Source organism: Sceloporus occidentalis, unplaced genomic scaffold (assembly GCF_023333645.1).
Source record: "Sceloporus occidentalis isolate IW3139 unplaced genomic scaffold, rSceOcc1.0.p SCAF_1, whole genome shotgun sequence".
NCBI lineage: Eukaryota > Metazoa > Chordata > Lepidosauria > Squamata > Phrynosomatidae > Sceloporus > Sceloporus occidentalis.
The window spans coordinates 68,267,857-68,385,769 of NW_028316981.1; the positions used below are offsets into that span (position 1 = coordinate 68,267,857).

At 41.6% G+C, this 117,913-nt stretch overlaps 3 protein-coding genes and 1 pseudogene across 6 annotated transcripts; 2 read left to right on the plus strand and 2 right to left on the minus strand.

Moving 5' to 3' along the window:
• Window positions 1–499: 499 nt before the first annotated feature.
• On the minus strand, window positions 500–5,682 carry LOC149321532 (protein BTG2-like). 2 transcript variants are annotated; one of them, XR_016281221.1, is made up of 3 exons: window positions 5,211–5,682; window positions 3,441–4,290; window positions 1,005–1,128 (listed from the first exon to the last, which is right to left on the minus strand). XR_016281221.1 is itself a non-coding variant. In XM_089523752.1 (2 exons), exons 1-2 carry the CDS (start codon window positions 5,644–5,646, stop codon window positions 3,923–3,925), a joined length of 804 nt encoding a protein of 267 aa, XP_089379878.1. In that variant the 5' UTR covers window positions 5,647–5,682; the 3' UTR covers window positions 500–3,922. The 2 variants fall into 2 exon arrangements, 1 of the variants encoding a protein (XP_089379878.1); XM_089523752.1 differs by having other exon boundaries at window positions 500–4,290.
• Window positions 5,683–9,463: 3,781 nt separating this feature from the next.
• ATRIP (ATR interacting protein) lies at window positions 9,464–52,931 on the plus strand. Of its 3 annotated transcripts, none has more exons than XM_089523772.1 (14): window positions 9,560–9,764; window positions 12,589–13,021; window positions 13,733–13,812; window positions 14,831–15,001; window positions 16,824–16,939; window positions 17,317–17,474; window positions 20,330–20,401; window positions 23,798–23,927; window positions 29,018–29,731; window positions 31,078–31,226; window positions 32,297–32,388; window positions 32,899–32,982; window positions 34,319–34,571; window positions 52,732–52,931. In XM_089523772.1, the coding sequence occupies exons 2-14, from the start codon at window positions 12,607–12,609 to the stop codon at window positions 52,836–52,838; spliced, it is 2,541 nt and encodes an 846-aa protein (XP_089379898.1). In that variant the 5' UTR covers window positions 9,560–9,764; window positions 12,589–12,606; the 3' UTR covers window positions 52,839–52,931. The 3 variants fall into 3 exon arrangements, with proteins under 3 accessions (XP_089379916.1, XP_089379898.1, XP_089379907.1); XM_089523781.1 differs by lacking the exon at window positions 52,732–52,931 and adding an exon at window positions 35,580–36,064 and having other exon boundaries at window positions 9,563–9,764; XM_089523790.1 differs by lacking the exons at window positions 32,297–32,388; window positions 52,732–52,931 and having other exon boundaries at window positions 9,464–9,764; window positions 34,319–34,407.
• On the plus strand, window positions 51,280–52,282 carry LOC149321534 (three prime repair exonuclease 2-like; annotated as a pseudogene).
• Window positions 52,932–64,492: 11,561 nt separating the features above from the next.
• On the minus strand, window positions 64,493–96,740 carry SHISA5 (shisa family member 5). Its single transcript, XM_089523803.1, has 6 exons — window positions 96,603–96,740; window positions 90,684–90,855; window positions 88,721–88,804; window positions 73,357–73,472; window positions 70,977–71,195; window positions 64,493–68,202 (listed from the first exon to the last, which is right to left on the minus strand). Exons 1-6 carry the CDS (start codon window positions 96,685–96,687, stop codon window positions 68,132–68,134), a joined length of 747 nt encoding a protein of 248 aa, XP_089379929.1. The 5' UTR covers window positions 96,688–96,740; the 3' UTR covers window positions 64,493–68,131.
• Window positions 96,741–117,913: the final 21,173 nt, after the last annotated feature.

Here is a 117,913-nt window from a genome sequence, read left to right on the forward strand (position 1 = left end):
GACTTATAATATAGTTTACATAATATTTTTATCACAATTTACATTTTGTATATCGAGTGACTGTTGGTAAGCAGGTAGTTTAAAAAGTATAGATAAAAATATGCAAAATCTTTCAAAATGAATAATCTCTGTAAAGCAAAATGTGAGTTGGCCTATTGAATTATTTTTTACTTATGTCTCTGCTCCTTGAAAATTTATACTTTTTTATTAAGTGAAAAGGAAGTGTGAAATTTCTCCATGACAAAAAATCCCAAAACAAAGTGGCAACAAATTCTATATGTTTACTCAGAATATGTAACTGTTCAGCATGGCCTATTCAAAGGTACCTATACAGAGTTTTGAGGTATGATGGAAAGTCTAATAATGTAATATTCTGATGAAAGCTAATCCAGAAAACGATTTTTCTTCTACATATAGAAAAACAACATTATCATACCTTGGCTTCTTAAGCACAGACCTTGTATTAGCTAGTCAATTATTTAAAATACATGGAGTTCAATGGCAATGTGAATCATGATTTGCTGTTTGTTACCTACATTATATTTTAGAAATCAGTTAAATCTGTGTTTTGGATTTTATGTCATAAAATAACAAGGGCTTCCTTTTTGATACCAGCATGAAGGTGTAAATCCTGTTATGCATACTGTTTCTGAATTAGTCTTGTACATTCATACAATTTCTACATGAGTTTTAACAGCTCTCCTGGTAGCTATTGGCAACTAGGACTTCCAAGGTGAGTGGGCTGGAACTCCTCTCCCAGCCAGACCAGAAAATAGGCTGGCAGAATGATCCAGCAATTGCCCTACCTGAACCAGTCCATTAGACAGGCCATTTTGAACCCCCGTGTGCTGAGAAGCTAAGGACTTGCTAGGGGGTTTGACTTCCACCACAACCTGTATAATGCAGGTTACTAGCCTCTTAAAAAGGTAGTACCTTTTGCAGGCTAACTCCTGCTCTTCATGCATATTATTGGCATACAACCAAACACATTTTAAAACTTCAAAGAATTTTTTATTAGTGCAACCGTTTCTATAAACATCTTAAAATGTTTGTGAACAACTTAAATGATTCAGCTGCTACTGCATGTTTCTTAAAGATTCAAATAGTTTTAATGAAATACAATGTTTTCTGCAAAAAAGAAAGAAAGATTCTCTTTACCAAGGAAAACAGTAATTCAGATTAATCTCCACCCACCTGATTTATCTACAAAAGAACAGTGCTTCAGTTCCCCTTGTGAAAATCCTCTTCATCTGGGTATCCAAGCAGACAGAGAATTATGGGGATTTGTTATATGAGTATTAATTAAATTTAGACTTCTTTAATGCAAATGTGAAAGCTATGCCTGACTTCTAGGTGCTAGAATCTAGATCTCACTTGTCTTTCATATTCTCATCTCATGTTGTTAAGTATTGCATAAATGGAAAAGAAAAAGAAGTAAAATCAAATATGAGAAATCTCTCCTTAACAGATCTCATTATATTTTTAGCATAGGCCTGGGCTTTGCAAGCCACATCAGAAATTATTTCCAAAGAAATTATTTTGACAGTAGTTTATCAAATTTGTTTTTTTTAAATCAAAACTCTTAGTTTTTTGTGGGTTTTTTGGGCTATGTGGCCATGTTCTAGCAGAGTTTCTTTCTGACGTTTCACAAGCATCTGTGGCTGGCATCTTCAGAGAATGCTTTGCCTGGAAAAACTGGGTGCATATATACTGTGTGAGCCTGGGAATGCAGGAGTGATTTGCATGTGTATTGGTCTGTGCTGATGGCTGGCCTCAGCCTGGAAGGCTAATGTAAAGGAGGATTAATGTCTGCTAATTGGTGATCATTATCTGCTGGGAAAGTCCCAGACTCTGAACTCTGACTGCCTTTTCTCTTATTCACCTCCCCCAAATTTCTGACATTTATGAATCAATTTTTTTTTTTTTAGCTGACTTGAATGCTTACCATGTTGCTTCCAGGTTAAGATAGCTGCTTACACCAATAAAAGGTAGTATAATAATGCTTCATACTAGAAATATATCCTGAAATGTCAGTGGAAGATGTCCAGCTTTACCATCTATTCACAAGTCTCAATTTAGTATCAGTAAGGTTTGTAATTAAGGCAGCTATGCACAAAAGTGTTGTCAAGTCTAGATGCTCTTACACTTACTGCAGAATAGGGGCCAAAACAGACAGCCAGATAAAGCTGGCTTTAGACATGCCACACTCTTGAGTCGCCCAGGAGCTGCGCCCGCCAGCTTCCGGGAGACTTGGGGGCATGGCGTTCAGATGACACTCACTCCAGGCGGCGAAAAGCTGGTTCTAGAGGTGAAGCAGCAAGTTTTTTTCACCCCAAATAGAAGCGGACTTTTTCTGCTCCTATTTGAGGCAGAAGCTGGCTGGATTGGGGCCGTGCCATGTGGTTGCCGTGGCCCCAATCCGTCTCTCTCAGGGGCAGCATCTGTTTCACCCCTAAGTTCAACTGAATTCACCAGGGATGAAACATCCACAGTAGTGATCTGTGTCAACTAACAGAATATGCATCTCACATAAAGAAGTTATCAACAGCACCACTCAAAAGCAGACCTTATCAATAGCCTATTTTTCAATTGTGTTAGGTACTAAAGATGCTAAACTTACTCCCACCATCATTTCAGCCACTTTGAATTTGCCCAGGCTTGCCCCTTAACTGTGCCTTTTACAGGAAGGCTTGCCCAGTGTGTGAAGAATCCATAATGCCCTCTTTCACTAAATGCAGAATTCCAGTTGGTATTGTCATACCTTGGATATACATACCTCAGGCCCTAAAGCACTTAGAATATTTGGTCTGAGTTGAGTTGTTTTTTTTAAAGACACTCGTTACTGTTCAATACCAAGCTTTTTAAATAGAAAAAAGGAAACAGAATGAGTTTGTTGAATCTCTTGACTCAAATATTTTTTAAAATTCAACTAGCTCGTACCCTAATCCAAACCATGTTACATGAAAACCATTCCACTGAAATTAACAGAATATAATTACACCAAATGAGGTTGTTTGACATCAGGACGGTCCAAACCAACTGATTCTAGAAAAGCTTGAATAAAATGTTCTGAAGGCTGTGACAAATTGTTTAAGCAAGCATGTCTTTGTTTTAACCAGCATGTTTTTATCCAGTATTGATCAATGTAAAACCCTATTTTTTAATATATATATATATATATATTTACTGAATAAGCGGAATGAACTGTGACCAATTTTTTAAAGTCTTACTTTCCAGACATTTGTTTCCACGCCTGACAGCTGTTTGTGAATAGAGAAACCTGGCCTGGATATTTAGATTGGACAAATCATATTTGTTCTGTGCAGCTGTGTTTATGACCCCGAAGCAGTCTGTGCTGCCAAGTCTCTGGAGAGGTTTAGAAATTCCAGTTGGTCAGCGTGTGTAATTCCCACCCACCAGCCATGCCTCTCCATACTCACCCACAAGTTATTGCTCAATAAGTGAAGCAGCGGTGGTGTTGGTGTTGGGAATCGGTGTGAACTAAAAGCCATTATTCAAATAAAAATAGTTAAGTTAATTATACATACGTGTGTGTGCATATAGATATATACATATACTTTTATTACAAATCGCCAAGGATTCTTTTTCCAAAATATAAATCTGTAAAACAATCATCTCGACTGTACAATTTCATTTACAGTATACAATCCAGGAAAAGAAAAAGTACGCGGTTAAAGAACTTTTGTTTGTTTGTTTGTCTTCTTTTATACAATATAGCCCTTGGCCACAAAACAAAATGGATTTGGCAGTACTACTACAACTTTAATGACTATGAGGGAGGTTGGGGGTGAAAATCGACATATCAATTACATCATCTAACTTCATTATCAAAGCGGGATACATACATACATCATTGTACAGGGGCTGTTCCGCGGTGTTCTTCTTCTGGTTCTTCTTCTTCTTAGCTGGAGACGGTCATCATGTTGTAGTTCTTGGAAGGGCTGGCTCGCCCCATCCGCCATTCCTCTTTGCAGCTGGTGCTGGTGGTGCTGTTGCTCTCCAGGGCCTTGGCGCTCTTCCCTGCGGACTGGGGCCCTCCTTCGTAGAGGACGCAGATGGAGCCGTCCTCCCCGATGCGGTAGGACACCTCGAAGGGGTCCACCCAGAGCGTCAGTTCGCTGGGCAGGAGCTGGAAGAGCCTCTCGTGGCTGAGTCCGATCATGCCCGCCGCCTTCCCTATCAAGGGGTCCATCTTGTGGTTGATCCGGATGCAGCGGTAGCCGGAGCCTTTGGAGGGCATCAGCGGGAACCAGTGGTGCTTGTAGTGGTCTGCCAGGGGAAAACGGAGACCAGTTAGAGACTGCCCAATCAGGCACAAAGATGGCCTGCCTTCCACCTGCCCTCCTCTTGGGGGTCGAACGACCCTTTCGCAGGGGTCGCCCAAGACCATTGGGAAATTACAGTTACGAAGTGGCAAGGAAAATAATTTTATGGTTGGGGAATGCGACACGAGGAACTGTATTAAAGAGTCGTGGCATTAGGAGGGTTGAGAACCACTGGGGTAGAGAGACCTTGCGGCACCTTCAAGACTCGCTGCAGGAAAGAAGTTGGCAGCGTGCGCTTTCACAGACCTCAGTCCACTTCCTCAGATGCATTTGGAGGAAGTATTTGGAGAAGTGCCTCTGAGGAAGTAGGCTGAGGTCTAGGAAAGCTCACGCTGCCAACCTCTTTCCTGCAGCGAGTCTCAAAGGAGCCACAGGATCCCTATAGATATTATTATCATCACCTCTGCACCTGAGGAAGTAGGCTGAAGCCTAGGAAAGCTCCATGCTGCCAACTTTCTTTCTTTCAGCCAGTCTCAAAGGGGCCACAAGACCTCTGTACATATGATTATTATGCCCAAATGCATCTGAGGAAGTAGGCTGTGGTCTAGGAAAGCTTGTGCTGCCAACTTCTTTCTTCCAGTGAGGCTGCAGCCACACTGGAGGAATAACACGGTTTGGTACCGCTTTAACTTGTTGTCTGGCTCTTTGCTATGGAATTCTGGGAGTTGGAGTTTGTTATGGGGCCCAGAGCAGAGCTATGCTATGCTCCTCTCTGGGCCCACAACAAACTCCAACTCCCAGAATTCCATAGCAAAGAGGCAGGAAAGGCGTTAAAGCGGTGCCAAACCGTGTTATTCCTCCAGTGTGGCTGCAGCCTCGTAGCCTCCAGAGTCGCCATCCATTCCTGGTTGCGCCTTTCCTCACCTCGGAGCGCCTCCTGGAGGGACTCGCCGAAGCAGCGGAGCTCCTCGTCTCCGATGCCGCCGGGGCTGCGGAGGAGGCGGGTGATGAAGCCCGCCGCCGTGGAGATCTCCGTCTTCATGGCTCCCTCGCTCTCTGTGCCGCGTCTCGGTCGCTTTACTTCGAAACAAAACAGACTTCCTTGCTTCCTTGTTCGCCTCAGTCCTTCGGGAGGGGAGGGAGGGAGGGAGGGCGGGCGATGGGCGGCGAGGGAGAGGCGCTGAAGGGTCCCTCGGTCTTGGTCTTCCTCCTCCTCCTCCTCCTTCCTCCGGGGCGCGAGGAGCCAGTCAACCGCGCGAGGCCTCTCTCCCTGCCTGCCTGCCTGCCTCCCTCGGCCGCCCCAGCCACAGGGGGCGTGGCCAGCGGCAGCCAATGACACCGCCCCCTCCGCCCCCTGCATCACAGAAACCGGGCGTTCCGTCTCGAAGACGCCCAGCCGCCCCTCCCCATTGGCCATTGGCCCAGGAGACGGGAAACGGCCGTTGAGGGGGAACTCGCCCCGCCCCGCCCCGCGGTTGTAAGGAAGAGTTCAGGGAAAGGGGCGGGGACTGGGTTACTAACCAATGGAAAGCACGGAGGGGGCGGGGTTTACTTGCTTTGTTTACCTGCGGCGGTTGGTGGTGGGTGGGCGCTGTTGGGGGAGGGTGGAGCTTGGAAGAAGGAAAGGAACCAATGGAAGATCGGGGCGGGGTTTAGTCTGGCCAATCGGAGCGCGCGGGGTAATGCTGGGCGGGAGTGTTTACTCTGGTGGTGAAATCATTGCGGCGCAGGCCGCTGTGGCGATAGGACGTGTGCTCAGGAGCCCGGTTTGGCCTGTTTTAACTCGTTGTCTCGAGGCTATGGGATTCTGGGAATTGGAGTTTGTTATGGGCTGGGCCCTTCAACAGACTCCAACTCCTAGAATGCCATAGCCTTGAGCCGGAAAAAGCTAAAGCGGGGCCAAGCACTTCTTACTTATTATGTATGTAATTAATTGTCTACTCTGCCTTTCACATAGAAAGGGACTCAAGGCGGCGGCTCACAAGAGACTCTTATGTATCTTGTGAACATTTGGCAATAGGGATTTCCCCAATAAATATAATTGGTTTGTGTTGCTTGAAACCTCTTTTATCATCTTATGCATAAACACAGGCCGCGTATCAAACGCAATCCTCACAGCCTCTGCTGTGTTCGCCAATAGTCTGGGATTCTGGGAGCTGAAGTCCAAAACCCCTTTAAAAGGACAGTCTGGGGGCCACTGCAGTCTAACTCATCTGAGGAAGTAGACTGAAGTCTAGGAAAGCCCATGCTGCCAACTTCTTTCTTTCTGGGAGTCTCAAAGGTGCGACAAGATCTCTATCTACTGATTCTACAGACTACCACAGCTATATCTTCAAAGTGCAACCTCTAACCCAGTGATTCCCAAACTCTGGTCCTCCAGGTGTTTTGGACTTCACCTTCCAGAAGCCCCAGTTTGCTTGGCCAACAGCATGGAATGCTGGGAGCTGAAGTCCAAAACATCTGGAGGACCAGTGTTTGGGAACCACTGCGTCTAACCAGTAGTCAGGGATGATGGAAATTAAACGGTGGTACATGCTCTGGTAACCTCTTGGTTAGATTTCTGTAATGCGCTCTACATGGGGCAACCCTTCTACCAAACTCGGAAGCTACAACTGGTTCAGAACATGGCAGCAAGATTGGTCACTGGATCCTCCAGGACCAGTCATATAACACCTGTTCTACAAGATCTACATTGGCTGCCCATTCGCATCCGAGTGCAATACAAGGTGTTGGTTATCACCTATAAAGCCCTAAATGGTTTGGGCCCAGGGTACTTGGAGGACCACCTCTCCCCATACAGTCTGCCCCGCACTCTCAGGTCGGCCGGGAAGAATCTGTTAAGAGTTCCTAAGCCGAGATACATCTCATCTTCTCAAAGGGCATTTTCCATCTCAGCCCCACAGATTTGGAACTCTCTTGGTTGCCTCTATAGACTTGTTTAGGAAAAATTTGAAGACCTATCTTTTTCTGACAAGCTTTCCCCCATGTTCCTTAATTATACCATCCTTCCTTCCCTTGATGCACATTTGTTCGATCCAGCTATTGTTTGTATTGGGGGTTTTAATGGTTTTATGTTGTAATGTTTTAGGTTGTATTCTGAAGTTTTAATTGGTGTGGGAAGATTGTTGGATGTTACTGGGGATATATGTTGTTTATTTTATTGTATTATTTTTGTATGTTGTGAACCGCTATGATCTACCTAGGAATAGCAGTATACAAATAAAATTTTATTATATTATTATTATTCTTATAAACATCTGCAAGATGATAATAATAACAATTTCATTTAATTTCAGACTGAAGTAGTTGACGTAGTAGTGGAATGGAACTGGAAGGAACACTTGGCCACCTGGCCTTTGGATTTGTGAAGATCTGGTAAATAGTTTAGCATTTGTCCAACATTTAGCTGTAGTTAAAGAAACACTGGCTTAGATCCAAAGTACTCTGTGTATAAATGAGAGTAACATCTACTCAGACAAAGGGATGGATTATTTGTTCCCTTGCGTCAGGGGGCTCCCTTTTTCTCAGGAGCAGCTTTCTGCACCATGAATGAGCAGCAGCAGGAAGGGGCGAGGAAGCCCTGATAAACATACAGAAGACAACACTGGGGTTTTTTTTGGTCTTAGTGAATTAAAATTCCACATATGGTATCAGATGAGTATGGTGAGGCCTACATAATGGTCTGTCTATTACAGGGCAGGTGAAATGGGGGCTTGGGGGTGGATACAGTTTTTAAGGTGGTGCTTTTAGCCTTTAGCTCCTTCAGTTTTTGGACCACCCTTTAAATGGAATGGCAGTTCAACTTTTAAATATGGTTTCAGGGGGCCTCATGCAGTTGAGCATTTAAACAACAGCAACAAAAACCCATAGGGCAGGGGCTCCCAAACTTTTGACTCACGGAGCCCTTATTTCTCTGCTGGAGCCCCTAAGAGGCCCATCCTATTTTTTACAAGTTAGGAGTGTACATATAAGAATATATCCTTATTCTTTCATTTCATTCAATTTGTCTTTCTTTCATTTTCCTGGCGCAGCCGCACAGCCCTAAGGGCTCCTCCTCAGTGCACAGCTCAGGAACCGCTGCTGTAAACCATATTAAGGAACCCCCAATGGGAGAAAGCAGCGAGGGATAATTCTGCTTCTTCAGCCCACACTCCCCGACTTCATTCACGATGGCCTAAGTGACTGAGTTGTCAGGAGGAGAGTATCTTCTCCATAGCAGATGGTGCTTTCAAGTCGCTTCTAACTTAAGCCAACCCTCAGGTGGCCCTATCTTGGCAAGGTTTCTTCACAGGAGGTTGCCATTGCTTTCCCCTGAGGAGGCTGAGAGAGTGTGACTTGCCCAAGGTCCCCCGTGGGTTTCATGGCTGAGTCCCCAGAGTCCTAGTCCAGCACTCCAACCACTACATCCCCAGAATACTTTTTAAGCCTTTCCCCCCCAAATTATAGTGCTAATGACGGAGTCCAGAACACGTTTCGGAAATAATCCGGTTTGAGACCGCTTTAACTGCCTTGGCTCAGTGGTAGGGAATCCTGGGAGCTGTAGTTTATTGTGGCACCAGAGAAGGCTAAATGGCTCACAAAACTGCAAATCCCAACATTCCCTAGCATTCTGAGCCAGGGCAGTTAAAGTGGTCTCAAACTGGATTATTTCCGCAGTGTGTTCTGGACCTAAGGCTGGCATCCACATTGGAAGAATAATCCGGCTCAGCCCCGCTTTAACTGTTCTTCTGGCTCAAGGCTATGGAATTCTGGGAGTTGGAGTTTGTTGTGGCCGCCGGGGTCCCTCCCTGATCACGTGACGTGTCCCATAGCGGCAGTTATTTTTTTAAAGAAAAAATCCCAACCGTCCAATCGGTGAGCGGCTTACAGTCGGCGCGAGGCTTACAGTCCAATCGGTGAGTGGCTTACAGTCGGCGCGAGGCTTACAGTCCAATCGGTGAGTGGCTTACAGTCGGCGCGAGGCTAACAGTCCAATCAGTGAGCGGCTTACAGTCGGCGCGAGGCTTACAGTCCAATCAGTGAGCGGCTTACAGTCGGCGCGAGGCTTACAGTCCAATCGGTGAGCGGCTTACAGACGGCGGCGCGAGCCTTCGCAGCTTACACTCGACAGGCGCCTCCTCCTCCTCCTCCTCCCCCATTTTGTTTTCCTTTCTTTTTTCCTTTCAGAGCTTTCCGCTCGCCCTCCTCAGACCTAAAGGGGCGTGGCTTTGTAGAGAGCGCCGGCTTCCGATTGGCTGTGGCAGAGGCTAGGGGGCGTGGCGAGCTCTGTCCGGCGCGCGCGCTGCTCCTTGGGAGCTAGAGAGACGAAGAGGAAGAGGAAGAGGAAGAAGCCGGGCGTGAGGCGGCGATGCTGCGCTGGAGGCGTCCTCCGTCTCCTTCCCGGACAGTGCAGCGGCTGCCGCCCTCGCCGATCCCGCTCCCAGGCGGGCCGCGGAGGTAGCCCACGCTGCAGGCGGAGAGGCAGCGGCGGGGATGATGGTGAGGCTGCTGCTGCTGCTGCTGTGGTTGGCGCCTCCGCCCTCCGCCTCGTGCCCTCTGCAGCGGGAGGGAAGGGGTGAAGGAAGCAGAGAGAGCGGGGCCCCGTTTGTGCAGCCTCTCCCTCGTTGTGTTTATTTTGTTTTCATGGGGAAAGCCAAGAGGAAAAACACAATCATCGTCAAGCAATAACTGTACTAATGGGCAGATTTCCTTGTGCATGGCAATCCTATATTAACATCTGCTTACAGACTTGATTCAGAGGAATCAATATAAAATTGTGACTCAGTATAAAATCCATAGTAAATGTTAATAGATTCAGATGATACAGCATTAAAAATATTTGACACTAAGGCCCAGTTAGTAATGTTGTCAGCTACACAAATTATGGTTTATGGAACTAAGAGTTCTGGGCCAATGTGCCCTCATTTAATATCATGAGTGGTAGAATTCAAAGGTATAGCCATGTTACTCTGTAGAATCAGTACAAAGTGAGGCCTTGTAGCACCTTTGAGACTCACTGAAAGAAGGAAGTTGGCAGCATAATAATAATAATAATAGTAATAATAATAAAGTCTTATTTATACGCCGCCTTCCCAGAGGACCAAGGGGGCTGGCAACACGAGATGAAACATAACATACAGTTAAAATACATCCTGTTAATTGCCTCCCCCCAGTCTTACCACACTAAAATATTATTAAACAACCAGCAGTTAAAATTGATACATCCGCATCTGAGGAAGCAAACTGGAGTCTAGGAAACTCACGCTGCCAATTTCTTTCTTTCAGCTGGTCTCAAAGGTGCTGCAAGACTGAGGCTGAGAGAGAGTGACTTGCCCAAGGCCATCCAGTGGGTTTCCATGGCTGAGCTGGGATTCGAACCCTGGTCTCCTAGGGTCATTGATGGGCAATCAACACCCACTACGCCACGCTTCCTTTTCTGTTTGTCGTGTGCCTTTCTTTCTGACTTATGGTGACCCTAAAGCAAGCTTATCCTGGGGTTTTCCTGGCAAGAATTGTTCAGAGGAGGTTTGCCATTGCCTTCCCCTTGAGGCTGAGAGAGTGTGACTTGCCCAAGGTCACCCAGTGGGTTTCATGGCTGAGCTGGGAATCAAACCCTGGTCTCCAGAATTGCAATCCAACACTAAAACTGCTGTGCTACACTGGCTCTTTTGATTGCTGTGTGCCTTCAGGTCCTTTCCAACTTAGGATATCCTGATGATAATCAAACCTGTCACAGAGGTTGAAGAAGCCAGCTTCTTGGCAAGTTTCAGAGGGGGCTTGCCATTGCCATCCTCTGAGGCTGAGAGAGTGTGACTTGCCCAAGGTCACCCAATAGATTTCCATGGCCGAGCTGCGAATCGAACCCTGGTCTCCAAAGTCACACTCCTACGCTCAAACTGCTATGCCATGCTGGTAGTCTATGGTTGATTAAACCTCTACAGGCCAGAGGAAACATGACCAAGAGGCACGAGTGAACCAAAGACTTCGTACAGGTTTGAGTCTCCCTTATACGAAATGCTCGGGACCAGAAGCGTTTGGGGTTTTGGATTGTTGCTTGTGTGTGTGTGTGTAATATTTGTATATACATAATGAGATACATTAGACATTAAATTTATATATGTTTAATATATACCTCATATGCATAGCCTGAAGGTAATTGGGCAAGTCACATGCTCTCATCCTCAGCGTAAGGCAATGGCAAACCTCTGAACAAATCCTGCCAAGAAACCCACATGATAGCCTTACATTAAGGTCGCCCTGTGTCAGAAATGACTTGAAGGAACACAACACACAGAGAGAATTTTATATGTAATATTTTTAGTAATGTTATGTATGAAAGAAACAAAGGCTGCATCTGCATTGCAGAAACAATGCAGTTTGACACTGGTTTAACTGTCATGACTTCCTCCTGTGGAATCCTTGGATTTGTAGTTTGTTGTGGTACCAGAGCTCACTGAGAGAGAAGGCCAATCAGTTGACAAAACTACAGATCCCAGAATTCCATGGCATTGCAAAGTAAGCATAAGATGTATATCTGCCCTGGAATTATGAGATTGGTTTGATAATCAGAAGGCTTAGCCCCATGCACAGGGAACTTTGGCCATTCTGGTCAGGGATGATGAGAGCTGTAGTTGAGCCTATTTGGAAAAGGCCAGATTGCAGTCATGTCCATTCCTTCTCTAACATGACTCCCACTGAACTCGGAGGATGTATTTCTGTGTAAGCAGTTCTTATTTTCTGTCTCCTGCCTTCCCAGGTCTTGTGTGCCATTTTGCACATCATTGTGATAGCATGCTTAATTTTGTCCTCCACTTTACAATGCGGACGGTTAAATGTTCTAATAAGAAACCTAACAATATTGGTCCATTACATGACAAATCTTGTGATTTCAAAATTAAATGCTTGTTCCCTGTAAATTCAAGATATTGCCAAAGAATCAACTCATAGGGTATGTATTCACTAAAGTCAGTAGGTATTTTGATTTACAGGTTATTATTTAGATTTCAGTCTATTTGAAATGTTTGTTGTGGTGATAATTCAGCCCAAATTCTAGAAATTAAATTCCACTTGTCCTTGTGGGCTATCCAAATTATTGGACCTTCTAATAGCTTGTTAAAGTTCTAATCCGGAACATTTGTAACCAAGGCCTGTGGAATACAGTAGATCATTTCCTTGAAAAGATAGTTACAGTTGGACTGTAGGAAGAAAGTGCTGAGGAAATAAAAGAGAAGCCGATGGCCTCAAAACTGATTTTGGATAGAGTTCATTCCATTTCGACAGATCACATCACCTTTAACCTTATTTCATATTTTCTCTTTGCTAGGAAAATTGCTAACACAGAATGTCAGTGAATCATTTATTTGGAAACAAGAAGAGAAACAGCTCTCTATTATATGGTGTGGATCAGACAAGAGTTACTGCTTCATTTTCGTCTCTCCAGAGAGCTACAAGCCAAAGTAACACTGGAAACCATGATGTTGGCTTTCCACCAAATAAGCGTTATAAAACTCTTGCTACAACTGGACCTAAAGAAGCTGAAGATCCATTTGGGGACTGTGATGATTTTACTGCAGAGGACTTGGAGGAGATAGATATTATTGCTACCCAGGCATTGACTCAAAATGTGACTTTAAAACCAAATGCATCAAGAGCAGAGCAAAATACAGAACTGCCTTCACTGCCAAAAAGTACAATCGATACAGCAGATCATATCAAGCAATGGAATATCAGCCTCACAACAGAGACAAAATCTAAAGGTCAATTTAGTATGTGAATTCTAAGTGCAGATTGGAATCTGAAGCAATAAGGATTAGTGGTTTACACCGTTGCTGTAGTTTTTTTAATATTAAAAATATTAAGGCTGCCTCTTAAGGCAGTGCAGAAGATAAACCAAACACTAGGATTAATAAAAATTTGTGACAGTATAGAAACTGACATCACGCTTGACAAATACTAAAACAAAAATTACATTTAAAAAATTTTCTTTAAAAACATCACATTTTACCAAATTTCCACGTTAACTGCATGAAACTATGTGTATGTAAACACATCTATTCTGTGTGTATGATATTGTAATTTAAAGGTATAAATTTAATTTTGCTAGTTGTTTATGTCACTACTATTAGTATTACATTCAGTATTATATGGGAATTACAATTTATAAGTAAATTGGTACAAAAAATATTACTAAGGATTCTGTATGGAGGCGGTGACACCATGAATTACCGCACTGGATTATACCAACCCTAGTTGCTCCAAACACAGATTAGGACCCTTGACAGTAAGCACCTCTGTTTTATCAGGATACAGTTTCAATTTGTGTTTCCTCATAGGTCTCCTGTTCTGGCCTGTGAGCCAATGTGGAGCAAATGCCTGTGTTAGTTGACGTAAATGCTGAACTGAGAAAAGCATTAATTACTTGTGTCAAATACTAAGATAATGATTAAAAAGCCTCTTTTTGTTAACAGGAAATAGTACAGAAGAAACTTCATCTAACAAATTTAAGCTTGAAATACTTCAAGAACAATATGAGGAAGCTAAGAAAAAGGTTAGTTTTTGGTTTTTGGAAATAATGTTTTAACTGCAATCAAGCCTATAATGCATGTGGCATTGTGAAGACTTTAGGGCTCACTGCCATGATTTTTTTTCTTAGTGCTTCCTTTTCCAGTATAAATGGTTTATTACAAACTTTAGACAAAGTGCTATGGTGATGCCAAAATTGCAAACTAGATGTGTATGAGCCATCATAGCTGAGCTTCTCAATGATGTTTAAAAGGAGGTTGCACACATTCATGGAGGATAAAACGATCTATGGCTCCTAGCAATAGCATGTACAGCGCAGTTGCTGGTCTTTGACCGTAATAAAGAATTTATTTCACGTACAGCGCACCCTCTGCTTACAAGAGGGATCCGTTCTGGACCCCCTGCGTAAACCAAATTCTGTGCATGCTCAAGCCCCATTCGCACGAATGGGGCTCATGTATGCAGCGGCACCACAGGCATGTATCCCATTAATGCGGACGGGACAGCAGTTTAAAATGTGTAATCCAATTGCCTGAGACTGGATGGCCCTTGTGGTCTCTTCCAACTCTATCATTCTAGTCTCCCAACAAGCTGGGTACTCATATTACCAACCTACAAAAGGACAGAAGACTGAGTCAGCCTTGGAGCTCTGCCTGGGATCGAACACACAACCTTGTGGCTGAAGTACTGGGCACCACCTGGGCTTCTAAACTTGATGGCTATATATATATATAATGGAAGTATGTCTCTGAGTGCCAGTTGGTGAGGAGCACAAGCAGGAGAAAATTATTGATCTGGTGCCCTGCTTGTTGTATCCCAAAGGTACTCTGAATAGCAAACAAGATCTTGGATTGCATAAGACTTCTTATGCGTGTAATGGTGCAAACCTATAGACATCTATCTAAGGCCCACTGAGTTCAAATAACTACACAGGACTACATTTTAAGAATATTAGTAATAGGATTAATGGTGTTATTTTAAGGAAGTCCAAAATTTTGAAATGTACTCATCATTGTGCTTGAAATATTTCTATAACTTTGCAGCTGAAGACAATGCAAGATGAAATCCTCATAAAAAATGGAGAAATTAAAATTTTACGAGACTCAATGCAGAAGATGGAATCTGTTGTGGAAGAACAGCGGAAATCATATGTGGTACTGGAAAATGAAAAAGCTCAGACATTAAGTGAAAAAGAAAAAGAGTTCTCCAAAAAGGTATTGTTTAATAAATAGAAATAAAATCTGCATCATAACATCTTTTTTTTCTTTTGATCATATCTTTGGAGCACATTAACTATATGTTGAAAAAAGTAAAAATATAGTTGGAAATTACCTTTTTAAAAAAACGAATGGGGAAAAAGGTATTATTCTCGGGTATTAATTAAAACTCCTTAATGGATAGTTTGTGTACAACGTTTTTTTTTCTCTATTTTTTACTGTTTATTTCTACAAAAGCAGCTTAGTTTGGGAGGAGGAAAGAAATCTCCAGTCTGACCTATTACACAAATGGTGACGTAATAAATAATATATAATAGATGATTATGGAATTCCTGCTTGTGATTTATTTAATGACTTTGAAACATTTCTGTATCACCTTTGGAGATAAAGCCTCTCTAGCACAATGCCAACCTTCATTAATGAAGAGGTGCAATGGATGGGCAGAAGAGGTGGCTTGAAGTTGCCCCTTCCAAAGATGGATTGGAGCCGTGGTTAACACATGCTGCAGCCCCAATCCGTTTTTTTCCTGGCCAAAAAAAGAGCGGAAAAGACCCACTCCTTTTTCAACTGGGGAAAGGGAGGCTTTTCCTGCTTTGCCACAGCCCAAAACCGGCTTCCAGATGCTGTGGCAGTGTGCGATGCTTAAAAGCCCAGATGGCAGCTTTTAGAGCCGGTCTGTTCTGGCTCTATGTTTTTAATGCACTATCTGTCAAACACATGTACACTTGTCCCTCCGTATTCGCTAGGGTTAGGGGCACAAGACCCCCGTGAATATGGAAAAAACGCAAATAACAAAAACGCCATGTTTCTACCTGAGAGGACACCTCTCTGGGAATCTCTAGGTCCTCCAGGGCAAGTCTGTGGTCAAAGTTGAACAGACACTGACCATAGAACTGCACTGGAGGAGCTACAAATGCCTAGTAGAGCATTCTCTCTAGGAATTTCTAGGTCTTTCAGTGCAACTTTTAGTTAAAGTTGACCACAGAGTTGAACTGGAGGACCTAGATATTCCTAGAGAGAACATATTAATCAAATTTGTGAATAATCAAATCCGTAAATATGGAGGGATGACTATTATTGCAAAGAAAGTGTTGCAATGGGACTGCTGACCCAGCATCAACATTGCCTGTTTGTAGTTAATAACCGGTACATTTGTTAAACTTGCCATAGTAATAGTTATTTTTCAGTATGTTCTTTTAAAACCTCATTGCTTTACTGGAACACAAAAAGTATTAGTATTCCTGCTACTAAGCACTTGATGTTTTCAATGTATCCTCTGACTGGAAAAAAATATTGTACCTTATACTAAACTTCTCATCTCTCAACTCTGTATAGCATGCAAATATTCTCTAACATGGTACAAAATATGAATAATAATATCATAAATAAAAAATAACCAAAATACAGTGGGATATTAATAATAATAATAATAATAATAATAATTTCCTGCCTCTCCCAGATGGATCAAGGTGGGATTACAAGCCAATAAAAACACATACAAAACACATCAATAAAATACAATAACAATAATAATTCCATTAAAATTTAACTCATTGTCGATTAACAATAGTAATAAAATTATGCAATGGTCAGAGATGTGGAGCGGTATCTCCTACACAAGGTCAGGTTGGTAAGCTCGCTGGAAGAGATCCGTCTTAAGTGCCTTCCTAAATGACTCCAAGGAAGTAAAAAGGCAGATCTCTTCCAGAAGACTATTCCACAATTTCGGAGCAGCTACAGTAAAAGCTCTTTTTTAGTAGAAGTTTTTGTGTTTTAGTTGAGCATTTACTATCTAGCAATTTCTTTTTCTTTTTTTCAGTTACAGTCTCTGCAGTCTGAACTACAGTTCAGAGATGCTGAAATGAATGAGCTGAGACTAAAGCTTTTGAACTGTGAAAGAATTAAACCTATTACTACTTCAGTTTCATATACCAGGTAACCAAGAAAAGCACATTACTTTTTATACAAGTATAGTGCATTTTGGGTACTTAGGTCAGCATGAATGTAACTGCCTGTGCTTTTAATAGCTGCATATAATGAATTGTATAACTGTTTCCTCTTTGCAAATTGTAGTGCAATAAAAAAGTACAGTTATTCAGTGAAGATAATAGAAAATAAAATTTAACGCAGTAATGTGCAATGCAGACTGTTCCTCTTACTGTATTGCATTGAGCTTCTGAGGTTGTGATTTATGGTTACTAATTTTACGGTCTAGGCTATTAAAATAATTTGCCCAATATTTTTGTAGTGTAAACTGATAGTTTGAAGTGAAATATTTTCACATAGTTAATTAAAACATTTTATTTGTTTAGTCCTAAGAAGAGTCCTCCAAAGATTGTAAAAAATGAAGGATGTATTCAGAATGAAAAAAAAGGTTATCCCACAAAGTATTCTTTTGGTTCTCAAATATCACCTAAAGCATCCCATTCTAAATCACAGTTGCAAGGCCAAACTCCTTTGTTTAATAAGGGTAAGTCAATATTTACTTAATTATATGTGACATTTGAATATCTTATGGAAAAAATATTGTTGAAAAGGACATTATTGAGCTCAAGTGCAGGTGTTGCAAGAATGAATAGAAAATAGGAAGCTGTAGCCAGGTCTGGCATGGTCAGACAAATGGAGGGCCCTGTTGGTATGGTGAGACCTGCCTAAGTCCCATTAAAAGCCAATGATTTAACTTCTGAGAAAAATGTTTGCTTGTGGGCTTGCTGGGGTAGGAGGCTTCAGTATATATGCTAAAATCACCTTGTCTGGGAGTTTGAGGATTTAATGATTGCTGCTGCACATGAAGGCATACCTCAGTTAATATCTAGCCTGATGCATGTGGTTGAATATATACTGAACTTTATTTTCTGTACTGGTTTAGAGAGTAATGATCCATGGACAATAGAGCTGGAAATAGTTCCATTGCCTTGGAAAGATCATTATCTGATCCAGTTTTACCTGTTGGCTATGCACAGTCTTTGCAGAGATGGTGGATCATTTTTAACAGTCTGTTCTAGAAGGTTCATAGATAAAGAGAATTTGCTGAAATCTCTTAGGATGAGGCTTTAACAAGTCTTGGAATGTATTTTAGAATGATAATATGAGCCAGGCCATCTATACAGTCACTTCACCTGGAATACTACATTCAGTTCTGGGTACCATGATGCAAAAAGGGTGTTGACAAACTAGGGTGCATCCAGAGGAGGGCGACCAAAATGGTGAAAAGTCTGGAAACCATGCCCTATGAGGAGTGACTTAGGGAGCTGGCTATGTTAAGCTTGGATAAGAGAAGGTTAAGAGATGATATGATAGTCCTGTTTAAACATTTAAAAGGATGTCATGTTGAGGGTGGAGCGAACTTGTTTTCTGCTGCTCCAGAGACTAAGACAAGGAACAGTGGATGTAAGCTGCAAGAAAAGTGATTCCCCCTAAGCGTTAGGAGGAACTTCCTGACAGTAAGAGCTTTTTGACAGTATAATATGCTGCTTCAGAGAATAGTGGAGTCTTCTTCTTTGGAGGTCTTCAAACAGAAGCTGGATGGCCATCTGTCAGGAGTGCTTTGATTGTGAGTTCATGCATGCAGGGGGTTGGACTAGATGGCCCTTGAGGTTTCTTCCTGCTTTGATTCTGCAGTTCTATGATTCAAAAGGATCTTGTCATGCTGTTGCAGTGGCCCCAGTCCTTTCTATAGGGCTGATCCTAGAAGATGGTTTGGAGGACTCCTCTTCCATTCCATCTTCACTGGCCCTTGGGGTAGTCCAGGGCTGAACTTCTCTCTTCACACCTGTAGTGTAGATTCTACATGAAGTTTGTATGGGAGGAGTCAAGCGGTACAGTATATACTGTTATTAACATACCATTATGAAATGTGAGATTCAGGACCTGTGCAGCCAGGCTATTAAGGCTGGCCTGGGGGCGGAGTCGAGGGTGTCCTGATGATGCATGCCCTGACTCCGCCCCAGGGCCCCATGATGCCACATGCCACTCCGCATAGTGCGCAATGTTTTGGCACTCTTTTGACGCTGCGTCCACACAACGGAACATCAAAAGAGCACGTTAAAGCTGTGGCTGTTACGCCCTGAAAAGGCCAGATTGGGGCTGCTGCGGGCAGTAGCCATGGCCCCAATCCGGTGCAGCTGAAGGCAGCTGCAGGCTGCCCCCTTAGGGGTGGTCTGCACAGCCATCAGTTCCCAAGAAGTCTGCAAGAACAACTGTGCTTGGTGGAATTTCTTGATGTGGAGGTAAACAAGGATAGGCTGAATACATGTGAGTTGGAAATACTGTAGATAAGCAAGGCTACTGACTTAGATGAAGGTGTGGGATTAGTATCAGATGAAATGTGTTCCCCAAAGCATCAGGTGTGCAGGTTGGGGTGTTCTTGGGGTTGACTCTATCTACTGAAGTGCATATGGTATTTGTTACCTCAGCTAGCTGTACCCTGTCTGCAGAAGTTGAATCTGTCTATTGTCATTTGTAGCTAGGCTGCTATAATTCTCTGTATATGAGGCTGCTTTTAAAAATGGGTTGGACACTTCAGTTGATACAGATGCTTGGTTGAATGTGGTTGCTTGAAGGACTGCCTACCCCCAGAAGCACTTGCATGAGCCCTGTGATTGGCCACAGAGGTCTGGTTCATGTGTCTAATACTAAGATTTATTAGATTGGTAGGGCGTAATGAGATGGTGCTTTTTCCAGCAGCCCATCCTTATGAAATAGCTAAGCCAATGATATGTGCTCAACTTCCTCCCTGAGTTCTTTAAGGGCTCAGATGGTCTACTCAGCTTTTAAAAGACTGCATATCCATTTCTTTTTCCTTCCTTCCTTCCTTCCTTTTTTTTTTTTTTTTTTTTTGTGCTGGAGGGTTTACTGGCATTTCATATGTTTTATCTTGCTTTTTCAGTCAGTTGCACTTAAGATTTTCTTGTTTTTTTAAACAATTATTTATAAATCACATTGAGGATGTTTTGTCTTGACAGTATTAAAATATTTAAAATAAATATATACAGGAATTGCTTTAAAATAAAAGTGTAGCATTTTAAAATGTGAACCCATGTTCAAAACCAATCCAGGTATAAAATGGTGTTCTCTTAAACTAGTTTAGTTTCCAGAGCCAGCATAAACTAAGCATGTGGTCATAATTGGCTTGTGGAAGATATATAAAAGTACTTTCTGAATTTCTGTTGTAGGAGGACACGTTTTAAACCTGGTAGAATCTCTGTTTGCTAATGAGAAGTGTAAGCACAGAAAATGAATGTCAACAATTGGGATATTCTGTGGTTAAAAGCCAAAAACAGATTTAATGTTGCTTCTTGGGTTGCTGCAATCCTTTCTTTTCAGACAGTAAGATGCCTGAACTTGAAGCTGAGCCTGTGAAGCAAGAAATTAGTTATGTCTGTACTCAAAGACAAGGTAATTCCAACTAAAAAATTCAAGAATTACATTCATTAGCATTAGTGTTGGAATCTCTATTAGAAAACACACAGTATACTTCCATAGAGCAGGGCAGACGAAGTATAGCCTTGGGATCACCTGTGGATTCCCTCCCCCCCCACCCCTGAAGGCATTTTCTGGGGCCCTTGACACTACCAGACTTTTTGGGGCATCCTTTTGCTCCCCTGTAAAAGACATACCGTATTTTCCGGCGTATAAGGCGACTGGGGGTATAAGACGACCCCCAAGTCACCCGCTGGCAGTGTCCCTGGACTCCTATACGGGGGTCTTGCACCGGCTTGAGGGGCCCTCTCTGGAGGCCTGAGGCAGGATCCACGGCTGGGCTTTCTCACCGCCATTGTTGCTGCAAAAGGCGGCAGTGGGGAAGCAGCTCCAGAGCCGGCCCCTTATTCCTTGCCGCTGCCGCCGCCACCACCACCCAGTATACTCCACTCCTCCAGCGGCTTCAGAAGGCCGCTGCTGCCACCACCCAAAATACTCCACTCCTCCAGCAGCTTCTGCGGTGGACTTCTGAAGCCGTTGGAGAAGTGGAGTATCCCCGGCGGTGGCGAGTAATAAGGGCCCGGCTCTTTACCTCGGCCCAGCTGGCTCTGGAGCCACTTCCCCGCTGCCACCTTTTGCAGCAACAATGGCGGCGAGAGAGCCCAGCTGTGCATCCTGTCTCAGGCCTCCAGAGAGGCCCCCTCAAGCAAGGACCCCCAGAGACAGAGAGGTGGCTATGCCATTCACCTGTCTCTGGGGTCAAAATCCGGCGCATAAGGCAGACGTAAAAAGTCACCTTACACACCGGAAAATACGGTGCATTCTGAATGAAAAAGTTCTGAAACCATGGATTTCAGGATCATTTTGTGACAGATCCTGTGTTAGTACATGATTTTCTGGAAACCAGTGGTCAGCATATGTCAATTCTTAATTGAATGTTCATAGTGTCAAGTTAGGTCTCACACAACTAGGAATTGATACTGGACATTGCTGTGATTTACCACAGTATAGGTTCACAATTTTAAAATAGCAGAGATACTTGTCAACAAAAGTATATACAGATATCCCTCCTGATTTGCAGGGGATCTGTTCTGGGCACCTACCCACCCCTGTGAATCCGGAAAATGCAAATATTCAAGTTGCCATTGGTTATAATGGCTGTGCACATCTCGGGCACACGCACCATTTTATCCCTCCCCACTTGCTGCCCATGAAGGACCAAGACCAAAGACTCGTTGTCCACGAATCGGGAGGAACAAGTGTAGTTCCTGTACTTAAAAGCTTTGATATATAAAATCAATTGTCAAAAGAAAGATACAAAGTTTTAAGCAATACAATTAAGCATAGATATTCATACCGGTATATAATTGCTATCCAAGTACTGTATATGTTTTATGTCCCTATAACAAAGTATGTGTAAAGCAAAGTTATATTTTTTATGCAAGCTATAGTAAACTATGAATGAAGCAAAATTATAAGTCTCAGGCAGTATACCATCCATATCTACACCTCAGGCTAGACTTTCTGACTAGAAAAAAACTGTTCCTCTATGTTCTCATTGGGCCTTTATATAAGGCTACCACCAGATGTATGCATAGCTTTGCAGACTTCAAAGCCACATGTCCTTGGCTTTGGCTGTCCCCAAAACCCACTTTTTAATAACTAGTAACAATAGGAAACATGTGATATATTTTCCTGTTCCATATAAGACCAGGTATAAATGTGTATCAGCATGATTAATACATGAGTGCAGCTGATCAGACTAATTGGCCCCGTGTTGTGTATTTGAACCATGTAGCACCTGTTGTCCCTGGCCTGAACTTCTAAAGATGAGTTTGCTTAGGATTTACTGTACCAACTGTGAACTGCTTCCCAGTTCTCTTTCCTCATTATTTTTAAAGAGGACTATATATCTTATCTATTATTATTTTGGCAGCAAGCCTAGATGAGCTTGGCTGATGGTTTCTGAGTTTTTGCTTTCATGCATACAAACTGCTATGAATTTCTCCAAATAACTTTCTACTTCAGGCAGCCCCAATTGAGCAATCTCTGTCATAAGCTCTGTTTACCCCAAAACTGCTTCATTCAGCAGTATTATTTAGGATGCATGGGGGGGGGGGGGATAACTTGTATTGCTATTATGAAACATTTGAGAGTTAGAAATCCTTGTTAATCATCTTCAGATTATTCTGAAGAGAGAATTATAGAGATCTATCAACAGATTCTGAGTTATGGTAGATGTTATGGTTCTACTCTGTCTAAATGAGCAAATTGTTAGTCTTCTAAACAACAAAGGAAATTAGTAGGTTCATGATTATGCCAAAGCAATGTTATGAATAAACCTTAAATTATCAATTGCAGGAAAGAAATGACTACATTTTTAAACAAGTGCTCTCAATTTAACCATATACTTTCTTGACATACCTACTTTCATATAAATAACAGAGACAAACAGAATTTCTAGGTACATTAAGCATTAATATTAACATTCTTATTCTCTTTTGTAAACATTAATTTTTCTATTTTATCTGTTTGAAACAAACCTGGCTAAGTTACTATACATGGTTGTTACAGTTACCACATACAGAGCTTGCTGATGGTACTCTGTGGCTGTCATATTTAAGCATTGATTAAAAAGTGACTACTTGACCAATCCCTAGACATTCTAACAGATAAATTGAAACTAGGAATTAACAAACCAGAATTTCAACTGAGTTAAACTGCTTTCATATCTGGCTCTTTTCTAACTGGCTGAAACTGGCTGACCACCACTAAGGGGCAGCCTGCAGCCGCCTCCAGCTGCACTGGACCTGGGCTGCAGCAACCACACGGCATGGCCCCAATCTGGCCTTTTTGCACCCTGGAAAGGGCATGATAGCTGCAGTGGTGTGGCTTTAAGGCGTCTCTTTGGCGCTGTGTCATGTGTATGCAGCGCCAGAGGAGCACTGTGATGTTGTGTGCCATGTGGATTGGCACGCAGCATCACGTTGCCCTGGGGGTGCAGTCAGGGCATGCATTGCGTGAGCTGGCCCTTAGATTGAGCATCCCTTCAGCTCTTTGTTTTGCAGTTCATGATTGATTACACTTATAGCAGACATGGTAATGAGGGCCTGTAGCAAGTCATCTGTTCTGTGTTATACCTGGTATTTTGTAAGCATATAGCCAGATAAAATGGCAGCGTAGCTTGGATTAAAACAGAGTAACTAGGTTATGTTTCCCAAAATTGCCTTTTAAAGTATAGTCAGAATGACTAGGGTTGGTATCCAGCCATAGAATAGATAGCAAATGCAAGTGCTATTGGTTTTCTTACTCTGCCAGCTTCTGATTCCTGTTGTGATATATCTTCAACATTGGATTAATGCCTTGTTCCAGGTTCCATTTTGATAAATACACTGATGAAGCAACCTATTGTTCCAGAATCATCACTGGGTCTCTGCTACCTTCTTAGCCATAATTTTGAATTTCATCCTGATACCACCATGCAGCCTGATTCTTCCAATACGTACGTATTTTTTAATTGCTGGTCATACCAAAAACATTTATAGTTAACATAATATCCCAAACAATATAACTCATTGAGTGAAGGAGAATATAGGTCCAAAACACACTGCAGAAATAATCCAGTTTGAGACCCCTTTAACTGCCCTGGCTCAGTGCTAGGGAATTCTGTGAACTATAGGTTTGTGAGACATTTAGCCTTCTCTGTCAGAGAGCTCTGGTGCCACAACAAACTACAAGACCCAGAATTCCCTAGTACTGAGCCAGGGCAGTTAAAGCAGTTTCAAACTGGATTATTTCTGCATGTGTTTTGGATCATAGTTCTTTCCTTTTCTGACCAGTCCCTCCTTTCAACAAAACTCCTCGTTGAAAACCTACAGTTCTGTACCATAGAATATGGTACACAGAGCTGCTTTTGGACCATAAGAAGCATATAACTCCCTTGTTGAAACAGCTTCACTGTTTGTTTCTGGACACAATTTGACGTGCTGGTCATAACCTATAAAGTCCTAAAGCTTAGGTCCAGGCTATCTGAAAGACCATATCTCCCCATACAAACCAGCAAGGGTCCTAAGATGTAGAGGGGAAGACTTTATTTATTCCTGCTAGTCACCACCATCACAGGCTTGCATGGTGAGGACACAAGAGAGAGCCTTCTCAGTGGCTGTTCCCACCCTTTGGAATTCCCTTCTGCAATTGTCTAGACTTGCCCCCTCCTTGCTTACCTTTCACCAGCAGGCAAAGACTTTTTTATTCAAGTAGGTTAGTGGTTAAGACACTAGTTCTGATGATCAGAAGTTCAGAAGGTTGGCAGTTTGAGGCCAGAGTGCTGCATGATGGCATGAGCTCCTGTCACTAGTCTCAGCTTTTGCCAACCTAGCAGTTTGAAAGCAAATGCAAGTAATTAGATAGGCACCACTTTGGTCCACATGACCACTAGAGCAGTCCTCAGGCAATGCTGGCTCCAGCTTAGTAATGGAGATGAGCACCGCCCCCTACAGTTGGTTACAACTAGACATTCATGTCAAGGGACTACTTTTACCTTTAAGTTTTTAATACATAATCGTTGCCAGGGAGGTTTTTAATGTGATTTTATATGGTTTTAGCATGATGATTTTGATTATTTTTAATTTTTTGTTATAAAGTTTTCAAACTATTTAATGTGATCCACCTTGGGTCCCTTTCCAGGAGAAAGACAGCATATAAATTAAATAAATAAAATAGAATATAAAATTGGCAATCAAATTAGATCTGCCACACTTTATTCTTGCCCAGAAGGACTGTTACTGTTCCATACTTTAAGCAACCTGGAAGAGGTGTCTTATAAATCTGAGGCAGAGTGGAGAGTTTCAAAACAGAAGAAAGGCAAACATTAGACTGTTTCCCTCATTTCTCACCCCTTCCCTTGTACTACCATAATGAGAAATATGTAGTTCTCCAGATATTGTTGCATTGCAACTCCCAGCAGCTGTAGTCAGCATAGCTAGTGATAAAACAGAAAAGGTGAAGAAGGCTTTATAGGTCATAACAGGTACATTTTGAATTCTAGCAAAGCTGTTGTAATAAAAGTCACATACTCCTCACTCACTGGTTAGACCCCAATTTTTTTCTCTAGCTCAAGTTTTCAAAGTTTGAAAAGCAGGTCCACGTAGAATGTGTTACACTGATCTGCTAAGATATACATCGCCATGACCAGATCGGACATTTCCAACAATGCACACACTTAGCACTTCAAATAGATGCCTCCCTGTCCACCATTGAAATCTGGGCATACTGGTTTGGAAACAGTTTATGACCTGTACTATGATATGCAAACTAGTTGTGTGGCCTACCTAGCCATTCTGCATTGGATTCAATAGAAGTGTTTTAATATGCCCCATTTTTGCTGGTACAGACTTTATATTGGTAGAGTTGCCAGGAGCAGGGCCTGAGTGAATTTAGAATGCAGGATTCAGATTAAGGCTGCTCCTCCCATGACATACCTCTCTTTATTTTTTGGTCTCTCCACTAATGGAGTTGTAGTGGCCATTCTCTGGTTTAACATTACATATCTCTAACTTAGATTGCTGTTGGGTACTGGCATGCCTTGAAGATGTGCTGGTACAAGTCTAGCTAATGCCATTTGAGTGTTGGTTTGTGCAGATTTGTTTTTCAAATTAAAAATATTTTATCCTTCATAGTTTCTCTTAAGATGGTCCCTGCTGGATCAAACCAGAGTTCTTCCTAGTATAGTACTCTGTTTCTCAGAATGCCCAGTGAGGTGCCTATGTTTAACAAAGGAGGAGGCAATGTCTGCACTAAGGGATACACTGAATAAACCAGATTAAATTTGAGCCAGTGTGATGTAATTATTTTAATGTTAGACTAGGGCTGCTGCTACACTGCAGAATTATTGTGGTTTGACACATCTAACTGCCATGGCTGTGGAATCCTGGGATTTGTAGTTTGTTGTGACACCAGAGCTCCCTCTCAGAGAAGGCTAAATATCTCCCAAAACTACAAATTCCAGACTCGTAGCATTGAACCATGGCAGTTAAAGCAGTGTCAAATTGCATTAATTCTGCATTGTAGATGCAGCCTGGGATTCTGAAGGTCAGGTTCAGCCATGGAAACTCACTAGGTGATCTTCGGCAAGTCACACTCTCTAAGCCTTAGAGCAGGGGTAGGCAACCTGCGGCCTGCGGGCCGGATGCGGCCCGACAAGGCCTTGGGACCGGCCCCAGCCCAGTCCTGCCGCCAATTGCCACCGGGGCCTTTGGCCTCTCGCGCGCAGGGGCAATTGTCAATAGAAGCCTCAGAAACATGCATTTATCTTAACATTTTTTTTTAAATCAGCAATTTTTTTCACATGTCCTCCATTTTTTATTTAAAAAGTGCCCCCCATTTGAAAATTTTGTCCTACATTTGTCCCGGTTTATTTATTTATTTAATTTATTAAAAATTATTTAATTATTTATTTTTTGGCTTCGCCCCCCCAGTTGTCTGAGGGACAGCAACCCGGCCCCCGGCTCAAAAGGGTTGCCTACCCCTGCCTTAGAGGAAGGCAGTGACAAATCTCATCTAAGGGCCCATTCATACTACCTTTTAACCTGGTTTTGAAATTGAATCTTTCACGTGAAGTTGATATTGGGCCCAATTCTGTCACAATCCATGTCGAGGCTTGCACAAGGAAATGCCCCTTAGTGCAGGGTATCGAGATTTGGGCTAAAATCCATCTTTTCTGAAAAGACCCAGGTTCCGCGAAATATGAACTTGCCCTCGATGATGATCGGGGCAAATTCAGGGAGGGATTAAGGTCAGAGGGCGGGCAGAGGTCAGAGTATTCCCTCCCCTCATTGGAGGGGAGGGGGAGGGGGTGGAGGAGGAAAGAGCCGAAGGAAAAAGGGGAATCTGGAGGCAAAGGGTGACAGGAGGCAAAAGGGGAAAACAGGGTGACGAGGGCTGCAAAGGGCTGTCAGAGGGAGGGCGGGGGGAGTGGAGAAAGTGATGGAGGAGGAGAATGAAGGAGCCGTGGGAAGAAGGGAGCCATGGAGGGCATTCTATAATGGAGCAGGAGGAGGAGGATGAAGGAGCCGGGAGGGGAGGTCAATTCAGGGCACCTCAGAGGGAGGGGAGGGTCAGAAGGAAAAAGGAGGATTGCCAAGGGAAATTGAGCTGCAGGGCTAAGCCGGGGGATGTAGGGAAATCAGGCTGCAGCAGAAGCAGCCTCTTTTATTTTTGACAATCTATGTGCATGATTTTTTGGGTGACATGTCTTTGTGCTTGCTTGTGCTACTTTCATTTCCTCTTGCTCCTGGATTATTATTATTATTATCATTAGTGTTATATCAGGATGCTACAGTCAGAATGCCTGCACTGCATTTCCCTTTTATTCCCAATTGATTCCATGGGTCAGTTGGAACTGACAGGTCACTCTCTCTCAGCCTCAGTGGAAGGCAATGGCAAAGCTCCTCTGAAGAGAATGTAGCAGGAGGAAAGGGGTCAGGTCAGGTCAGGTCAAAGGCAGGGCACGAACGGAGCTCCCATCAGGCACCTTCCCCCCATTTTATTTTTTAAAATTATTTTTGACAAAATATGCGCATGTTTTTTTTTCTTGAGGCAGATATATAGATGGATAGAACATGGCTAGCTGCTTGGTCACTTTCCCTTTCATTTGCTGGCTTCCAGCAAAGGGGAAATGTTGCAAAGGGCAAGACTTGCGAATGAATGCTACAATTCGAATGTTACATTTGTTGCTCTTGACAATTTGGCAAATTGGCAAAATGATACATGCTTTTGCTACTGTCTCTAAGGATTTCAGGGGTAGCCCTGAACTGCTTTTAAAAGCAAAAAAACAATGCCTGGCAATTGCATCCTTTTCTGGCATTTCCGAGGTGAGGAATTTATTATTATTATTATTATTATTATTATTATTACATGTGCAAGAGGCATTCTGGGGTGGCAAGGAGTGGGGGATACAGGATGCATTAGCTTGCATTTTGGGGTTGAAAATGGGGCCAAGGGCAGATCATAACCTGCACTGACCCAAATGCCCACAACATGCACACACAGACACACAAAAGAGGTTTTTAAATTTGATTTGGCAAAATGTGCACATTTTGTGCCTGGCTCTTTAAAAAAAAGGAGGAGGGAAGCACACTTCCGATGCCCCAATGAGTGCTGCAAACGTCACCTATGATGATCACTTGATTGATAGCAGGCGCCTTCATGTTAAACCCAATTTCTTGTAGAAGGCATTCGGGTTAAAATGCCCCTGAATTGTAGTGGGCACTTGCTAACGGAGAGATTCGGGAGGGGGGCCTCCGAATCTGCCCAGTTCCTTCAGGAGCAAACCCGCTAGTGGGAATGGGGCCTAAATAAGTCTTACCAAGAAGACCCTGTGATAAGGTATTCTTAAATCAGAGTCAATCTGAAGACACAGAATTACAGCAACAACAGATTAAATTTACTTCAGGGACCTTACTGTTCCCAGACCTTGGCAATCATAATAGGTGAAGATACTGAGCAACTTATTGAAACAAGGCTAAAAACATTTATTTGGTGCATAGTCTGTTTTCATCAAATTGTATTGATTTCCTGCTCTTGTTTACATAGAGGCTCTATAAGAAGCTCCAGTGACAGAACTGAAAATTCTCAAGAAGAAGAGTCTTCACTAAGAATTGCTCAAAAACTTGCCTTAACCGGATTAAATTTAATTGCTGTGGATGAAGGTTCAGTGGAAGAAAGCTCAGATGAAAGCAGGAGACAAATATCTCACCCAAAGCGCTATAAAATTGCTGGAGCAGTGCATCTTCTTCCTCTCTTGGACCATCACATTAGCGCATACCACCAAGCCCTCTCGTTAATGACAAAGACTGGAAACACCTCTTCTGGAAACCAATCTGCTTGTTCCTCCAGAAGTTCCTCAAGTAGAACATCAGCTATAGATGATACCTTACTTACTCTGGAAGAGTTAGCACTTGTGTCTCTTGGCATCCTTTATTATTTGGTATTTTATAGCTGGGATGTTATTTACACACTGCTCTCCCATAATATGAAACCAGATTCCAGTTTGGGATGTGCAGAAATGCAAGAAAAGGACAAAAGTGTCACTTGCAGTAAGCAGCTTAGAGCCAATCCCCAGGAACCCAACACAGAACTAGGTGTTTCAAATGCTGACCAGTCCCAACATCCTTTGTTTAAAAAGCTACTGCAGCTCATGGCTTCATGTGCCACATCAGCAGGGCACCAGAGACATGGCATAATGAATCAGTGCTTGAGAATTTTGGTGAAGTTGGCAGAAAGATCGACGGCTGACTTATTATTAAGGTAAAAGGTAGCTTGATTGTAATATCATAACTTATTCTGAAAGACCCATTTGCTTCCTGACTCCATATGATAGTTACATGCATCATCATAAATTAGTGAAGAACCCAGTTGAGGTAGCATTAATGTGATCCTGTGTAGTAAACATTTTGATCCTATCTTGGAATAAAAGGCCTAAGTTTGTTTTCAGGTGTTAAACTTAGATTTATAAGGAAATGAAGGTAAAAGAACAATCCTTGGTGGAAAATATGGGAATTACAGAGGCTAATAAAAATTAAATATCAGTGAATGCTGTACAAAAAGAACTGTTGCATACTAATTGCACTATGAGTTGTGTAGAATATATTCCTAAATTGCCCAGTTCTTGTCTAGAAATCTCTTTTCAAGTAAAATGAAATTATTTCAAGCTTATGTGCAAACCCACTGGATACGTGCTCTACCTGTAAATGTATAGTCAGAACATTTAGGCATCTAAGCACATTTGCCCAAATTCAGCTGTTACTTCCAACTGGAGTAGACATATTGAATTAATGAGTTTTACATAAGTGTTGTCTTGTAGCAATCGGAGACGGAGACCACATAAGATGGAAAGTATAGACTTTGTTTTCCAGCTGGCTGTGTCCCGGGGAATCTTTTCCAAAGCCTGGGCCACAATTGCCCTGGGACAATATCTTTTACATCATCAATACACAGAGGTGGTCTCAACGTTCGGCCTATACATTCTATTCTGTAATTGGTTATTCACTTAGCCCCAGCCCATTACTTTACATAATTTCATGATCCAACTTTACACAGTATGTTACTGTATAAGTACATTCTGACCTTTTACATTTTCTTTTGACTTATTTAACAAAGTTCTTATACACATATTGTTTTCATATTGCTATCTAGTTATGCAAGGACTATTTTTGCGTAAGCAGGAAAGGACAAGCTAATAGCATAATCAACATCTTCTGTTTGTTCTTTTCAGTTTTGACTTTTTACCCACAACCTTCATCCTACTCTGGTCTTCTCACTACACAGACAATCTTGCTTTTCTGCCTCTGTCCTCCTCAGTCTCATTGTTCAACAGTTGAGAGTATTGGTAATATTCCGGCTGTTATAGGCGACAATGAATTTTCCTACACAGACTGCTAATAATACACTTGCCTTTGTTAAGTTACTAAGGTTGCAATCCTAAATGCACTTGCTCTGGAATAAGCCCCATTTAGACACAGTAGGATTTCTGAGTTAACATACATAGCATTGCTCTGCATGATAATTTAGGACACACTGTAACAGTAAACTGGTCGGAAAAATCATTGCTCCACCTCCCAACATTTTTAATTTATTCTCTTTTCTCTCAAAAGCTTCCAGCATTTGTTGCATAGCCAAACACAGACTTTCCTCCGCTGCATATCTCCTGAAACCCCCTTGTTTGCTGTCCATCTAACAGTTAAGCTGTTAACATTACTTGCTGAACGCCAGGAGCTTGCTGGTCAGTTTTGTTCAAGTTCAGGTGAGAAAGATTAAAAACCCTGTTTTACAAAACACCGAATTCATAAGTCCAGTGATGTGTTATTTTTTAAAAAATTAAACCTGGGCAAACAACATTACTTGCTTCAAGATTTCTGTAGCTTACTTTAAAATCTTTTTGAGTCTGTTAAAATTTTAGGCTCTCAATTGACATGTCTGTCAAGTAAATACCCAAAAATAAATAAATTCTTACATACATGCATCATCATACCTAGTGCAGCCTCTGTTTAAAACAGGTATGAGTCACCTATGTATGTCTGTGTTGCATATTGCTTTGGCAAGTGGGTCTGTGAACTTGTCAAGTTGGAAAGAATTTCTGTTTGGCTCAGACATGTGGGTGAATGGTTGGAACTCTTTGTACCCCAAATGTGTATAGCTTGAACTATGAGCCATTGCTCATGTTCCACTTTCTAGTTTTCCTTGAGGCTTTAAAGAAGAACAAATATCTTGAGTGATAAGGCACAATGTTCTCAGGTTCTTCGTGGTGCACAAAGCTTAGTCCCAGCTATCAGTGGGTGAAGCACCCTACTGTGTTGTCAAGCCAAAAAGCACAGAAGACAGCAGCTGAATTCTTTTCCTTCCAATCCTCCTGGCAGAGGCACTTAAAATGGAAGCCAGAAGTACTGAGTTGTTAAGCCTAATAGTATCCACATGAGGAAAGCTATGAGAGCTACCATTTTTTGTGCTTCCCTATTTACTGCCGTTCAGAGTTGCTGACATAGAAAAAAAACCTTGTACAGGGGCAGGTCAGTGAAGAACAGGTTAGTTAAGTGAAGTAACTGGGGTGGAGTCATTATCTCAAATACTACTATTTCAGATTTGTTTTAGTGGATTTATTTTCAGTATGCGAGAGTTGCTGTTATTCCCTTTTCCTTCCTCTGAAGTAGATTTGAAATGTTATCTTAGCATTTTTTAAAATATAAAGTGCCCAGAGAACCAATGAAGGGAACAAGTAAACATTGAATTCAGTAAATGCAAAGTGATCTTTGTTGGGAATAATAGTAATTTTGCTATTTGATTATGTTGCAGTGTTTTGTAAAATTGTTTTTACAGAAACCTGTCTACTTTTGGCACTCTACATGTATATCACGTCAAGACCAGATAAATCGGCATCTGAGATGCTTTGGCTACAGTTAGAACAAGAGGTAAAGAGGGAGAGAATATCGGCCATCTGTTGTTTAACTGAGAATGCCAGAATCAAGCAATTATTTCTTTTGATTTTGAAAGTTCAAATTACTATTACAAAATTTAGATTGAAAACCAAAAATTTACGTCATTTTCATCTAACATAAATCAATACCTAATTGCAGAAATTCTATCTCATGAGAAATTACAGCAGGGAGTAAGGAAGTTTGGTGCCTTTAAAAGGACTGCAGACATGCATTTTAGATTGTTCTGTGTACTGCTTTGTTGGAACAGAATATGCGTAAGAAAGCTTTTGAAGCCTTCTTAAACTGATCAGTAAAACTGACCTTAAAGCCATCCTGAGCACATTTAGTCAGAAATAAGATCCATTGTGTTCATTATGCAAGTGTGTACAAGTTTGCGACATTAATTTCAAATTTTACATTTGGGGTGGAGTGAGGTGGCTGTCCTTGAGTTATCTTTTCACATATTACCTGGTCTGTCGGTGTTTTGTTTTTGTATCAACTTAGACTGTTCGCTTCCTGACCAAGTGTGTGCAGTGTTGTAATCTCTCTGTATTACTTGTTGGAACGGAATGCCAGTGCAACTCTGAGGTAAGCCAGTGAAATTACCGTATATACTTGACTATAAAGCCCTAAATGGCTTGGGCCCAGGATACCTGAAGGACCGCCTCTCCCCATATATTCCGTCCCGCACCCTCAGAACATCTGGGCAGCAACTACTTAGGGTTCCCGGGGCCAGGCTTGTCTCCACGACTAGGAAGACTTTTTCCATCGCCGCCCCGGCCCTTTGGAACACGCTGCCCATAGAGCTCCACTCGGCCACCTCCCTGGCCCAATTCAAAAAGGATTTGAAGACCTTCCTTTTTGGCAACGCATTCCCCGATTAAGTTGTCCTATGGACCTCCTTCCGCCGCACCGGCAAGAGGACCGGCTAACTCGGGGCTTTTTTGTTTTCATTGTAATGTTTTTAATGCTGTATGATGTTTTAAAATGATGTAAACCGCCCTGATCTGAGGAAGGGCGGTATATAAATAAAATTTTTATTATTATTTATTTATAAGTCAACTTCATGTATAAGTCAAGGGCAGGTTTGGGGGCCAAAATTATGGATTTTGATATGACCCATGGATAAGTCGAGGGTAAAACTTACCATCAAATAACAAAGGATGTAATGGGTGAAGCAAAGGAAAATGATGCTAAAGATCTCTAAGTGTTTGACAGGCATAACTGTTTGTGCTCACCCTAAAGGCTGGATGGATGAGAGAGTAGAGGGGATCCATGCTTCTTTTTGATGCTCCCAGGGTGGACTAAGCCAGTGATGGCGAACCTATGGCACGCGTGCCAGAGGTGGCACTCAGAGCCCTCTCTGTGGGCACATGTGCCATCATCCCTGCACAGAGTTTGCCAAAGTTTGTTACTAGAAAGCCAGAGGAACATGGCACTTTGCGATAAATAAGTGGGTTTTGGGTTGCAGTTTGGGCACTCGGCCTAGAAAAGGTTCATCATCACTGGACTAAGCACTCATATTTCACTAGGTCATAGTTCCTTTTTTGATAAAAGTTAAAAGTGCAGTACTTACATTGACCCATGGATAAGTCGATCCAGTTTTTTGGGGTCAATTTTTTACTAAAATTTCTAGACTTATACATGAGTATATACAGTAAAAGACTCGTGAAATTTAGTTAGTTAGATTTCAATTATGCATAGAGAAGGAGAAACCTGCAAAATTAACCTAGTCTCAATGTAATATTGTTGTAATGTTGCTATCAAAAAGCTTTTATTTTATGCTACATAATATCTTTAATATTTCTATTCCTAGAGTGTTATTCTTTGTTGCAACACTGCCACTTACTAAACATAGTAAAAGCTTTTAACTCACCACCCCTGCAAAATCTGTATGAGAATTATATTGTGTTTTCTCCTGCAGGTAGTGAAGGCTCTGATTGTAATGTTACATAGACAGTGGCTGACAGTCAGAAAGGTGGAAGGAAACTTGTTCGATGTGCATGGAAAGCAAGTCATTCAGTTTTTACGGGGCACTGTTTTACTCTTGCACAGCCTGTCTCAAAAGGATAAACTCTTCCATGAACATTGCCTAGAAGTGCTCCATCAGTATGATCATGTCATGCCTGGTGTCAGGGCAATCCTCCGAAAAGCTGGAAGGCTGAAAGCCTGTGAAGGTAAAGTTGCATATGTGAAATTTGTCTTTTAATGAAAATTAAAATAGCTTGCAACCCAACCCTCATGCACATTTACTCAGAGGTAGAAATTAATACTGAATTAAATAAGACTTGATCCCACATAGGTGTGCACAGACTTGCAGCTCGAATCCTGCTTTATATTATTCAGTCTCTTCGGTGCTGATCATAGTAACATTTGTTTAGCCTGTAGGTTACTGTCATGGTACTTCATTGTACACTTAAAGTAAAAGTAAATTTCCCTTCCTTCCTAAAGTGTAGGAATCTTTGGGCTAAGTCCACCTTATCCTTAGCTAGAGTAGATCCATTGAAGTCAAGAAGACCTATTAGCTGTAGCTAACAAATCTCATTTATTTCATTGGGCCTGCTTTAAGTAGAACTAAGTCTGGATTAATTAATACCTTATTTTAATACTGTACTGCAGTAGTACTGCAACTGAACAACACAGTAAGCATATTGTACTTTTACTTACAATTTCTGTAGTAACAGGACAGAAAACCAGAATGGTGAAGAATGTACATAAATAAGACAGTTGCACTCAGATTTTTAATGCATAGCATGTGTTCTGTTACTGAACTACAAATCTTTTAGATCAGCCACCTCCTCCAAGCAGTAGCTTTAGGTACATTCTTTAAGGAAATATCTGAGATATTTCTCACCTCAGTATTACTCATTGAAATTAAAAGCTTGTAATGCAATAATTTATAGGTAAACACATAAAGACAAACAACCATAAGGTCCATTTAGCTTCCAAATTCCAGTTATTGAGTTTAGTAGATGAACAGGGACCTCTAGATCAGGGCAGGAATTCTACAGCCCTCCAGCATAGCCAGTGATGAGGAATCTTGGGAATCGCAGTTCAAGAATAATTGGAGATCGCAGTTTGCCTATCCCTGCTTTGGATCATCCATGCTTAAATAACCTTAACAAAATACTGATTTTCCTCCCAAAATTTCTTGCATTCATAAAATGTATCTTATCTAATTTCAGAACTTGCATTGGATGAACTATATCCTTTGGAGGCAGAAGTTGATGATCAAGAAATGGAATGCAACTAATCTCAACTAAACATTGGACAGATTAACTTTCAGAAAAGGCTGACTTTGCAACCTAACTGAATACAAGGCTCATAAACGTACAATATAAAAAAATGTACAATTGGCCAAAGATCAGTTATCAGAAACTATCACAGTTGAAATAGTATTTTTTTACTGTTTTATTAGATGAATGTCCCAGTGTAATGTAGAATATTAAAGCACTGATATCTGAAGAATGTGATATTAAAAATTACGTATGTAAAATATTATTGGACTTTGTGTAATTTGATCTCTTTAAATATTTGCCATACTTTATTATTTAATAGAGATCATATTTTTTAACTGCATAGGTGTTTTGTTTTTTAGAAAATATTAGTCTGACCGTAATCATATCCTCACTTAACTGGGAATAAATCACTTTGAAGTCAGTAAAATTTATTGCACGTGTAGGATTGTTCTGTTTATGTGTGTACACAAATACTGTATATGACTCAGAGGATTCTACATTTAGAATCCACCTTATCAATAAAATTAGAGATCCTTTGTACCATGGAAGATTCAGTACTGGCAGACTTACATAAAATGAAGCAGTCTTCCTTAAAATGGAATGAAATCCAGAGTTGCCATGTAACCATTATTAGATAGTGAGAAAGTGTAGCAAATACATATCTGGTACTACCATGGTGTAGTGGCTTGAGTGTGCTGGACTGACTATAACTTTGGAGACCAGGGTTTGAATCCCTTCTCGGCCATGGAAATTGAACGAGTGACCTTGAACAAGTCACATAGTCTCAGAGGAAAGCAAAGGCTGAACAATTCTTGCCAAGAAAAGCCCATGATAGGTTCACTTTGGGGTCGCCTTAAGTCAGAAACTACTTGATGGCACACAAGAACAACCAACACTGACATATCTTTATTTTCCACTTCAGAAGCTATTAAACTCTTCATACAGAAACCAATTCCATTTACAAAAGAACTTGATTTTTCATTTTGAATAACTGACTCTGACAAAAAAAAGTAGACCTTCAGGAATTACACTTCCACTTGGACTTAAAGCAGTTTGCTCCCAAGCCAGTGAAATCAGCATAATGAAAATGAACAGATTAAATGTTGCCTTGGTGTTGTTGTTAATCCTTCAGACCTCCTGATGCCTCTAATAGTTAGAATAGAAGCCACTGTATAATGCAGTGATCAATTGCAACTCATTTTGTCATGCAGCAAGATGTTCTGACTTCAGGTGCTTCTACATTATTGACATCAACTCTGCTATGCAACAGGCTGAGGTGCCATCAAATCATTATCCATTAAATTTCTGGCTACCCAAATTCCTACTGCAAAAAGACCCAGATTAACAATGAGGTTTCTGTGGAAATCATTATGGTCTATGGCGAAGCAGTAGGCCTCTTGGATCCAGTTCTGGAGCCACTCGGGAGAGTGTGCTCGAGCTCCTGCTGTTGCTGCTCCCACCTAGCACCATGACCCCTGACACATACCTCAGGGTGGAAGCCACCCGGCATCCAGCGCCAGAAGTGAGCACAAGTTCTGTTTCCACAAGAATTCACAGGGACAGAATTTGCCATTTTAGATATTTCAGGCTGTCACTTTTTCATGCAATCAATCTTAATGACAGTTTTTTGTGGGTTTACATTCTGGAAGAATTTATTCCAGATGTTTCGCTTGTATCTTCAGAGAATGGTAGCATAGAGGTGTGTGGTGTGTGTGTGTGTGTGTGTATATATATGTGTGTGTATATATATATATATATATATATATATATACACACACACACACACACACACTGTGTGACACAGTATACGGAGCGCCATGAGCGGACACGATTTATGCAGCTTCCAGCGTACATGGAAGCTGCTCAGGGAAGGAAACTGGTTGCTCTGCCACATGCATGCTCCGCCACCTGCATGCGCCCCATTATTTCCTATGGGGCTCGAGCATAGGCAGATTTTCCCTTACGCGGGGGGATCTGGAACAGAGAGGGCCCACTGCATATATCCCCCACACCTCCATGCCACCATTCTCTGAAGATGCCAGCCACAGATCCAAGTGAAACATCAGGAATACATTCTTCCAGAACATGACCACATAGCCTGAAAAACCCACAAAAAACTATGGATGCCAGTCATGAAAGCCTTCGACCTCACAGTCTTATGCTTCTACATAGAAGACAGGATTTTGCTAGAGGTATCAGCCCAATATGTCTCTGCCTCCTTTGTATAAACCTTACTATCAGCAATGGAGAATCTTTCTTCAGGTGCCAATTTTCCTGAGGAATTACATCTTATATTTCTGCTTTTTATACATGCACACCCATTAACTTACAGTATATTGTATTTCAAGACTGAACCTATGTAATTTTGGGTCAGTTGCAGATTAGCCAGGCAGTTCAACTAAAATAAGAATTTGTAGAGATTAAGGTGCAGTTAATTCTTCTAGGAATATGTTGAACTGCGATCAGGGTTTTACATGTGTATTTTAATTACATTGTTTTAAGTGCCTGATAGTGAAACCTGGGTGGGATTTTGTATTTTGCTTTTTTTACTTACAATAGCCTATTACAGACAGCCAAAATAAAGCTGCTTCGGGTCTCTTTGGAGATATGCTATTTAAATGATGCATGGGTCCTAAGAATCCGGAAGCTGCACCAAAGCTGCACTCCAGTGCTTAGGAATGGAGTGTGGCTTTGGTGCGACCTCCGGACTCTTAGGACCCATGCATCATTTAAATAGCATATCTCCAAAGAGACCTGAAGCAGCTTTATTTTGGCAGTCTGTAACAGGCCAATGTGAAAACATTACATTTAGACCTGTTGTACAGAGTTATAACTTTGTGCTTTTAGGTGCTTCTTTTGTTTCAGTGATGTCTGTCAGTCGTTTGGTTTTCTTAGGTGGTCCAAAACACACTGCAGAAATATTCCAGTTTTGCTAGGGAATTCTGGGAAATGTTATTTTGTGAGACATTTAGCCTTCTCTGTCAGAGAGCTCTGGGGCCACAATAAACTACAATTCCCAGGATTCCCTAACACTGAGCCAGGGCAATTAAAGCAGTCTCAAACTGGATTATTACTGAAGTGTGTTTTGGACCTTTGTGCTCTAGGAAGGGGACAAGCAGAATTATTTATACTTCAGTCAGTTGGGAACAAACGACTCTCACTGCTTCCGTACTCTCTCTCTCTCTCTCTCTCTCTCTCTCTCTCTCTCTCTCTCTCTACACACACACACACACACACACACACACACCTTACTCCTCTTTTGAAATCAGCATGCTGTTTAACCAGATCACAAAGCTATTTCCAACCTTTCTTTTAAAACCTAAAATGAAGGGGATTCCATCATCTGTAGGGTTGTCATAAGTCAGGACCTCCAAACCGGGACAAATGTGGGACAAATGTAGGACAACATTTTCAAATGTAGGACACATCTTTTTTTTAAAAAAATGGATGACACGCAAACAAATTGGATGATTTTTAAAAAAATGTTAATATAAATGCATGTTTCTTAGGCATGATGAAAATGGAGGACATTTTGCCATTATTCCTAGACAGATGGCAGAAATGGACTTCCCTTTCTGGCCAAACCACCCCCCTCCATTCCCAAACATACACAACAGCACATTTCGGCATTGAACATGGCTTTACTTAACATTGCATCTTGCATATTTCAGAGGCTTATTGCATAACCAACCCCTTTGGGTTTAACTCTGAACATGGGTTAACATGGCTGTGCATATTTAACATGTCAAGGTGGTTTAACAAGAAGTCGATTTAACCTTGGTTTCAGGTGTCTTGCACCAACTATACTTCTCAGAAGTGTGTATTTTGGTTTTTCTTCACTGCGCATGAGTTTGTAAAAATCAGAGCAACTTACATTGGCCATGCCTCAGAGGCTTGCTGATATCAATATCACCACCACCATCATCACTATCATTGTTAAAAGAAAGCAGACCTTTTAGCACGAAAAGCACCAAAAACACACAGAAAAGGCACTTGGGAAAAATACATATTGGAAAAAATACACTTTAAAAATACAATTAATAAAAATAAATACTGGAAAAATACACTTTAAATAATACACTTAATAAAAATAAATATTGTAAATGGGCACCCACCCCATCTCCTCCTCCTCTTCCTCCTCATCTTCCTCCTCTTCCTCCTCCGCGCCAAAAAAGGGCAAAGGAAATGGCCCTTTCCTTTCCCCTCTGGCTGCAGCCTGGCCCAACAGAGGAGGAGCGCCTCCTCTGGAGGCTGGCTGGCCAATGGGAGCAGACTGGGGCTGGAACAGCCCTGCCCCCTGCCAGCACTCACAGGCTCCGGCCTGCAGAAGGGGCGGGCTGTTCAGTCCCAGCCTCAGAGGAGGAAGTCTTTCTCATTAGCTCTGCGCGCGGCCCTGCAAGGGCGCACGCAGGGCTAGCCTAAGCGCTGGCGGGCGGCCAGCAAAGGCCGTGCCACTGGTGGTGGGCGCACTGGCGACTGCGCGAGCAGCCTCACGCAAGTGATTGCATGTGAGCGGCTCCACGTGAGCACCCGCACACGAGGGCTGCAGGAGCGCCTGCACACAATGGCAACCTCCTCGACCCGGGACAAACCTGGGTCAAGGAGGAAACTGTGAAGGGACGCCCCCTACCGGTAGAAAACTGGGAATGTCCCGCCCCCAGGTGGGATATGGCAACCCTAATCATCTGAGATAATATTTCAGTCACAAAGAGTTTTTATCTCTAGGGAGTTGTTCTTTATGTGTAATTAAAAAAAATCTCTTTCCTTGTAATTTTTATTGATTTGGACCCTATCCTCTGGAGGACCAGAAAATAAACTCACTCCATCTTCTTTGGCTAAGCATAATCCCCCCTGCCGACTTTTTAGTATTTTATTTGTGCTCCTATGAATGCATTTTAGCATTTTGATATACTTAAGTTGTGTTCAGAACTGGAGACAATACTCAAGGTCTTTTCTGTCCAAAGTGGAATAATGTACTATTAGGTCACTCAGTCTGGACACTAGGATGTTTGTTTGTTTTTATGAAGTCTAGAATTGTATTACAGTCGGTCCTCCTTATCCATGGATTCAAGCATCCACATCTTGAAAATATTCCAAAAAAGTATAAATTCCAAATAGCAAATCTTGATTTTCCATTTTATATAAAGGGCACGATTTTACTATGCCATTGTATTTAATGGGATTTGAGCATCCACGGATTTTGTTATCCATGGGGAGTCCTGGAAGCAAACCCCAGTGGATCCACAGTATTTCTTCATCCTAACCCAATTTTATTACCCTATTCATGCACCACCTATTCTGTATTTGGCAAGTATTGTAAATCTTTGTAGATACCTCTGCTGAAATGGATTTTGTTGCTTTTGGTCCAGTTGTCCAATCTGTTAAAATAATTTAGAATGCTTATTTTGTCCTCTGATTGTATTAGCTATTCTCCCTAGTTTCATGTCATCTGAAAACTGATGAGCATTTCTTTTATTTCTGTACCCAAGTCATTTATAAAACAATACTGGGAACAGAAGAGAACTTTACAGCACCCTACATGTCACTATTCTCCAGAATGACTAAAAATCTTTGGTTGGTCGTTGACTAAGTCCATTTCTTCTCCTTTCTGAAAATGGAGACAATATTTGCCTATCTCCAGCCTCTGAGCACTTTACTTCTTCACCCTAGTTCTCAAAGATTATATAGTTGGCTCTCCATATCCACAGATTCTACCATCCATGACTTAAAAATATTGTTGTTTTTTTTTTGGGGGGGGGGGGGAATGGAGTCTTTGATTTTGCTATTTTTATATAAGGGATCACATTTTACTGTCTGCGCCTGGCACTTGCCTATCAATTTATGGCGACCTCACTAATTTTGTAGGGTTTTCTTAGGCAAACAATCCTCAGAGGCGATTTTGCTAGTTCCTTTCTCTGAAATATTGTCTACTGCATCTGATATTCATTGGTGATCTCCCATCCAAGTATTAATCAGAGCTGACCCTGCTTAGCTTCTAAGATCAGGTGAGATCTGATGCCTTTAGGGTATTTAGGCATAAGTCTAATTAAAAAGATTGTACGTACAGTGCTGTGTAAATTTACAGCGCTTTATAAATAAAGGTTAATAAAGGTTAATAAGTTCTGTGTAACGTCTATATAGGATTGGGCTATTTGGACTTGTCCCTTCAATATGGCATGCACATATGCATGTTTATAATGACCTTTGCTCCTAGTATTACAAATACATTCTGCCCTTCCTATCCACAGCTTGAAATATTCTAAAAATATATAAATTCCAAATTCTTTCATTTTGCTATTTTATATAAAGGAAACCATTTTAATAATAATAATAATAATATGTTTTATTTATAGACCGCTATTCCGCGATGATCATAGCGGTGTACAGTATATACTCCCCCACTGTATATAATGGGACGAGCATCCACAGGTTTTGGTATCCATGGATGGTCCTGAAAGCAAACCCTAGTGAATACCAAGGGCTCACTGTACTGGTGTTAGGAAGGATCGAATTAGGGGAATTTTAATTAGCTCAAATACGAGAGGCGTGTCCTAGTCCAACCCCAAGAGAAAGAGACTCAACTGCCAATGAGGTGCAATTAAACTATGGCCTGTTACAGACAGCCAAAATAAAGCTGCTTCGAGTCACAGTGGAGGTATGGTGTTTGAATGATGCATGTGCCCTAAGAGTCCAGAAGCCACACCAAAGCCATGCTCCAGTCCTTAGGGCTGGAGCGTGGCTTTTGTGCAACTCTGGACTCTTAGGACGCATGCATCATTGAAACACCATACCTCCACTGTGACTCGAAGCAGCTTTATTTTGGCTGTCTGTAACAGGCCTATGAACATTTATTAAAGCCACACAACAAAAGGGATCGCACACATACACACAGTCAATGCTATAGCAAGGGAGGGGTGAGTTTGAGGAGTAAAGGAAGGAAGAGAGAGGCACTGTTGGGAATATTTAACTTAGACGTCTTCTCCAAGGAACTGAATGAGAGGTAGGATGGATAGTGGATCACGGCCGTGGGAACGGGGAAAGGAAAGAGCGGCCGCTGTGGCTTAAGAGCTGAGTTCTGGCAGGCAAAGCTAACTTAGAGGCCCGGTGACAGTGAGCTTGGCTTCGCTCAAGTGATTTCAGCAGAGCAAGATGCTCTTGGAATCTCAGGCTCGGAATGCTCAACAAGCCCGGTGAAGGGCTGAAAACTTGGACCTTATATAGGGCTAAACAGGCCCTCAGGCAATGGCTGCCTGCGAGACAAAGGCTTTGATTGCTTGGGCTTTGTCTAAGCCAAAGGTACACAATGGTTACACAATGCAAGAGGTCTGACACTTTTCAGGAGAGCAGATACCTTGATGGCTGAGCCGTTAAGTTAATCACTGGCTCGTTAAGAAGGAAGCCACAACTATTGTCTTCCTTGTGCTGGTCCCTGTGAATCTGGTTTTGCAACTCCCAAAGACTTCCTCTGAAAGGTTTAATTCTACCTTTTTCCTGAGACCTGGCCTTGTCAGGGCAGCTGGCTACGTGGTCTCCTCACTCTCAGGTTAATGGCAGCTTGCTGTGGGGTCAGTCAGGGGTCATAGCTTCAGATTGCATGGCACCCAAAATTTAATATAAATCCATACTTGGTAACACTGGCAATTCCTTCATTGCTTGCCATTCCAGGTTTGTTTTTATTATTATTATTCCTGGAAGCCTCCATCTATTTAAAGTACAGTAGCCAGGTATTTCTTATACCGCCTTGGACCGAAATCCCTCCCTGCATAATTTGTTTCATTTCTGCCAGGATAGGTTCCATTGTCTTTTTCTTCAGTATTAGGACCTCTAGGAGCTTTGCAGGTAGAGTGTGCACTTCAAGGTTGCTTTCACAATTGCTGGCTAAATGGATTCTTCACGTTGCCATCATAAAAGAACCTCTTCATAGTGCAGATAAAAATTGCTCCAACAGGTTTGTTGATATGAGTCAATATGTTGTCAAATCCACATTTGTTGGACTTCCATCAGTCGAAGTATAGTGTCTAGATCAGAAGTAAAAGCACCTCTCTGTTCTGCTTTGGTCAGTCTTCACCTGGACCTCATTCACACTACATAATAAACCCATTTTTGTGTTGGATCGTTTTGAATCGATGGAGCGATTCAACACAGACTTTGCTGTGATTGAACCGCATTAACAATTGGATCAATTAAAAATAGATTCTAAAATGTGTGACGTCACAGGGAACCAAATCCCATCAACAACGCGTTCACACGTGTGTGGAACCAAACCATTAAAAAAAAGCAGTAAATGCTTCAGATACAGAAAGCCAGTTTACCTGGCTTTAGCGCTGCCCCCCAAAACTGTGTCAGAGAAATTGGCACCAGTGCGAACAAGGGCCCTTTAAAGTGGTTTAAAATGGTTTGAAAAGGTTTATTATGCAGTGTGAATGAGGATACTGGAATACTGTGTCCAGTTCTGGGCACCACAATTCAAAAAAGATGTTGAAAAGCTGGAGTGTGTCCAAAGAAGGGCAACTAAAATGGTGAAGGGCCTGGAAACCATGCCCTATGAGGAATGCCTTAGGGAGCTGGGGATAGGGTTGCCATAACTCCGGACCTCTGAAATGGGAAAAATGTAGGACAAAATTTTCAAATGTAGGACACAGAAAAATGTGTCCTGCATTTGAAAATTTTGTCCTACATTTTCCCACGGAGGGGAGCGGAGGCCAAGCGGCAAGGGAAAGCCTCCACTTAAGGAGGCTTTCCCTCCCCGCCTGGGCCCCGGGCCTCGCCGCGATCGGAGGCCGCGGAGGAAGGGCCAGGCCGTGGGCGATTGCCGGGGCCTCCCTTCCTTCCCCGGCCTCCGCAGAGGCTGAGGAGGAAGGCGCAAGGCTGCCGGTGATCACTGGGGCCTCGCCTCCTTCCTGGCCTCCGCGGAGGCCAGGAAGGAGGGAGGAGGCTGCAGGGAGGCGGGGAGGTTGGCGTGGCTGCGCGCAGGAGGCGCCACCTCCCTGCAGCCTCCTCCGCCCCAGGCCTCACTGCCCTCCTCTTCCTCTGCGCGGCCATACGCGGTGGAGTAGAAGGAGGGCAGCGAGGCCCCCCGGGTTGCTCCGCAACCCCGCTGCAACCGGGCTTTACCTGGTTTTTGGATGGCACCCGTGCCGGGAGCGGGCAGGTGCCGCCAAAACCGGGAAAAACCCGGTTGCAGCCGGGTTATGGCAACCCTAGCTGGGGATGTTTAGCCTGGAATAGAAATGGTAACAAGGTGCTATGATAGCCCTGTTTAAATATTTGAAGGGATGTCACATTGAGGAGGGAACAAGCTTGTCTTCTGCTGCTCCAGAGACTAGAACCCAGAGCAATGGATGCAGGCTCCAGGAAAAGAGATTCCACCTCAACATTAGGAGGAACTTCCTGACAGTAAGGGCTGTTCGACAGAGGAACACACTCCCTTGGAATGTAGTGGAGTCTCCCTCCTTGGAGGTCTTTAAGCAGGGGCTGGATGGCCATCTGTCAGGGATGCTTTGATTGGGAGTTCCTGCATGGCAGAATGGGGTGGACTGGATGGCCCTAGTGGTCTCTTCCAACTCTACGATTCTATGAATTTGGGTGGATTTAATTTTATTTCAGATTCCCTGATGGTGTCAGTATTAAAGCTAAGTGGTGCATGAAGTTGGTAACACATTTCTTCTTTCCCTGCTGGAGGGCCAATGTGATGGTTTGAGGCATTGGACCCTGGAAGACCAGGGTTCGAATCCTGGCTCTGCCATGGAAGCCCACTGGGTGGCCTTGGACAAGTCCCATTCTCTCAGCCTCCTCAGGGGAAGGCCATGGCAAAACTCCTCTGAAGGAAACTTGCCAAGAAAAACCCAGGAAGGCACATAACAACATCAACAACATGAAAGTGAAGCTGAGGGGAAGAGAGGCAGGAGGAGCTGAGGAGAGTTTCACTTTCGTTTCCTTGAGGAGCAGGATGTTGTTCTTCAAAGCCTCAAGACAGACAACAGAAAAGAAGGAAGGAAGAAAGAAAGAAAGAAAGAACGAAAGAAAGAAAGAAGCAGCAATCTCAGGGAGTCCCAACTTCGCCGTTCATCCAGTAAGTATTTCTGAAAACAGGGAAAGGAAGGCTTGCCAAGAAAAAGCCAGACAGAGACCTTTGCAACAGGCATCCTCCTTTTCCCGGATGCGTCCTCCATTCCACCCTTCTGCCCAGGAGGACTGCCCCCAAGTGTCCTCCATTTCGAGCCTTACTGGAAGCACGAATTTCCCTTTCTGTGGTCCCAAACACACTGTAGAAATAATGCAGTTCGAGACCACTTTAACTGCCCTGGCTCAGTGATGGGGAATCCTGGGAACTGCAGTTCATTGTGGCACCAAAAGCTCTCTGACAGAGAAGGCTCAGTGTCTCACAAAACTGCAGTTCCCAGAATTCCCTAGCCTTGAGTTAAAGCCATCTCAGACTGGGTTATTTCTGCAGTGTGTTGGGGACTATAGAAATGTAAAACCATGCTTCTTTAGTCAGGCTCAGAATGGAGGACATTTTGGCATTCTTCCTGGACAGAAGGTGGAAGTGTGGGACATGTCCTGGAAAAGGAGGACCTTTCAGCACCCAGGATTCATAATAAAGCAAACAACAGAAAGAAGAACATGGTTTTACATTCATGTTGGAGCAGTACAACTAAACTGCATAAAAGACACCAGGCTAGCTTTCAAAGCTTCACAGGCTTCTTCATGAGGCAGATAGATAGACAGATGGATAGATGGATATGGTATGCAGAGAGATCTTGTAGCACCTTTGAGACTGCAAGAAAGAAGTTGACAGCATGAGCATTCCTAGATGTCAGTCTATTTCTTCAGATGCATTTGGATGCAACTTCATTCTTTCATAGTTTTGGGTGGGTTTTGGCTATGTTTTTTGTGGCCATGTTCTGGAAGAATTTATTCCTGATGTTTCGCCTTCATCTGTGGCTGGCATCTTCAGATGATCTTCTAGACACTATACTTCTATTGATGCGGCCTAAAACAGCTTTGGCCTTGTTAGCTGCCACATGGCACTGTTGACTCATGTTCAGCTTATGGTCTGCTTGGACTCCTAGATCCCTTTCAAACGTAGTTTCAGTCAGCCAGGTGTCCCCCATCCTATATCTGTGTGTTTCGTTTTTTCTGCCTAAGACCTTACATTTCTCCCTATTGAAATTCATTTTGTTAGCTTTGGCCCAGCTTTCTAATCTATTAAAATCATCTTGAATTTTAATCCTGTCCTCTGGGGTGTTAACTATTCCTCCTAATTTGCTGTCATCTGCAAATTTGATAAGTAAGCCTTCTATTCCTTCATCCAAGTCACTGATAAAGATGTTGAATAGCACTGGCCCTAGGACAGAGCCCTGTGGGACCCCACTGGCCACTTCTCTCCAGGATGAAAAGGAGCCATTGTCAGTCAACCATTTACAAATCCATGTAACAGTTACCTTGTCTAGCCCACATTTTTCAAGCTTGTCTGCAAGAATATCATGGGGACCTTGTCAAAGGCCTTACTGAAATCAAGATATACTATATCCACAGCATTCCCTTCATCTACCAAGCTGGTAATTTTAGCAAAGAAAGAGATTAGATTTGTCTGGCATGACTTGTTTCTCTGAAACCAGTGTTGACTTTTTGTGATTATGGAGTTGCCTTCTAGAAGTTCACAGACTCTCTGTTTAATGATCTGCTCTAGAATCGTGCCTGGTATTGATGTCAGACTAACTGGACGATAATTGTTGGGATCCTCTTTTTCCCCCTTTTTGAAGATGGGGACAATATTTGCCCTCCTCCAGTCTGCTGGGACTTCTCCTGTTCTCCAGGACTTCTCAAAGATCCTTGCCAATGGCTCCGATATTACATTTGCCAGTTCTTTTAATACCCTTCGATGTGGTCCATGTGGTCCTGGAGACTTAAATTCATTTAGATTAACCAGGTATTCCTGTACTTCCTCTGTACTTATTTTGTCTTTCAGGTACTCTCAAAGGTGCCATAAAATTGCTCTACATGCTGATTTACAGACTAACACAGCTATATCTTTTAACTCTCTCTCCCTCCACACATACATACACAGACACACACATCCCACACACACTGACCTTGAACAAATTACATTCTCTCAGCCTCAGAGGATATTAAGGGCAAACCCCTTCTGAAGAAATTTGCCAAGAAAACCCCAACCATCTTAGGGTTACCATAAGTCAAAAATGACTTGGAGGCATATAACAACAGCAACAACAACAACAACAACACACACATACACAGAGGAGGAGTTGTTGGTGTTTTCAAGTTGTTATTGACTTATGGCGACCCTAAGAACATTGTGGGGGTTTCTTGGCAAGTTTTTTCAGAGGGAATTTGCCATTGCCATCCTCTGATGCTGAGAGAGTGTGACTTGCCCAAGATACTCTGTGGTTTTTCATGGCTGAGCCAGGATTCAAAGCTTGGTCTTCAGAGTCATAGTCCAGTGCTCAAACTGCTACATCACACTGGCTTTCTATAAACACACACACAAAGACACACACACACACACACATATATACACACATATATATATATATAGAAACATACACATACACACACAGGGAATAATGACCTTGTGTGGTGTAGTGGTTTGAGTGTTGCACACTGGGAGACCAGTGTTTGAATCTCTGCTCAGCCATGGAAATCCACTGAATGACATTAGGCAAGTCACACTCTCTCAGCCTCAGAAGAAGGTGATGGCAAACCTCTTTTGAAGAAATCTCCAGAAAATCCCATGATAAGGTTGCCATAAGTCAGGAACAACTTGAAGGCACACAAGAACAACAACAAAAAGAGAGAACCTCACTCCAATCCAATCCACCACTGTGACAAGTTTTTGTAACTTTATCACTTTATCAAAATCACTTGAAGGCACATGACAACAGAGGAAATAAAATGATAGTGTTTTGGTCCTGGTATCTACATTCTGCTTTGCATGGTATATGAAGTGTGTGTAGATGAAAAGTGAGGCACTTCTATGACAGGAAGATGAGTGGGAACAAAAGGGGCATTTTGGGAATGGTGGCCAAAGCACAGTCCCTTTATTTCCTGTGTGTGATGTGAGTAAGAATCTATTAATGAAGCCTATGTAGCTTTGAAATCAATCCAGCAAGATGACTTTTATGGCACTTGGTGGCCCAATAAATGCATCACTCAAAGCCTTGAGATGATCCAGAAATAGCTTGTAGATGATTTCATATAAACTTCATGACACATCAGTCTTGTGAGTAGGATTGTAAGGATGGGATTTGAGGAAGGAGTGAGAGATCGCTTTTGGAAGGCAACCTTTCCCACCCACCAAGGACAGACCAAGTGGTTAATGCCTTGGAGCAATCCCCAAAATAGAAATTTGCATATGTGTGAACTATTTTAACAGTACAGAAACTAGATAACATAATAGAGGACAAAAATCAGCATATTCTTCAGACTGCCATTTAATGCCCCTTATCCCATGCATTTTTAGTCAATTACCCAAGCATGTTGTATGATAAAAGATAATTTGTTCCTTCATTGTTGAAGAAAGAGTCAGCTGCTACCCCAGACAGCAAAAGATCAGGTTCCTGTATTGCAGTCAGGCTGGAGCAAATTCAGTTTTTCACTGGTGTGGAAGTGGCCAGCTGCTCCAGGGCTAGCTTGTTGTTGTGGAGTAGTTTGTTTGGCAGCATATAATTATTTCCACCAAGACCTTCCTGCTGTCTGCAGCATCAGCTGGGCCACCAGCTCATTGTGCGTTCTGACAGGACCAGCCTTATGATGGGATGACAAAGGTGGCTTTAATTCATACCCAGAGCCTTTTGAGAGATACTCTTCTAAGACTTGTTCTTGTGAAGTTGGGGAATAAACCTGTCAATGACACAGCTCTGGTACCAGTGCTAGGCATGGAGGCCTTTGCCACTGGACTGTGTATATCTTCTGGCATCCTCAGGGTGGCATTTCCCCATGTGTAATAATAATAATAATAGTAATAATATAATTTATTTATACCTCCCCAAAGGATCAAGGCAGATAACAACCATAAAATCACAATAACAATGATTAAATATAAATCTCTAACCCCCAATTAAAAGTTACAACACATCATAAAATACAATATTGTTGCATCCATCAGACAGTTCCCAACTGCCAGGGACAACTCTGCAGAAAATCAGCTCTTAATGCATAGCCTTCTTCAAACTGCTATGCTGGACTGCAACTTCCATCTTCTTTCACTTGCCACTATACCTAAAACTGACCTTCTTTAATATTATTATCATTATTATATTAATGTTCCGCTTTTTTCCGCAAAGTTGGAACTCAAAAGCGGCTTTGAGACATGCCCTTTACTCAACTGAATGGAGCTCATCCCAAAGCACTTTGGTTAGCTCCAGTTAAGTAAGTTAATTTGCAGTTGAAGAATATTTTCTGCTGATTTCTGGAAATCTGGGAGGTTGCTGCCACCCACTGTAGAGAAAATGGAGCAAGGTGGCTGAATGGTTTGCTTCAATCTAAAACAGCTTCCTCTGTCTGACAAGGCTTTTGCTGCTGGTGGAAGAGTTCTGTTACTGTAATCCCTGCTGACAGTCCAGCAATGTAGGACAGTGATAACTGGCAGCTGAACAAGAACACAAGCTGTCCCAGCATTTCCTTGGCCATTCACTGGTCATTTGGGTGAGGGGGATGGAGTTGCTCCTGGATGTCATTTGGTTGCACTGTACAGCTTGTGTGAAAAAGCTGCGCAAGGTGGTAATGCATATCTTCTTGAACAACATCCAGAAAAGGACTTTTGCCTGTGCAATCCCCAGTTATTCAGTGACCTGCTTTCAAGTCTTAGGTTGCTTTTACCTTCCAACCTCAGAAGGCCCCCTATCACTAACACTTGCCCTGCCTTTGCCCTTTCAACATTCTCCCTTAAGGGTATAAGAGCCAAGATCTAAGTGTCTCCCTAAGCTTCGATATATTAGATAGCGTATTTGCTTTTCTTTCCAGTTTATAATAATCACTTCAGTCCGAGTAATCTACTGTTAAATAAACAGTAACTTTTATTGGGAAACATACAGAAATAAAGTATCTGATGTGTGTTAACTTCAAGCTTAGTATGGTTACACTGACACCCAACACGTGGCAGGCTTTCAGGCACTCTTTATCTTACTCTGTTCTCTAGACACACATCTCTCTGTAGCTCTTCAGGTACCTCAACTCTTTTCCTCCCTTCTCTCAACTCCAATGTCATCTGAACAAACTTAACTACGGACCTAACCACCCCACCTCTCAACACAACCAGGTTGGGTTCCGCTCCTCCTATGCTGTCAGTTGCCTGGAAAATAGCTATCAAGCTGCCCTTCATCCCAAACTAGCTCATTTTTAAAAGCACTCAATCACACACATGTATAAGACACCAGGAGGATTCTAGTGCTGTTCATATATTCATTATGCTCTGAAAGCAGCAAATAGTAGTTGAAACTATACAGTACATTCATCAATATGGAGATAGACGGATGCTACTAACAGGAGAAAGCATCTTCAAAGCCAGGTCACAGCTATGTGCACCCAAGTTGATCAGTATTTTAATAGTTATTTTTACTCGTATTTGCAGGCCAGTTCACAAGTAAATATAGAGTTAATAGGTTTAACTTAAAATCTGCATTCCATGGATGCCTCTCATGTCCTTACTCACTTTTTAGTGGTTTTTTTCATAGGTCTCAAAATGTGTGCTGCATCTGATTCTCCCTCCAGAGGTCTTTATGGACCTAGAAGCAACAGGTTTACCCCCCTATCGACCTAAAATTGCTGAAATGTGCTTGTTTGCTGTGACCAGACATGCCTTGGAGAACCCGCAGTACAGCAATTCTCATCCTAAGCCTATTCCTCTCATCCCTCGTTTAGCAGATAAACTCTGTATCTGTATTAATCCAGATAAGCCATTCACCCCAATGGCAAATTCCATAACAGGACTGTCCAATAAAATGTTTTCACAGAACAGAAAACAAAGCTTTAATGTACACATTTGGCACATGATGATAGCTTTCTTCAATCGACAACATCCACCAATCTGTTTGGTAGCCCACTATGGCGATGGCTATGATTTTCCCTTGCTGAAAGCTGAACTGTCTGCACTGGGTCTCCCAGGGCTTGATGGAATCTACTGTGCAGACACTTTGGAAGCCCTGAAAGCCCTGGACAGAAAGAACAACCGGCTTCACCAGTTAATGTATGAACCTATGCAATATGACAAGAAGACAAAATATGGACTTAGTGATTTATATTTTGAATTCTACAAAACGTATCCTTTGAATAGTCACAGTGCAGAAGGAGATGTCATTACACTGATCAGTGTCTTTCAACAACGTGCCAGAGATCTTCTGTGCTGGATGGATTCAAATGCAAGGCCTTTTAATAGCACTAGAGCCATGTATGAGGAGAATGAAAGGTATCCTGCCTTTTCTCAAATACCTGAGAAGATTCAACAAATATATCCCAATTGTTTACAGATAAGGTCACAGCAACAGGGAGCACAAAGCTGTTCATTCAGTCAAGATGGTATTGAACCACTGGCTCATAAGTGCAGTTGTCCAGTCAAGGCAATGCTCCGAAAAGCTGGAAAGCTGAAAGCCTGTGAAGGTAAAGTTGCTTGTATGAAATTTGTGTTTTAATGAACATTAACATATCTTGCAACCCAAATCTTGTGCATGTTTACTCAGAGATACAAATAAATGCTGTATTAAATGAGACTTGATCCCACATAGGTGTGCACATACTTGCAGCTCAAATCCTGCTTTTTATTATTCAGTCTCTTCAGTGTTGATCATAGTAACATTTGTTTAGCCTGTAGGTTACAATCATGGTACTTCATTGTACACTTAAAGTAAAAGTAAATTTCCCTTCCTTCCTAAAGTGTAGGAATCTTTGGGCTAAATCCACCTTTAGCCGTAGCTAGAATAGACCCATTGAAGTCAAGAAGACATATTAGCTGTATCTGAGAAATCCCATTCATTTCACTGAGCCTATTTTATCTAGAACTAATTCTGGATTAATTAATGCCTTCTTTCAATACTATTCTACAATGTCTTGAATTCATAAAATGTATCTCCTCTAATTTCAGAACTTGCATTGGATGAACTGTATCCTTTGGAGCCAGAAGCTGATGATCAAGAAATGGAATGCAACGTGAGCGAAAAGCTGAGCAAGAGGGAGGAGGCAAGGCTGTAAAAGCTGCTCCAGCACCAACTCCAGCTCCAGAGCGACCAGTTGAGCAAGAGGGAGGAGGCAAGGCTAGAAAAGCAGCTCCAGCACCAACTCCAGCCCCAGAGCAACCAGCTGAGAAAGAGGGAGGAGGCAAGGCTACAAAAGCAGCTCCAGCACCAACTCCAGCCACAGAGCGACCAGCTGAGAAAGAGGGAGGAGGCAAGGCTACAAAAGCTGCTCCAGCACCAACTCCAGCCCCAGAGCGACCAGTTGAGCAAGAGGGAGGAGGCAAGGCTACAAAAGCAGCTCCAGCACCAACTCCAGCCCCAGAGCGACCAGCTGAGAAAGAGGGAGGAGGCAAGGCTACAAAAGCAGCTCCAGCACCAACTCCAGCCCCAGAGCGACCAGCTGAGAAAGAGGGAGGAGGCAAGGCTACAAAAGCTGCTCCAGCACCAACTCCAGCTCCAGAGCGACCAGCTGAGAAAGAGGGAGGAGGCAAGGCTACAAAAGCTGCTCCAGCACCAACTCCAGCTCCAGAGCGACCAGCTGAGAAAGAGGGAGGAGGCAAGGCTACAAAAGCTGCTCCAGCACCAACTCCAGCTCCAGAGTGACCAGCTGAGAAAGAGGGAGGAGGCAAGGCTAGAAAAGCAGCTCCAGCACCAACTCCAGCCCCAGAGCGACCAGCTGAGAAAGAGGGAGGAGGTGAGACCACAAAAGCAGCCCCAGTAGCAATTCCAGCCCCCGAGTGAACAGCTCTTACTGGAACTGTAAAATAAGATAATTTAAAGAAACTGCATCTCAGATATTGCAGGCATTAAATAAAGGAGTAATAATACTGCAAATTAAGGATCTCCATAATAATACAGAAGAAATATGGCAAATAATAATAAATCATTACCATAAGATGATCCTAAAGGAACTTCTTCAAAAGAAATTATATTAGAACCTCATAAGGAACTGGATATTAATACTACCCTTTTAGAAGAAATAAGGAAAATTGTAGCAGATTTATAAAAAAAGAAATAACAGCAAAATTTAAGGAAGAAATAAAAGAATTTAGAGAAAAAATTAAGGCAGATATATAAAAAGAATTAAGCATATTTTAAAGATAGTATAACAAAAATTACAGGAGAAATAAAAGTAATAAACAAAAAAAAATGACAAACTCAAGAAAAAATAGAATCATTACAGAAGAAAGTATGCACCATAGTGAAGTCGAAGGCTTTCATGGCCGGCACCCGTAGTTTTTTGTGGTTTTTTTGGGCTATGTGGCCATGTTCTAGAAGAGTTACTTCCTGACATTTTGCCAGCATCTGTGGCTGGCATCTTCAGAGAATGCTTGCTTGGAAAGGAGTTGGGTATGTATATACTGTGTGACCCTGGGAAGGCAGGAATGGTTTGCATGTGGGTTGTTCTGTTGCTAATGGCAGGCCTCAGGGTGGTAGGGTATGCAAAAGAAGATTAGTGTCTGCTTGATTAGTGCTCATTGTCTGCTGGGAAACCCCTGACCGTGGCACATTTCTCATTTGCATTTGTTGAGTCTTCTTCTTGCTATTTTTCAGGACTGGTAGCCAAACCTTGTTTATTTAAAAGGGTTTCCTCTTTCCTGTTGAAATTGTCCAGGTGTTTGTGGATTTCAATGGCTTCCCTGTGCATCCTGACATGGTAGTGGTTGGCATGGTCCAGAATTTCAGTGTTTTCAAACAGTATTTTATGGCCAGGATGGTTTGTGGCATGTTCTGCTACTGCTGATTTTTCTGGCTGGCCCAGTCTGCAGTGTCTCTCATGTTCCTTGATTCTTGTTTACACACTGCGTTTGGAAACATTGCAAACAAGAATCAAGAAACTCTTCTTGAACATGGCCACATAGCCCGAAAAACCCACAAAAAACTATGCACCATAGTTTGCAAGCCCTGGCTTCCTATAGAAAAACATCTCCATTTAAATCCACTTGCTTTTTTCTCTGGTCCCTTTTGCCAGACCTGGCTTCCTATAAAAAAACCTGTCCATTTAAAACCATCTCTACAGTCCCTTTTTAAAGACCTTGCTTCCTATGGAAAAAAACTCTCCATTTAAATCCATTTGCTTTCTTTCTCAATCTGATGTTAAAACCTCTCCAGAACCTGGGAATCGGTTGGGAGAGGTCCAGAGAAAGAGAAGGAGGGACAGAAGTGGTATTTCCCCCTTTCCATCCATCCTTATAGCCCCCTAACTTTTACCCTTGACTTATCCACGGGTCATATCAAAATCTAGGATTTTGACCTTGAAACCTTCCCTCGACTTATACATAGGTCGACTTGTACACGAGTATATACGGTACATTTGTTAACGAAATATTTGAGACATTTCTCACCTCAGTATTACTCATTGAAATTATATGCTTGTAGTGCAATAATTTATAGGTAAACACATAAAGACAAACAACCATAAGGCCCATTTAGCTTCCAAATTCCAGTCATTGAGTTTAGTAGATGAACAGGGACCTCTAGATCAGGGCAGGAATTCTACAGCCCTCCAGCATAGCCAGTGATGAGGAATCTTGGGAATCGCAGTTCAAGAATAATTGGAGATTGCAGTTTGCCTATCCCTGCTTTGGATCATCCATGCTTAAATAACCTTAACAAATACTGATTTTCCTCCCAAAATTTCTTGCATTCATAAAATGTATCTCCTCTAACTTCAGAATTTGCATTTGACGAACTGTATCCTTTGGAGGCAGTAGTTGATTATCAAGAAATAGAATGCAACTAATCTCAACTGAATATTGGATTGATTAACTTTCGGAAAAGGCTGACTTTGCAGCCTAACTGAATACAAGGCTCATAAACGTGCAATATAAAAAATGTAAAACTGGCCAAAGATCAGTTATCACAGTGGTGTGATGATCCCCCCCTTGTGGTCTATGCAGCCAAACAGCAGGTCTGCCTTGCCTTGGCTCTTAGTCCCAGCAGATCCTTATCTTCTCCCTGAGTCTCCTGGCCTATGTTCCTACTCCTTGCAGAGTTGAAGATGACCCCTGGAGATCCTCAAATCATGCTGCCACCACCCAGTGAATTCATATTGGATTTCCCTTAACATACACTGGGACTTGTTAAGGACTTCTACTTCTCCTTCTTGCTAATCTTCTCCAGCATCAACCAAGCTGGGACATGTGTAAAGGAGTGTCGAAGTAGCAGATACTTTTAAGGAAGTATTTATTATAATTAAGCAAAACAGAACAAAAAGATATAAATCATGCAAGATCTTAAGGGCTTTGCAAGTACAGGAGCCCTGGTGGCACAGTGGTTAAATGCCTGTATTGCAGCCACTCACTCAAAACCACAAGGTTGCGAGTTCAAGACGAGCCAAAGGGCTCAAATTTGACTCAGGCTTGTATCCTTCCAAGGTTGCTAAAAGATTGTTGGGGACAAATTAGTTTACAGTTGTAAACCACTTATACACTGCTTAGGCGGTATGAAGCGGTATATAAATGAAGCTTGTTTGTTTTTACAATATATATAATTCTAAAAGTATTCATTTCATGCAAGCAACCAGAAAAATAATAAGGCCTAAACATTCTAATCTGACACATTCTCACCTAACTGATATACTGATGTAATATGCCGGCCTTGATGGATTTGAAATATAGGCCTGTTACAGACTGCCAAAATAAAGCTGCTTCGGGTCTCTTTGGAGGTATGCTGTTTAAATGATGCATGCATCCTAAGAATCCGGAAGCTGCACCAAAGCTGCACTCCAGTGCTTAGGAATGGAGTGTGGCTTTGGCGCGACCTCCGGACTCTTAGGACCCATGCGTCATTTAAACAGCATACCTCCAAAGAGACCCGAGGCAGCTTTATTTTGGCAGTCTGTAACAGGCCATAGTTACAGGTCTTAGCTTAGCATAGACTATCTGCCTGAATTATGCCTTCTTGCTACAGGTACAACACTAGTTTTCCTAACCTGTAAGACTAACTCGAGGGAGACATTCCCACCCCCAATTCTCACTGTACAAACCACTAACAGTTCAAGACTCTCTCTCTGCCTCTCTCTAAGTGTCACTCTCCAATTCTCACCTACTCTCAGAGGCTTTTTCCTCTCAGAAGCTTCTGGAAGAAACACTCACTCCTGCTCACTGGTTGGTCAAGTGAGCCTTCCATCAGCTGTGATGTCATTACTTATTTGCATGTGTCTCCCTCCCAGCTTACTCTTATTACCTGGCAGAAGTCTTCCAATGACTGGAGGCCCAGTCATTACAAGTGGAAATAGTATTTCTTTACTGCTTTATTAGATGACTTTCCCAGCATAATGTAGAATATTAAAGCCCTGATATCTGAAGAATGTGATATTAAAAAATACGTATCTAAATTATAGTTGGACTTTGTATAATTTGATCTCTTTAAATATTTGCCATACTTTATTTTTTAATAGAGATCACGCTTTTGTAACTGAAGGTGTTTTGTTATTTTAGAAAATATTACCTAGTCTGACCGCAATCATATCCTCACTTACCTTGGAATAAATCACTTTGAAGTCAGTAAAATGTATTGTACAAGTATAGGATTGTTCTGTTTATGTGTGTACACAAACGTATGACTCAGAGAGCTCTACATTTGGAATCCAATTTATCAATAAGATTAGGGATCCTTTGTACCATGGAAGATTCAGTACTGTCAGTCTTGCATAAAAATAAGCAGTCTTCCTTGAAATGAAATCCAAAGTTGGCATGCAACCATTATTAGAACATGAGAAAATATAGCAAATATGTATTTGGTCCCACTGTGGTGTAGTGGCTTCAATGTGCTGGACTATGACACTGGAGACCAGAGTTTGAATTTTGTCTTGGCCATGGAAACTGAATGAGTGACCTTGGACAAGTCACACTCTCTCAGAGGAAGGCAAAGGCAGACCCCCTCAGAACAATTCCTGCCAAGGAAACCCATGATAGGCTCACTTTAGGGTCATCTTAAATCAGAAACTACTTGAAGGCACATAAGAACAACCAGGAATCCTCACCTTTGTCATATGGAGCAGCCTTCTCTAACTTGTCCTCCAGCAGTCTTGACTGCAAATTCCAAGAGTCACCTTTGCCAGAAGGGTTCTGCAAAAGAGAAGGCCTCTCTGCTTTGGGGCAGAAGGGTGTGTATATTTCAGTGTTGCTTTCATTTTTTTAGGCATCCTCAGAATCCTTCCTCTAAAGCAGGGGTAGGCAACCTGCGGCCCGCGGGCCGGATGTGGCCCGGCAAGGCCTTGGGACCGGCCCCCGCCCGGTCCTGCCGCTGATTGCCGCCGGAGCCTTTGGCCTCTTGTGTGAGGGCGTGGGGCCTTTGACCTATCAGGAGGAGGCGGGCGGGGGGGCAAGCGGCAGACAAGGGGGGCAAGCGGCGGGCAAGGGGGGCAATTGTCTATAGAAGCCTCCGAAACATGCATTTATATTAACATTTTTTAAAAATCAGCAAATTTTTTTGCAAGTCCTCCATTTTTTAAAAAAACATGTCCTCCATTTCAAAATTTTGTCCCACATTTGTCCTGGTTTATTTATTTAATTTTTTAAAAAATTATTTATTTTTTGGCTTCGGCCCTCCAGTTGTCTGAGGGACAGCAACCCGGTCCCCGGCTCAAAAAGGTTGCCTACTCCTGCTCTAAAGTTTGAGGCTTTTGGGTCTTAAAATTAAAGCCTCTCCACTCTGTATGTTCACTGTTACATATGGGCTCTGTATGTTCACCATTACATTACATGTTGTTTTAAAATTAGCACAAAGCTGCTCATTCAGTCATGGTGATATTGAACCAGTGACTCATAAGTGCAATTGAAAAGCCCACTGTAGAACTTCTGTCATTCCTGATGAACTAAAAAAATGATTGGCTTCCTTTGATAGACTAAAAGAAAAAGGAGACACACTTAAACTATGATAGACAAATAGATGGGATATTTGAATTCTTAAAAAGGGAAAGGAGTAATTCACGTTAGTTTTGGTGAATGCTTTGTTTATAAGGAATTTGAAGGAAATCAGAAGACTAAAACTGGAAGCCAAAATGATTTGGATATACATTCTTTCTCTGATTTATATTTTAAGCGGCTCTCCTCACTTTAAACACTTTATTTGAAGACCTCAGTATAATGGATAAGACTAAGGTGGATCAGAATGAACTCCAGGAAGTCAGTCCTAGTGTTGATTTTTGTTTTTTTTCCTGTTATTATTTGTATGTACCATTTCAATGTTATTTTATGTTTATATGTGTAGTCTTTTTAAATCTCTAATAAAATTTATAAAAAAAATTAACTTGTTTTTGGGTTTATAATAGTCACATGGATTGCATTCAGAATTTGTGCAATCTAGGAATATACAGTGTGTCCTTGGTATCCAGTGAGGTTTAGTTCCAGGACCCTCTGTACATACTAAAATCTGTGGATGATCATGTCCCATTAAATACAATGGCCCAGTAAAATGGTGTCCCTTGTATTAAATAGTAAAATCAAGGGGTTTTTTTGTGTGTAGAATTTATCATTTTTTGGCATATTTAATGCTGTGGATGATTGAATCCATGGATATGGAGGGCCAACTGTACAGTGTCTTTTATACACAGGAAGTAAAAAGTTGCAAGATCATGCTTCCAGATTCAATTCTTATACCATCAATCCCCCCGTAAAATTGTTTTCACCTGTGTTGTATATAGTGCGGACAGCTATTTTATATATCAATGTATCAATAAGCAAAATTATCCACAAGAATAGTATCTCATTATTTCGAGACAGAAGTTTGTTCCCAATAAAGTTAACTTTGATCATGCAGTTTGTTCCCTTCCTTTTTTCATTACTTACCTTTTAAAAGTTCACACCTGGATTAATTCCAAAGTGACACTGATAGCAGTGGAAACAGTGTGTGTTGGTTTTAAATATGTAAAAATAACACATGTTGTATAACACTTTTATATGCAGTTATTTTGTGTAACTGTTAATTGCGCTTTTAGTCACCCTTGAAAATTGAAGTCACTATTTCCAATATATTTGCAAATTAGTTACTTTCTCATGTGTGAGATTTGGTTTCCACCAGCCAGCTTACATGCACTTAAATCTGGATCCAGCCCAGTCTTTTTCAGTTACGCTCCCACTGATAATACAGAACTTTTAAAGGAAGTTGTGGTCTGTTACAGACTGCCAAAATAAAGCTGCTTCGAGTCTCTTTGGAAGTATGCTATTTAAATAATGCATGGGTCCTAAGAGTTCGGAAGCCGCACCAAAGCTGCACTCCAGTGCTTAGGAATGGAGAGTGGCTTTGGTGCGACCTCCAGACTTTAGGACCCATGCATCATTTAAACAGCATACCTCCAAAGAGACTCGAAGCAGCTTTATATTGGCAGTCTGTTACAGGCCACTGTGTTTCTCATATTAGTTTCATAGAGGAAGAACACAGAAAATACGTTTTGATAGGATAGTGCCTAGTACTGTTCTTTTCTGTTTTTCTTTTAACTTTAATCACTTCACTCTACCATATGCCCACAATCAACTTTCGCCCCAGAATGTATAATTTAAAGCAGGGGTAGGCAACCTGCGGCCTGCGGGCCGGATGCGGCCCGGCGAGGTCTTGGGACCGGCCCCAGCCCGATCCTGCTGCTGATTGCCGCTGGGGCCTTTGGCCTCTCACGCACAGGGGCAATTGTCTATAGAAGCCTCAGAAACATGCATTTATATTAACATTTTTTAAAAAAATCAGCAATTTTTTTTGCGTGTCCTCCACTTTTTTTTAAAAAAGTGTCCACCATTTGAAAATGTTGTCCTACATTTGTCCCAATTTATTTATTTATTTAAATTTTATAAAAATTATTTAATTATTTATTTTTTGGCTTCGGTCCCCCCAGTTGTCTGAGGGACAGCAACCCGGCCCCCAGCTCAAAAAGGTTGCCTACCCCTGATTTAAAGGGTTATTGTAGAAAACCTACCTTCCGGTCATTTAATCTACAATGTCTGTAATTTAATCTAAAAATACGTGTTTGAGACCTAAATCCAGTTGTCAGTCCCAGCTAGAGTAGATCCACTGAATCAATAGAATTTATGTAAGCATTTTTCATTAACTCCACAGGTCAATTCTGGTTGAAATTAAAGAATTGATTTAGGTGAAAACTTACACATTACACTAACTAGCACAGGTATTTTAGAAACACTTCCTTCTCTTTGTCCCCAAATAACCTTTTTCTTCTTGCTTGACGACAGTGTTGTGATTGTTAACTGCCCTCAAGTAAACCTTGATTCGTGGTGACCCTGTGGATAAGACATCTGCAAGGCCCCCTGTCCTCCACCACTCTGCTCAGGTCCTGCAGGGTCAGGCCCATGGCCTCTCTGATGGAGTCTAACCATCTGGCATGCAGCCTTCCTCTCTTTCTATTGCCTCCCACCTTTCTCAGCATCATTTTTTCTAATGAGTCAGACCTTCTCAAGATGTGGACAAAGTATGGCAGCCTAAAATTAGTCATCCTGGCATCCAAGGAGAGTTCAGGCTTGATTTGTTTCTTGGACCTATTTGTTTATCTTTTTGGCCATGTCCACAGTATCCTTATCAATCTTCCCCAGCACATCTCAGATTAGTTGATTTTCTTTCTATCTGCATTCTTCACTGTCCAAGCTCTCACATCCATACATTGTGAGCAGGAATGCAATGGTTTGGATGATCCTGACTTTAGTATTCAGACTTACATTTTTTTATTTGGGATCTGTCAACCTTATATACTCATGTATAAGTCTAGAAATTTAGGTTAAAATTTGACCCAGAAAACCTGAGTCGACTTATCCACTGGTCAATGTAAGTACTGTATTTGAACTCTCTCTCACACACACACACAGTGAAAGGCAAGAGTTCAATCTGCCCTGGAAGTACTGACCCCCTTCTACTTTCTCATCCATCCAGCTTTTAGTATGAGCACATATATAGCTATGTCTGCTGGAGTTTTTTAAGTTCTTTGGCCTTGTTTTCCTTTGCTTCATCTTTACATGCTTCATTATATGCCCCTAAGTTTTACCCTTGACTTATCAATGGATCATATCAAAATCCATAATTTTGGCCCCCAAACCTGCCTTTGACTTATATATGAGATCAACTTATAGTCAAGTACAGGTAGTTCTTTCATAGCTGCCCTTCCCAATCCTAATCTTCTGATTTTTTGACTGCAGTCTCTGTTCTGATCCAAGGTATAACAACCCTTTGACTATTTCTAGTCTGTTGTCACCTAGAATGAATTCATGTAGTTCTTCCTTGGTCATTTTTTTGACAATAGTATTCATCATTTTTACTGGGATCAAGTAACTACTTGCATAATATTCATGCTAGGATTTCTTTCAAACTGTTGTATGCATGGAACAACATATGCAGATGAAGTAGATAATTAATGTCACTATAAACAGCATGAAATTGTAACTGTAATCGCTGTAACATTCTCACTGAAAGAGAAAAACATGTTTGAAAATGTAGGTTTTTTTTTTTTTTTTAGGGGGATTCTCGAAAACCCAGATGACACAACACTTACAGGAAACACTTTTCACTAGACAGAAAATAGTCAGATCACTTAGTACATTACAGACAAATTATGCTTCCCAGACAGAGGGCTGCTATTGCTAACAGTGAAAGGGTACTGTGTAGATGCTCTTTTTTCCATAATGGATTTTCTCTGAGCAGAAAACAGAAAAAACAAAAACAAAAGGAAAACATGAGGACTGCAAACTGAAAACCAGGGCTGGAATCCTGGATGGCAGTTATGAATGCCTTGTCTAGATGTACACTCATAAATTAACTTACATATTCACAATCACTACATAGCCCCTAGTTTAGGAGCTACATCAGGACCATGAAAGGCAGCCAATTCCCATTTAGCAGGAAACAGACACGGCAATCAGTCTGTTCCTGTCAAGCAGGAAGCAGATACTTCCTATTGAAGAGACCACATGCCTTAATGCCCCAGCAGAGCATGTTGACCTACACATGCAGAGCACAAGACTGTCCTTTTCCAGCTTGTACCTACTGTATACACAGGGGAGTCAGCGGATGGGACCTCAGGAGCACTGTATGGGACAAAACTGTGCTATCTGAAGTGAGAGTTCTCCTAGTCCTAGCCTGGCTGCACAATTCCAGGAGAAAAGATATTTGCCCTAAGGATGCAGCCCTTGAATTTTAGATGCTATAAGCTGCTCTCAGCCTCAGGGGAAAGCAATGGCAAACCTCCTCTGAACCAATCTTGCCTGTGATAGGTTTTCCTTAAGGTCACCATAAGTCAGAAACAACTTGAAGGCATGCAACAACAAAAGCTGCTCTGACTGGCCTGCAGATGATCATTTCTGGGATCTGGTTTATTGAATAAGAAAGACTTAGGAAACAGCCTCTAACCTTCCAGCCCCCAGTGTCTCAGGTTTTGTCTGCACATTTCTGTGCGATTCCTACCAGTGCATCCACCTGGAGGACCCTGCTGTGGTCTACTCTGGTGCTGATGCTGTTGTCATCATCTCCTCTTACTTCTGCATTACTCACCACTGGGACTCAAGGTGGCTTACAAACCAAAACAAATACAGTATAATTAAAAGATATAAAAGGTAGACATTAAAATGAAACTCAAACATAAACAACACTGAAAACAATTTAAAACCTAATAATTAAAAATAATAAAAACTATTTTTTAAAACAACACAGTGCTTTTTGTATTACGGCCAGATGGCTGTAACACTGCTGCATGAGCATGCTAGTTTTTGGTAGCAGTGAGTACTAAGGAGCACTTCAGTGAGTACTGCAGTTGCCATCCCCACTCCTGGATCTATTGATATACTCAGGTTACCAATGAATCTCCATGGGAACTATGCTGCATGTGTTCCTCTCACTGCTTGACCAGATGGAGAATAGCGGTCAGTACAGAAGAGGAACCATCACCACAGCACCAATCCCCATATTAGGTAGGGTATCTTTTAAAAAGTACTATTTTAGTCCTCCTCCCATATGACACTCCACTGATGAGCAATTTAACATGTATAAGTGCTCTTTTGGGCAACATAACTTGTTACAATGTGCCCACAGGTACCATTAGCTTACCAGATGCAAACTATCGATAGGCAAGAATAATTTGCATCACCAAAGTACTTTTCTATAACTCTCTTCAATCTACTTTTCCTGGACAATTCAAGAGTTGTGACTGTGAAATAAACATGTCTGGCTATTAGTATGGAAAAAACAAGCAAAGGTAAGGAAGCTGCAGGGGAAATGTTGATGCTCATGTGGAATAAATCCTATTTTGTCTATACGCTTCAGCACCATAAATATCTTTTAAAACTAAAACTATACTAAAATCAAGATGAAATACACTGACATCAGAGCCAATGCTGAGCATGAGGAGAAACCCTTAGCTGCTTAGATTTGAGAGTATCAGTGACCTATTCAAGGTTATAAAATTGGCATAAATTATGTATGTTTATTGCAATTGTCACAGGCATGTATTACACTTTCCTAGGAATCTCAAAACACAGGGAAAGCATGGACAGCTTTGCCTAGTGTATCTGACTTTATTCTGCATTGTCAACTAACAGCTGTCAAGATAAACATTCCACTGAAATCTGTAAAAATTTGTCAGGCATGAATAATTTTCCTTTGGTTAGGACCACTGTCTGGAATGTCCAATGAACACCATTATAATTTCAGTATCTTTTAACTCAGGATGTAAAATGAGCGTGGATTTTAATATGTTTTATTACAAAGAGCTTCAAACATACCAGTCCTTTTGAATGTAAATTGTTTACTATTAGCAACTACATACAGAGCAATTTAAAAAACAGAACAAGAATGTCAGAATGAAACTTCCAGCACATTGATACACAGTACATTGTCTCCACAAATGCAGTAATAGCCTGGAAAAGGCACTTTCAGAAGTCACAATATAAAAGTAAAAACTGAAAATCTGTAGTTTAAAGCTGAAATTCTATTTTTCTTTTTTCAGTTAAAAAACGAATAATTAAACTGTCACATATACCACATTCACAGAATCTCTCACTGGTCACAATCATCCTTTCCTATGCTTGCATGCAAGCACTACTGATTTTAAAGGGGCTCGTGTAACAGCAGGACTGTCGTTAGAGAAATACATTCTACACAGAAACAAATACTGTTAAATTCTGTTCTTAGTTGTACAATTAACACTGTTTCTGCAGGAATCACATGATTTTGTGAATGATATGGGCCATCTTGTATTGACTCTTACTAGGTGCCAGTCATAAAAAAACCAGGAAATGTTCACCTAGTATTGGTAATGAAGGGCAAAGCCAAAGTAAGAAAGCAGGCCTTCAAGTACAGATGAAAATCACATGGCCCAACAGTAACTGCAGCGCTCAGATGCTCTAGCTAGCTTAGCCAATAATGAGGAGTGCTAGGAGCTGCAATCCAACAGGATCTCCAAGAGTTGCATGAATATGATTCTTACCTCCGCCTTAAAGATTTCACACTAATGTTTAACGGAAAGGGCATAGTGATGAAAGCAGACAAAACTATGAACTATGATCTGTGATGAAGTAACTTTATGCAGTCATGCTAGTGCAGGCTTGGCAAAGATGAAATAAGTTATCTTGGAAGAATTTCACAGAGTAGGTGGAGGACCCATTCTCAACAACTCACTTCTAATTACTGTATACATCAAGAAAGAAAAGTATTGTTTAAACACAAGGAGATACACAAATATGCTTTCCTATTTCTTCATGAAATGTCTTGTTCGTCATGGATGTTTACTCCACAACTGCCACAGCATTGTGAAGGAAATGTTTGCAATTACTAATTTTTCAGAAACTTTTCATTTTACATTAATATAATGTAGGCTACATGTTCAGATATTCTTTCTTTCTTATCTAGAAGAAAGGAGTGGTTGTGCCTACATTAAAAAATTACAGCACAACCTTATGCAACTTTGGTCAGAAGTAAGATGGGGGGACTTACTATGAGGTGTATGGAGAGCAGGCTTAAGTCATTTTACATGCAACTTGTAGAAAAAGGAATGTTATAGACCTAAATCCTTGCAGAAGAATAACATCAATAAATTTTACAGAAATATTTATGCCAGATATTATTTCATGTTCCCTTCTGGCTCATGTGTTACTGATTTCACAAACTGTTTTTTAAAGGATGTTTTGGCATTTCTTTATCCTGCGTTTTCTTCTTGCCTCACTTTGTGCATGCTAAATGCAACATAGGAAAGTGTGCATATTAATACAAGAAAAGAAGGGAACAAAGACAGGGCATCTTTGTATAATTATATGTTCTAAAATACATTTTAAGATACAAGATGACAGCTAAGGTTTCAGTAAGATGCAATTATGACATACGAATGAGAGCAAATGCAGTTAACCACAACATCAGTAGCTGAAAACAAACATCTAATCTACTTAAGGTGCAATCTTATATATATTTACCTGAAAGTAAACCTGATGTAATTCAATCTGAGTAACTGCTGAACTGGCAGGATAGGACTGTCCTATCAAGCCATTTAAAATAAAGATTTCAGCTACTCAATGTAAGATGCAACATAGGTGATAGAATATTGCACAGTGACCTGGATACTTCTGGCACCATTTAAAATAAGATGGAGAACCAGCTTTGTAAGTATATCTCAAAACATCAACATTTTTAAATGCATGTCTCATTTCAGCTTGCTTTTCACTTTCCAATCAAAGCCATAATTTGGTTGGCATGTACAGTCTTCAGTGCTGATAGTACCTCAATAATCAGTTCCATTATTGTGAACACAAAATGCTACGTAAGAATAAAATATGTTTTCTCTGTCAGAAGTGATGAATTTACTTAAAGCCATGAGGGCAGTGCTATCTTATAATCAACCAAGTTTCCTAATTAGTTTTGAGAATACATCAGCCGACTGTTGATTGACACATGGAGGCTATTTTTAAGTTTAATATTATTTTCCATAGGCTTTACTCTTGTATAATGTTTGAAATAACACATTTAATTAGGAGGCATCTTGTCCACCTGATGTGTTTCCCGTTAGTATATAAGTTAGAAAACACCAGGTGTATTAAACATAATACTAATTTTCCAGGGCAGAGCTCCAAATGGTTACTTCCTCCAGGTCCAAGCTAATAGGCAGGAAATTATTGAAATGTAACTTTTCATACTTTTGTTAAAGAAAAATTACTTATTAAATATGAAAAAGGTCAGCCATTGTTACAGCATTGTCACTACAAGGTAAAACTCCTCACAGCAAAGTGAGATGACCTGAGGGAAGGAGGAAATAAGAAGGAAGGGACACATCAAGAGAACCCCAAGGTGTACAGAAGTACAAAAACATTAAAAAACCCAGGAGAGCAAGGCCACAAAAACACAGACCAATGACAAGTGAGCATGCTCAGTATCCATGGAATGCTTATGTCATTTGGAAAAGGAAATCTGAAAACAGAGGCCAGGATGTGAATGAAATGGCCTCCTTAAACTACTTATACCCTATCATATCCTTAAGAAGGATATGGCTTGCTAACTGCCTCTTGAATAGGATTATTCCTGTTAGGATACGAGGATAATATATAAAAGTAATACTTCATTTATGCCTCACTCTTCCATTAAAAATGCCAAATATAATGTAACATTCCATTGCAGCTCTCCCTTTTAAGATTATTAATAACCTTAATCCAATAGTTCTCATGCAGTGGCTGCATAGCTACTCTGTTTTTGGTATACTGTGGAAATAAATATGAAATTCACATGGTTGAAATGAAAATTTGGAAAGGTTACAATGAAGTAACTATGGGACTGTTGCACAATGGGTAGAAATTGAAATGTAATACAACAACCTCACTATTTCTTTCTAAAGGTTCAATACAATTCTACATAAGACTGTTTCCTTCACTTGTGAAAATTAAATACCTTGCTTCATAACATTTACCTGGAAACAGAACATCCAATTTTTACATAGTTTTCTTAAGCAGACCTCTCATTTTCTAGTCAACAATAATCTCTGGCAAAATTATGGTAGTAGATGTTGCTACTCATCTCATCACTGCCACTCCATTCTAACAGACCTCTAAATATTGTACAACACATCCATGATTCCCACTGTGATATTTTTGCTTCAGCCATTATTATTTTTTACATTTCCCCATAGCTTTCAACAATCTCCGCTGTATGAAGTGTGGAAAAACAAAATCCAGATTAAGTATCTCCCGCCCTCCCCACCAAACAAGGCATTTTTAGTTATCACTGTGTCTGAGTTACCCCCTTCCTTCCCCACTTATCAGAGTAGTAGTTTAAGAAAATATGCCGCAAGACAGATTCAATCTCAAGAGTTTTCTGCATAGATGCAAAATAGTATAAGTCTATTCAGTAGGGCTTTGTAGGATCCATATATGCTGGGTTATAAGGAGGCTGAGTTGCAGGAGCTCCAGCACCAGCTGTAAAAGAAAATGGCATTTTAAGATATACATACATACATATATATATTCACATGAGCAGATTTTATAATGTTCTCTCTTGTAAGTTCATTAGGCTTGTCACAAAAGTATTCTTAGATAATATACTTATTTATGAGTTCAAAAAGCATTTCCAGCTCAATCTGCCAGATCTTCAAATCAGATTGTACCAAGAATGCTATTTGGGGCTTTAAAAAGGTCTTCCCTTTTGAAGAATGTACATTTAATATTAATCCAGTCTAAAACACACACTAATTAGACCCAGAAAGAAACTTGTATCTTTTAAAAAAATACACACACACAAAAGGAAAAAGTTCTGCAATTTCTCTGGAAAAGAAAAAGGATTCTAATATATATAATTGTATAAAAGTTTATTATATTATATAATTTTAGGGGCAGTCCTCAAACCTAGACTCTCTAATGGTAAGCTGCCACATAAGGTGAAGACAGGATAGGAGTAAGCTTTAACCAAAACCTAAACATGCATCTGCTAAAGTGAATAACTGGCACCACTCTTGCATCTGTGTTACATTATACTGGCACATCTGCTATGTCAGCATGACTTCGTCAGAGCAAATGACAAAAAAACAAGTTGAGCTGGAGGTGCCAAAGGGTAGGAACAGGATTTAATAAGAGTCTTATGCTTGCTTTTTTGGAAATCACCAAAAAGACTGACATAATGTTATATACATGGAGAAGCAGTTTTGTAACTAGAAAATCCAGTCATGGAAATCAGCTCTCCTCACACATTCTGCAAGGCAAGATCCCAGCTAATTCAGTGGCTGACCATTTTGCACTCCTAGGCAATATATAAATCTGAGCCAGGGATCACAAGTCTCCAATTATTAAGAAGCAGAATGTGTAATGGGATTTGGATACTTGCTAGACAGGAGGTTGCTGCTACTCTCTTCCCTATTATACGTAGAACTCATCAAAGAAGTACCTGGGCTTGTAGCCCTGGCTGCTTCTCACAATCCATGTGGGAGAGGTGGTATATGGGGAACTGTGATATTACAAGTGTTCAGCTGTGACAAGGTATGTTTCCTGAACAGGTTATGCAGAGATGTCATCTAAACAAAACAATCTACTTCAGTGGGTGTCAGGAGAGTCTTCGCAGAGATTGCAGAAGAGTCTGCCAGTGTTGCTACACTGACAAAGTTCTGCTGATAAGAATTTTGTTTTATATTTTGCTGCTGGGAACTCATGAATATTTGCAACTAAGTTGCATCAAAGAAACAGACTGGTACAACATGGATTGCTGCACTCTGCATTGTTAAATGCTCTCCTCTCTGAACTCCATTTCACACTGACTGCAATAGCAGAGAGTGCTCGCTATAGTTTGTACAGTGGGGCCGGATTTAAGCATCTGTGGATGGCAAGCCCCACTATTCCCAATGGCAGTGCCTACATGTGGGTGCACTGTCAGAGGGTGGAGGAAGGGAAGGAGTCGGGTTGGGGTCCTGCAGTGGAAGATGACGGGCTGGAGGACCCAGAAGGAGCCCGGAGGGATGAAACAACATTTACTCGAGGGGCAACAGCTGGGCCCTGGATGGAGTTAGAAAGGGAGGCGGAGGCTGGGGGTAGAAAAGGGGTGGACAGTGAAGGAACTAATCCAGGAATAGCAGGGCTGTTGGGTTCTGTAAATTAGTTTTGGCGGTGAGGTAACCAGCCTCAGCGTTATTGTTGCCTGCAGGCCTTTTTCTGTTACATTAAAGTTTACTTCAGCATCTACAAGTGGCAGTGTCATTGTGCCATGGAACCCCTCCGACCTCCCTCCCCAGCCGGTGGAGCTCGGGGCCTGGCAACATGCACATTGTGCCACCATTAGGAACAATGGGACTGAAGATCCTGCATTTTATAGTATCTGTGGGGAGGTCCAGAACAGATCCCTCCATGGATACCAAGGGTTATTTATTTTTCAAGCAGAATATTTTGCTTGCTTCCAGTTAAATTAATATGCTAGTAAAAGCTTATACTGCCAACATTTTTTCCTTTTGCCTACTAATTCAGACTAACCATTATTAAAATGAGGCTTAAATAGTCTATGTCTGTGATGGTGAACCTATGGCATGTGTACCACAGTTGGCACATGATGCCATTTGGCCTGGCACCTGACTGAGAGAAGGTGGAACAGGTGCATTTGCTTGTTCCTCCTCCTCCCAGACCTTTCCTGGCCTCTGGTGTGTGTGTGTGTGTGTGTGGGGGAATTCCACCCCCGGAGGGCCAAAGTCCCGCCCCGGCACTAGTTCTTTAGTCAGAAGTAAATGCTGACATACTCATTAAGAGGTACTCTTCAGTAACTGAAGATAGTATCTTCAGTGCATTAGTATCTTCAGTAACTTTAGGATAGTATCTTCAGTGCATGGCTCCCCCCACCATTATGTATTTCAATAAGCTGTAACAAGATTCTAAATTAATTAGCAATTACACTGACTTAGTTGTTGAATCCGGACAAAAGTCTTAATGAATATCACTGGTAAGAAAGAAACTGTTCAAGGAATATTAGAAACAGAGATTTTGATGACACATCACAGATCTTGCTGAGAGACAAAGGCTGTGTATGTTAATTACCATGGGAACTCTCTAATTAAAGACATCAAATTTCAACATATTTATTTTTCTATAATATATTTCTGAGAAGAAGATGACTCAGAGTGTCAAGAAAGAAAAGCTTGAATAACAGGAATCAAGGTTTCCTTCCTTAGTTTCCAAAGGACTAATAAATATATTAATGGCTTCAGCATTTTTCTTCTTACCTGCCATTGTTTCATGATATGGTGGTGGTCCTGCAGGCTGTGCCTGATAAGGTGGAGGATACTGAGTTGGGTAGGGTGCTGCTGGCATTCCAGGCTGTGGTTGCACAGGCACAGGACTATATCCTTGATACACACCTGCTGTGTAACCTGCAGGCATACCAGGCTGCTGAGGGTATGGCACTTGCACCACAGTAGTGGCTGTAGTTGTGGTCACAATAGCTATAAAAAAACACAAGAGTGCCAGGGAGACAATCAGTAGATAAAGAAATGGTAACCCTCTCTCAAAACAATTCACTTTCATGAGATATTCCCCCCTTGAGGCTCTGTAAACTTCACTGCAAACTGTGTTTTGGAAACTCTGCTAACCATTTCTACACGCCTGAGCAAAAAAGCTTATCCCTCCTCTCCAGATGGTGCTCCCCTGCTAACCAATGCATAAGAAAAAACATGTGACTTCCAGCCTTACAACTACACCTTTCATTTTCTTCAAGTGCATTGCACAAATATTTGGAAACTTTATAACCCACATTTTCCAGACCTGCAACAAATCCAAAATGCCACTGGTACTTGCAGTAACAGAGTTTTAGTCTATAAGGCATCTCAGTAAGATGACTCAGTTTGTCCTGTTCTGAATTCAGGGGAACTTTCTCCTCAATAGACATGTAGAGTATTGGACTGTAAAAGCTTTTAAAGACATCACCAAGTCAATTTTCTAAATTTAGCATTTAAAAGAAACGTAAAATAGTGATTTTCAGGAGCATGAGAATTTTGTTTTGTTTTTTCACCTTTAGGTAAACCAAAATATTATTGGGAGGAGATCCTTTTTGAGGCATAAAAACAACTCTTCAAGCATAAATGCACTTTGCCTCTACCAAGCATGAGCCCCCTTTCTTTTGGAAACAGTCTACACTGGGGGTTGTCAAGGGTTGCTTGCCAGTTGTGGGTGGAACCAGAGCCAGGCATTCCTTGCCCCCATCCCACTCTTTTTTCCTCTTTCAAACATTTCCCTAGATAGAGGAGTAACAGATCATTCCTGACAAACTCCAAACTGATCCTTTCCAGAGCAATTTTCAAATTGAGCCGCATGAAATTAATCTAAGAGCTGCATGCAGCCCTAGAGCAGCAGGTTGTTCTTCCGAATCTACAGAGAGATTTGTGCTCTAAACCACTTATCAGCAAGCCTTTATTTATTATTGATTTCTAGCCAAGTTCTTCATATTGCATGGGAACTTTAAAAGTTTTAAATATTTGTTGTCATCACGATCTGCCATCAAGTCAGCTTCACCCAGGGTGACCAGATGTCCTCCAGGAGGAATTTCAAAATATCCTCCATTTTGAGAACGACTAAGAAGCATGAAGCATGTAACACTAGTTACAGTTAAGTCAGATGGGTGCTTATCTAATCTTTACTTTAAATCAATATTTCTAAAGCTTCATCATTTCCTCTATAATCTAGCTATTTTAAATATTAATCAATCCCTGATAATGTAATCTATAAATTGCCTTCTACAAATATAGAACTCACTAAACAATACATACATACAATAGAAAAAGAATGCAATATTCTGAATGGTGTGGGGTTCTTTTAAACTCATCTTTATTATATTTTTATTCTTACTTTTATATATTTTACTCTCATGTTCTCTTATATAACTCACAGAGTTTTATACAGAATTTTATCTTGTTTTTCTATTTTGTATTGTGGTATTTTGAGATGGCCTATGAGTTAATCAATAAATATTGATTGATTGATTGATTATACCCCCCCCTTCTAATATGGGATCCAAAGCAGCTTACAATGGAAGATTTTTTTTAAATATAGCCAAAACAATATATAATACACAAATATATAAAGCATAGTAAAAAAACCCAAAAAACAGCACACTCCATTTAAACAGCCCCCCCCCCAAGTCCAAACCAGCAGAAAGCCCGTTTAAATGAAAATGTATTTGCCTGGTGGAAAAAGAAATGAGATGGGGCCACTTGAGCTTTTCCTTAGGAAGGAGTTCCACAGCTTAGGAGCAGCCACTGAGAAAGCCCTCTCTCACGTCTACAGCACATAAGGTTGCGAGGGTGGCGGGATCCAGACAATGTCCTCCCTCTTAAAAAGTCTTTATTAGGTACTGTAGAGAGAATTAAGATGGCAGCAAGGGAAAGAGTTCCAGAGATGCAGCTTCACAACAGAAGATGCTCTATTCTATCTCACCATGAAGGGCTCAGGCCTCTACACAAAGGCATCTGTGAAAGATCTTAGTAATCAGACAAGTTAGTGTCGACCACTTTATAGTCCTGCTTCCCATCTCATCTCATCTAGAGGGCCTCATAACTCCTACCCCTGTTCTACTACAACAAGGAAAACACAACTATAGATAATACTTACGTTGTGGTGACCTTCGGCATGCTTTATACAGGCAGCAACATGAACAAGTGAAGCAGACAACAACAGTGGTTATAATCAGGATGATAATGGCAACTCCAATTACTATAGGTGTGATACTGGAGGAGAGAAAGACATATTTAAGAATTAAGTTTCTAATGCTGTAATATTATACAAAAATAATATGTTACTACACAACATTGCTTGCCATTCAGTTTTCTACAAAATGGCATGTAATTTTAAATTTTGATTGAGAATATGTATAAACTACACAAAATGCCTACTGTTATTTTACCCAAGTTGATACCTTAGAGAAAAACACATACATAAGCATGAAGAATATTGTTCACTGGGCAAACACAGATCTTCTCTTAAAGGTTGGCCATATGAACTAAATTGGATTCAAAAGGTATTTGAATAGGTTAAAATCTTTCTGTTATGATCCAGGGATGCTTGTTCACAAAAAGGGATTACATATGAATACATTTTACAAAGAAAACTATATAGAACAGAACAAAATACACAGTAATGTACACCCATAAAAAGACATGGATGGATGGGAATATTTCCATCTCTTATCTGTTAGAAAGTTTGGCTATCCGGGCATGTACACTGTACATATGTAGTCAGTGTGACCTTGATTCTTATTTGCCTATGTCATGTCACTTTTTTGACCATCAAACTCTAATCTAGGAGTATGTACCAAGAATTTCTGAAGACAAATCCTTATATCTGTTCTCTTTCAGTTTGGTAGCTATTTTATACATAGGATAGTCACTTGACTGGGCCAAAATATCATTACTAGTCAATAATTATTTAGTATTAGCAGTGTACTAAGCATTATTCAGATGCAGATCTCTTAACAGCTATAGTAATGGGGCAAAGAAGAATCTAGAGCTCCCTCAACACCTCGTATGCCTTTACAAAATGTAAACACACGAACACCCTCAAATTGAAAGAAGGAATGACACTGCCCACTTCCTGTTTCAATTTCAGACTATTTTTGGCCAACTTTAAAGGTTCAGAGTCAGATTTTTAAGTACTGTACATGAGGGTGAAGGAAACAAAGCCTCTATGTTTTGCAGTAGTTTTACCCAACATAGGAAGAGGAATTGCTCCTCAAAGTTATGTTTGAAGTTTTTATACAGTCTCTAGAAATTTTGATGTGGTCTGACATGGGGATGATTTCCACCCCTCTTTGCAGTTGTCCACACCTGCCCTAGAGCAAGGATGAGGGAAGTTAAAACCTGCAGGGTGAAGGCAACCCTTGATTCTTTGCAGCGTCTTCTACCCCAAAACACATGAAGCCCAGTTAAAAAAAAATATGTGTGTGTGATTTCGTGGCACCTTCCCCCGGAAATCACACAGAAACACCCCAAAAGATTCCCACCACACCCCAATCTGCTCACACTTCATTTTTAAGCCTTATATTGGTCAGAAACAGAGGGGTTTTTGGACCTAGATGGGTTGGTGCAGAGAGGTAGGAAGGGGCTCCTTGCTGTCCAAGAAGTTCCCTACTCCTGCCCTAGAGGATACTGGGGAGCACTTAAGAGTTTTATGAACTTTTAAAGTAAAAAAATAATCCTTAAAAATGGGGCAGGAAAAAAAAGATAACACGACTTTCAAAGGCATTCAAATCAGCATTCCTGGTGCAAGGAAACACTTTCAACATCCCTAATGTATGTTTTATGTCTAGGTGTCTTGTGGGAGGGATTGTTAGGAATGATATCATATAAAATTAAACAAACAAATTAAAACAGGGTATTGGGTAGAGTTGGGCTGGTCCTCTGAGATTCTATGAATGCAGGCCCTAGACCTCAGGTAGCTACCCATCCCTGATGAAGAAGTGATGTACGACTCCAAAGATACCTCACAAACTATTCAGGGTGACCAGATGCCATATCTACAAAGGAGGACAAGGCACCGCAAAAACGTAGGATGTTGAAGGAAAATATAGGGTATTATTAAATGTAAACTGAAAACACTAATAATAATAATAATAATAATAATAATAATAATAATAATAATTTATTTTATTTATATACTGTTATTCCAGAGATCATAGCGGTGAACAGCAAGTAAGCTAATTTGCAAGTAAGCTAATAAAAATATAAATGAACAAAATTGACAAATATAAATTCACACACACACAAAAAAACACCTCCTGCTGCTCGGAGACTCCATTCTGTTTTGTTTTTCCTTTCCCCCTGTGAAAAAAAGTGTTTTGTTGTTGTGTTCTTATGGCAAACCTATGATGTTTTCTTGGCAAGATTTGTTCAGAGGGGGTTTGCTTTTGCCTTTCCCTGAGGTTGAGGGCGGGTTGCTTAGGGGGTTCCATGGCTGAGCTAGGATTCGTAACCTGGTCTCCCAAGTCAGAGTTCAATGCTCAGATGGAGCTTTGTTGTTGTTGTGTGCCTTCAAGTAGTTTCTGATTTATGGCAACCCTAAGGTAAACCTATTATGGGGTTTTCTTGGCAGGTTCAACACTGCCATCCTGAGATTGAGGGAGTGTGACTTGCCCAAGATAACCCAGTGGGTTTCCATGTCCGATCTGGGAATCGAACTCTGGTCTCCAGAAGTCCTAGTCCAACAATCAAACCACTACATCATGCTGGAGAAGGAGCTACTGATGCATAATTATGAGGGCGGAGGGGGAGACACAGCAAGGTAGAAGCAAGAGAGCTCAGTTGATATAATATGGGGTTGTGGCAGGCAGCAAGCGTGTGCGTGCATGTCCGTGTGCGAGAGAGAGAGAGAGAGAGAGAGGCTATCCTGCCTGCATCCTTTCTGGCTCCAATGGTGCAGTTCTCTTCTCCCAGACATCAGCAGTGCTAGCAGGAGGAGGAGGAGGGGGAAGCAGCGGCACCACTGCTCCTTCTTTCCCTTCTCATCCTCTGGCCATCCTGCCTCTCTGTGCATCCGCCTGCAAAGAGCCCAGGTGGTCTGCCGGTGGAAGGGGTTGGTGGAGCATCCTCAAAATAGAGGACATTTTTCAATTCTTCCTGGACTCCTGGACAGAAGGCTAAAATGTAGAACTTGTCCAGGGAAAGTAGGATGTCTGGTAACCCTGCAAACTATTACAACCTAATTCAGATAGCTTTTTATTTCCTGAGTTTATGTTGTTCACAATTAATGTCATTACCCTAACATTAAACCCCAAAAGTCTCATTTAAATTCTCCCTTCAATAAAATATCTACAAACTTTAATACCATATTTAGAAACAACATAAGATTGGCTTTTGATATGAAACCTTTCATTCCCAAATTCAACAAAACAGAAGGCTCAAAATGTAGAACTTTGTACAGCAACATTTTGCAAAGCAAACCGACTTTTTAGTCAAAAGTGACATATGTTATTTTTAAGGATCATCCTTCAGTTCATGGTGGATCTACAAGAGTTCTAATGCAAAACTATAAACCTTATAGGTGCTATTATTAATAAGTCTATTATTAATTTTATGTCCACTGACTGTACTTGTTGCATTATGAACTAGTGTCATTCCATGATTGTTGATGTATTTGTTAGTCTCATCAAATGTGGTTGTGGGATGGAATTAGGTTGTAGGTTGGAAATCTCCAGAATAAATCTGGCAAATAAGAGGGTATCATATTTAATCTATGTGGTAAATTATCTTAAAAGGGTTTTTCTTCAGGGTTGGTCTAACCAAGCTAGAAGACATATTAAGAAAGATCCATTTTTCCTGTAGTTGTAAATCAAACCTTTGTTGTATTTCTTATTAAACGAAGAATTAATTTCCTCAAATTTGTTTTTAATCCCAATAATGACCTATAAAATTTACCAAGAAATTTGGCTGCATATGGTATTTCAGCAGGTAACGCCTATGCACATTCATGTTTACTGTCCTATCAGTGTTGTCAGGTCAGGACTATCCCAGGTCTGAGTTTACAGGCCCAAAATCTTGTGATGTCATTAAAAGTGGGGCATGGTTGACATTACAAAGGATAGCCCTTGCAATACCATTGAAATTAAATAACACCATATCTAAGTAAAGAGCAATACACAAACACATACTGTTGTCAAGCTGGATGTCACCCATCCTATAAATGAGTCTTTCATTTTTACTGCCTAGTGTAGTATCCTACATTCCTCCCTGTTGAAATTCATTTTGTTAGTTTTGGCTCAAGTTTCTAACCTGTTAAGGCAATTTTGAATTCTGATCCTGTCCTCTGTCTTATTAGCTATCCCCCACCCCCAATTTAGTTTCAGCTGCACTGATAAGCATGTCCTCTATAACATCATCCAACTCATTGATGTTGAATAGCACTGGGCCAAGGACAGAATCATGTGGCACCCCACTAGTCACTTTTCTCCAGGATGAAGAGGAGCCACCATGGGGTATGGCTGGTCAACATAATACAAGTCTACCTAACAGTAACATTATCTAGCCCAAATTTTACTAGCTTGTTTGCAAGAATATCGGGGGGGACCTTGTTGGAGGCTTTATTGAAATCAAGATATGCTATATCCACAGTATTCCCTACATTTTCCAAGTTTGTGACTTTATATATAAAAAAGGTAAGATTATTCTGGTATGACTCGTTTTTGAGAAACCCGTGCTGACTTTTACTAACCATGGCATTCCTTTCTAAGTGATTACAAACTGACTGTTTAATGATCTGCTGTTATAATTTTATAATCTTTCCTGGTAGTAGCCCTTACTCTGAGCCATTATATGCTCATATTTCCAGCCATCATGACCAATACTCAGGTTGGAGAAAAATAAGTGACTAATACTGTACATCAGTCTCAAACAACACCATACAGATTTTGATAAGGCTTTGTAACTAGACATTTCTAGTTAAGAGAGTCCCTCAAAAATCCTTCAGAGGTGGGCTTGCTAGTATCAATTTTTAGAGCTAGAGAAGTGAATTTTTCAAACTATAGCTCCTCCCTACTTTTAGGAACATGACCATTAGACAAGCTAGTTAATGCTTGTTGGATTTATTATACAGAAAGTATAATACAGAGTCAGCATGGTGTAGTAGTTTGAGTGTTGGTCTAGAACTCTAGGAGACCAGGGTTCAAATCCCCTCTCTACCATGGAAACCAACTAGGTGGCCTTGGGCAAATCACAGTCTCTCAGCCTCATGGGAAGAGAGTGCAAATCCTGAAAATCCATTCTGATCAAATCCTGGAAGGAAAACCCACTGTTAGTTTCATCTTAGGATAGCCATAAGTTAGAAATTACTTGAAGACATACAACAACAACAACAACAACAACAACAACAACAACAACAGCAAACTTTCCCCAAACTCTGCTCCTTCTATAGAACAAAATATACTGTGTACAAATATGCTTGCTCGTTTCCGTTTGTGAGTTATGAAAAGGAGGACTGGCAGCAGGCTTCCTGTGGGAAGAGAGACTTCCCCTACAGACAGTAGCAGCCACACCTCAGATAACTACAAAAGGTCTTAACATCAGGTCACATCAGCACCTGTCTTAATTGCCTAATGACAAACTAATAGCTCAGCAAGCAATTCTATAATACACTGCAAGCTGCCTTGAGGATCACTTAGATTTTTAACAAAGCATCTTTCTTTAGCATAACTAAATTAAAACACAGTTTAGAAGGTTCTTCTTTAATTTAGCTTATATACTATAATCAGCCATATTAATTTATTAACTATATTTCAATGGTGATTCTATGTGCATCTGAATCTTTTTTTAAAAGTTTTTAAAAAGCTTTCAATGAGGTTTACTCCCAGAAAGTCTGCAAAGGATTCCAGCCATAATTAAAAAGACCTCAAAGAAGTAATGAGGCAAATAATGTAATTTTAAAAACAAGAATTTAAAGTACTTAAAAAAAATTCAGTGGGCAGGCACAGTCTTGAAATATATACTCTTTTTTCCTTCTAGGGCAGAAACCAACACCTCAGGAATGGTGCCTGCTACAAAATATAAGGGAACCATTCAAGCTTGGAGGGGGAGCTTTTGGCTCTCCGAACATTTTGGATCTGAAAGCCAGGAACCCAACCAGCATATATTGTATTGCTTTTAATATTATGAAACCGCTCTGAGTCCCAGTTCTGGGAAAAGACCAGGACACAAATAAAACAACAACATCAGTTAATCGTATGAGGCAGGGAAGATATCGGCTAAAATAAATAAATAAATAAATAAAAAGATGAAATATTACCCATCTTGATCTGGAACAATCTTCCCCTTCTTAATGATCATCATTATCATGTATTTTACTTGTTTATGTGAATAAGTGGTGGTAGCATTAGTACTAACATCTGCTGCTACCTATTTGCATGAACATTCAGAAGCTACATTCAAACAGTATTTATTTGTCTGCTTGTTTATTTTTATAATTACACTTATATCTCACATTTTCTCCAATTAGATCTATCCTGCCCCCCACTTTATTTTCACAACAACCCTGTGAGGTAGGTCAGGCCAAGAATAAGTGTATGGGAATAAATTGTGCTGCAAGCTTAAATTGGTGATCAAAACAAAACAAAGGTTTCTAAATAATTTAGTCTGCTTCATTGTTTAGCCATAAGGTCAACTGATAGTCTAAAAATAAAACTAGCCATCTTTACTTTATCCAGTTTTTATGCTATAGCATACCTCAGTTAACAAATAAAGAAAGAGAATTTTTACAAGGTCTTTTTATACCTGCTAATGCAATGGCAAACTCCACTGAAGAAACTTGCCAACACCTTAGGGTCTCCTAAATGTGACAAAAATAACCAGATCCTTTTCTTTCTTGTTTCTGTCTAACTGGAACTTTGTTTTTGGAAGCATGTCCATATAAAGGAGGACTGGAGAAGCAGACTTTTGGTGTTGGGTTGCAAAAGCATGTCTGTAGTAAACAATACAATAAATTTGAGCATGGAAAGAGCAGGATTCTATTCTAGCTGATCCAACTGTAGCCATATCTGTGTCCTTGATGTTGTGTGCCTCCAAGTCATTTTTGACTTATGGTGACTCTAAGGAGAACCTATAATAGGGCTTTCTTGGCTTAGTTCAGAGGAAGCTTGCCATTGCCTTCCTCTGAGACTGAGAGAGTGTGACTTGCTCAATGTCACCAAGTGGGTTTTTATGTTCAAGTGGGGAATCAAACCCTGGTCTCCAGGGTCATAGTCCAATGCTCAAACTACCACACCATTTTGTGTGTCCTTATAACAGGCAAAGCAAACAGCAGCTGACTTTGGAATCCCTTACTGAGTATGTGTGGACAGCAAAGATGAGAGACAAGGTCACAGGAGATAAACTTCAGTAGCCCTCTCAATAATTTTTTTTAAAAAAGAAGCATAAATCTGTAACTTTGGTCACCAAAAATGAAAACTATTAGAAAAGTGGAGGCTGGTAAAAGGGGGAATATCATCCCTGGATGCTCTATAAGATTACCTGATCTGGCTTTTCATTTCTCATGTGAATGCATTAGTTTTGAATCAAAAGTCTGCTGTCCTTCTTTTTTGTGGTGTAGGAACCTATCCCTATTCTTTCCATGTTGTTTCTGCTTCTGGTACCAGAGTTTGACCAGACAGGCCCAGCTCCACCAGGGCTAGCCTGAAGAAGAAGAGCCCTCCCTCCAGTCCATCTGCCTTGGTCCAGACCTCAGAGGGAGAGAAGAATGCTGGACCTGATCTCCTCCACTCCCACCATTCCTTCTCCTTTTGTGTTGTGTCTTTTTCGATTGTAAGCCTGAGGGCAGGGAACCATCTAATATCCCCTCTGTTGTAAGCCGCCCGGATTCCCAGTGATTGGGTGGCATATAAATAATAATAATAATAATTATTATTATTATTATTCTGTTAAATATGTCATGCACAGAAACACATCATCTTTTCTAACTTAGGTGTACCTGTACTCTATTCACAAAGTCATCAGAATATCTTCCAAATAAATGCATTTAACTCATTTGTATTCAGGCTTTTAACACTGCCTCACTTAAATAAGCAAAGTCATTTGCACTTAGGACTTTGTACATAAGACAGTAGCCATGAATACATTTGGCTGTACACCTAGACATATTTGCTTACAAGCCCAATTGAGATACTCATAATCGTATTTGTACTGTAGCAATATCAGAGTTAGACAAAATCCTAAAGTGTAAAGATAATGTCCAGCTATATATCTTAGAACTGTCTAAGCCATTGGATACACCCATGTACATATGTGAGAGCTGGATAGTGAATGCACCCATGTACATATGTGAGAGCTGGATAGTGAATGCACCCATGTACAGATGTGAGAGCTGGACAGTGAAGAAAGCAGATAGGAAGAAAATTAATTCATTTGAGATGTGGTGCTGGAGAAGAGTGCCGAGGATACCACGGGCAGCCAAAAAGACAAACAGTTGGATCCTAGAACAAATCAAGCCTGAATGCTCCCTGGAAACCAAGATGACTAAACTGAGGCTGTCATACTTCAGCCACATCACAAGAAAACACCACTCATTAGAAAAGACAATGATGCTGGGGAATACTGGTAGAGAGCAGTTGAAAGAGAGGAAGACCGCACACCAGATGGACAGACTCAAGCAGGGAGACCATGCACCAGAGCCTATAGGAACTGAGCTGAGAGATGGGGGGGGGGGGGCTTGAAGATGTGTAATTCACAGCATTGCCATGAAGACAGACTCAAAAGCAGCTAAATAATAATAATAATAATAATAATAATAATAATAATAATAATGATAATAATTTACTTATACCCCCCTCTTCAGCCAAAAGGCTATCAGAACGGCTTACAAATTGTTAATTAGACATTAATTAACAACAACAAATCAGCATTGGCAGCAGCTATTGAGGGAAGGCATTTCCAGTCACATGGCATGAGGAAGCTCTGCAACAGACTGCTTGTGTGCGCTTCCACATGTTTCAACCCATGTGTCTCACTCAACCCGCACAGGATCCTTATATTGCTTTACAGTTCACAGGATCCAGGAGGATCTCCATACAAGTGATCTTACTGGCCCAGAGACAATGTTCCCTTCAGGACCTGAGATCTAGTTTGTTGAACAAGATTTTGGCACAACTTATGGCCTTCCCCCTTGCCACCCATCAATGGCTTAGGTTCTTCCTGTTCACTTCCCTGCAGACGTATCATCTATGTGTACAGGGGCTGGCCTGGGTACAACACTCCTTCAAGAGGCCCTGCCAGGGTTCCACTTTTGTGGCCTGCTTTGGTGCTATTCACCTGTGTGACCAGCCAGCAGTGGTGGAGCTGAATGAGTATGCTAGATTTGGATAAAGCAACTGGGTACTAAGAATACCACAGATACCATCCCACTCTTTGATCTCTTCATCTACACTGGTGTCCCTAGACTGCCATCACAATGCAGTGTCTAGAGGCTGGGTTGTACCCTGAGTGTTTTGCAAATTCTACATATTACATATTACAGTACAGTGCGTTCCAGATCCCCCGCGTAAGGCAAATTCTGCCTATGCTCGAGCCCCATTGGAAACAATGGGGCTCATGTGTGGCGGCGCAGGTGCGCGCGGGGCGCAACGGGCGCGCACGCCCATTCAATTGAATGGGACGCGCCGCTCCTTCCGCCCCACGCGCCGCGGCTTGAGCGCGTATGCTCAAGGCCGCGTATGGCGCGCCCGCGTATGGCGCGGGCGCACTGTACTTCAGTGCAACTGCACACAACTTTAGCTTGCAAGTGCTTCCCCTCTGCAAAATATCTGCATGCGAAGGTAAGCTGAAACAGGGAAGTGCTTTCTGATTGTAATCCCTTCAAATCTACAGTACTTCCTGCAAGATTGATGGCCTCAGTTTGTGAAGTAATTCCTGGATGCTTTTATGGAAAAAATAGTTGAGGGTAGAGAAGTTGCAAGGAACAAGTTGACACTGTGCAGGAAAGATTTAGGCATCCTTCCTCATGTTGTTTCCCAAATGCAAAATGCTTTTGTCCATCAAAAGCTGCCATTATTTTATTACTTGCATAGATACGGTAGTTTTACAGTCACCATTTGGTCTCATTAACAGAGATGTGACAATATCCTTGATTTTACTGCATTTCTCAAAGCCCACCTTCAGTTACTTCCTATCAGTTTCTAAGCTAGTTGCAAGACTTTTTTTTCTGCACAGAAATGTCTGCATATTATGGAAGACATTTTCCTAACATACATATTGTACTTTGTTACCTACTTTCTTAATATATGAATTTGTATGCACTTTCCCATTGAATAAAAAAAAATTATTCTAAACCATTTTAGTTATGCACATTTAATTGGATATAAATTGGAGCAATACGATGCTTGTCGTTTCCTCTCAATGACAGGGAATGTTGTATGATGTGTACACTTTTGATAACAGTCCCCCAGGCCACAAATTAGATAACTTTGGTGCGTTACAGACGTGCCGAAGGGGCGTACTAGGGTTAGAAAGGGGCGTGTTAGGGTTGAGAAGGGGCGTCCCTTCCGGACGCCCTTCAACCCTAGTATGGGCCGAGTCCGTACAAAATGGCGGCACCCATCCACACGGGGGGCGCCATTTTGACGTCACGGACGCATAGCGTCCAGACGTCGTGCGGCAGAAGTGATGCCGCGAGTGCGCGACTAGCACCTTGTGGCGCCATTTCCGGGGCCCAGAAAGAAGCGCCATTTCGGCGCTTCTTTCTTGCTGCGCCCAGGAGCTGCGCGGTTTGGCCGCTGCAGTTCCCAGACATAGCAACTGGCGGCGGCGGCAGAGCACCCTTCTTGGGCGCTCTGAAACGCGCCTTTGTAAAAATAATAATCCTTTGGTTAACACAAATGTGTTTTCCACCCCTGCTCCTTGATTATTATTTTAGAAAAATTTGCTCTCCTATTCTAGCTTCTGTACAATGTTAGAAATGATACCTAAACACATAAGGAGAGACTGTTCTGTTGTTTATCAGTTCTGGACAGAGGTTTACTGTTGGTATGAACATGGTTTTAGATCTGAAAATAAATCTATAATTCTATGTCAAAATAGTACTCATAGGATATACCTGTGTCATGTGGAACTTTATTCTAAGGCAGCAGAAATGGATTAGTTGCACTCATTGGCTGCCATAAATGTTAATATTACAAAACAAGTCCATCAATGGCCAAGGACACTATCCTTGCTAGGCATGATTTAGTTATACACCCCACATGTTGACACCAACCTACACAGCAGAGATGAGGGTCTTCCACATGTTGCTGGACTGTAACTACCGCTTGAGCTAGCTAGCTTAGTCAACGATGAGAGATGATAGGAGTCGGAGTCCAACAACATCAGAAGGGTTACATATTCCTCTGGCCTATTCCAAACTACATTCTCGCAAATCACATATTAGATAACTTGGTAAAAATAACAATCCTTTGGTTAAATGCAAACATATTTTCCATGACTATTCCTTGATTATTATCTGAGAAAATATGCTCTCCTACTCCAATTTCTAAAGATATCTAAACACATCAAGAGGGACTGAATGTAAAAGTATTGTGTACATAAAATGAAAATGAGTAAACTCGATGGATGTTCTCTGTCCTCTTCCTACCTGCCTATTTGCTTTCCTTCAGTTTGCCTTTTTGTTTGTTCTGGCTGTGTTTGTGGTATCAACAGAACCTAAAACAACACTTGCTAAAATATAACTAAAAAACTGTTGCTACTAAACGTGTTGCCTATTTTTCATTAAAACTAGCAAGGCAAGGACACAGAACCTCTATGAAGTGCTAACACTCATCATCACCAACATCTGTTTCTACCACAGTTATTAATTTAGGAATGTGTTGTGCATATGTCGTGATCTGTTTTATTGTGGATAAGCATTAAACAAGAAATATAACACATCTGATACAAATATTCCTATTTAAAACCATTTATTTCAACGAAGCAATTTTCCACTTTGCAAATTTCAGTCTAAAGTAAGCAAGACTCGAATGCAACAGGAACATTATAATCTGTAATAAAGTTACTTCAACAACAACTATCAATTTGAAGATTATAAAAGTCTCCTCTTTTCCAGCCTTGGAACTGCAGTATTTCAGTGAAATTGGTTTCAACAAAAGGCATCAAAAACAATTAATTTCAGATGGATTGAGAGCGATTAGTTACTAAGCAGTGAATTCATTGTTTTTGTTCTGTTTAGTTAGTATGTTTGCCTGACATGTCCAGTGAAGTAGATTAAACATTATAAAGATTCAATAGTGCCTCTGTTTAAAAAGCTATAATGTATGTTGAAGGGCATAATTTACTTTTATATAAGTATTTGGCTGAGCTTTGTATAAAAACAACAAGCTAGTAAATACATATATACTGCAATATTCTGCCATTATATAATCTAAAGCTAGATACTAGATCCCCCAGCCTCACAGTTTATAATGAGAGCAAAGATGCCAGCAAGCAAGACAAGGAAAGCTTACCCCATTTTTGTTCCCAGCAAAAGCTTTTAAGCCAGACTCTTGTCCCTCTAAAAACCTCGTTTTTTTATTCTTTTCCACTAAGAAACGAAACTAACAGCATTTCGGAGGGGTGTGCTCAAGGGTCTCTATGTGCTCTTTGCTTTGTGGTGACATCAATAGGAAAACCCTGAAAGCCTCCTTAGTCACACCTCTTTCAACACTGAAAAAGCCTTCTTAAAGGCACAGGCCACTGAAGAAGCACAGTGAAGGGCAATAGGCAAAGAACCAAAATATAGAACCATCTTAAACTATTCAAGAGCTTTAGCTCCCCTCCCAATTTATACCCTAAATTAAAATAGAACAATTCCAAATATAGCCATATGACTAAACACCACTGCCACAAAATATTGTGGGGCAGCTATAAACAGATCACATGGAAGAGTCCCATACCCTCCAACTTTAGCAGACTTTGGTCCAAACAAAAATAATCCAGTTTGAGACCACTTTAACTGCCGTAGCTCAATGCTATGGAATTCTGGGAACCATAGTTTTGTGAGACATTTAGCTTTCTCTGTCAGAGAGCTCTGGGGCCACAATAAACCACATTTCCCAGGATTCCCTAGCACTGAACCAGGGAAAAAAGAGGTCTCAAACTGGATTATTTTTGCAGTGTGTTTTGGACCTGTGAGAAGAGCAAGATCTAAATTGTCCCCCACCCCTTGGGGCTATGTCTGCAAAATAGCCAGAAAGAGAAAAACAATATTTCAATCTCTCTGCAACTCCAGCTACAAAAGGAGGCAAAGGAGTGCTCTGTCTCCCCAAACCATAACAACCAGGAAGTGAGGAGCCAGATCTCAGTCACTCCACCTGTCATCATGCTGAAGCGCGCGCTCTCTCTATCTCTTTTTTAATTATTTTTATCAAATAATTTCATTATAACAAGAGAAACAGCCATAAAACATTACAAAAACAACAAATCAAAGGCTGTGAATTGATACATTGTTATGAACAAACACATTGTATAGCACATAGAGTACCCCTCATCGCATTTACTCCAAGAACTTGCTACATCAGTTGAACAAAAAATGGACAGCCAAGAGGGGGAGACAAGTGGGATTCTTTATGAAAATCTGAAAAAGCAGAGGAACATGGCATTGGGTCATATGGAGACCTACCAGAAGGATCATGTAATTTTCTGCACAGTGCAGTCTACTCAGATGTAATTCCAACTGAACATCTTTGCTTGGGTTTATAAAGCCTTTATACAGAATAGTTGCAAACCCAAGAAAAGTATTCATCCATAGCTCAGGCATGTTTGGATACAGTCAAACCGAAAACAAAGAAAGTCTCTTTCCACAGAAAATAAGTACAGTGGTCTCCCCTGTGGCCCAGTACAAATGGGCGGGAAGCACCATCATGGGCCCAAAACCCTAGTACAAGCAGGTGGCACCATTATTGATTGGCATGGACCACACGGGGGGCCTATCCATGATGTATGGGCATATGAGCGCCCAAACGTCAGTGCCAGGAAGGGCCGTCATAGGGCTGTGTTGCAGCCCTTGTGACGGCCTAAGGAAGAAGCTGCTCTAGGCAACTTCTTCCTGCTGGTGTATTGTTGTCACACGGTTTAGTTGCTGCACAACAATCCACAGGAAAGAGGGATAGTGTTTCCCTGCCTGTATGTACCAGGCCTGTGTCTCTAAATTTTATTTCATTCCTTGGTGGGTAGGTCTTGCAGTGATCGGTGGGACTTAATCCCAGGAAAGTATACATAGCAGTGGCGTCACCGGGGTGTGTGTGTGTGCAAGGGTGCAGATTGCACCAGGTGACACCCCAGCAGAGGGATGACACCCAGTTGGCCCCCCACAGGTGCTCCTGTGTGTGAGTGCTGCTCAGGCCTTGGGGGTTTCCAGCCCAGGAAGGCAGCAGGCAGCCATTTCCCCGGCCTGTGCAGCTGTTTCCCCAGTATGAGATGTCCCGCCCCCAGTAGTCCCACCCCTCCCACACCAAGTGATAGCCGGTGCGGGATCCCCACTGATACATAGGACTGCAACAAGGAGTAAAAGTAGCTAATGTAGTTGTCATCAAAGTGACAACAAAGCTAACCGCGACAGCGGAGATAATCAGTACAATTTTTGATTACCATTTTTTAAAGATAGGGATCAGGGTTTTTCAACATGACCCAGTGTGGTATAGTGGTTTGAGTGCTAGACTAGGAGACCACAGTTCAAACTCCTGCTTACCTCTGGGGTCTGGCCTAAGCAGAATCAGGAACGTTGGGTACTTACCGTGACACGTTCATTTCCTGCAGAGAAGGGTCTTGGCATCCTGTAATCTGGGTTTAGCTCCTCCTATTTGCTCCTGTAGGCAGGGACAATAAACAAAAGACCGGCCCCTATATAGGGAGGAGCTAGCCCCCCTGAGCCTCAGTCAATAACAAGTCAAGCGACTAGTAAGATAATCAAGGAACTGAACTTTAGTAACATCAGCTAAGGGTTAACTAGAACACCTTAGAAAAAACTAGTCCAAGAACAAACAAGAACTCAGAAAAACCAATCCAGCAACAAGAAGAAGAACAAGGCAGGTCCGCCAACAGGCAGGCAGGGTCGGAGGCCATAGGCAGCACCCGGGTGGGTAGGATGCCAGGACCCTTCTTACACTGTATCTGCATTGTAGAAATAAAGCAGTGTGATGTCACATTAGAAATGTCTGTGGTCTTGTGGACAAATTTCAATTGACTGAAATCCTGCATGCTAAATCACAGGAATGCCGGCTACTGTTCTGAAAGCTCATGATCTTCAGTTTATTCCAATAAGATATTCTTATGATTTTAAAGAGAACATTTGATTGTAGGCATACTCAGTTGCAGTTAGTACCACTAAGACACTCTTATCTGCACTTTCTGAACCCTACTTTTCACATACATCAGAGAGCGATGTAAAAATCATATGGTAAAAATCAAAGGATTTTCACTAACAGGTGGCATGTGTCGTACACACTGTGTGTACATAGTATTTGTACAAACTGTTTATTTACCTGGGTCCATGAGAAATCATTGGATGCCAGTCATCCAATTCTGATTTAAATTTCATCGCTACTCCCATGACAGGTGGCGATGTCCTGTTGTAAGAAAAACAAATATAAACCTTTTTTTTTAAAAAAAGACTTTTAAGCAAGCATGGCACATCCAGCAATTCTACTCCCAGCATCTAAAACAATATAAGCAACAGAGAAAGCCTTCTCATATGTCCCAAACAGCTTAGCATTCCTCTACTCTGGAACACAGAGAAGGCCATTCAATCAGGTTCGAAAATAGGCAAGAGGATAAGATACTGGGGAATAAGACCCTTTAGGTACTCAAACCCAAGCTCTTTCCAGCTAATAAATAGCCAAAACATTGTTTGCAAATGTCCCAATAACCAGTATACATGTTATAAAATGGGTACAGTATGCTAACATGACCATTTTTGTGTGTATTCCCTAACAACTATATTCTTGACCAGCTGCAGCTTCTTCAAAGAATCTGCAAATGCATCCCATGTAGCTGTTGTTGTCATTTCCAACTTATGATGCTACTAAGGAGAACCTATTACAAGTTCTTGTCAAGATTTGCTCAGAGGGAGTTTGCTTTTTCCTTCCTCTGAGGCTAAGAGAGTGTCACCCAGTGGGTTTCCATTGCTGAGTGGTGATTTGAACCCTGGCCTCCTAGTGTCCAGTGCCCAAACTATTACACCATCCTGGCTCTCTAGTAGGGAAAGAAAAAAACATGTCACAGACTTAACACACCCCTAGCTTTAATACTGACTAGGGTCCAAAACACACTGCAGAAATAATTCAATTTGAGATCGCTTTAACTGCCCTGGTTCAAGGCTAGGGAATTCAGGGAACTATAATTTTGTGAGACATTTAGCCTTCTCTGTCAGAGAGCTCTGGGGCCACAATAAGCTACAATTCCCAGAGTTCCCTAGCACTTAGCCAGGGCAGTTTAAAGTGGTCCCAAACTGTATTATTTCTGCAGTGTGTTTTGGACATCTGTCAGCAGGTCTGAAATAAACTGAAATCCATCCAAGCTCAACCCACCCTCAGTGAAAGTAATTTTCTTAAATTCAATTTACTAAGTCCTCATCCAACTCATGGATATATTACTGCACTGAATATGGATACCTTATATATTCGTGTATAGGTTGACCTCATGTATAAGTCAAGGGAAGGTTTCAGGGTCAAAATCCTGTTTTTTTATATGATCCGTGGATAAGTTGAGGGTAAAACTTAGGGGGGCATAAGGAAGGATAGAAAGGGGAAAATACTACTTCCATCCCTCCGTCTCCTTCTCTGGACCTCTAGGAAGCAAGTGGATTTAAAAGGAGAGTTATTTCCACAGGAAGCAACGGCTTGCAAAACGAACCAGGCAAGTACTTTTGAATGGGGAGTTTTCCACATAGGCTGCAAAGGCTTTTAAAGGGACTAGGGAAGTGCTTTTCAAAGGGGAATTTTCCCCGAAGGATGCAAAGGCTTGCAAAGGGACCGGGGAAGTGCTTTTCAATGGGGAGTTTTCCCCATAGGATGCAAAGGCTTGCAAAGGGACCAAGGAAGCAAAGGCTTGCAAACGGACCAGGGAAGGGAAGGCTTGCAAACGGACCAGGCAAGTGCTTTTCAAAGGGTTTTTTCCCCCGATAAGATGCAAAGGCTTGCAAATGGACTAGAGGGGGAGGAATTCAGTGGAGATTGGGGCATTAGGCTTGCCTGCTATAGGACCTTTCTAAGCACTACTGCTGCATTGACCCTTCTATAAGTCTACCCAAGATTTTAGGGGCAATTTTGGGGCATAAATTATGCCCCAAAAAAAGTATTATACTCGACTTATAGTCGAGTATAATACAGTATATTACTGAACACAAGTTACTGAACATAAATCATAGTAGATATATGCAATTTTATTTAGAAAGTGGCAAGCAAAACACTAGCCACCAAGCAAGCAAGTTTTCCTTTCCAATCATACCTTTCTGACAGCTGTAAATTACACATAAGTTGGTCGTATTCATCAAATTTTTGTGACAAGTCTGAGCAACAATATCGGCTGATGCAGTTTCCACAGCAAAAGTCTGGACAAGTTGTTCCCAAATATAAATGTCCACCAGAATCTTGGTATGTTTCACAGTTCTCACAGAAACCTGAAAATAAAAAAGACAAGCAAGTCATTGAGCTATGTAAGACACATTATAAACATTGAGCATACCAGTTAAATGATTCACTACAAATGTGTCTAACTTCTCTTATTTGTATCTTGTCACATCCTGGAAAAATCTTTTACATTGACAAAATCTCTTGACTACTACATAATTACAGCTTTCCATAAACAGTATGGTGGGAGGAGATGGTCTCTTTCAGAAGGAAAGAACTTTTCAAAAAGAATACATCCACTGAAAAACCATGACAGGATAGAAGATCAGGATAGGTTTATTAGATGTCCTTTTTTATACAATTGTCCATTCTGGAGTCTTTAATGGTTTTAATTTTCATTTGTTCTGTTGCAGTACCATTACGCAATTTATCTTATTAAGGGAACAAACTACTCCTGCCATCATGAACAGTTAAATATTTAAAACAGTGACTATGCCTCTTCTCAGACTCAGTGATAATTGCCTGAACAGAAATAGCTGTAGTTTTCCAACTCATGGTTTATCTTGCCTGTATCATCCACCCAGTCCCCTCCTCTCACCACTGATTATGGATTAGAGCAGTGACACTCCATTTACTTTTATGTTGATGATGTTGTGTGCCTTCAAGTGGTTTCTGACTTATGACAACCCTAAGGCCTATCATGGGGTTTTCTTGGCACATTTTGTCAGAGGGGTTTTGCCACTGTGACTTGTCTATATATGTATGCATGTGTGTGTGAGCGTATAAGGTGGGCCCACTATATAGACTGAATGAAGGATTGGGGGGGGGGGACTAGAGACATTTGTGGTTTTTCCTCTTTTGCAGGGATACTACACCCTAAACCTTGTCAATGTGGAGGGCCAACTGTATTAGGATATGAACACATGCTGTACACAGTATTTCCAATACATACACATTTCTGCCTAACATCAGTGTAATGGTAAATTACTATAATTAACATCTCACGAGAAGAAAAAAAAACCCATTTAATTTCCAGCAACAAGCCATCTGGATTTTCTTGGTTAGGGCTAATTAACAATGAACACAATTTAGTTACTAAGCAGATTTAAATTTAGTATAACATTATATTCAATGTTTGCTCTACCTTTTCCAAAGCCCCCATTTGATTTGTTAAAAAGCACACTGTATAATTTCTTTCCGTTAGTTTTCATTAGCAGATAACCCTGCTCAATGGTAACCAATGCAGAACAAGTAGCCAAAGGCGAGGTTATTTTGCTAATAGGCAGCAACAAAGAGAAGTACAAAATAGCTAAGAAGTGTCCTTCCTGTGAAGTATTATTTAATACCTGGATTACTGGGCTGATATCAAATTGGCACTCAGAACAAAACTAAACATCATTTAAAAAAATAACAGCAAGAATAGATGCTATATCTTGACTTTCTAGAAACACATCTCAGTGAAAGGAAGGGCCAGTAACATCAAAGGGACTTACTCTAAACTGGTCTAAGGCTGCAGTTGTATGCCATCCTGCTTCATCTATTGACCATATAATTCTTATACTGTATGATTTTCTCTAGACACATATTTCAGTCTCTTTTATTTTTTGTCTTTCCTCTTATTTCACTCAAGACTCATTTGCTCTTCCTTTCTATTATAGAAGTTTCATGTTTCCTTATAAAAAGCTGCACTGGGAATAATGTCAATCATGATTACATATACAAACATTGGCTTACGCTATGACGTAAAGCACTGTGTAAATGAGGAGCCAGCTAATTGGGCTCCCTCAGATGTTGCTGAACTGCAGCTCCCGTGATCTCTTATCCAACATGGTTAATAGTGGTGGGTGATGGGAGCTGAAGTCCAAAAACATTTGGAGCCACAAGTTACCTGTCCCCTATGTAAAAAGGGTGATCATTTATATGTTTGTGTGTGTGTATATAATTAGTTAATATAGCAACGATTGGAAGATTTGGGTATGTAAAGAGCTCTTGTACTCCAACTATTCAATCTTTTAAGCTCCCTTCCATGACCCTGTTTTTTAAGCTAGGACTACAATATTAATACATTTTTATTTATATCCCGTCTCTTCCCATAGATTTGAATTCCATTAACCATCTGGGTCTTATTTTATCTTCTCCCTCACAGTGGCCAGACCTCCCTTTAGTCCACATTTTCCAACATGGTGGTCTCCAGATGTGCTGGCACCTGTTGGCCAATGGCCATGTTGGCTGGGGATGATGGGAATTGTAGATTAACGCTTCTGGAAGGCATTAAGTGAAGGAAAGCTGTTGTACCCATTTCCTACTGTTCACTGTCACCTCCATGGCCTCATTCCCACTTACAAATAATTCAGTTTGTGATCCAAAATAGTCTTTTCTCTAGTACCTCTGAACTAAATCAGATCTACATCCCATTCCTACCCTTTTTTTGAGACTAAATAAACTGTAAATATCAGTAGCAGTTCTTAGAAAGAGCTATCACCAGTTATGGCCAAGGTAGCAAAAGTAAAATTGAAATTTTCATCCTTCTCCATCCTCTGTGGTGCTACAATACTGCTGTGGAGCATTTTAGTCCTTTGGACCAGGTTTTAGGGTATTTTTAGGAAGCTATAAGAGGGGCACTTGGGATCAGACAGAAGCAGCAGGATCATATAGAAATAAGTCACTGGATCCTGTCTGATCAAATCATAGCTAATATAGGCTGCTACACAATGCCAAAATAATATTAGATTATTAATAAAGAGAAACGTTTATTTTAAATTACTTTTAGAAGAACAATAAAATATCATTACTGTTTATAACCTCCTAAAGAAGAAGGTTAAACCTGTACAGGTACACCTCAGTTAATGAAAAAGATGTGTTCCAGAGCAAGACTTCTTTAGTAGAATCTTTGTGTACTGGAGGAAGAAATAACATGGAAAGAATAGAAATAGGTTCCTACACCAGGAAAACAAAGAGAGCAATTCAACATGTTTCAGCAAATGTTTTATTTAAAACTGACAATATGCACATGTGAAATGTAAGAACTAAGCCTGGTAAACCTTGAATAAACTGACAAAAACATTTTGAATCCCCTAGTGACCACCTTAACACTTTTAACACTCCCCCCCCCCTAAAATGCATCCAGGGGACGACTTTATTCTTTCACCAGATTGTACTTTTCTTATGATTTCCATTTTGGTGGCCAAACTTATAGATCTATTTGTTTTTAACATGCTGGGGGTAAATGGTGAGGCATGCTTATCTCTCATTTTCTTTCTCTTTTGCCATTCATGGATGTTCAGTAAGCAGCAGCAGCAGCTGTTACCAGGCACACATAGGAACCATCAGAGTAGAATCACATTCTATCCCAGTTCACACTTTATTGTATTGTTTTCTGCAGACATGCTGCTGCAAACCAACATGGAAAGGCTGTGTTTCTCCAGCACTCCTTTATTCTCCTCCATCGCCAATGCTGCTAAAACATCCAGCTAGTCAGAGGATGAGGAAGAAAAAATGAACTGTGCTGGTATTAAAAAGACTTTGTCAGAGGTGTGTTAATGGAACAGAGACAAGCTATTCATCATGATGCAATAAGAAGTAGATTACAGCATGGATTGCAGCATGTCCCTGTTTCCAAAATTGGTGTATAGCCCTGCCACCTCCATTATAAAGGCTTGGGCTCAGAAACCAAAATAAAAGCACCTTGTTCTTCCACCTTCTTCCATGGCTATTTCTGTGTGTCACAAATTGGCTCTAATCCAGGATAAAAGGGGTGGTGGCTATACTATTTTTTTTTTTTTTTTACTTCTAACAGCTGGTTAAAAATGAAGATTAACAAATATTCTAGGAACCCATCCCTAAATCGCTATGGAAAAATATTCCTAATTTGGCATCAGCATCAAATGACAAGGTATAACATTGTCCATACAGCATCAGTGATCCCTCCCCCCCCCCCCCCCCCAGCTATGGAAATGAATGATCATCAGGAAACAGCATCAGTGATAAGATGAATGAAGCAAGAGGAGACTGGAAATGATGGGAAAGTAACTACTAACCTACCCATGAGTCAGGCCACTACCTCTTCAGCAAAACCACTTTCTGAGACTCAGGATGAAGACAAGCTGACACTCTTAAAATAAAAGGGGTGTGGGCTGGACCAATTTCAGTTCCAGATCATCACTTGATCCACCAGTTGTTGTCTTCCTTGTGTTCATGCCCTTTTATAATTGTCAGTATTTTGCTATATGATACCTTAATTTTATAACTTTGGTTTGTAGATTGTATGCTGTCTGGTGGGTTTTATGTCTATTTTATCTCCTGTATGTAGAGTGATGTGTAAAATTTTACAGCACTGTATCAATAAATGTTAATAATAATAATAATAATAATAATAATGTTTTACCTACAGTTGTCCCTACACATCCCTTTTTCATAAATCTGAAACATGTGGTTTTGGGGTGAGGATAATAATAGTAGAAATAGTTGAGAATAGCAAACCTGCAGCCTAGGAAGGGAGAAAAAAATATGTAGGCAACGTTTCAGGTTGCATTCACACTAGAGAAATAACCAAGTTTGACAACACTTTAACAGCCCTGGCTCAGTTCTGTGGAATTCTGGGAACTGTAGTTTGTTGTGGCAAGACATCTTTCCAACAGGGGCAGCTAAATATCCCACAAAACTACAGTTCCCAGAATTCTATAGCACTGAGCCATGGCAGTTAAAGTGGTGTCAAACCGGATTATTTCTGCAGTGCAGATGCAGTCTGAGACGTCTGAGGTGTGGAAACCACCGGAGGATCCTGAGCAAAGACCAGAGAAAGTGGTTTAGGTCCAAAACACACTGAGAGAATAATCTAGTTTGAGACCGCCTGAACTGCCTTGGCTCAGTGCTAGGGAATCTTGGGAATTGTAGTTTGTTGTGTAATCAGAGCCACGTATTTTAAATTTTATAGAGACTTCATTTTATGTAAGTTTTAACTATGTATGGTTTTTCCTTTTATCTTGTATTCTTTGAAATGGTCTGGAGACTTATTTAATAAAGATGTATGTAGTTTGTTGTGGCCGCAGAGTTCTCTGACAGAGAAGACTAAACGTCTCATCAAACAACAATTCCCAGAATTCCCTAGCATGGAGCCAGGGCATTTAAAGCGATCTCAAGCTGGATTATTATTTCTGCAGTGAGGGTCAGCCTCTCCGAGGAGGAAACTTCAGCTTCCAGAGACCTCCTCTCCTCTTCTTTCCACAGGAAAGGAAACTTTGCAGCCTTCCTCAGGGGGACCAGAGGGCCTCCTCCTTTTGCAGGAAATGTCCTCCATTTCAGGACCTACTAAAACAAACGACAGTCCTTGTCCATAGGGAAACCATCCTTGCCCATAGGAAATCATTGGGGAATACTTGCCCAGAGGGAAACACTGGGGATGTGTCCTATGTTTCCCTCCAGGCAAGTATTCTCCAATGCTTCCCTATGGGCAAGTATTCCCCAATGTACCCCCCTGGGTAGGTATTCTGCAAGGTCCTCCCTTGTATGGTCCCCCCCACACACTTTGGGGTGAGGAGGACCCACCTGGTCAATCCAGACCTCTTCTCCCAATGCCTCTGAGGAGGGAGCCTCCAGGCTATAGTTTCAAAGGTCCCTTTGCAGACTGCTATAGAGGCCTGGGTTCGAGTCCCAGCTGGGCCATGGAGGAAACCCACTGGGGAGGAGGGGGGCTTGGGCAAGTCCCACTCTCTTGCCAGGGCTAGGCTCAATTCAGGGACAATAACAAAGGAAACAAAATATCAGCCTAGCAGCAGGGCTGTGAATCCTCCTCACTCACCTCCTCCTGGCAGCAGCAGGAAAAGGCAACAGAGGCTCCCAAAGGCCCAGAGGTTCCTCGGGGCTGGGCAGGGAAGGAAGGCCATCTTCCTCCTCCTCTTCTTCTTCCTCTTGGCAATAAAAGAGGGAAAAGGCAGGACTCTTCTTCCCTTCCTCGCTGTTGGCTGCAAAGGAGGGAAGTGAGTGAGACCGCCCCACTTTTAGGATTCCTCCTCCTCCTCCTCCTCCTCCTCTCTTCCTCCTCCTCTTCCTCGACTACTCCCTCCAAGGGCCCCAGAGGAAGAAGAAGAAGAAGAGGGAACACACTCCCATTCCCTGCCTGGGTTTCGTTTCTCTTTTCACTCCCAAGGCGGGCTCTTGGGCTTTTGTTTTGCCTTTTCAAATCGCTGGCCAACCGAAATGCACAATATACTGCATGCAAGCTTTCGAAGCTCACTGGCTTCTCCTTCAGGACCAAACAGGAGAAAAATTAGAGGTGTTAGTAAAGTGCCTGCAGTCTGTTCTTTCTGTCCTTAGTTAAAATGGTCTGGGGAGGGCATCTTTTACAGGCTGTCTCCTCCTCCTCCTCCTCCTTCTGGCCATGTGGCAATAGGGAGATTTTCAGGAAATTTAAAGTCTCTTTGCATCTCAACAGGGATGCCTCTTTTGCAATCTCATATGTCTCCATTACAGTGAGGTCACAGGCCTCTTTGTAGGCAGAGGACCATGGGTTCCTCAAGAAGTCTCCATGTTTTTGCATCAGGAACATTTGGGTAGCTGTAGAGATTCAACAGGCCAATCCGGTCCATATTTGAGAAGAAGAAAAAATGTTTTACCTTGGTTGAAAATCCCAGTCCCCTGGCTCACTCTTCAGGGCTCTCCTGTTACAGCTACAGTGTACCTCACAATCCAGAAAACATGCAAGGGGAGCCGTGTTGGCCATTTAGCAAACTCCAACAAAAAGCCGCCAAACAGTGATACTTTCTTGGCCAAACAAAATGCACAATATACTTCATGCAAGCTTTCCAAGCTCCACTAGCTTCTTCATCAGGCAAGATGTTATATACCAAACAGGAGAGAAACTGGAGATGTCAGTAAGATGCCTGCATCTTGTTGTTTCTGTCCTTAGTTAAGATGGTATGGGAAAAGCCACGGGAGTTTTCTTGGCCAGTTTCCTTCAGAGGGGGTTTGCCAGTGCCATGAGGCTGAGAGAGTGTGACTTTCTTGCCCAAGGTCACCCTGTCGCAGCTGGGATTCGAACCCAGAGGGTAAAAATAATCCCAGTACAAAGTAGGTTGAATCTGCCTTGCTCACCTGATCTGATTGATGCTGTTTTATGTATTAATAATGTTTATTTTTTAAAAACTTTTGTAATTAACTTTTTTACTTCTGTCTTTTTAAATTGTTGTAACCCACCTTGAATCCCATTGTGGGGGGAAAAGCAGGATATAAATCCTTGCAATAAATAAATAAAATTGGTTTGTTTGTTTTTTTGAGGTGAGGGGCTGCCACCACCACTCCCCCCACAAAGCCCAGGATAATCAAGCTTGGCCTTTTTTCCTGAAAGATTCGCACTGTTTGCTGTGTGAGTAACCAATGCAAATAAGCCCAAGATAAACCTCTGCATGTCTTTATGTTTCGAATACACCATCATCATCAATTCCATCTTTCATTTGCTGACACCTGTGAGCAACAGAAGTCGCAGGCATGCCCCCAGATGTGGTTCCAATAGAAAGAAATAGTGTGAACAACAAATCGGGAATGAGTAAGAGTATTCACATAGTTGCATTGCAAAACAAAATGTGTGACTAACCCCTTGGTCACCAGAGTCCTACCCCAATGCTCAAACCACTATACCATGCTGACTCTTAGGGCCGGCTCAGTTCAGCCTTTAAAAGATGGGCCTAGAAGCAACAGAATGGGTTCAAGTGGCTAAGGTGCTGCCTCTCCTCTTTCTTGTGTGTCCTGGCATATTTAGATTGTAAAACTGAGGGCAAGGAACTGTGCTTTATGCTCTTTCTCTTGTGAGGTACCATGTACACTGATGGTGCCTTATAAATAAATAAATTATTATTATTATTATTATTATTATTATTATTATTATTTCCATTTTTCTATTACATATCAAATATTGTAATCAATGTTATTATAATTTTCCACTACCAATGGAATTATTATATTTGTGCAGTTGGCCCTCAGTATCCATTCCTCCCCTCCCAATACCAAAGTCCTTAGAGCTCAAGCCTGCATTGTCCCCAATGGCATGGGCATGCCAGCATTAGGGACAGCTCCCATTGCTTGTAAGTGGCCACACCACCATTGGAGACAACAGAACTCAATGGTGGCATGACCTCATGTACACGCTGCCACAGGGCAACGAGGGCTGTCTTTAATAGCAGCACGGCTGTGTACCCATGCCACCATTGGGGACAATGTGAGGTTGCCATCTGAGGTTGTCAGATCTGCTGGTGGCAAGACCACAGATATAGAGGGCTGGCTGCATGTTTGTGCTTATTCCCAGACATGCTCCTTGCTGTTTTTTAGACTACAATTCCCAGCACTCTTGGCTGTTGGTTATGTTAACTGGACCTGGTGCAGGTTACAGTACATCTGGAAGTGCATTTAATTGTGAAAGGTCTTCAGAAGGATTTCACTCAGTTTCTCCACCCTCTTCTTTCACCAGCCAAGACCTTTCTAATTAAACAGGCCTTCGGGTTTTAATAGGTTGGAGAAGTGCAATGGATAGGTTTTAATGTGCTTTTCATTATTTTAAACTGTTATTCAGTGGTTTATAGTTAATGCATTTTTAATTTTTGCATTTCAAAATGTTTTTAGCTGTATTGTTTTAATGCTGGGTAAGAGCCACTTTGAGTCCCTCATGGGAGAAAAGAAGGATATAAATTTAATATAGATAGATTAGTTTGCTAGATACATTTATTTCTACCAACTGGACTGGAGTCCTTCCTTGACCTGTCTGAAGATAATTTTCCTACCTAAATCAAGGATGGGAAACATATGTATCTCCAGACATTGTTGGATCATAGAATTGGAAGAAATCACAATCCAGGCCCCTGCCATGCAGCAGTACAGAATCAAAGTACTCCCTACAGATGGCCATCCAGCTTTTGTTTAAGACCCTCCCAATTAGGAGACTGCACTACTCTCTGAGGCAGCATGTTCCAAAGTCAGTTCTTCCTAATGTTTACGTGGAATTTCTTGTCCTGTAGCATGAATCCATTCCTCTGTGTCCTATTCTCTGGACCTGCAGAAAACAAGCTTGTTACATCCTCAATATGACATCCTTTCAAATATTTAAAAACATGGTTATCATGTCACATCTTAACCTTATCTTCCCCAGGCTAAACATACCCAGCTCCCTAAGCAGCTCCTCATAGAGCATAATTTTCCAGATCTTTTACCATGTTGGACACACTCCAGCTTGGCAACATCTTTCTTGAATTGTGGTGTCCAGAACTGGATGCACTATTCCAGGTGACACCTGACCAAAACAAGGGAGTGGTACTATTGCTTCCCTTGATCTACACTCCTGTTGATTCGGCCTAGAATCATATTGGCTTTTTTAGCTGCCACATCACACTGCTGACTCATTTTCAGCTCATGGTACAACATAATGTTTCACATCAGTGCAATATAATCCCAACGTCATGTTCCCTAGATGTTGATAAACAGAGGAATCTGCCTCTGGTGGTGGAAGAAATATATAGATACACCTCAGTTAATGAAGCATGTGTTCCAGGACATTGTCTCATTAACAAACAAATTGGTACTGGATGGAGAAATAATAAAAGGAATATAAGTATGTTCCTACATCAGAAAAAAGAAAATGCAAGAGGTTTCAGCAAACTTTTTATTGAAAACTAACAATATGCAAATGTAAAGTGAAACAATTAGGTCTGGTAAGCCTTGCCTAAGTAAACAAAAACATCTTGAACTTTCTGGAAACCATTTGTAAGCTTCTTCCAAAAGCATCCAGGGATTATTGTTTTTTTCACCAGCTTCCACACTTCTTACAAGTACAATCTTCAGTGTCAGATGTATGCTTTAAAAACAACAGCATGCTGGATGTAACTGGTGAAATGGAGTTATCTGCTGTCCCCCTTTCTCTCTGATTTGCTGTTCACACATGGTCAGTAAGAGATTCTAGAGGCAGCTGCTGTTTATCTTACCTGTTGTTGGCAACTATACACAGACCTTTAACCAGATCAGCCAGAGCAAAAACCAGCTCTTTCCCAGCTCAAGCTTTATTACATTCTTTATTGCAGATGTGTTGCAGCAACCTGATACTGCAAGTCCTTCATCTTCCTCCCACTGGCAATCCTGCAGGGAAAAAAAGCTTCCAGTGGAAGGATGATGAGGAAAGCTCTGGGTAGGCATAAAAGGCCTTTGTAAATAGTAGTGTCTTTATCACAGGCTTTGTTAATTGAAGTATGTGTGCATGTATCTATCCATTAGATACATGCACATATCCAACAACTACTGTGATAGTCCAATCCTCCATGGATAGGCTTGCCATATCTTTCCCGGTTTAGGGCGGGGCCACACGGTCCCACCCCGGTTTAGCCCCTCCCCCAGGACCTCCCCCCCCCAGCAAGGCCCTGGAGGCAGCTCCACCCCTCCCCATGGCTGTATGCCACCCTCCCTGCCTGGCTTAGCCTAGAGAGCAGGGCTTCAAGACAGCTGCCACTCAGAGCTATTGCCAGCCCACTTGGTATATATACCCTGCAAAAGGCATTACTTTCAGGTTACAGTGAGCAAAGAAAAAAAGGCCATCAATCGTTCCTGTTTCCCTGGGAGTCTAAATGCCTCCTCATCTTTTAAATGTCTACCACTCAGTATTGTTGTAATTCTTTATCACAGGGTCGTTTTTGAGGCCCTAAACACCTTTCCGTGTAATATGCAAATTTCTCCAGAAGCTGACCAATGGGAAAGAAGCAATCAGCCCTCCTCCACTTGGGTTGGTTTTCAATGGCTTGGAAGGAAGAGATTTTGCCTTGCTTGTAAATAGGAAGGGCTTTGGGGTAGCAAAAGGCTGCAGAAATAGTTTGACCCCCCCTTAAACATCCATGGCTCAGTGCTATGGGATTCTGGGAATTGTAGTTTCTTGTGGCACCAAAGCTCTTTTGACAAAAACCCTTGTACCAAACCCGGAAGCTGCAAATTGTACAGAATATGGCAGCTAGACTGGTCGCTGGTATTTCCAGGTCGGACCATATAACACCTATTTTAAAAGATCTTCACTGGCTGCCTATTCGCTTCCGAGCTCAATACAAGGTGTTGGTTTTAACCTATAAAGCCCTAAATGGCTTGGGCCCAGGGTACTTGGAGGACCGCCTCTCCCCACATAATCCGCCCCGCACACTTAGATCATCCGGGACAAACCTGTTAGAGGTTCCTAGAGCACATCTTGTAAGGACCTCACAGAGGGCTTTTACCATCGTTGCCCCATCTTCCTGGAATAAGCTCCCCTTAGAGCTTCGCTCTGCCGCCTCATTAGATTCTTTTAAGAAGAACTTAAAAACATACTTATTTAGATTGGCCTTCCCTCTCTAGTTTAATTGATTTTTCTCTGCCCTTGTTTTCTTCCTTTGACTCCGAAATATTTGTGATTGATTGTTTGTACCCTGATATGTGTATTTTTTGACTCCTGTTCCTATTCTTTGTAGTAATGTTTTAACTTTTATATTGTAATTTAATTTGTATTGTAAATGTTATTGTAACTGTTTTTAACATTTGTAAGCCGCCTTGATCATTTTTTTGGAAAGGCGGGGTATAAATAAAATTTATTATTATTATTATTATTAAAAGGAAGCTGAATGGTCCACAGAGGAGGCGGGGGCAGAGCTTCTTGCCAGCAGTCTGCGGTGGAAGAGAGGAGGCTGATGGTCCTGGCCACTTCCCTTGGCTCCCTCCCTCCTACTCCTCCTCCTCCTCCTCTCAGAGTAGTCACAGCCAAGGTGAGCTTCTCATTCACACTCCCTGGCTTTTCTCTCCCCCCCCCCCTCTCTGCACTTTGAGACCCCTTTAACTGCCAAAGCTCAATGCCACAATAAACTAAAATTCCCAGGATTCCATAGCACTGAGCCCTGGCAGTCCAAGCAGTGTGTTTTGGACACAGAGATCCTCCAAATGAATCCAGTCCCTAGCTTTTATATCTCTCACACACACTGCAGGAATAATAACCCGCTTTGAGACTGCTTTAACTCAGTGCTAGGGAATCCTGGGAATGCTAGTGTTTGGGAGACATTGAGACTTCTCTGTCAGTCATGGCTCTGAGGCCACAATAGACTACAATTCCCAGGATTCCCCAGCACTGAGCAGTCTCAAACTGGACCATTTCCTCAGTGTGGATGCACCTGGGGAGGCATTCTGGGCACTGCAGTTCAACTACGTTTGGAGGGTTATGGGACTCCCTGTCAGAGATAGCTCTGGGGCCTCAGTGTACTACAATTCCCAGCATTCCCCAGCACTAACCCAGGACAGTTAAGTCACTCTCAAACTGGATTATTCCCTCAGTGTGGATGCAGCTTTGTTGAGGAACTCTGGGCATTTCAGTCCAGCATTGTTTTATTTCTGCAGTGTGTTTTGGACCAGAGACAAGGTGACCAGGCACCCTCCTCCTTTTCCAGGACATGTTCTCCATTTGGATCATGGCTAAGAAGCATGGATTTATAATTACATGGGTGTTTTTAGCTTTTATTTTTGGCCATGTCCTACATTTTTTTGCTTGGGTGCCCTACATTTTGGGGTGAGGGCATTGGTCACCTTGGTCAGAGAGCTTTCCAGGGGTTAACTGCCATTCTGCTGTGGTGCTGGAACAAACCACCATTCCCAGAATTCCATAGCATTCATCCAAGACAGTTAAAGTGGTCTCAAACCAGATTATTTCTCCAGTGTAGATGCAGCCCAAGCCTTTTGCCTCTCTTATGCCTGAGATTTCAAAGCCCAGCCTTGGCACCACAACAAACTACAAATCCCAGGATTCCATAGGATGGAGTGATGAGAGTGAAAGCAGTGTGGCAGCAGCCTAAGTGTGCTTAATGCAGTTCTTAACATGTTGCACCTCTTGCCTACAGAGTCTCACAAGACTTTTTTGTTTAACAACTTGTACCCATTAACTCCATTTCATGTCTCCTTTATTTAGTGGGGAAGAATACAGACAAAACAAGTCAAAATGAAGAAAAACCAAAGTCCCTTGACCAAAGGGTTTGGTTGTGGAATAAGCCTCTGAAATATGCAAGAGGCAATGTTAAAATAAAGCCATGATCAATGCCCAAATGTGCTGTTTGGAATGGGGAGAGGGGGGCGGCCAGAAAGGGAAGTACATTTCCGTGATCTGTCTACGAATAATGTCAAAACATCCTCCATTTTGATCATGCCTAAGAAACATGCATTTCTATTAACATTTCTAAAAAAAGCCTCAATTTTTTGAGTGTCCTCCATTTTTATAAAATGTGTCCTACATTTGAAAACGTTGTCCTGCATTTGTCCTACATTTGTCCCGGTTTGGAGGTCCTCACTTATGGCAACCCTATCCATGGACATGTATAGTTGCCTTTTAAAGCCATCCACATTGGTGGCTACCACTAAATCTTGTACCAATTCCACAGATTAACATTGTACTATGTGAAGTACTTTTGCCTGTTCTGAATCCCTCACCAACCAATAGATAGCTATAGGTTCTAGTTTAAAAGAGGATAAAAAATATCTCCCTATCCACTTTCTCCATGTTATGTACAAGATATACCTCTGGCAAGTCCCCTGTTGCTCACATTTTCTTCTAAATTTAACAAATGCAAACACTGTAATAATTTGTCACAGGATTGCCACAACTCTTGATAATTTTGTATGCCCTTTCCTACAGTTTATAAACAAAGGCCCTAAGGAGATAGACAGATAGCATGGGCCACGCCTGTGCTATTCTGTTCTGGGTGCCAACTAGGTCAGTCTCTGGGCCACCATGGTGACAGGTGGGTATTTACACACCTGCCTACTGGCATGCCATAGACCACTACTGCCATACTTGCCTCACCATTGCACCTGCTGAAAATATCCCATCGTGTCCTGTGAGGGCAAAAACAGGGCACCTGGCTACACCCATGTGACCAGCACCCCTTTTTCATGTCAGAGGCCGCAACAGGGGTCTTTTCAGCAGGTGCACTGGTGAAATAGGTACAAGGTTCATGAAGCCATCCAGTCTGCTGACCGTCACCATAGAATTTATTGGAAACTCCATGGCAAACAGTCAGTCTTTGACTTAAAATTTTGGACCAAGATTGGACCAGATCCACAGAATCTGCATCCAGTCTGTTGGATCCCGGCTGATGACCTGTGTCATCCAGACTGGATGATATGAGGCAAGCAGGAGCAAGGGCCTTTTGTTCCATGTGTACTTCAGACAGATCTACCCTATGTTGCTTAAGCAGGGAGAATTTTTCTTGTCACACTCCATGTGTTATTGCAAGGATGTTTGTTCTACAACCCAATTATTGTTTTGTGATGCTGCAATAAAATACAGTGGGACCTTGCCATCTGCAGGCTTGCCATCCATAGATTTGAGCAGCTGCAACAACAAGCACTGTTATCCCAAATTGCACTGTGTGCATAAGCCATAATAGCAGCATTGTGCATGTTGAGGTCCCACATTTTTCATATCCATGGGGGTGGAGATAGGTCCAGAACTGATCCTCCATGAATACAAAGGTCTGACTGTAATACAGTCACCCTTCTGGATACTAAGTACAGGATGATATCTCCTCTCCACTGTTCCTGATGGTTGGAGAGTTACAGCAAAACAACAGCTGGAGGTCCAACTCTCCTCTGAATTATGAGATATGAAGCAAGATCTTTTAACATAATGTAGGGTTGGCGAAAGTGGGGGGGTCATGGGACACACTAGGTCCCCAGACCCTTAAAACTTCCCCTGTATGTCCCAAACCCACGATTAAAAAAAATAATATCTGGACTGATTTTCAGATAGTTTGCCCTGAAGATGCCCAACATACAGGAAAAACAGATGTTGGACTGCAAGTTCCAGCGGGTCTAGCCAGCAGAGCCAATGATGATGGACTGGGAACTGCAGTGAAAGAACCTCCAAAGGGCTCAAAATTCCCAGCCCTGCTCTATATATAAACTGAGTGATTTTGGACTGGTAGCGCTAACAGTAGAAAAGATATTGTACATCTGTTTTGTTCCCCCCACCCAAATATTTTTTGTGGTAAGAAAAAAAGGCAAAAGAAGCCATGGGCAAACACAGGAGGTTACAAAAGGAAGATATAATCCAGAACTCTTGTGCATGATAAAAGCCTCCCATAGAAGTTCTCTCTGACACAAACATTGGCTACTCACATTACCGTAGTTGGAAGTCATTTTTCTGAGTCATTTAAATCTGCTTTCCCCCCTCCTCTTGCCATTTTCAGAAATCAAATTACTAGAGATCTTAGGTTCAAAAACAAGAATAGGAATACCCTCTGACCAAAATTATACAGGATGTCTGCTGTAACTAATCACTAGCCAGAAGCTAGTCTTCATCTCTTTTCTCTACTTCATATGCTTATTCTCATTTCACTTGTGATAAGAATAAGCCCTGATGTTTCTGAGTTAGCTACTAGGGAAAAAAAACTTTTAGGTAGATCTATTTGGGCATTTCTACTTCATTGTTAACTGCCTTTAAGTCGACTTATACTCATGGCGACCCAGTAAATGAGACACTACTTTAATTGCCATGGCTCAATGCTATGAAATTATGGGATTTTTAGTTCTGTGAGCTATTTAGCATTCTCTGTCAGAGAGATCTTGTGCTAACACAAACTATAGATCCCAGGATTCTATAGGATGGAGCCATGACAGTTAAAGTGGTGCTTCACTGCTTTAGTGTGTGTCAAAGCAGCTAAAGCTTCAATGAAAATTTTAAGTCAAGAGATAATGAGAACTGAAGCACATAAAGCTATGCCCTGGATTTCTCTCTTCAAGGTCTAAAACACTCTGCAAAAAGAATCCAATCTGAAACTACTTTAACTGTCCTGGCTCAGTGCTAGGGAATCCTGGGAATTGTAGTTTATTGTGGCATCAGAGCTCTCTGACAGAGAAAGCTAAATGTTTCACAAAACTACAGTTCCCAGAATTCCATAGCATTGAACCAGGGTAGTTATAGTGGTTTGGACCCAAGGATAGTGTCCCATAAAATCTTAATGGAGATGTGGTGGGGGTGAGGAGAATCTCACTGAATTCAGTTAGGTTTACTTCAGAACAGATATACAGTATATGCACTGCACACTGAGAAATTACAGTTCTATTCTTGCTTATTTGTGAGTAAGCCCTATTAAATCTGAATGGTAGACATTTATGAGATAACACTGTAAAGGGGACGAGCAGATGGACAGGAAAAACCAGGTCACTCCTAAGGTTTCCTTGAATCAGGAGGAACTTCCTCTGTCCTCACCACCCGTCTGAAGGCAGGCTGAACACCCATGGGCAGTCTGCACCTTGTGGTGTCAAGCAATGCTTACACACACACACACACACACACACTGCCTCCCACCCAGTGCAGGTGCACCATCACATGAACACCCCCCCCCCGTAACTACCAATTACCTCCCTTGTTCCACCCAGCTGCCATCCCAATAGACACCCTATGTGATCGGCCACACAGTTGCAAGAGCAATACCTGGCCCATACAGTGCATTGGTGCACCCAGTGACACATTGGCAAGGCACAGTCATGGAGGCCTCCTATACATTTCCCTTTTCATCCTTTCACCCCATGCCCCCCTGTTGGGCTGACCAGTTTTTATTTAATTCTGAATTTAAGCCAGTTGGAATTTAAGTCTCCAGGAACAGATGAACTACACTTGTCCCTCCATATTCACCAGGGTTAGGGGCACAAGACCCCCGTGAATATGGAAAACCACAAATAACAAAAACACTATGTTTTTAATAAATAAATAAATAATAAAACTTTTCTTTGTATACCGCTTCAGCAATTACAGAATAATACAATAAAAATTTTAAAATTTTAAAACAGCATATTAAAACAGTCGGGCCATCAGGTGATCTTATCATCCAACAGACACTGACCATAGAACTGCACTGGAGGAGCTACAAAGGCCTAGTAGAGTATACTCTCTAGGAATCTCTTGGTCTTTCAGTGAAACTTTTAGTTAAAGTTGACCATAAAGTTGCACTGGAGGACCTAGAGATTCCTAGAGAGAACATAGTAATCAAATCTGTGAATAATCAAACCTGCAAATATCAAAATCACAAATATGAAGGGATGAGTGTACATGCAAGGGTATTAAAAGAACTGGCAGAAGTATAATCTTTGAGGACTCCTGGAGAATAAAAGAAGTCTCAGCAAATGGCCCCATCTTAAAAAGAAAACAAAAGGTGGGGGACCCAAACAATTACCATCCAATTAGCCTGACATCAATACCAGGGAAGATCCTAGCAGCCCATTAAACAAAGTCTGTGAACATTTAGAAGATAATGCCATAATTGCAAAAAGTCAACATGGGTTTCTCAAAAACAAGCCATGCCAGACTAATGTACCCATACATTGGATCTGGCTTGTAAATTTAATGACAATACACCTTTTAATTACTTTTTTCTTCTTTTGTATATCTTTTAGATGGTAGAGACTGGTAAATTAAATAAAAATGAACAGGCAAAGTTAAAACACCATGGTTTCTTATAAGTACCCTTATTTTTCCCCTCACGTTCATTGTACTTGAAAATGTAGAGTGTTTTCAATGTTGTTTACAGTATATAGAAAAGTAATTTGCTGCTTGTCACCGTCTTTTTCAGAACTGTCTCTTTCTTTGGAAGTTTTCTGCTGCAGTGTAGAAACAATGGCTGTGGCAGAGTGTCCCACTTTCTTGTTCCATATCCTAGACACTTTTGAATACTTGGTTGCTTTTCCCGTACCTCAAAATAAAATGTACTTCCCCACACTGTCTCATTGCAAAAGGAGGAAGTGCCATTTACAACATTGGTGAAAGAGTTTACAATGACTATAGATTTTATTTAAGGAACTGGGTAGTTATATTTCCTGTATGACACTGCTTTTCTCTCCATATATTTTAAAGTTTTAATCTTGTTACCTAAATTGCAAGGGGTGCCAAGAGGGCACCCACAAAAGGCACTCAATTGGGAAATTGATTAGCTCAATAGGAAGTAGCAAGGGGGCTTCGGTAATGGAAAGCTGAGAACTTAAGCCTTTGTAAAACAGTTCCAAACCCAGAGAACTCCAGAAGCAGGTTCCAAATTAGTTTATTTATAAAAGAGGAAATCAACACACACACACACACACACACACACACACACACTACAAGAACTAAGGTATATAAAAAGGTGGTATTGGATAGCAAATTAAAGGATCGCAATGGGGAATGCTTACCAGTTCTAGAAGCCAGGCTCCAATCTGGGAGAAAGCTGGGAGTTGAATGTGACCCAGTATGCTTGCAGCAGTACTGAGGGATCTTGAATCTGTCAGATTTCCTGCCTGATTGCAAAACTGGACCAAACTGCTGTTGTTCAGACACATGTATTTGCAGCAAGAAATGGGTCTTGGGGCAATGTTTCAGGAGTTAAATGGCTTTTCCATGATTGAAATGACTTTCCCAGGGGAGAAGAATGGAATGAGATATTCAAGATGGACCAGACAATTGGCTTGAATGTTTTTTAAAAAAGAGTTTCATTTCCAGAAGGAAACTCCCTTTGTCTGTTGTTTGTAAGCAACTTCCAGATCCAGTTCCCCCATCACACTCCTTAGTGAAGAGATTATGCTGATTTCGATCCTGAGTGATCTCATTTCTGCTAATGGCTCCCATGTTGAGCCATCTGGATTTCATCATATGGTATGGCTGCTTTCCTGTACTGGAGGAGCCACCTTTTGGCTACCTGCCTGAAATATCCCTTTTTGATATTAATTTGATACCAAGGTGGTGAGAGATAAGGGGTGACTGAGGGCTGGATTCTGTGGTAACAATCTTGTTATGGGGAAAGGACAATTAAACAAGAACTTGCTTTTTAAAAAAATAACTAATTGCTGTGTTTATTTTATATTTTATATTTATTTTTTGTAATTAATTTTTCTTAAGTAATATCCAAGTGATAAATATCAAACATAGCCTGCAGGTGTAAAGGTTAGGCTACTTCCTTATTTATTTATTTATTTATTTACTTATTTCATTTATATATATTTATGACCCAAGGCAATTAACAACAAAACAAACAAACAAACAAACCCATAGTTAAAATCCAACAACAAAATTTAAATATAATTAAAATAATTACATTAAAACAATAGCTTATAAACATTTTAAAATCAATAAAAACATACAAATGTTGAAAATAAGCACATCCTTCCCATAAGAAGGCTTCTTGCAAGCAATTGCGCACTGCTGGAACAAAAAGATGTTTGGCTGCCAATGAAAGGAGAATGGGAAAGGGGACTGTGATGGTGGCAGGATGGAGAAAAAGCCATTTCCTGTGGCTTTTAAGATTTTGGCAGGTTCATATGGGAAGATATCATTCTTCAGATGGTAAGTGTCCGTTCCTTAAGTGTCCATTGTTTTGGAAATAAGTCCCCAAGAACTTACATGTAGAAGATCAAACAATGTGGCAGATTTCAATGGGAAGATCTATTTGCAAAGTGCTTGGACTTGGTCCTTGCTGCCCTCTCCTTAAAAGAATGGCCTCAAATTTTTTATCCTTGTGACTTCCTTTACATCTACATGCAAATGTCACCCCTCCTATTCTATGTAGTACATGAATAAAAATATTTTGTTTGTTTAGTATGTGTATTCTCCTTCACATGTTCATTTACAGTTGGCCCCGTTTTCAAGGGGATCTGTTCCAGGAACCCCCCCCCCCCTGCAAAAATGGAGGCTCGTGCATATTCAAGCCCCATAGCCTTGAATGAGGCGCGTGCCCATGTACCCCATTGAATATAGCAGAGATCACCGCACCGTGGATATTTGAGGTCGTGGATCTCAGATCCATGAGTTAGGAGGGGCAACTGTTCTTTCATATTTTATCATTTGATAAGGAAATAAGGTACAGTCCTCCTTCCATTCTCACAGTTCCTGATGTTTGAGCATGTTTCCCACTCAGCTTCAGGGATATGCAGAAGTGAATAAGGGATCACATCATAATGTACACTTAGCAACAACATTTTGTGGATAACAGAACAGGCCAGCTCCATTGGGCCTAATCAGAGTAAGAAGAAGGGCCCTCTCTCCAGTCCATCTGCTATGGTCCAGGCCTCAAAGGGAGAGAAGATCTGCTGGACTGTCCCCCTTCCCCACTGCCATTCCCTTCCCCTTTTGTTTCTTGTCTCTTTAGATTGTAAGCCTGAGGGCAGGGAAATGTCTAATTAACAATTTGTAAGCCGCTCTGATAGCCTTTTGGCTGAAGAGCAGGGTTAATAATAATAATAATAATAATAATAATTACCCTTTCTCCGATATCAATAATAGGTCTGTGTTCACAAAATAATCTTTTTGAGTCATTTAGATCATGCTTCATCCCCCCCCCCCCCCCCCCGCATCCCTGAGTCTGGAATAAAAATGTGACTGAATGGGTGCCTGAACTCTAAAGCAGCAGGACAAGTGAATAATTCAACTGTTCTGAGGTGTAAAATTACAGCTGATACAAATGGTGTATAATGCGAACAGAAGACTGATGATGAGAGGCAATTTGCCACATATTCCCCTGGCCCCCCCCCCATTTTTTTTGCCAGGGCTAGCCCAACTGAGAGGCAAAGTGAGAAGGCTTCCTCATGGAGAAGATTTTGGGTATCATGAAGGGATACCAAATTGCTAATTATTTCATTTTTTAAAATTACTGTCAGGGAAAGGGAGAGATGCACATGTGGGATTTTCCACCCCATGTGCCAAAATACTATGTACCTTGACTTGGGTCAGCATGGGTCCACATGCTGAATCACACAGTATTTGTTCTTTTAGGTACTAACATGCTTTTGTTCATTCCTGTTGGTTACTTCATCCTTATTCTTGCTTATTAGTAAATTTGATTTAAAACTTCTGTTTTAACAATGCAAGATTAGGTCCATGTTTTCTCTCTATGTACAACTATTTGTTATTAATTGCTGACACACTGACTTCGACTTATGGTGACTCTATGAATGAGAGACCTTTAAGTCACTCTATCATCTACAACCTCTCTGGTGTCATGCAGACTCAAGGCTGTGGATTCCTTGACTGACTCCATCCATCTGGAATGTGGTTTTCCTCTCTTCCTACTGCCTTCTACCTTGCCTAGCATAATTGTCTTTTCTATTGAGTCTTGTCTTCTCATTATATGGCCAAAATATGACAGCCTCAGTTTAGTCATCTCAGTTTCTAGGGAGAGTTCAGGCCTGATTTGCTCTAGGGTCCATTTATTTGTCTTTTTAGCTGTACACAGTATCTGTGGAACTCTTTTCCCAGCAGAGAGGGTCCTGTCCTCCTGTAATCTGGGGTTTAGCTCCTCCTATTTGCTCCTGTAGGCAGGGACTATAAACAAAAGACCGGCCCCTATATAGGGAGGAGCTAGCCCCCCTGAGCCCCAGTCTTGTTCCTGCCTATGCTCCTAGCAGGATGTGTCTCTTCGAGCCAGCAAGGTTTTTCCTTCTCCGAAAGCGGTTTGAGAGTTTTCTTGGCCTTCCCTTCTCTTCTCTTCTGCCTTTCCCCCCTTCTTTGATGGTGGCTATGGCAGAGGACCCCAAGAGCACTGGCTAAGGGTCATCCTTAGCTCAGGCTTCCCTAGCTCAGGGTCTGCCAGCTCAACAGAAGGAGCTGGCTTCAGAGAGAGACCCATTGGGATGGGTTTGCTGTTGCTCTGCAGCTTCTTCACTACTGCCACTCCAGTCCTTTTATTCTCTTCATTTCTCTTGCTGCCTTGGGAGCATGAAGAAGGACTTAACATGGCAAGGGCTCCCAGGATTGGAAAAAGGTCTTGGCTTTGCCAATGACTCTCCCTCTCCTCCAAGCTGCCCCCTCTCATGGTGGGAGCACAGGAGATTTCTGCAAACAGCATTGCAGCACATGGGAGCCGTGGGAACAGATGGTGAGGGGTTTCCCCTCCATGTCTCTGTTTCTCCACATCACCTCTGCCCAGCCTGTTTAAGGCCAGGGATCAGTGAGGAAACTGGCCAGAAGTCATGGAAACTTCCCTCCTCAGCATCTCTGCCCAGCCAGAGTTCAGAGGACAGGCCAGCCAAAGCCATGGCAAAGGATTTCTCTGCATCACCTCTGCCCAGCCTGTTTAAGGCCAGGGATCAGTGAGGAAACTGGCCGGAAGTTATGGAAACTTCCCTTCTCAACATCGCTGCTCAGTCCATTTGGGGCCAGAGTACAGGGGACAGGCCAGCCAAAAGCCATGGCAAGGGTTTTCTCTGCATCACCTCTGCACAGCCTGAAACAGGGCCAACGCCAGGGAGTCAAGCCAGCCAGAAGACACAGGATAAAGGTGAGTACCAGGGGCCCTCTCTCTCTAGCCACCATATAACCGTTGCCAGATCTAATGCCCTCACTCGGGACAGGCATGGCCATGAAGCCTCTGCCATGGCCATTGCAGGCACTATGCCTAGCATAAGGTTTGGGACTCTGCCAGGAGGGCAGATGGGGACATAAACCCTTGGTCTCCCCATTCCTTCCCTTCTCTGGCCCCAATAGCACCCAGGATCCCAACAGGTGTGGGGGATCCTTTTGCAGACTGCGAAGCACATGGTGGTGTTGCCAGGGCTCCTGCACTTTCATTTTGAATTCTTATAATGTGATGGTGTGTAAAGAGGCAGAGGACTCCTCTTCAATGTTGTACAGCCGCATGGCTGTAAAGGAAGCTAGACATGGCCCACCAGGAGCTGAAGCTTCCAACTCTAAAATGGTCTTTTTTGGCTGCCACAAATCATCCCACAATAAAGCACAATATGGCTTCATGTCCTCCACAGAGAGAGCATGGCCTCTGCCACTCACTTCTATACAGAGGCTGGAGGGCCATCTATCAGTTATGCTTTGATTGAGAGTTCCTGCATGGCAGAACGGGGTTGGACTGGATGTCCCTTGGGGTCTCTTCCAACTCAAAGATACTATGAGAGAACACATGGATACTAATCCTCTTGTGTTCCCTCCCAAAATTACAACAACAAAAGGGTTAACCACTTGGGGATATCATGGGTGGAGAGTTCCCTTCACCCCCAATTGTGTTTGGCTGCCCCAAACTGTGGCACTCTTGAGAGAGCAGCTCGAGCGCTTGGCCTCTCCTTTCCATCAGAGATTACCCTTTCTCAGGATACAGACATACCTCAGGTAAATGGGGGGCCATGTCCCACAGCAGCCCCTCTGCCCTTCCCAGCTACCTATGCAAGTGGGAAGGGAGTTGAGGACCAAGCCAGCTTCTATGATGCAGCCAGGTTACTAAAGCCTGCCTGAGATAATAAGGGCTAAGCTTGTAAACCCCAGCTTGAAGTTGGGGCTGTTTCAAACATAAATAAAACAGTGCCCTGTGAGTATCAGGGCTACACTACAGGCTATATGCAGCTACCTACCCATGTTTACCAATGCTCTTCAGTCACTGCTAACCCAGGAGCAGTTTCCTCAGTGCCTGGAAGAGGCTACTGCCCAGGCAGCCTCCCTTGATGGGACAAATAAAGGAGGGGAGAGCCCCCAGACCAACAGGTCTGGGGGGTTCAGATTTACAAGAGATACTGGTTAACTTTTTCTGGTGTTCATTTTATTACTGTTAGCCCATGAAGTTTGAGTTGTGCTGTTTCTGCTCACCCCCCTCTCCTTTTTCCAGGCCAGAGAAGATGCCTGGAAACTAATTCAACAAGGGAAGGGGCTAGCCATAAGCCAACATGATGATTTTTCTTCCTTCCTCATGGGCCTCCATCTTTGTCTCCAGTGGGGCCAGAGCCCCTTTTGCTTTTGCTGGAACAGCCTAAGACATAAGATGAGCACATGGTTCTACCTCCTTTGTGCAAACTGTTATCAGCCATAGCACTTCTCATTAAGAGCATAAGCTTTAACAATTCAGATTCATTTAAATGCTAATAGACAGGGTGACTCAAGCAAGGAGAAGGCCTCTGGTCACTCAGCAGACCTCTAATGCTTACATGCATTGAGGATCTTTGGTAAAACATCTCATATGAGGTGATAGATATATTGGATTAAGGTGACCAACCAAGCTCCACTTTATTGTCATAAGGGTTATGTTCCTGTTATAAAACACAGGGAACCTCAGTCAGCTAGCCTCAGGAGAGGTGGCTTCCCTTGCCTTCCCTTCTTTCTTGGAGAGATGTCTGTTAAAGGGAATAAACTAAAAAAAATACAGTTTCTTCTATGAGATGGTTCTCACTAATACAAGGGTTAAGAAAAACTCTTATCAAAAACAAACAGACTCCTCTCCATGGGGGGAGAACCCCCCCCTTCCTCCATGAGTGTTTTAAAACAATATAGTCAGTTTTTTCTGCTAAGAGGTTGCTTCAAATCCTATTCAGACATCCTACAGAGCCCTGAGGAGTCTGCCACAAAGACCACAATTGCCTCTTACCTTGTCTAGATAGTTACATTTTAAATAAGAATGCCTACAGATGGGCTTGCCATTCAACTGCTTCCTGACTTGGATAGGCCTATTGTAACAAGGTCTATCTTGCATATGATGAATTGGGCTCAAGGCCATGAAGGTTCATGCTGCCAATCTCTTTCTTTTAGTGGTCTCAGGAAGCTACAAAATTCATTTGCATATTGTTGGGCATGCTTTGATTGTGATTTCCTGCATGGCAGGGGGTTGGACTTGATGGTCCTTGTGGTCTCATCCAACTCCATGATTCTATGGTTTTATGGTTATAAGGTTAGCTGCTGTGTGGGTGAGTGTCTTATCCCTGTCTGGGTTTCATGCCAAGGTCTGGCCCAAACAACACCATTGTCCACTGCCTTCTGAGGCTGGGAAAAAGGACTTCCCAGTGCCTATGCCTTGTTTTTCTGCTAGCACAGCTTGTAATATATATATATATATATATATATATATATATATATATATATTCCAAAAACAAACAAACTGTGATTTTACTATTTTATACAGGAGACTCCGTTTTACTATGCCATTATATTTTCTGTGACTTCAACTTCCATGGATCTGGTGTCCATGCAAAGTCCTGAATCCAACTCCAGTACATATCAAGGGCCCACTATACTATTTAAAATTTAGGTTTGTGTTCCTTTGACAGATCCTTTTTGTGTAGAAGATTCTCTCCTCGAAATTAGATACCAGAGGGCTATCCTTGCCAAGCCCTCTGTTCCCATTTCGTGACTCCTTAATCAGCAGTTCATTCAGCCGGGAGACCCCTCAGCCTTCATACAGGTTGATGATAGCCTGCTACATGGAGTTGGGGTGATTTTTGAAGCCTCTAGACTAGAATCATAGAATCATAGAATCGTAGAGTTGGAAGAGACCACTAGGGCCATCCAGTCCAACCCCCTGCCATGCAGGAAATCCAATTCAAAGCATCCCTGACAGATGGCCATCCAGCCTCTGTTTAAAGACCTCCAAGGAAGGAGACTCTATCACCCTCCGAGGGAGTGCATTCCACTGTCGAACAGCCCTTACTGTCAGGAAGTTCCTCCTAATGTTCAGGTGGAATCTCTTTTCCTGTAGCTTGCATCCATTGTTCCGGGTCCTGTTCTCTGGAGCAGCAGAAAACAAGCTTGCTCCCTCTTCAATATGACATCCTTTCAAATATTTAAACAGGGCTATCATATCACCTCTTAACCTTCTTTTCTCCAGGCTAAACATCCCCAGCTCCCTAAGTCGTTCCTCATAGGGCATGGTTTCCAGACCCTTCACCATTTTTGTCGCCCTCCTTTGGACACGCTCCAGTTTCTCAATGTCCTTTTTGAATTGTGGCGCCCAGAACTGAACACAATATTCCAGGTGGGGCCTGACCAGAGCAGAATATAGTGGCACTATTACTTCTCTTGATCTAGACACTATACTTCTATTGATGCAGCCTAGAATTGCATTGGCCTTTTTAGCTGCCGCATCACACTGTTCACTCATGTCCAACTTGTGGTCTACTTGGACTCCTAGATCCCTTTCACATGTAGTTTCATTCGGCCAGGTGTCACCCATCCTATATCTGTGCATTTTATTTTTCCGCCCTAAGTGCAATACCTTACATTTTTCTGTGTTGAATTTCATTTTGTTAGCTTTTTCCCAGCTTTCTAGTCTATTCAGGTCATTTTGAATCTTGATCCTGTCCTCTGGGGTATTAGCTATTCCCCCTAATTTGGTGTCATCTGCAAATTTGATAAGTATGCTCCCAATTCTGTCATCCAGGTCATTGATAAAGATGTTGAATAACACTGGGCCCAGGACAGAGCCCTGTGGGACCCCACTGGTCACTTCTCTCCAGGATGAAAAGGAGCCATTGTTGAGCACCCTTTGGGTTCGGCCGGTCAACCAATTACAGATCCATGTAACAGTTCCTTTGTCTAGCCCACATTTTACAAGCTTGTTTGCAAGTATGTCATGGGAAACCTTGTCAAAGGCCTTAGTGAAATCAAGATATACTATATCCACAGCATTCCCTTCATCTACCAAGCTGGTAATTTTATCAAAGAAAGAGATTAGGTTTGTCTGGCATGACTTGTTTCTCTGAAACCCATGTTGACTTTTTGTGATTATGACATTGCCTTCTAGATGTTCACAGACTCTCTGTTTAATGATCTGCTCCAGAATCTTTCCTAGTACTGATGTTAGACTAATTGGACGATAATTGTTGGGATCCTCTTTCTTCCCCTTTTTGAAGATGGGGACAACGTTTGCCCTTCGCCAGTCTGCTGGGATCTCTCCTGTTCTCCAGGAGTTTTCAAAGATTATTGCCAATGGCTCCGATATTACATTTGCCAGTTCTTTTAATACCCTTGGTTGGAGTTCATCTGGTCCCGGAGACTTAAATTCATTTAGATTAATAAGGTGTTCCTCTACTATCTCTTTACTTATTCTGTGCTGAAATGCCCCTATTCTGTCCTCTGCTCCATTATCCTCAGGTTGAGCACCCTTTGCCTTTTCTGAGAAGACTGAGGCAAAGAAGGTGTTGAGTAATTCAGCCTTTTCTCTGTCTTCTGTTAGCATTTTGCCATCTTCTCCACGCAGTGACCCTACCGTTTCCTTCTTCTTCCTTTTGCTGCGGACATATCCAAAAAAGCCCTTTTTATTGTTCTTAACCTCTCTAGCAAGCCTGAGTTCATTCTGCGCTTTAGCTTTTCTGACTTTACCCCTACACATGCCTGCTATTTCTTTGAATTCCTTTTTT

Excerpts from the sequence above, each read along its gene's own strand:
- ATRIP (XM_089523772.1), top strand. The coding sequence starts at position 12,607 with ATGTCAGTGAATCATTTATTTGGAAACAAGAAGAGAAACAGCTCTCTA. Across the intron at positions 13,022-13,732 it reads AACAGAGACAAAATCTAAAG|GAAATAGTACAGAAGAAACT; the intron begins GTCAATTTAGTA and ends TTTTGTTAACAG. Across the intron at positions 17,475-20,329 it reads AACTCCTTTGTTTAATAAGG|ACAGTAAGATGCCTGAACTT; the intron begins GTAAGTCAATAT and ends CTTTCTTTTCAG.
- SHISA5 (XM_089523803.1), bottom strand. The coding sequence starts at position 96,687 with ATGGCCTTCCTTCCCTGCCCAGCCCCGAGGAACCTCTGGGCCTTTGGG. Across the intron at positions 88,805-90,683 it reads AATTTACAGCTGTCAGAAAG|GACATCGCCACCTGTCATGG; the intron begins GTATGATTGGAA and ends TTCTTACAACAG. Across the intron at positions 73,473-88,720 it reads ATGATTTCTCATGGACCCAG|TATCACACCTATAGTAATTG; the intron begins GTAAATAAACAG and ends TCTCTCCTCCAG.
- LOC149321532 (XM_089523752.1), bottom strand. The coding sequence starts at position 5,646 with ATGCAGGGGGCGGAGGGGGCGGTGTCATTGGCTGCCGCTGGCCACGCC. Across the intron at positions 4,291-5,210 it reads CCTCCAGGAGGCGCTCCGAG|ACCACTACAAGCACCACTGG; the intron begins GTGAGGAAAGGC and ends TTCCCCTGGCAG.